This window comes from Zeus faber (assembly GCF_960531495.2).
Source record: "Zeus faber genome assembly, chromosome: 10".
In the NCBI taxonomy this organism is placed as follows: Eukaryota; Metazoa; Chordata; class Actinopteri; order Zeiformes; family Zeidae; genus Zeus; species Zeus faber.
Genome location: NC_137199.1, coordinates 27,019,976 through 27,164,154, shown reverse-complemented (window position 1 = coordinate 27,164,154; position 144,179 = coordinate 27,019,976).

The window sequence follows — 144,179 nt, the reverse complement described above, 5'->3', positions numbered from 1 at the left end:
TGGGAACTTGGCCTAATGTTACATGAGCACTAGCTACAGCACATGCTGTAGCCAAAAGATGGCAAGACAGGTGAAAGTCTGCTAAATAGGATTTCTGATAACATGCTGATACTTTGACCCTTATTATGTATCGCTATTGATACAGACTTATCTTACCCTACACCTTCACTCTGCATTTTATGAGTTTCAATCTTATTTGATTTATTTCTTACTAATAAATGGGGAAAAGGGCCAGGGCAATATATTTTGCAGGTTTTTACAAAGGCATGGAAGCGATTAGTCACGCACCAAGCAAACACAATCTTGTTGTCTCTAAAAAGGCAGGCACATGTAAGAAAACGTGCCTCTGGCTTTAACTGAACTAAGCACTCTGGGAAATAGAAAAAACGCTACTCATCACACAGGCCAGTCGCCTTTTTTTCATTTTAATGAATAACCAGTTTCTCCACATGACAGTTTGGGGCCCAGCTACCAGGTCAGCCACAAGAACCGGGCTTTATTTGATATTGTTTCGGATTCAGCAAGGACATTCACTACTATCTTAGACTGTGGAAAGAAATTATTCAATAACCAGTGGCACAGAGATTCTATCAAATGAGTTTGATGAAATATTCTTGTGCTGAAAATCTTGACTGATGCTGACTCATTTGTTGAAAGAAAAAAAAAAAAAGCTGTAGGCCCCTGTGGCAGTTTGAGGGCCCTCTGGCACAGAGACACAGACAATGAGGTTGCGAAAACACACTTGACATAACGAGCCCAGGAGCAGATGGACACGTGTCATGAAAAGTGCTCCTGTCCTGAGTGTGTGTGGGGATTGGGGTATTACCTGTTGCTCATTAGACCAACCAACGAGCAACAGGTATGCAACCACACTGACTCTGGACCCAGGACAGGTGTGGCTGCTCAAACCACACCATCCAAACAACATCCTAACAACAGTCCTGTATTGGTACTCAGTCCCTAGAGGCCATAGCTTCGGAAGCCATCCACAGAGCGGTGGAAGGGTAGCAGTTGGTAGTGGACTGTAAGATAAGTTTTGAGAGAAGACGCAACAGACAAAATAGTATCAGAAGGCCAGCTAGTGGCACCTATAATGAGTCAACACATAAACGGTACAGCCTTTACACTGTAGCATTACCCAGACAACTTTTTCATCTTGGAGGTCTCCGATGTGAATTGTAAACTGCTGCTCATTGAAATGCCAGCTATGCACCTAGACGTTTTACCAGTGCCAATCTAACAGCATTACACACCACCCAACACCACAGAACCTTGAGACCACATGCTTAGTAAACTACTCAATACTGCAGTACTCTTCCAAACATTTTCAAGAGGCTAAGTGAATGTGACCTCTGACCTCCTCTAATTGGAGGCACCATACATTACCGGAAATATGGGAAATGTAGGAAATGGTCCATCCCTTCATGGTTTGAGAAATATTTACTTTGTAGGTTTTACTTCACAGTCCATTTGGACCCTTTGGGAAGCTACGGTCTGGTTGTGAAGTTTCTAAAATAGTAATAAAGCTCTCTGGAAGTGAAGCAAGAGGTTAAGTCACTTTTTACTCGCGGTACTTTTATCGTACAATCTTAATATCCAAGCCCGCATCGTCCTTATTTTCGCTGGGACTACTTTGGACTACTGTTGCCTTTTAGTTTTTAAGCTTTTTCAGACTCCAAAAGAGGGGATCTTGGCAAAAGAAAAAAAACAGCTGTATCATCAAATACAGTTTCACATAGCAGGGTAAACTTATATCTACACTATTTTATGGGCTGTCCAAAGTCCGAGTTCCCACATCAATATATGTTCAATACAGTAAGGACACTGTGGCACAGTGGTGTTTCAAAGCATTTGGTACCTGGAGCATGAGGCTGAAGCTGTAGCTGGAGCTGTGCCAGGGCTGAGTTGATGGCACAAACCCAGATCCTGGGGTCTGGGACGGGCAGAGTAATAGAGTTATAGCCTGACTGGGTCACACATTTTTTATATGGATAGAAGAGGTGAGGAAAAGAGAAAAACTGTTCTGGCTGTTCAGCCTTTATTTCAGGGAAAGACCGCCCACATTCTCGTTGGTCTCCTGCCTCACCTTAATTCCAATCTCTGTGATGATGAAGAGAGGGCGGTCGCATTATCAACTTTGACCCTGCAGCCAGTGTGACACTGCTGACTTTCACAAACAAACGTTTCAATTTTATTTATTCATTTCACTTCCGTTGAGAGGTTAATCAGCTTGGCCTCCCAATATATCTCGCCTCCACAGAGTCTACTGGCGATACTACTCATTTGACTGGGAGCAGCAGACTGTGAGGCTGGGAAATAAACCACCAACACAAAGCCAACATCATGAGCACAGCAAGTCCAGGTCAGAATCCTGCTCAATGGAAATGAACAGCAGACATAATATCTAACAGCACTTTCACTTCACAGGCTGGATTAAATCCAGACACTACCTGGCACTTGCAATGCACTACCACACTTCATCTTTGAACAATCTCCAGCATACCTCCATAAACCCCACCCACACGCACGCACGCACGCACGCACGCACACGCACACACACACACACACACACACACACACACACACACACACACACACACACACACGCGCGCGCACACGCACACGCTCACACAACCTCAGGCTCATGGTTCTCTGCCAAGTCTCAGCACAGTAAATGCAAACACATTGAGATGCCCATAGTAAAATCCCTGCAGTAAAGTCAACAGACACACTTGATACTGTACATTTACCAGAGGCTGCCGTTCCCTGTGAAGTTCATTTCACAGCTTTAAACACTCTAACATGAGCCTTCTGGTGGAGCTGCCTTCTGCCTGACAGTCCTGTAAAAAGCACTGAGAGGCTGAGAGCGCCGGCTGCCTGCGCCACAACGTGCTCCTCCTCTGATAATGCCAAATTAAAGTGTGATTATATGAGGCAGCACACAGCGTCACAGACATTTTCCCACCCAAAAAAGAAACATTTTTGGCACTGCCTGTTCTTCTGATAATCACAGTGTCTGGTTGTGTCTGTGTGTCTTCATTTACACCCTGAGCTCAGCCATACGATACTGGGGACGCATGTGACTGAGAACAAGCTCGTGCTGCTCCCACAAGTAAAAACTGAGCATCCACTCATGCTTTAGTGTGAATCCAGGCCTGGTTCAACACTGGCTTGGACAGGTTTGGCTCTGTCTTACTGTACGATCACACGCCGGCGACAAGGCGCTGCAATGCGACAGGCTGCAATGCGACAGGCTGCAATGCATTTCGAACCGAGCCCGGCTTCATCCGGCTGCAAGGGCGGGGCTATAAGCGGTGACAAGCTGACGGGTTCACGGCGACAAGGAAGGTTGAGCAGGTTTCAACTTTATGCAAATGAGCAGCGCTGGGCGATAGCCAATAGGATTATGAAACGCTCTGAATGGCGCTAATCCTTGGAAAATGGACGCTCGGACCACTGTATATTGTTCATGATTAGGCAGATTTTTTCTTAAATGAAAAACGTCCGTTAAACTACCAATAAAATAAGGAACACGTCATTTTATGTTTCTCCAATAAGGACAATTCTTTATTTTAAGGGTTACGTATTTTTGAGAGGTTATTTATTTTGTGAATTAAACAGCTCCACCATTTCAATAAGAAATTAGACACGGCACCATCTATCTACATAACGTATATTAAATATTATATGGGGAGAGAGGTTTGAAATGTTTGGTGCGCCCATAACAGCCAGTCAATTTTGAGCCGACCCGCCCACAAAAGCCAATGGCACAGAAGCCTCGGCGCTGGCGGTGTGACCGTACGGCAACGAGACGAGAGCTGCTTGGCTTTACGCTGCAGCTCCGCCACCGGTGCTGTGACCTTACCATTAATTGGAAGGCAGCCGCCTGCTGCTTTGCTGACTAGGTAACCAGTGGGCACCATTTTTGGAGAAACATGATTTGAGAAAAGCTTCGTACGGGCAGTGTACATTATTGCACCTCGCATCGAGCCCAGCATCACACTTTAAGAGAAAAAAATTGCTTTGAGGCACAAGAAGTGATATTTAATTTGCTTGTTGCGAATTGACAATGACATAGCAGTGGGTGGGCAGTCAGTCCAGTGTTACGTTGATGGCTGTGAATTCAAGCCACCAAAACAGGCAGTCCGGCTCCGACTCTCTCTTTAGAAGAAAACGGCCCTCACCCCCAAGACCTGTCAGTCTCCACTCAATGAAGCTGAACTACGCCACTTATACCCCCAAATTGGTTTTCCTTTAGGTTGCATAGGCTAAGATGCCTCGAGGAAGAGCATTAGTTTGGCGACGTTGTAGTTTCTATGGCTTCCTTTAGAGGTCGCTATTTGTCGTAAATTGTCCAATGTTACTGATCGCACTTTAAACTACTTATTAACAATATTACAATTTTGTTGAATATAATTTAATTTAATGTCATTAATTGGCTACTCCACCTATCAAAACCTTGAGAAATTCAGAGCCTTGCACACAGCATCTGAAATATCCTTCTACTCAAGGGTACATGCAATGCTGTCTTATAAATCAGCCAAACTAAGGCTTTTTTTCATTTTACACTTCTTTCGGTTATCGGAGGGCACTTCCCTGCCATTCAACGTTGATTTAGTACCCATCACTTTACTGTTTGAGTGCGACACATCATTTCACATTCCCACATTATTTTAGCCTGGTCTGACCGTCAATATCTAGGCTAAACTGTAATAAAGTTGTAATAATACCGTCACAATGGTTAACAGTTCAGCAGCTTTTGAAATGAGCAACGACACTCCTCTCAGGATGCTCTCTGTGAAGAAGCAGCTGACCATGTTTAATACAGTTGTACAGCTCATGTTCACCATCTGACTCAGATCACAATGACCAGATGATGAATCACAACTTAGCATATTAAAAGTGATTCGTCATGTGAATTTTTTGCAGGCTTATGTTTGGGTGGGAAGGTGTACACATGGTTTCCACTTTACGCTGCAGATGTTTCATCAGATGCTGTCAGCATGTACTTGTTGATTTCAGTAGATTGCAATTTGGACGTACACATTTTTGCGACATGATATTGTGCTGATGATGTCTGTTGGTGTTTTAGATGTGTGCTGACAGACCCGAGCATAGACACACATAGGTTCGCACAACGAGTCAGGGGGTCGTTTTCTAAATAGGACAGTTAAAACTAAATGATATGTTTTGGGCCAGAAATCATAAGCAGACCGATTTCAGTTATCATTTTTAATCGTTTTTGGTACCATCCCTGTGATAGAACAGGCAATCAAGTGTGATTTAAGCCACCCCACTGATTGGGAAGAGATCCCTGGAGGTCAGATAACCTGAACAATCACAGGGCAACAAATTCAAAGAACATTCAGCCATATCAAACAGAAACACCGGACTCAGTCGAGGAGGGACGACTTCAGGGGTCGGCAAAATTTTTAATGCCAATTAGATTTAGTGCCAGCTAAAAAAAAATTTGAACTCAAAGAGAAAGTATTGTTTTATTGCATTTACCTGCCCTACGTTTACTGTTTGAATGTGTTTTACCTAACGATTCAAAACGAACAAATGATTCAGGATCCTTTCATCACAATCTTCAACCAGCTTGGTAGGTGCGGCAGACTCCCACAGGCACACACATCCCCACACTTCTCTCTATGCACAGGATGATACGGGGAGCACCATAATACGCTCATGCACACACCCACTGTATACGTACTCAAAATTGGGCTCGCTCTCTCACACACACTCACACACCCTCCTTTCCAGCTGGATTACACATGCACACTCTCTACAATTCTCTGATCCAAACACTTAACACCCTGCTGTCCTGACTAACCAACTCACTCTGATGCCATGCTAACCCTTAACTTGGAACATTCCTGGTGCTCAAAGTGCAGTGCAAACTGTACAAAGCAGCGCAATTACATCCAGCCTTTGAGGACTCTATGTCCAATTTGAGGGAGCGTCTCCAAATAGGCCAAAAACTGTTCTGTTGTTAAACACTGTTGATTTTTCATTTAGCCAAGCTTGTCTGAATGTGAGCTACAGTAATAGAAAACGATCGTAGTACGAATTATAAGAGGGTACATCTGTAATGATTTACATTTCAGTAGTTACATCCAAACCCTGAATACTGATAGGACTGCACATGCAGGGACGCTCCCTAGACCGGTCCCGCTGCAACACCCTATATTGTTATGAAGCTATTAACATTTTAGCGGAAGTCCATTCAGCACGACTCTAAATGTGGTGCTTTCCAAGGCCAGACAATTACCACAACCATGTTTATACTGGCGGGTGGTTTGAAAAATGGAGCTAATAATTTTTCATTGAATCAGAGTGACTTTTCTAGATTGGCTTGTGAAAGAGCAATTGTAGAAGTCATTAAGGAAGACGTGTAAATGACTCAATGTTTCGTCAACCCAACAGTGTTAGGAGCGAGCCAACAATAGATAATTGATGAAAATTACACACCAGGATGGAATAAATTAACGAGAACTGTTCAGAATATTCATCTTTAAAGAATTTAGCTTTTCAAAAGTCTCCAATTAAACTATTATAACCAATTTGAAAAATAATTAAAAAAAAAATCAGCTTGAGTAATGAATGAACCTGTAATCTCTGGAACAGCTCTACAAACCTGGGTCTCATAAACAGTATTTAAAAAAAAAAAGAGTTCTACAAGACCTTGAGATGTGTTTTAATTTGAGAATATTTCCTAATGCAAAGTAAAAGTAATTTGTTAAATAGTTAAAGCCCTTCCCATTATTTAAGTAAAGCATCTCCAAACCCTGTCATCTAATCTAATTTTAATCTAACTATAATCTTATCTTCTAACTATTTTAGAAGAGTTTTCACAATTTTTTTTCGAAACTTGTTTTCTGTGTATTCATGTGTACCGGTGAAACAGAGGTTTCGCCAGACGATGATGGCATGGCCACGATTTACACATCAGCAATTGTTGTTTCACACATTGAACATGCGGCAGAAACCTACAAACAACGGCGGACTACTGCTGTGTTTACCTGGGGCTCAGACCGTTAGGTTTTATGTAAGGTGTTTCCCCGTAAATATCCTGCATTTTTAACCTTTTCTAAAAATAAAAATAACAAAATGTTTGGCTGCGACGCAATCTCCGCTGACTGCTGTGCGTCCCCCCTCCACCTTTCCCCAAACAAAACCAATAAAAACGATGTATTTTTATGGTGGATGTATTTATTGAAATTGACTGAAACAAATAACACAGTGACGTCTGCTCACCACAGTTTAATGACGTTACTTTTACTGTATTCAATAGCTCTCAATCCACCTCTCCGTCCGCGGTTCAAAGTACACCAATGCTGTGCTGCGTTGGCCGCTCAAGAAGAAGCCCATCAACGTGCATGCTCCCAATGTTCTTCTGTGGTGTTTGACAGAAAGATTTATCGCCCCCCTCCCCACTGGCCAGGCATGCTTATGTAAGCGTTTTCAATCATCTTTGGGTTCTTGTGTGGACAGTGGACTGGATATTTTCAAAAACAACGATGGTGTCGCCAGGATTTATTTTTATTTTTAAACGGAGGGTAAAATAACGTGTTTTAAAAAATACCCATATACGCTTGGAGGCCTATCGAAGGAAGCTCTGTCTGTCTGTCCTTTAATTATCTCGACAAGCATTCGTCTGATCTACTTCACAGTTGGCGGGTTTATTGCGGGGGACCCAAGGATGTGCAGCGCTGAATTTTGTGCAATTTGGACACGCGGCACATGTAATTTTAATAAACAACACGCAATGCAACCACTCATCTCTCTGCAGCAGAGAGGGCTTCAAGGCTCTGCAACTGACTCACAAAGAGCGGAGAAATGTGGAGATTCTTCATCTTACTGAAAGCTTGAGGATCACTCAGGCTGCTGGATTGCAACAAGACGAAGCATATTTTGCCAAATTCCCGCTGGACCTTGAGCAGGGGAAGATTCCTGTGATTCCAGAGGAGGGTGAATTGCAATTGAGCTCAACAAATCACTCCCTCTTCTCGGTGAAAGACTCGAGGACATCCTCAGTTGGGTGTATGAGGACATCCAGACCACCGTGTCCGACCAACTCTGAAGTTGACGAGGTGAATGAGTGTGTACCCGGCTGAGTTTCTACATGCGGAGGAGGCCCTCTGCTCGTCTGGTACGCCTTACCATCGCATCACTCTAAAGGTGATCCTGCTACTTCGAAACCTTGACCAGCACAACGGACACTGCAATGGATCAAAATATCTCATCGATCAGATCCTGCCCAATCTCTTGGCAACATCTGTGGTTGGTGTAAACACTGGAAGTTCAATCCTCATCCTACGCACCTGAGCCAATCTGAAAACATCTTCCCATCCACTCTGCAGCTTCAGCAGTTTCTGGTGAGATCCTTCTTTGCCGTGAACGTGAATAAGTCTCAGCTGCAGTCACTACACCGCGTTGGGGTTTTCTGCACAAGAGACTTCTTCAGCAACGGTCAGATCTACGTGGAGGCCAGCAGGGTTGGCAGAGCACGCAGGCTTCACATTCTTGCTCAAGATGAAAAGACTTTCTCAGAAATGTTGTTTGTGAAGAGGCACTGACGAGATAAAGGATTTACAGTCTGAATCATTGACAGAACAAACCTGGACTCGACTGAAGTTCTAATATGCCTATATTTTAACATTTGGTGCTTATTTTTGTTGTCCTTACATTTTGTTAAACTGTGCCATTAAAATGTCTTAAATTTTTAACAGGCATGCACTAGTACAAATAATGAGAGAAATCACCCGGCTCAGTGCGCAGGGATATCGCGGCACCTTCACTTTCTCAACTGTACAGCTGTGGTGTTTTCTAATTTTTCATTTCCATTTCCCATTAAAGGGATAATACATTGCTGTCTTGTGACATTTAATGGGAGTGTGACTATCTTAATTCCCTGGGTTCATTCTGCTGAGGAAATTAAGGAAAATGTAAAACCTACACTTTATGTCTATACCCTGATGTAACCTTTGGGTCAACACTTTTAAATTTCCATTATGGCGCATTATACGTTCCCAAATTATCTTTGAAATGCCATGCATTTAATCATATGGACTTCTTAACATCCAATATTCCATCGCAGTGTATCAGGAAGACAAACAGAGATAGCACTGCTCTTCTCAGAGGTCTTTGACTAAAATCTGCATGATTTAACATTGTAATCTGATTTAACTTCATCCACACCAACATCATTAAACCTCTGCCTCTTTGGCACCTTATTTTTCCTCAAAACTTCCATGCCAATATTGTTAAATCTTTAACATCTTTCTACTCTAAACCCATGATAATGGATCATTTGCATGCTGGTTTTCTCCTTTATATAGTCTTATATTCTTGTTTTCCTATTATTCTATGTGTATTCTTCTACTATTCTATCAGAATTCCCCCCGTAACATTAAGTCTTAAACGTCTTTGTTTTATTTTTTTATTTTTTTATTTTTTTATTTATTTGAAAGCGTCTTCGTTTTAAATTCCATGTCTTAACATATAGGAAGAGCTGAATCACGAACAGCAGTGTATTGTCCAGTTTTTGGGGTCTGAACGGGGCCTCAGGGTATGTACGGGAAGTACCTGCCCCACGAAGACGAATCCCCAGACACATTGATTCCCTCCGCGCCTCGTGAGTCATGAGCTCACAAACGACAGGGATTGATTCCAGATCAGGGCTTTTCAGATCTCTCCCGACTCCCCTGATTGGCTCTCGGCCCCACTAACTGCTCCCCGAGGGGCGGTGCGCTTGATTGGGGGTGAAACCATTTTTAAGACCCATTGGCTGTTACCCTCCCAGCAGAGCGACTAGGGACAATTTAGTTTAGAATGCGCAAGGTTTTCCACCAGTGAAATACAGTCCTCCTAAGAGAGTGAGACAGAGAGAGAGAGAGAGAAAGAGAGACAGACACAGAGACGGGGGGACAAAAGAAAAACAAAAAGAAAGTGATGAGGGTGAGAGTGAAAGTATTTAGTTCTGACATTTTGGGCTTAAGGCATGGAAAGAGAAGAAAACTGGAGGTAAGAGGGTGATGGGATGGAAGGGGGTGCATGATTGTTATATAAATAGCAACAATGTGTAATCTCTCTCAACCTTGGTTTTCCCCTTGAGGAATATTACTTTAATTGGATGTGAACGATGTGGAACAAGTGAAAAAAAAATATGAATGGTTGTTATATGCCCACAACAAATACAGACACCGCCCATAAGTGCAGGAAAACATTTATTTTCATGTTGGAATATGGAGATGTGGGATGTGGGGAAGAGTGGAATTAATCCTTTAGTGCCTGTTGGATTTGCACAAAAATGGAAAAAGTCAGAGCTGATATTTTTTATATAACCACCCGCCCTCCCCAAACAACTATCAAATGAAATTATTTTATAAGCCCTATGCATGAGAACACACGGCAGACCCAATAACATGCATGGGTTGCAATATTACTCTCTCTAGTAGTGGGTGCCTTTTTGATCTTAATCTGTGTGTTTACGCGCATTTATGTGTTTTCTGTCTTCGTGTGTGTTTGCATGTGTGTGTGTGCGCTCATGTATGGGTGCTTCAGCACTCATCTCTTGCACCTTTAGACAACATCAGCACAACAGGACAACTACATCAGCACAAAACAGCCAAACATTGTACACCCCAACTGAGCGCAATCTATCATAAATGACTAGGACCAACACATACGCTCACACTATGAGACAGCTGTGTCACACCCACACACACACACTCTCACATGCACAAGTTACATACGTACAGTATTACCTACTTCTAAACTACATAAGTCCTCAACATCCATCACACACACACACACACACACACACACACACACACACACACACACACACACACACACACACACACACACACACACACACACACACACACACACACACACACACACACCACTGCTTTTATCTTCTCCCACCACTTTGATCTGGTAATTAAGGCTAAGCTTGTAGGGGTCCGTTAATTAGCGGTGTCACAGAGGAAGGAATGTGGTGGAAGATATATATATATATATATAGATACTGTATCTTTACCTACTATATAGGATTACATACAGTAGAGAGAGCCCTGTGTGAAAAAATGATTAAACACAGAGAAAATAAATAAAAGGTCTGCCCCAAATAGGAAGGCATTTAATCAGGGTTCTTGTTGAGAGCCAGCAGATAGTGACAAACAAGAGGATATGAAAACCTTAAAACTTTGAATCAAGTAAGTAATAGCCCCTACAGCCACACGACACTATTTTCAAAGTCGTCAAAATTCTCATTACAGGACTGTAATCAAGCACACCGCAGAGCCTATATTGTAGCAATGTTTGCTGATGATCTGCTGTTACATGCCTAAAATCGCACATCACATGACCATTCACACTGGGCATGGGCGTGCCAGTTTAAACAGGAAACAGATTTGTTTACTTCTCACCCATGTCTTGACCTCTCATTGGCTGTAGGTTCGTCGCCGCTGTCATTGCCGGTGACCACACCTTTCACACTACAGGATTTGGACTCCCTGACAGGTCCAGATAATTAACCGATTTAGATATCTCTTGGGCGTCTGTGATGCATCGGCTACTCTCTCAGATTGCGTTGTGAGCAGTTCATACCATGCGATTGTTTCTCACGGGAACGCGCTATGATATGCCTTCAAGCTGGGGCTTTTGTCTGTCATTTCAAAAAAATTGTAGGTGAGTGGAAAATCTGGCTAAAATCGTGTAGTCTGAACTCGGCATAAGTGAGATCAAGTAAGATCATAGAAGAAAAGCCAAGAAGTTCACTCACATAAATGAGTCAAAAATATTCTGCGAGCATTTAACTGCAAAATCATCTTAGCTTCTTAACTCTTAGCGTACAATTGTGAAAGGGGGTTTAAAGGTTTGATGATGTATGAGCTGAATGTGTAATTTACCGTTAATTTATTTCACCGACCAAAAAAAAGAAAGAAAATATGCTCATGTTATCCACTCTCCCACCTGCAATATGCTGCACCATCAGGGATGGAGTCGCCATCAGGATGACTGGAGGAAATCCCAGTGGGCCACTCTATCTGGAGGTCATGCTGTCAGGCCGCAAACAGCGAGAGAGAGAGAGAGAGAGAGAGAGAGAGAGAGAGAGACCATTCTGTCAGGCCACAAACAGAGCAAGAGAGAGAATTGAATTCCACAACCCACATAAATTCACAAGATGCTGAAATTATACAGCTATACACACACTTGAAATAATTTAAAAAGTAAGTAAGATCATACTATGTAAAGATATGAAAAAAATAATATATGGAAATACACAGTAACACACGCACACAAAAAAGATTATAATAAAGAAAAAGAAAATAATGATAATACTAATAGGGGCAATAGTTAAAAGTGGAGCACTAACAAATCATCTTGAACAGAACATAACATTTCTCCGACTCAATGGAAATATGGACACTTTCTTGTATCAAGTATACAAGAAAGTGTCCAGATTTCCATTGAGTTTATAATACTCAAACTCTACTCGAGTCAAGCAGCCAGCAGCCCTGCCCTCATCTGGAGAGGATCCACGACCCCTGACTGTGGATCCTGTTCTTCCTGGTTTTCCAGGTGGAGAGTTTGGCTACTCCTGAAAGAAAAGTTTCTTCCTGGCTGTGTACCTGGGTCCAAAATCAAAAAGGTCAAACAAAAAAGTTAGCCCTAAATCATTGAACCACTTCTCAAGTTGTGAAAACAAAACCCTTAACCTCCTTCACTGACAAAAAAAAGGTGATCTATGGACTCACTATCTGTGCAAAAAGGACAGCTCTCCCCTACACTAGGATCCAGATGTGCCACATGTCTGTTCGTAGCTATCGCCCCAGGTATAATCCTCCACTGGGAGGTCACCCATCCGCTTATCAACGGGGGGATTGTACAGGGATCGCCAGCTGCCTTCCGGCGAAGGGCCTGGACCAAAACACTCAATCTACCTCAACGCCTTCAGCCCTGCCAGAGAGCCCAAGTGTGACACTTTAACACATGCGTGACATGCTGCTTTCTTGCTGATAGTTGTGAAAGACAGATGGAGCCCCCCTCCTCCTGCCAGTCCCATAGCAGGAGAGACAGTTAGAGAGGGGAAAATGTACTCACATTCATCACCCTACTAGTCAGATAGAGTACGGGTCTCAGCCACAGACCTCCTCGCCAAATCTCTCCAGGAACCTTGTGGACCGTATGCCAGTCAACTCTCCCAGCCTGTCCGATATTTTTCCCGAGCAAATGGTCCAGATTGATGATGCCAGCGTCACGCAGGCTGGACCTGAGGCTGGGTGATGACAGGCTTGGCGTGTTCATGAAGGCATTAAAGAACAGGGGCTCTTCAAACAGGCACATCCCCGGTGTTGGATCTCGATCTCGTTGGGTCCTTAAAATGTGCCAGGAACTTAGCACTGACCTGTAAAAGTCTGACAGCCCAGCCATGTAAGTTTCTTCATACCAAAGGAGGAACAAGTGTTTGTCATAACCCAAGCGGCCTGCACGCCTGAGCAGCACCCAGGCGGTATTCAGCCAGCTGAGTCCATAGCTGTGTAGCTGTCTCTGTGCAGCCTGGATCTTGAAAGTCTTTATTCGGGAGGAAATGTCAGTAAGCCCATGTCCTTCCTTGTGCCCTGGCAGATACAAAGCAGGTGCCTTCAACCAGTGCTATGCTGACCAAAAAAAGTCCATAATTGTGACCCACCGCATACTTTGGAATATGGAGGAATATGGAGGAATGATCTTCACATGGATGGTCACTTTAAAGGAAACTATTGATCGGCGTTGTTCAGCGCTATTCAGCGTCTGAGTAAGTGAACTGTGTTTCCCCGTCAAATCTAACGGGATACAAATACGTTGAGAGATAAAAAAAAAAACAAGAATCTGGAAAGATCAAATTTTCTTATTTGGCTGCTCCTGGCGATTTTAGAAATGCGTGAGACAGCAGGTTTTGCTGCAGTGAGTCACAATTGTTCTCTGCAGCTGTTGTAGGCCCATTGGTGGAGGCAAGACTATCAATCCATGCCTAAGGGCTGAGGCAACAAAGTTATTGGCAACCAGAACTCTATCCCTATACGACAGCTGGGGTAGCAGCCATTTCCATTTAGACAATCGGGCAAAAACCTTCTCCACTACAGCCTCCCAAATATTTTTCTTAAATCCTCATTTTTTAGGAACACTCCTAAATCTCTCATACCCATGCTGGCCCATTTAATATTTCCCGACAGGCTGGGAGCTGCCTCTTCCCCCCTTTGTCCTACCCACACAGGCTCACTCTTCTCCCAGTTTATTCTTGCAGAGGAGGCCTTCCGATATAACTGTAAGCTACCAACAAGAGCCTGAATGTCATGTTGATTCCTGATAAAAACATTTATATTATCAGAATACACTGAGACTATTGGTAGTTGATTCTCGTTATCATTTAGTATAAAGAATCCAATTAATTTATTTCTAATTTGACACAGCAACAGTCGTTTGCCAGGAAATAAAATTGTCCTGATATAGGGGCCCCCCTACCTTATCCCCCATTTCACAGGAATGGGACAACTTAGCCCACCGCCCACCTTAACTATACATGATGCACTGATAAAACAAAACTAAGAGTGATATAAACCCTTCACTAAACCCAAACGGCCTCAGTGTAGAAAACAAAACGCCATGATCAACGCGATCAAAAGCTTTTTTCTGGTCTAATGAAAAAATACCCACATTGATTCCACAAACACTACATACATCAAAAATGTCTCAAATTAAAAATGAATTGTCCATGATTGATCTGTCAGGTCTACAGTAAGACTGGTCTTTATGGACCAGCAGCTCTAACTAGTCTTTCAGTCTGTTTGCCAGTTCCTTTTAAATTATCTTACAGTCCGCACACAGACGAGCTACTGGTCTCCAGTGTTGTAGTAGTGCGAGATCCCCTTTTTTTGGCCACAATGCCAAAACTACATGCCGACAGGAAACAGGTAGTGTTCCCCTGCTGACACTCTCCAGCAGCACTTTGAAAAAAAATCCTAGTATGTCCGAGAAATGTTTTTAAAACTCCGCTGACCGTTCCTCTGCCCCCAGCTGGGGCAGACCCTCCAGGAGAAACTGCCAGTGTTTTCCTGGTGACATTCCTCCTTACAATTTCTATTGTAGATTGAATGTTGACAGCTAAATAAAAAAATAAAACAGCAAACCCAGCCCTGAGATTTGTCATGTGGCTGAGAAAATGCCGCCCTGTCCAACCTAAGCCCCATTCCACCTCATTTTCTAGATCTAAGCGAGCTTCCTGAAGGAAACAAACATCTAAATTTTTCTGTTTAGGTTGTAGCTACTACCCTTTTCTGTCTGTCCCTCTGACCATTAATTTTCAAAAACCCCAGGTTCAGAAATCCCATGGAGGATAGTAAAGAGTTAAACACAAAAACATACAGATGGGACAGACAAAGGACAAACAGCACCGGGGGATTTTTATCGGTTAGTTTTTAAACGTTTTTTACCTTTTTTCTGCACAACCTCATGGTTACATACTTTCTGAACTTGTACCATTTTTTCCCGCCTAGATTATCAAAACATACAGATTTCTGTAAAGCAGAAGCACTTTGATGAATTGATCTGTATCAGGAAAGTAGTCGTTGACGTTAACTAATTTTCCCAAAGTGTCATAGAGAAAAGAAGTGACTTCCTCCAGTGTATACAGGTCAGTTTGGATCCGGGAGTCTGTGGTAGACATGGTAGTGGTAGAATTTGAATCATCCGACCCTCTCCTCCTCATTCTCCTCATGTCTCTGACTGTCAGTGCTATTGATTTGATCAGGTTCAGCCTCTTACCTCAGGCCGATGGGAGCCAGAGCCCCCACGGCTGCCACAGCTCCCGCAGCTCTGGCTCCCGCAGCGGCAGCAGGAGCCAGGGCCCCCCGCAGCAGGAGCCGGAGCCCGCTCTCCCTGGCCACCTGTGTCCTCTGTGCGGACAAGCCATCTTAATATGGCCAATGTCTCCACACTCAAAGCATTAAATCTTACCAGAACTAACATACACCATGTAGAAGCCCTCACCGTGCTTCACCCTGAACGATACTTCGAGAGGCTGATCTGGTGACATCAGGAACACAAACGCCTGTCTCCTCAGAGATTGAGCATGTTTTAATTTCTTGTTCTGACAGCCCAGAGGCAGGTTTCAGACTGGGATGGCGTTTTTGCCGAACCGCCTGAGCTCCCTCTCTTGCGCCTCGTTCGGTATGAACGGAGGAGATGGTGACTGGTGGACGGCACGGCCAGCGGGGACACTTGCAGATACACATCACTAATCTAAACGCCATTCTCGATGAGCTGAGTCACAAAGCGTTCCTCTTTCAGAAAAACTACGGCTTTGTTCATCATGGACATTTAGGACCGATTCCCATGGCCGGCCTGCTCCCCTGCCGCCAACCTGCTCCACCGACATGGTCAGATCCGGCACAACCCTCACTCCATGTCCGAGCAACAGGGCGGGCGTCTCCCTGGACGTCATGGCCCCAATAAAACCATCACAATACACAAAACAAATATCTCCGAAAGCTAAACAACTAACACCTCCTCCTGCACCAAACTCCCAGCATGCACCAGAGTGAGAGAGAGAGAGAGAGAGAGAGAGAGAGAGAGAGAGAGAGAGAGAGAGAGAGAGAGAGAGAGAGAGAGAGAGAGACGTCCGTGCCTTATCCTCCTCCCAAACTCCCATCCCCCCCAAACCTAATTGAAGGACAAGAAGGAAGCACTAAACTGATTAAAAATGGAGGAAAATACAATAATGCACAGGATCTGGATTCTCATACTTTTTCATATCAAGGACCTTCTATTTGATAAGCGTTAGACCAGGGACCCCTTTTGATTTAGTCTCTGGGACCCAAATCCGAGAAGATTTTTTCTGTTAGATATTATTTAGTCCAAACCTCCATACTTGTCAATACTAAATTTAGGGAGGTGAAATTTGTTATTATTGTACCTTCTCTAATGATTTGTAGAATTAAAAGAATAAGAAGAAGAATCTTTACGGATCACACGACACGCCACACTACAACACATGCATACACACACACGCTTTGGTTGGTTCTGGTGAAATGTGGCCTCTGCATCTGACCCATCCTGGCTTGTCCTTCCTCCGGGGGGGCAGCCAGGAGCAGTGGGCAGCATTTGACGACGACGCGCCCGGGGACCTGGTTCCATACGTCCATCGCTGGTCAGATGTGTGCATGTTTTTGGTGGGTGTCCTTACTGATGTTAGATGGAGGAAACCCCCTGTGAGCACGGGGAGAACATGCAAACTCCACACAGTAGGCCCCTAATTGGGAGATAACCCGCCAGAGCAACGTGCCAACAGCGCCCCAGGCGGGAATCGAACCCAGGACCTTCTTGCTGTGAGGAACAACTTCATTCAACAACGTTGAAATTTAACTACAGATTATTTTGCTCTGGACCCCCTGGAAGCTTTTGAGGTACCCCTGGGGGGTTCCTGGACCACACGATGAAAACCACTGCCATTAAGTATGCTTGCCAAAATAATGAATGTTCATGCCCAATATTAACACTACTAGTTTCTAGTATTTATTGAACAATCAAATTCCCTGTACAACCTTAATAACTCTAAAAACCCTAATAAATTACATTATGCATTAAATACATAACCATAGAGTTATTAGTCCAATAAAAACCTTCACACTTACCATTTTTGGCAAACAACTTTGCACAGACTAAAACCCCCGATTCAACCTAAAACCAATCTCAGAACTTTAATTGAATGCACAATTTCTACTGTTGGCTGGAGAGGAACAAACTGTGCAAATTGTGCCAAAACCGTAAGGTAATATCCAGCCAACAAGGAAATCTGTTTGTTTGACTTGTCTGCCCCGGTAACAATCTTGGCTCCCACAGGAACAAGGCTTAAGCTGGCGCTGGTGATGTGAAAATACACAGGATATAATGATAAAACATACAACACTCATCCAAATAGATGGTCACAGTCTGTCCCCGGCCGACATTAACAAATCAAAGGGTCTACGCTGTAATAAAATTCACCTTTGGCTGATAACCTCATTAGCATGCTTGTCATAAGATTCCTCACTTTGAATAATTGGCATATGCTCTTTATCTAAGGTGGCGTTTCATGCTTTGACTGGAGTCGTGTATGATTGAAATGCCAATGAAGCACTGCTGCGGTGTTGCTAGTTTTAGCTGAATATATTCAATAAATATATTAAATCTAAATCAGGAGATTTTTTTTTCCCAGGGAGATAAATAAAGTACTGCGGTGGGGCGGTGTTTGTATGTACACAAGGTCTATTTATGTCCAAAGCCACATCTTTGGTTTCTGAGATAAGCGAATAACCGGCCGGTGAAACCGAACCACAAAAAGGATGAGAGCAATTACAGCTTTTCAACAGCAGCAAAAGGGAGGCAGGGTGGTGGGGGAAGCAATCACACTGGACATCTTTTGTTTAACACTGGTCTTTGAAGTCTTTTTGCTGAGAATTTCCCAAAGCGAAGTGCTTTTGCAGTTGTGGACAACATCCACTTGGTTCGGTTTTTATATCAAAAGCCATTTTTTTGTTGAGTGGAGTGGAGCGGCGGTGGTGTCCGTGTATCTATACATCAGCACTGCTGGGGGATGAGTATTTGTTCCTGCACTGAAGCAGATTCCATTCTCTCTGCCAATGGGGCAACAGAGACTTAGGGGACCGATATAGACACAGAATCAACTGAGAGATAGCGGGAAGGGAAGAAAAGGAGAAAGAGCAAGATATAAGATTATCGGGCAAATAGGGGGGCATGGCTAGGATTACTCTCTACATCAGTGTCCATTTTGTGTATCATATTTTTGATCATGTTCGATGTAATGGTTGTGGGTAAAAGAAAGGAAAAGCCATTTATAGTCAACGGAAAATACACTCGCCAAAGCAATTTTCATAGGATGTAAATATTGTCAATGGTAAATGATTTCCAGAAATTCCACATTGAATAAGAACAACGATGAAATTCAATCGCTTTCATAAAATAGCAAAATAATAACTGAGCACTGAGCATCAGATGGAAACCTAAATGCACTTTCACCAGATCATGAAAAAATGTCCCCATTAAAAGGTACAAAGGGATGGACACAAATCTGCTGTTCACATGGTGATAATGAACGGCCACAATAACCGACAGCTGCATTTTGGTAAATAACGTCTGAATAGGAAATTCATACAATTATTTTTATACAGTATATTTTGGTTATTGAAATCCTCAGACTCACAGTATAGATTTTGTTTCACCATTTGATATTGATGTAATCTCTATCAATGAAACGATATATAACCAACACAGCGTCTTAGACAGGCTAAGGAATGATGATCGCATGAAGAGTAATTAGACACAAGACGGTATTGACCCAGATTATTGAACCAAATGATGGAGCTCGGCATTGAACAGTCATTCTTTCATTTTAAAGAAATAGTTGAGTGTCTAGATCCCTGTGTCCAATCAGAGAAAGAACACATACAGTAGGGGTATTTTTGGGCGTTTCTCGGCTTAATGCAAATATTTACGCATATGGCAGACAACTGTTTTGGAGGGGGAGGAGCCGAACAAGAACAGAGAGGTTAGCCCCTTTCCTGTTCCAAGAGATTCTGCCATTCTGTCAATCTCCCCCCCACACACACACACCACCTTGGAAGAACTGGGACTATGAGCTGTTCCTCTTGACTAGCCATGCTAGCCAAGTCTCTGCCTTTGGCACGGATTGGTTGTTTGCAGGACTGTTTACGTCTGTATCAGTGAGCTGGTGCACGCGTGCGTGTGTGTGTGTGTGTGTGTGTGTGTGTGTGTGTGTGTGTGTGTGTGTGTGTGTGTGTGTGTGTGTGTGTGTGTGTGTGTGTGTGTGTGTGTGTGTGTGTGTGTGTGTGTGTGTGTGTGTGTGGATGGAGGTAAATAGATCGGTGGTTGGTGTGTACATGTCGGTTGGTGTGTGTGTGTGTTTGTGTGTGTGTGTGTGTGTGTGTGTGGATGGAGGTAAATAAATTGGTGGTTGGTGTGTACATGTCAGTTTGTGTGTGTGTGTGTGTGTGTGTGTGTCTCCTGGAGAACCCGAAGCGTAGCTGAAGCCCTTATAATCAGGGCTGTGACAGGGAGCATGGGGACAAGGAAAGTGACAAGAAACAAAACCTGTATATATACACTGTGTGTGTGTGTATATATATATATATACACACACACATACTGTATATGTAAATACATACACAGTATATATACAGTATAATAGCATAGTACTTAAGTTTAAAGAGAAATTCCACAGCAAAGCATCTTGTTAGGCTCACTGACTCAGACCAGAGGTGAACCCAAGAGCTCGATGCAGGAGAGCAGGTTAAGGTTCACAAAGCAGGGGTTTATTAGAACAAACAGACCAGGGTCATGAAAGCCAGGACATCAGTCAGCCAAGGCAAACAAGTCTGGCAAGGAGCAGGCAGAGAATCAGAATCTGTAAGACAGGCAGAGGATCAAAAACCGGGGAATCAACAAGGTATTAGCGAGATCACTGGACGGCACACTGGAAAGCTCAGCCTAAGCAAAGAGACAAACTGGCACAGAACCGATGAACTAGACCAGTATAAGTACAGAGCACCTGATGAGCAAATGAGCTGCGGGTGAGGAGAAGAGTGGGGAACCTCAGTGGTGTTTTAGCAAAGGGGAGTGGTTGGATCTCAGTGAGGGTTCATGACACATCCCTCAATATTATAGGCAATACTGGGATTTTTCCACAAATTACCTACTGGTGTCTATCAGTGTTCTTTATTTATCTATGGTACTGCAAAGAAAATGAAACCATAATACTTGCTGGATAATACGGTACTGGATTCCATGTAAAATCTGATGAATTGAATACGTTGTATTACCGGATTGCATCCTCCGTTGGCCATATGTAATCATAATTGATATAGCTCCTTGCACAGGTAGCGCCTTTTCTTTACCATACCAAAACATAATTAATTTAATCTTCCTTTGTGGTTGGCTGAAGTAATGACCTCAGAATAACAATGTTATATAGCCGTCCCTCCAATTTGACCATCCATTCAGTTGGCAGTGTTCCAGTCAGAGTTATCGATGACTCGGATAACAGAAGAGAAGAAAACAGTTTTGGGACATAAATAAGTCTGCAAGGAACAAAACTAGTATATAACAGCTGTAATAAAAGACGACCGAATGAAGGCAAAAATTTTCATAGAACTCACCCAGTCAAAGCAATCCGGCAGAGACTGTTTCTTTCTGGTGCAACTCACAGTAAAAGTATTTAGGTGTTTTTCGAAACAACAATGGACTGAACAATGTGTTGAATTGAATGAATTGGATTGTAAAGTGCTGGACTCCGACTGCATTCTACAGTTGTGAGTAGTCAATCAGCTCTTGACTTGTCACCGTCACTAGACACTTCACTGTATATTTGACCGTGATTTAGACTCCCTGCCGGCGTTTGGGGAGGAGGGAGCAGTGATCAAAGAGGAACAAATTGTGTCAGGGAGATAGGAACGGCTCAATTCAATCATTTAAACTACATCATAGAAGCCACAAAGCAGCGAGCTGCTGGCCTGAAGATAATAGATTTTATGTCTGGTGGAAATAAAATAAAAATTAAAAAAAAAAGTCACCTGGGAATTTGTGGCTGGAAAGAAGATCACACACACACACACACACACAGACACACACACACACACACACACACACACACACACACATACACACACACACAAATATATATATAGACTTTACATTTTAATGACTCTTAATGACCAGAGCGGGGACCTCCCTCTCTGTCTTTAAGAAGCACCTGAAGACCCAGCTCTTCAGTGAGTACCTCCGGTCCTAATCTACAATTACTTAGCACCACCTTGCAGTATTTATTGTTATACCAATGTTGTTATTACACTAATCTCTGTCGCAATGTAGCTGAATGTTATTCTCCCTTGTAAGTCGCTTTGGATAAAAGCGTCTGATAAATGACTAAATGTAAATGTAATTTTAAAGAGATTCTGAGGCAATTTGCTAATTTTCAAAGTTTGACTTGGAGACTTTCTGAGACTTAACTGAGACTCTCTAATACATTATTGCCATTGAACACAAGGCAAGTTCGCACCTTGACAGCATTGTCTAGGTATGAATTTTCCATAACTTTCCAAAAAAAACCTTGATATCATATACAGTATAGTGCCCAGTGGTGTCTCCATTCAGCCAGGTAGGCATTATTTCTAACTGTTGATTTTAATCACTATACCTTTATCTAAGCAGGTTTGTATCATTGATAATCAAAAGCTTTTCCGGGAGAGACTTGGGAATAAATTACATATACAGGTATGAATAAACATTACAGAATCACAGTTCAAACAACATAGACACACTAGTTAAAGCAATTAAAACTTTAAAATTATTCAAGGGAATGAGTAGCTCTGCAGTTTGCATTTCAGCAGTGAGGTGCATATTGCCAAAAAGCCGTATTCCCTAGTTTAGTGTTGGTTTACGAGCTAACTGATTTATATGTTATATGATATACAACTGCAGATTCCCGATAGCTGTTAATGATGTCGATCCAGCTTTTTAATATACAGTCGGCCAAATGGTGTGCATGACGGCTGTCCTCAACTAAATCAAATACACTACAGTAACTAGTGCAGAGGTAACAATGGGTTGGATCATGATCTTTGTATTCTTGAAAGAGAAACATGCTTTTTTTCTGCACAAATTTGCCTTTAAGTTAATGGGAAATTTGTTCTTTAAAGAACAAATTCAAACTCAGAGAGGTCTGAATGACACCCAAGGCCAGATTGTAATCTGGACAAGGCCTTATTTCAGGTGGGGCTGATGACAAACAAACTGACACAAACCGCCAGGGATGAGAAGGGAGAATAGCAGTTGCTTAGGCAGATTCAATTTAGTAGAATGGAATCTATTAATGCAGATGTAGCAGGATTCTTATAATTATTGTTCTTATAGGATACCAGCTGAGAAAGGTTCCTCCTGACATGGTTATTTGTCATGTCTGAGTGGCTACACAACCAATCAAGGTTTAGATCACACATTTTGAATGAAACAGCCTGAATGAAACTTTCTAAACTCTGCTAATTTTTCATGTTGTGGCAAATCCATAACACTATATGCATATTGCTTCCCACTTTTTTCACATTTACAGTACTGTCAGGAATAGAATGTCAGAGCCGGAGGCATTTTCATTCATGTTGGATTTGTTAGTTCTGAAGTGGTAACACTATTGGGATGTACAGTAATGATGGATATAATGTTCAATATGCCAAAACCATTGGGTCCAGAAATATGCCTGTCATAAATTGCATATGGCAGTGGGAATGGTATTCACGTTTAGGGCAGGTGGTGAGTAAGGTTAAGATTGAAGCTGTCTCGCGAAATGTCACTTGGAAACTGCCTTGATGGATAAAGCGGTAAGAAGCACCTTCCCTGTTGCAGTGAAGCCCATCCCTGCCAAAGAGATATTTCCGGCCAAGAGATGCTGCCTTTTCCACAAAAGGCAGACCCCAGGGTACAGCAGCAGTCTTTCAGTCAAAGGTGAACCTGACAAATTCTGAGGAATTTTATGTCTCAGACAAAATCACGAATCCTTAATCAAATCTCGAGTGTGCTTTGACGCAGGAGAAACTGCTAAAAAATAGATGTGGGGATCCCAATTGTAAGGTCTCTATGAGAGATTATAGAGATGATAGAAGAAAAGGCAGTGCTAGAAATACCTTTGAGAGGACTTTTTGAAACTACATCATGTCTCTCATTACTGTACCTTCACCTCCAGTTCACTGGGTTCCCATTAATTTCATGTGAAAAAAGAATCGGACACCCGTCATGACCAGAAAAATCACCTCTGAAAAAGCTTAAACAGCACTTAATGGTGGGCGATGGCATTTAGAACAGCTTCCCACTAGTGCTGGGTCGCTCGCCAACAATCAAATTATTTTGAACGTCTCTTTTGTAAGAACTCGCTGGGTGATGAGCCGTTCTATTCTTTTGCCAAGTTTTACAGACAAATACTGTGTCATGTTGATTGTTTAAATTTTTTACGTGTCCTGCCAAAGGGTATGTGTCCTCTCCTGCTCTGTTGGAGACATCTCAGCAAAGGAGAGAGTTGGCCAGAGATATTTATTCAATTTCTCTCTTTGTCTGTCACGTCAATATCCCTCTACCTACTTATCTTGCTCTCTTTGAGGATGGAAGAAAGCATTCATCACACAAAAAGTATTCCTGAATGATGAAAGGCCACTTCTAAAAGGTCCCTGCGATAATTCTCCAACGCTTCAATTCCTTGAATTCAAGGATACCAGGTTGATGACAAAAGAATTAAACATGCATATATATACTGTACCCTCAAGGAGTATCCCACCATATGTACAAACGTGTATGTACAGATTGAGGTATAATTGATGAATTGGTTTTCAGATATATTGGCTGATTTGGGTTTTGTTAAATATTGTGGATCTGCCTGTCATCCTACTTCGATATGAAAGAGGTTTTGTTCGCAACTGCTTCCTCCTCCCCATTGCCAGTGCAGGTCTAACCCTCGAGCTAAAGTCAGAGGTGTCATCTCTTATTTCGGCTTCCCTACTGAAGTCGCTACATTAGGGTCAAGTATTAGCGTCAACTGTTCTCTAGTGTTCTCCTGCCCTCAGACACAAATTCCATTTAGCCGGTGACCAACATTGTGATGACATTGGAAGTAACAAGGTGTAACTTATTTAAAAGGTTTATATTCTTTGAACAATTCATGTAGTTATATCCAGATCTGGTCTTGTTCTTTGTTCACCTGATTTAAAAATATCCAGTATACAGAAGAATTTCATCGTTTCGCTTCAGTTCTGAGGTTAGCTGCAGTCCAACAGAACCTACTGCATTAGCTTTTGTTCAAGGACAGCTACATATTATTTTTTGATTTGGGGGTGTATTTTATGAAATGAAAATCTTTATTGAATGGAGACACACAAAAATGTACGTCAACAATTACTAATTACTATTGGTCCTTTAAAAACCCTTATCCTCGAACACAATTAGAAATAAACAAAAACACACACACACCACATGTAAATCTGTTACTTGGGTCCTAGTGGCCAATGAACTGAACCTATTTTTCAATAGGTTTGATACTGCGGCCCATCCCCCACAAGTCTCTGCTGCTGGCTGCTCAACAACAACTACCACTTTATCTCCCCCTACTCCTCCTCCTTACAGACCCCTTGTTTGCTCCTCACCGCCTCAATTCACACCCAGCTACTCCACCCCGCTCTACATCATGTCCTCCACAACCTGAGGACCCCACCCCTCCCCCAACTGTCACCTCTACAGTGTCCTTCACGCCTGACCTGGTGAGAAGACAGCTGACGAGACTCCACTCCAGCAAAGCTGCAGGCCCCGACGGTGTATTTCCCAGGGTGCTTAGAGCCTGTGCCCCCCAGCTGTGTGGAGTACTCAGTCAAGTCTTCAGCCTGAGCCTGCACCTCCAGAGGGTCCCTGTGCTGTGGAACACGTCCTGCCTCATTCCTGTGCCGAAGACGCCGCGTCCCAGCGGCCCTCAGGACTACCGACCGGTGGCTCTGACGTCCCACATCATGAAAACCTTCGAGAGGCTCGTCCTGGAGCAGCTAAGGCCTATGGTCAGGCTTTTCACTGATCCACTGCAGTTCGCCTACCAGCCCCGCCTGGGAGTTGAGGACAGCATCATCTACCTGCTGAACAGAGTCTACACTCATCTGGACAAGCCGGCAGGCACTGTGAGAGTCATGTTCTTTGATTTCTCCAGTGCTTTCAACACCATCCGTCCGGCTCTTCTGGGTGAGAAGATGGCTGCGATGCTGGTGGAGGCCCCCATCGTGTCCTGGATTGTTGATTACCTGACAGTATGTACGCCTACAGAACTGTGTGTCTGACAGAGTAGTCAGCAACACTGGGGCCCCACAGGGGACTGTCCTCTCTCCATTCCTCTTCACCCTCTTCACCTCAGACTTCAACTATTGCACTGAGTCCTGCCACCTTCAGAAGTTTTCTGATGACTCAGCAATAGTTGGTTGTATTAAAAAGGGTGATGAGAGTGAATACAGGACTGTTGTGGGCAACCTTGTCACTTGGAGTGAGCTGAACCATCTGCAGCTCAATGTGACTAAGACAAAGGAGCTCATAGTGGATCTGAGGAGGGCAAAAACACCCGTGACCCCTGTTTCCATCCAGGGGGTCCCTGTGGACACTGTGGAGGAGTACAAGTACCTGGGGGTGTACTTCAATAACAAGTTGGACTGGACCAGAAACACCGAGGCAGTCTACAAAAAGGGCCAAAGCCGACTCTATTTCCTACGGAGGCTGAGGTCATTTAACATCTGCCGGACAATGCTGAGGATGTTCTATGAGTCTGTTGTGGCCAGTACGATCTTCTTGGCTGTCACATGCTGGGGCAGTGGGCTGAGGGTCGCAGACAACAACAGACTAAACAAACTAATCAGGAGGGCCGGTGATGTAATAGGAGAGGAGCTGGACACTCTGACGACTGTGGCAGAGAGGAGGATGCTGTCCAGGCTTCAGTCCATCTTGGACAATGTCTCACACCCTCTCTACGACACACTGGCCCAGCAGAGGAGCACCTTCAGCAGAAGACTCCTCTTACCCAGATGCACCACAGTGCGCCACAGGAAATCATTCCTGCCTGTGGGCATCAATCTCTACAACGCCTCCCTCAGAGAGTCAGACACCCCTCTGTAACCTGACCTCAAAACACAGACTTCTACTTCTGCACCTTCTTCTTTTTGCACATTTTAACTGTACATTTTAAACTTTACCATGTGTATATAGATATATTTATATATATATATTTATATATAAATATGTTTCTTAATAATTATTATATGTTGTATGTAAATATGTTGTATGTAGATTTGGAGTTGTAACAAAAGTAATTTCCCCCTGGGATTATTAAAGTATTTCTGATTCTGATTCTGATTCTGATTCCTGGATGTCAAGGCCATCCTTAGTACTGTCTGGAATGTGCATTATTTATAGTAGCAATCTGTTAAACTAGACAAACAATTCCAAGGATTATTACAGATTCACAACTAGTTTTGCATACCTTATGCCTTATATACACTTCCCTTCATGGCCAAATTTCCACCCTACATCACAAACCCTAAGTAACAGCACAGCTTCAGAACAGCATGTGCATTACTCTTGTCTATCTACTGTTCATCAAGTTTCTCTCAATCTCGTCCCCCATCACCGGAATCCATTGTATAAATGGCGCCATTGATAGTTCATTGCAGGGAAAATATAAGGGGGACTGGGGATGGAGCTGAGGATGTTTATTCTCTCATCACTGAAGCTCCCTGCTCTCTCTCTCACAGCCACATTAACTCTAATTACTCAACACAGCGTTGGTAACAGGTCTTAATTACGATGCAGAGGAAAGACCTCAATTGATTTGTCCCACTAAATTAAATTTCAAAGTGTTCAATTTCAAGCGACCTTGTTGCCTGGCAATCACAGTGAACTTAACCTGAGCTTATATTTATTCTTTAGTTGGGTAATTAAGGTGTTCATACTGACTTTTTATCATTCTTTCCTTCCCCATTAGGGGGGGTTTTACTTTTTTTTTTACATAAAGCTTCGTTACAAGGAGCTTTGTCTACCACAAAAAAGTGATGAGATTGATATGCTGATTGAAGGGAGGCTGCAATTGATTGGAGCATGCTGTGATCTCGCGAGAAGACGGAAGTGATTACAGATCAAACATGGCAGTACCCTGCTGCACGGACTAAAACACCAACAATCTGCTCCAACTCAGACAAATAACAAAGCGAATTGCAAATATGTATGTATATATACATATATATGTATAAACACTGTGTGAGATCAAATTGGAGGACCTTATGGATTATATTGATTATTATTATAATGAGTATGTGATGGAAGAGGACCAGGACCAGAACAATCCAGCGAAAAGGAAGAAGGCCGACTCAGCAACAGACACAGACGATCTAATATCCAGCGCTGTAGAGGTTAGTGTCATGGATGAGATTAACAAGAAGCTGGACATGCTTTGTCCGCTATTCCGAGACATTTCTGAGATCAAAGCCAGCCTTTATTTCCTGCACCACGCGATCAGCGAGATGCAAAAAGACAACACAGATCTAAAAACCTCCGCTAAGCGTCTCACAACGGAGATGGAGGTTTAAAAAAAAAATAAAAAATAATAATAATAATAATAATAAATAATAATAATGAAAGCGACTTTCCTGGATATCCAGTCCAGAAGTATGAGGGACAACCTAATCTTTTCTGGGATCCCAGAAAACAACACCCAGTCCGCTGAAAACATGGTGAAAGACTTCCTCCACACCACCCTGAAACTCCCCACGGACACCGCGAGGCAGATCATCTTCCACCAGGGTAATCGACTGGGACACTGCGTGGGTAATGTCCCCGCTCCATCATTGATAAGTTTGAACACTTCAAGAACAAAGAACTGGTTAAAAGCAAAGCACGGGAGCTGAAAGAACCACGCTGAGTATAAACGACCAATTCCCCCGGGACATCAACGACCGACGGAATGTACTGTACCTCTTCCTGAAGGAGAACCGTGAGATGGGTACATGGGTATCGCTGGTTGTTGATAAACTATATATAGACGGTCTGTTATCCTGAGACTCCTCCACGACACCCTGGATATTCTAATAAAAATGTATGTATTTTGGTAATTCTGGTAATTATTATCTATGTCAGGATTAAAAATATTGCTCACTCCCATCATCTCATGTTCCTAATCCCACCCTCCCTACTTCTCCTATCACTCTGACTCTATTCAGTCACTATCTATATGTATGTTTCACTCTGCAATGTTTTATGTTTATCTTTGTCATTTGTTTGTGTACATATGTATCCCTACAAACTTCCTGCAATACTAGGACAGTAAAAAGGAGGAGGGAAACTCATTACTCTTATCTATGGGAAAACATGGGCACGGTAGTATAGCTATTGCCTTGAATGCACTGTGCCATCACCTCCTAACTAACTTCAATGACACCCATCAAGTTTGTTTAATGGAATGTGAGAGGCTTGGGCTCACCAGCTAAATGTAGCAAAATTCTAAGTAACCTCACCAGGATGAACCCCAGCTTTTGTCTACTGCAAGAAAATCACCTCATTGCATCCGAGCACCTCAAACTCAAAGCTAAATGGGTTAATCAGATGTTTCTGCATCATATAACTCAAAAACAGAGGTGTTTCTATATTAATCAATAAAGGTATCCCATATCAGAATAGAACCACAATATCAGACACAGAAGGGCGTTGCATAATGACTAACGGAATTTTAGGTAACATCAAATTAACCATAGCTAAAATGTATGGCCCCAATGAGGACGACCCAAGTTTGTTTCACAATATATTTTCAAAACTCTTAGAATTCTCTGACTCATTATTATACTGGGAGGAGACTTCAACACAGTACTGGATAACAAGTTTAGACAGTTCACAAACCACAAATAATCACAAGTCCTGGTGTTCGCGACACTATAAAACAATATATGACTGATCTTGCTCTTGGCGATTGTTGGCGATCAAATAATCCACATAATAGAGAATACACATATTATTCACCAACCCACCAAGGCTTCTCTAGAATCAACTTTTTCTTGACAATTAACTCTGTAATGTCCAAAATCACTAATCCAGAAATCCATTAATTTGTAATCTCTGATCATGGGCCAATTAGTTTCAACCTCATAAATGAAACCAACTGGAATCCTCCCGGTAGGTGGCCGTTTAACACCTCACTTTTTACAGATATAGGATTTAACCATTTATTTTCCAGAGAACGGACTTTCTTTATTGAACTGAATGAAAGGCTAAGAGGTATACTAAGAGGTAGTATTCTTTCATTCTCCACTGACAAGAAAAAGAAAGAAGAAGAATGCCAAAATAAACTCAAACAACGATTAAAAGAATTGCACTCCCAACAAACCCACTCACCCACTGAGCAAATCCGAAATGAGATCCGGACAATTACATCTCCACTTGATAAGATCATCCATCAAAAGACACAATTCCTGCAACGAACAAGAGCTAATTATTTTGAATTCAATTACAAATCAGGTACATACTGTATCTTGCCAATAAATTAAAACGCGATAGAGAAAAAAACACTTATTACAGCCATCAAAGTTCCACAGGGTAGGATAACATACATCAAGCAAGACATAAATAACATAAGTGACCCACCGCATACTTTAGGGTCATTTGGCAGCTTAGGGTTAGGGTTTTTTGCAGCATTGAAAAGTGAAGAATCAGAGCTTCCAAACAAGGTGTCACTTGTGCAAATCAAGCAGATATTTCTAAAGCCAGGACTTGTTAATGTCAAGGGTGTGGCAAACCGCGTTTCTGAGATAATCACCTTCAAAGATTTCCCCCACACTTGGTTCATTCAGCCAGCTCCCAGAATGCAAATGGTTGGAGGACTAAGAGTCTAGCTAGTTGTCACATGGCTACTTAACATCCTGCTGAATGGGGACTTGACAGCCTGCTGAATGGGGCAATCACTGCTTTGTTCTTGTGTTTTGAGGGAATGCTGAACAGCGTCATAGACACACATAATTTTTTCTTTTTAAAAAAGCTTTTATATAACTGAAAGAATATACATGTTTTATAAAAGTGGAATTATTTTGGAGATTAAAAGTACGGACAACACAACAAAATGTAGAGTCTATCAATAATATGAGTATCGGAAAATCTGAAATCTGAAAATCTGCGAATCACCAACCTCAACGGACTTCATCAGGGCATCAACTTCTTCTGTTGTAACAACAATGGGTGTACCCTCGGCCTCTTCCGGTGGTTCTTGAAAATATTCTGTTTCATCGTCACATTCAGGTTGAAATCCGCTGTTTGAAATGTTCTCCAAGCCCAGGATAGTATCAGATTCAGCATCGCTGTCTTCTCAGCAGCGCTGTCAGAGGACTGACTATCATCGCGGAAAATAAAGTCCAGTACACGTTGCTTACACTGACTTGGATCTATCGCACTGGTCAGATTAAGGTCCGCGATATGATTTAGATCTTCCTCCACCCGCTTCTCCTAAGTAGCTCAGGAGGTAGAGCTGGTCGTCTAGTAATCTAATGGTTGCTGGTTCAATCCCAGGCTCCTCCTGCTAGCATGCTGTAGTGTCCTTGAGCAAGACACTTAACGCCTCATTGCTCCTGATGGCTGCGTCCGTCGGTGTTTGAATAATTGTAAGTCGCTTTGGATAAAAGCGTCTGCTAAATGACGAAATGTAATGTAATGAAATGTAATGTAATCCATAACAACACAGAATTTTCAGACAAGTGAAACCGAAGGATCCTCGTCTTGTTGACGGATTTAAAGGTTGAACCCTAGCAAAAGGGTGCCACATTGTGACTTCACATCACATGAAATATGGATGAATGATATTCACTTGGACGGTCGCTTTAAAGGAAACGATCGATCTGCATTAGTAAGTGAACTGTTTCTCATGTAATCTAACGGGAATATTTAACTCCACGGTTTAACATTTTTCTACTATTTATAAATCAAACTCGGTTTTGAAAATACATTGAGAGATAACAAAACAAACACAACGGAACTTGATTCTGGAAAAATCTAATTTTCCTTCAAGAAAGGTTTTTTCAACTTATTTGGCTGCTCCTGGCGATTTTAGAAATGTGCAAGACAGCAGGATTTGCTGTGGTGGGTCACATATTAAGAGACCTTTATAATAAGCTATATCACTCATATAATGAATCAAATATACTATATATACTGCTCTCATTTCGATTTTGCTCAAACCCAATAAGGACCCAACCCTCACCTCCAGCTATAGACCCATAAGACTAATTAATTGCATTTTAAAGATTATTATTAAAACACTAATCAACAGAATTAAAAAACTAATTCCATTTATAATTCACCCAGACCAAACAGTCTTTGTCAAGGGCAGACACTCATCCAGCAACATGCGCCATTTATTCAGTCTGATCAGCATATCTCAAAGGAACAACTTAAATACTGTTACTGCCTCTTTAGATGCTGAAAAAGAATTTGACAGAGTTAATTGGACATCTCTTTTCAACCCTCAACAAATTTGGCTTTGGAGAGTCACTCATTCAATGGACCAGAATCCTGTACAACTCTCCATCTGCTTCTGACATCACCAATGGTTACACTTCAAAGCGTTTCACTCTACAACAAGTCAGCAAGGATGTCTGCTCTCCCATTTACTATTCGCCATCTTTATTGAACGTCACACGGCAGCCACCCGTCACAACAGTAATATCGTTGGCATACAAATGGGCAACTCTGTTCACAAGATCAGTTTGTATGCAACCAATATTTTGTTGTACTTACGGAACCCAATATCATCCCTACCGGAAGTGTTCAATCTTATATCTAAAAAAAACTAAAACCACGGTCCTACCACTCAGTGGGGTGGACTGGAATGCTGTTACCCAGAAACTTGCCTTAACCATCACAACAGGCAACATTAGATACCTTGGTATTGATATCTCCACCAATCTGTCAGATTTTCTTTACCCTTAACTTTACTCCATTCCTCAAATCCATTGAAGAAGACCTCACTCCATGGAACAACCTACCCATCTCACTAATTGGTAGGATAGAAGCAGTGAAAATGAATATACAGTGGTACCGCGACCTTACCTTATGACTGCATCTACTTACGACTAATCCAAGATATGAGTAGCAATAGTCGCGAAAATTTGTATCGACTTGCGACTGACAGCTCCAAGATATGACTGTGGAAATTTGCAGTTGGTGCATCGACGGCCAGTCAGCAGTCAGTCAGCAGTCAGTCAGCGGGCCACCTACATGGTGTGTGCACGTAGTTCGTGGCTAATCGATATTTTTTTCATATTTACTGTGTTTGTGCTGTGAATTTTGTTTATTGTCACCCTTCATGATGAGTCCTAAGAAGAAGGATGATGGGGAAAAAGAAAAAGGCAATGATTCCCATTGAAACTAAGAAGGAAATCATAGAAAAATATGAGCCTGGTGTATATGGGAAAAATTGCTTCGACATACGACTGTTTTAACATACGACCGTTCTTATAGAACGAATTACAGTCGTAAGTCGAGGTACCACTGTACTACCAAAAATAAACTATATATTTTCAATGACCCTGTGCAGAAACCAGTACATTGGTTTAATACTCTAGACTCAATAATCAATACATTGAATTGGAAATACAAGAAACCAAGAATTTAACTAGCAACCCTACAGAAAAACCAAGACTGTGGAGGGCTAGGAGCCCCAAACTTCAGATACTACTATCTAGCGAACCATCTTCTATTCATAATAAAATGGTAACGACCAGAGGAACAACTGGGCCATGGATGGCTAGACACTGAACATGGTCTGAGGCGTGGTTGCGAATTTGAGGCTCGGGATGGGGGCTGGGAGGTGCAGGTTGCAGGTTCGGGTCTGGTCACAGGGATGGTAGCTCAGGCGGTAGAGCTGGTGGTCTAGTGATCTAAAGGTTGCTGGTTCGATCCCAGGCTCCACCTGCTAGCATGCTGTAGTGTCCTTGAGCAAGACATTAACCCCTAATTGCTCCTGATTTTCTGTCGGTGTTTGAACAATTGTAAGTCGCTTTGGATCTGCTAAATGTAATGTAATGTCTTGGCCCTGTGGTCAGCGGGTCGGTGCACCGCTTCCCATGGAAACCCCGGAAACATGGGTTTTCCAGGGTGGCGGATTGCTGGTGGATCAGTGTGGGTCAGTGTGCCCCCGCCGGCTGGGCTGGAGTCCTGGCAGCTTGCGCCTGGTGGCTTAAGGTGTGCTGTGTGACCTTGCGGGGCCCCTGAGGGGCTGCTTGTCATTGTGGGTGTAGGTTAGGGTGCGGGTGCAGCCTGCCCAGGCTGTTGGCCCTTGCTCCCGCTGCGCGGCTGCTCTACAGCGGGTGGTGGAGGGACCATATATCTGGCAGCCTGATGTTGGACTGGATTATGCTCCTCTGGGAGTCCGCAGAATTAATAAAGAGTTGAGGTTGAGAAGTTTAACTCTACTCTTTTCTGGGTAGCACAGGTAAAAAAATAAAAAATATAAAAACTAAAACAAAGAAACGTCTTTGAGAGGATTGGACATTTATTATTTTTTCCTTCCTCATCCTTTACATTTTATTTTACATAAAGATACGTTACAATAAGCTTTGTCTACGACAAAAAAGTGATAAGATTGATTTGCTATTTTTCAACTCGGGCCTTATTAAAATGTTGGTTCCCATAATATATAACTGTTCATACCCCATGCCCCTTATATCCTTTAAGTCTAAAAAAAACACTTGGAGAGCCAATATGCCTTTGAGGACCTCTGTGGACCTTTATAGATTAACTCACTTGTTTGAGACTGCAGAGTTACATGAATACATCAATTTAGAGCAGAAACATTTACATTTTTATGGAAAATCTTGTACATATGAAGGCTAAGAGCTCAGTTTTTCAATCAAATCTCCCAAGTTAAACCATCTTAAGTGCTCTTGTGTGTACCGTAGCTCTGAAATCCTGATCAAACTTATGGCTTCATATTCTTTTTTGAATAAGGTGGCATTAGATAGGCGAGTAACTATACCCCAGTCACTTTTAACTATACCCCAGTCACTTTGACTGATTAATATTTTGGAGATAGATAAAAAAGAAAAAGTGTAACCATTCGAGCTTACCACCCTCTTCTTTTGAGTGCGATGGAAGCCTTAAAGCAAAAAGCAAAAATCTGTTATTCAATGAGTGCAGAACTCTCAGATTGACACTCAAGCAATATACAGTATATACCGTATACAGTATATATGTATTTTTTGTTAGTTTGTTTGTAATGACTTTTATTTTTAATTTCAAGATTTACCAGTAAAGACAAGCTAAAGCTGGAGGTAACAGCATTATCAACATACCATACAACAGATCTGTGAGATCGCCCCAAACATTTAAAATTATTCCTACAGCTCCCCCTCTAGAAGTTTTAGTCATGCAGTGTCCAAATTCAAAAGGAGTCAACAGCAAATATTTAAACCAGCCACCAAAACAAATTCAGTGTAGGACACGCCACAGTTTCTATAAAATGTTTTATAGAGGACATCACTGGACACTGGTCAGAAAGAAATTACTTCAATGTGAAACCACTCAAAATTTACATAATATGCTGCCATTCAAAAGAGGAGGTGCCCATTCAGAAATGCAAGCCTGTAACCATTTGTTCGGAGTAGATTACAATGGCGCAATTACTCAGATTGCACTGGCCATGTATAACATGTAATTGCTGGCAGGGCAAAAAGGGTTGGGTTTTTATGAGGCTGAAGGGGAGCAGCTCTATTAATTCCACACTATTTATTTCCTATCACCCATTTCCTCAAAGGAGCAACACGCAGTAGTAGTAGCAATGACAATGAGTTTTGAGATGCACCCACTGTCTTCCAATAAGTGGAACCTAAAGTGGTCAGGCTGTTGGCTGAAATTTCCCACTTTCAAAACCAGTGATTCTTTACCCTTTTTTCACATCAAGGACCCTCAATTTGATACATATCAGTCCACGGACCCCTTGATAAGTCCACCCCCCTTGAGATGATTTTGCCTCTAATATGAGAAGATTTATATTGTTTTGTTAGACTTAGCACAAACCGGGCTATGCTATAGTTAGGGCGATAACAGTGAAACAATGATCAAAACAGTGAATATTGTCGGTTGTATTATCAACTTCTGAATTAAAAAATGGTGAAGATAAACTTTTAATCATTATTCTGGGGACTCCCTGGAACCTATTGAAGGACCGCATTTCTTCCCTGGACCCCACGTTGAAAGCCACTGTACTAAACTATGCAGTCAAAAGTCACCAGGAATCTAAGCTCCTCGCAAAGCTTCTGGGCTCTCTGATTCCTTTGTGAAAGGTGTATAAGATAACTTTTATTTATTGTCACTTTATTGTCAAATGATAGCTGCTATTTTTTGGTTGAATTCCAGTCTTTCTTTTATTCTTGCATTTCATAGCTTACATGGCACCCTCTAATATTCACTCTGTATTGAGGCTGTAGTATTAAATGATTGCAGTTGGTAGAGTGACAGGGAGGTCTTGCGGGGTCAGGGGAAAATTTGATTTATTTTGAACTTGAAGGACATGCAGTGCTGCTTCAGTATCGGTGAAGACATGATTGTGGGTGTTAATAGAGAATACCTTATATGCCCACACCCAACAGTCCATTATCTAACTACATAGTTGAATGGGCAAATTAATAGGGAATTTAAGCCTCCATCGATCAATAAGGTATCACCCCATTATCACAGTAATGGCTCTGACTAAGGAAAAGCCAACAATCCTATTGATTGGATTGATTTGGTTGGGTTGCACATTTTTTTCACTATTGCTCGATCAGTTATAAACAATATAAATCATGTTAGCTTCAAAACTGAGATTAACAAAGTCATTACACATTGTTTATCATCGAAACAGACTTGAAGGTAGTAGAATGATTGATGCACCAAAGACATGCAGGACCTTGAAGGAGTTTCTTTACATTTGGTGTTTATCATGTTCCTCTGTGAAACTCTACAAGGAAACATGACAACAGCACAGATTGAATGTCTATGTGATCCATTTACCACAGCCAAAGCATATATCTCTGTGTTTTCCAGTTCCCTGGAGTTTTGAAGGGAAGACAGAAAAACAGATGTGAGAAATAGGATTCCGCTTAAGATTGATTCACCACAACACGAGAGCCCGCTTGAGACCCAGAGCAGAGATAGCATGCCAATATCATCTAAGTTTGTGGACATGTGCCGTTAAAAGCTTACTTTTCCAGTGCCGGGTGGCCATGGCATCATCTGCCCTCAGCATCACAGATAGAGAACTTGAGACGTTTGTCCATACTTTTTTGCCCACACATCAATTAGGCTCAGTGGCTACATCTCCATTGTTAATGGATCTACAGTAATGCATTAGCCACCAATAAAAGAAGATGCAGTTCCTACTTGAGGAAAACGAATACATTATGCAGTCATCTCATAATATGATATGAACCAAAATCAATTGTCTGAGTGGAGTCTTGATGTAGAGCTTCTAAGTGCTGAGAAACAGATTGGGTAGGTAAGAATTGCACAGGTAAATAATAGAGACTGAGAATCTGCTGTTAAGAACATCAAAATGTTAAACCAGGAAATGTAAGTAATTGCATATTTTCTCAGCAGTTTCAAAAACAACAAAACTCAAAGATGCGGTTTAGCCATCAAAAGTATCTGCTAATCTATAAATGCAATCTATTCAAGAAAATATGCTCTCAGGTTTCAGCAGAGTCAGCTGAAAAGAGACTTGTACAACACGGAGAGAAAATGCATCCCTGGTCACAAGGTGCCCCCTGGTATTTAAGATCTATAACATAACATGTTCACATCAGCATGAACCCTTATTATACAGGTACTCCTCACTTAACAGCCAAGTTCCATTCCTACAATCAGGTCGTTGGTCGATATGCAAGGACCTACGTTATTTCATGGTAAGGGGGCGTGGCGATTGCGAACGCTCGTGTAGTGAATACTGACAGACTGCGGGAACGGGACTGAGACTGAGAACGGTGATGAGATGAGATGAGATGTATACAGTGTATATAGTATATATAGTGTATACAGTGTATATATAGTTTATAGTATATTGTGGCAGTTTCTCCTGCTGCACATCACCCAAGACACAGAAGACATTATGTTGTAGACACAAGAGAGGAGGCTAGGTGGAATTAGCCAGGAGCAGATCGAACATGTCATGACAGGGCTCCTATCCTGAGTGTGTGTGAGGATGGGGGTTTTAACCTGTTTTTTGTTAGACCAACCAACAAGCAACAGGTATGCAGCCACCCTGACCCAATCACCTAGATCCAGGCGGGGTGTGGCTACTCAAACCATCCCATCCCCACAGCACATATACGTATATAGTGTATATAGTGTATAAAGGGTGATGCGCATTGAGATGTTTGACACTGAGATGCTGCGCACACAGCACAAATGCCGATTGGTCAGAGAGCTGGTCGTAAGTCTGAACGGTCGTTAAACAGGTAGGTCGTTAAGTGAGGAGTACCTGTATTCTACCATACCACTAAAAACATGATCTGTCATTGCAAAACATGTTTTAAAAGTTTTAGGCTTGGTCAGGGCACCGGTTTAGCTATTTAGAGCGACAGTTTGTACAAAACTCAGGCATGAATATGCTACCATCAAGACGCCTCATACTAATACTTGAATGAGTGCAGCTGTCAAGATATGTGGGAAGCTTGAAGAGATTGCTGCTCTTTTTCTCACTGTTGAACCTTCTGGAGGTGTAGTGGGCCCAATTCAACAAAATATTAGTGAGAGGTTTCCCACTTGATAACCTCACTTGAAATACTCACGCAGCTTGGTAGTCAACTAAACCATTTGGAGCCGGTTTATGGAGATTTATGATGACACTGACTGAGGTTCTCTCCTTAAATTAAGAGATAAAGTGTGTGAAGCTGTTGGCTGGACTGGGATTCTGCATTTAGCCCCCAAATTATCAGCACAGGGATTTAACAGATGCAATTATATCCTATTGTATGTTTGGTCACTGGGGATTAAACCCACGCAACAAATAATTGCTCAACATTTTCAACAGTAACAACAACAATGAAAAGAATACAGAACTATAAAATTGCCACTAACTGCTTTATTATAATGTTTCGGTTAAAAAAAAAAGTTGCCTTATATGTGTTATTTTCTTAATCTGAGCTGAGCTGGATTACATTTTTTGTGTAAATTCTTTGTCTCAAAGTTGCAAATAATAGCTATTTAACAGAAGTTTTGTGAACATTCAGAAGGACTCAGAAAGAAATAAACAAATCTATTCATGAGTGTGATGTAAATGTTCATGTAAATGAGTCCATGTTACAGAAATGTATACAGGAGGCCCAGGAAATAGGTTTAAATATTTTTTTAAGTATAGATTTTAAAAAGCTTTAGAAAGTTTGGTTTTAGAAAACATAGTTGTCAAATAAAGTGAAAGAAAGTGGAAGCACTATATGAAGTTGCAATGCAAGATGACATCCGAAGACAATAGATTCTAACACCATGTGCACATTCACCTCAATACCAAGACATCATTGATCAGAAACCATCGACATCAACTAGTTCCCACAGTCAAAAAAAATTGTCAGTGCTCCTCCCCTCTTTGTAATTTCCTCCATCATTTCTACAGTTTGTTGCATTGAAAGCCAAGGTTGGTCAGAGTGGCGTGATTGCCAGTCTCTTGTCCCTTTAGTTGATAGGAAGTGGTCACGCTCAGCTGCTCATCAAGAGAGACAGGCATCTCATGACCTGTCATGTGTCATGATGCATGATGGGAAACACGACAGCTCACGCTATATAGAACCATACAAAGGCACTGAGAAGAACTGGATTCAATAGGGTCACCCACACACAGTCCATAATGGAACATTGTTTTGATACAGTCCATCATTGTCAGCCAAGGCAGAGTTATACACCTGGACACTCAGCTGCTGTGTCCAGTGATGGTGTTGTTATTGTTTTAATGGTTGACCTTTACTTCAGTGAGGCGGTTGAACCTTGACAGAGTTATGTGGCAATGTACAGATACTTTTAAGGGGGGAAGGATTTGATAGATAGGTAGGAGGGAGTTGTGTGGCAAGAGGGAATGGGAGGTTGAGCATAAAGGAAGTAGAATGTCGTCCAATTTTCAGACAACCGACTGCTAAAAAACATTTGCATCTCTCCATTCAAATGAAATGCAAGTACCTCATTTTATAATGTAGTTCAGATATCAAAAAAAAGGGTTAGGGTTAGGGTTAAAAAAAAATGGCTATGAAAACTCCAATGCATAGAACATTGTAATTTGAATGGGAATGGGAATTTTTAAAACGGTTCTCTTCTTGCATAGATATTTGAAAAATTGCGCCACGCAAGTACTGTAACAAACTCTGGACCCAGAGATGCTTCAGGTTAGGGCAATTTGTTTTCAAACTGTGTAAATGTTATTACACCCCAAAATAATCTGCATTTCTCAAAGACCTAGATCATAACGCGCTCAACTGTCGAAAAGAGGAGCAACTCTTTCTCCCTGGGAAAGCTTCCCTTGATGCGGAGCACCGTTACAATTGAAAGCGACAAAATTCTCTGATATCCTATCAAATGAAGGATACCGGTACTGCCCTATAAATGGCAATAACATATCTGCCCTACCATATCTATGTTAGTCATTTTCCAACCTCTGCCCTGAAAGGTCGCCTAGCCACACATGAATACAAGTCCTCAGTAATTCCTGCCAGTTTCATCTCTTGCACAGCAAAGGTGGAACAAGCCACCCTTTTCTTGTTAGAGGTCAAGTCAAGTATAGCCCTTAATTACAGCAGTTTCAAAGGGCTTCAAATTTCACCAACAGCATCTTAATCCCCACTCAAGAAAAGGAAAAACTCTCAGAAAACCATCGATGGTTTAGTGGCTACCTATCATTTGTCAGAGACTGAAGATCTCTTCAGTTCACACCTGAACCCAACTGGCACTGAACTTTTGTTATTGAAGGCTTTGCTGATGACAACTGTGATGTATAGTCATCATCAGCCTCTTTGAATACTGACAAAAGCACTTATTGTAAGTCTCCCCGGACAAAAGCATCTGCTAAATAAAGTAATGGAATCACAATGTGCATAACAATACTCTGCGTTAAACATTGTTCCGTGCCTATCCTAATTAAAAACCATGGCCCTGTTTCTTTGTTATTGCCAGTGAACCAACACCAACCTCAGAACAACACCAACATGTTGCGTTAACATTGTTACAAGCCTATTCAAAGATTAGAAAAACGCAGTTCCCTAGTCACTCCCGCTTGGCACACCTTAGGGGTTTGCCGCATTCTCCTTCGTTGAACTGCATTTACATGAAAGGAATTCCTCCTGTTAATATTCCAGGCATCCCAAAGAGTAGGAAGCATTGTTTAACATAGGGATGTTAATAGGCTGCGAAGCGGACCAAGGGGCATGGTTAAGCAGCAGCTGCAGAAGGCAGCTGTCCTGAATCGGCCGAATTAGCGGCAAGCGGTATTGATTAGTCCGATTCTTTCTTAAAGCTTTAATGTTTGTCTGTCTTGCAGTGAGGGTTCGGAATAAGAGGCTCGACAGCTGCGTAGGAGCCCGAGAAGCCAGCCTCCCTTCGGTGCCCTGATTAATTATTATTATTATTGTTCATCGTTTTGGCCAGAGTGCCCCTCAGTTTGTATTATTAAAAGAAAGACTACAAACCTCATGCCTTAAATAAACACACACCAAATGGCATTGGAACCGCTCCTCCCTGTCTGCCTCCTCCATCCCACCCTCAGAAGTGGCCACCCAGCTACAACTTGTGCCCAAACAGGGACATGGAGCGATGTGAGGCAGAACCCCAGGTGCCGTTTCCCCTGGAACAGATGGTCTTTAGGGAGGGAGACAGAGTCTTTCTTGCCTTAGTGTGCCAACATGGCGAGAGTTTTTATTGTACAGAGGAACAAAAAGGCTCACTGGCCAGAAGTAAATAAATAATCAATAATAATGAGGATGATTTGGGGCGCAGGAAGAATGGCGTTTCGCTCTCTGGCTCCTGGTCAGCTGACGAGCCTGTGTGCCGATCCCCTCTACAAGACAGACAACCATTGAGAAAGGTCCCTGCCTCAAGTCGGACCAATCAGCGTCACGTGGGCGCAGATTCGGCCGATTCAAGGCAGCGTGGCGGCCGCGGGAAAGGAAACCGTTCTGTTGTCTGCAGCCGGTGCACGCCCTTTGGTCCGCCACACAAAGTTAACCATACAAAGTTACAAAGTGACAGGTATTATTTTACCAGAAGGATTAAACAATGGAGCATATTAAACATTATAAATATATATGCTTCTGAGGAAAACTGACATGCACTAGAGTAAGTTCCTCAAAAAAAAAAACAATCACTGTCATAATTCGTAGACATTCTGGAGATATCAATGTTTACAGACTTCCTGAATTATAATTGCTGGGAACAATAACCATAAGCAATTACATAACATATACAATATTTTCACTTCCAGATGCCTCAAAAGCCCAAATTCTAAGGCAGCAAAGAATCGATTGGCAGAACATGCTGCTTTAGAGGTCAGCCACTCTGCTCTTAAAAAAAAGACTAAACTTTATGAAATTTCTGAACAAAGCTCTGAAAATTCTGGACAAAACTCGAAATTAAGGACAAAAAAAAACTCAGAAATTTCAGACTGAAAAAGCCAACTTAAGTTGCTGCAAACTCTCTGACAACATTTAATACAGATGTAGTGTAGATATGGACCTATAATTAATATTTAGAGTTTTAGTTTGATTGGGCGCCACCAGAGTTTTGATAAAACCTTGAAAAATGAAATGTAGTTTATGGCCGCACTGGCAGCGACAAAGGTCGTTATTTCTCAGTTCTTATACATTCAGAAATTCCCACACAAGATATCAGACAAATACCTGACTACTTCTTCATCAAACAATGAATGTTTTTTTTTTAATAATGGAGTTTAATAATATAAGACTGTGGTGGAAAAGGTAAGTTAAATCACGTCAAGACAGAAAAACATATCTGGGAAATGAAACATTGTTGCTATGAAAAGAGGGAGACCTATTGAAAAGGATTGTATTTAATAAGCTTGGGATTCCCGCTGGCTGTCCGGAACGGCGAGGAGGGTCAGGGATCTTTCTGTATTGCACAATCCTGGAACAGTGAGGCACAGCAAGCGTGCTCAGCGGGGGTTATTCTGGGCTTGGCTTGTAGAGAAGGGAAGGAGAAGAAGGAAAGGCTTTCAAGGTACGATGCGTACCTGACGATTGCTGCGACTTGCACTGCTGAGTCGCAGTGCCAAAACAAAAAACTGAAGAGCAGTCATGTTCCAAAGTTTTTATGCACTCTGAGGGAAGGACTTCTGTAAACGACTTCCTTCGACAGCCATTGGTCAGCATAATTGTCGCAAGAATTTCCTTAGACCTGCCGTGGAGAAGAGTTTCTCCATGGTGTGTTCAAAATCCTATCTACATAGGCGATATCTAATTTTCTCTATCTATTCTACTCAGTATTCTTACAATCTGTCTCTTTCAACAATTAATATCAGTATTAGCTTTGTGATTGTAAAAAAAATAAAAAATAAATGTAAAGAAAATAAAATAATACTAAATCATATGTAAATGGATCTCTGACATGCAAGCAGGTAACATTCACAAGTACGTAAATCTTTGGAATGCAAGAACATAAACACATACGGAAAAAAATCTCTGGGGTGCAAGAAGGGAAATCGTACAAGTCAATAAGTCTTTGAACTGCACGGATAAAAATCTCACACAGAATGAGTCCATTCGAAATGCAATAAGATGAATGGTTTGTATAAGGTTGAAATCTTGGCCAGCATGCCCCTCAGTTTGGATTAATGAAAAAAAGTCTACACGCCTTACTCCTTAAATAAACACATGCCAAACACTGTTTAACTGCTCTTCACTGTCTGCCTCATCCATCCCACCCGGAAACGTGGCCTAATAATGCCCGGTGTGAGCATGAATAGACTGCCAAACTGCAACAACTTGCAGACATTTGAATTAATGCTTCAAAGAGACGTGTTGCACCTCGAGGTGGCATAGTGCTGCAGTCAGTCTGCTGTTGCCTTACAAATCCAAAGACCCAGGTGAAATTCTTGAGGGTCCGGGCTGTGGGGAGCTACACAGTCATGAAGGTTAGGCTAATCAGAGACTCTAAATTGCACATCGGTGGGAATATATGATACCGTGCAATACTGGCACCCCATTCAGTGTGTGTCCCTGGGACAGGCCGTTGTGCCGCAAGACCCAAAGGGAGATAAATACAATGGATTGTTGGATGGCTGCACAAAGAACAACATGTACTGTATCTCAAGATATAAACATCAAATTAGTTTGTGTCATTTTTTTACTCATTTTTTAGGAAGGTTTTTCTGGAAGGAAAATCGCCCCATTGCCTATTGTGCAAAGGTTAATCTCTTGACTAGCCAAATAGACATCTGAGTTTGCCACTACAAATTGTGTACATGTCATGTGTAAATACATTGTACATTGTGAACATACCACCATACATGTCATGTATGGTGGTATGGTCATGTGATGATCAAGGTAAAAAAACAACTAATTTCCCAATTTGTGTCCAACAACATTTGCAGCATGGCAACTACAATAGAAAGCTCTCTGAAATATCAAATTTGCCACTTTTTTTAGTACACTCACTCCAAAGAAGGAAACCGTGAGTGGTAGTGAATATTCCATTGGATTGTCTGAATATAATTCATTCATAGCAGAGGCATTTGCCGAAGAGATTATTACTTTTCACAACAACGAAGGATATCTGTCATTATGATAGGAGGGAGGGAGGAGTCATACTCAAGGAAATAACAAGCTAGAGACTTCTTCATATTCAATCCTCCAGGCTCCGCGTAATTTTCATGTTAGATGGCAATAATTGTTAAAAAGAACAAGGAGACATATGGACTTTTATTCATAAATCCAAAAGTGATCTTCAAACTCCTGTATCAGGCAAATCACAGGCTTCTGGTAGGCTGCTGGCGGTTAAAGGAAAACAACAAAAGGGTGTCTGCTGGTCCTCAAAAAGTCTTTAAATGTCTGCGATTCAGTTTCATAACTAATGCAAATGCTCTGGCTTATGGCCATAAGGAAAATACTCGAAATTATATTGAGAAGAAGTGAGCGAAGTTGTGAGCGACAGGTAGAATCTAGGGCCAAGACCTGTCTGCCAAACAGCATTATGAAGAAATTGTGTGTGATGTGAGAAGATGTGAAAGGAAGATGAAGGGCACGGCAGGGTCAGAGGGATAGAAATCCTCTTTGATCCCCCTATCTCCTGCAAAGATCCACCGCAGTATTGGAGGAAACACAGAACCAAAGACACTGTTACAGAGGTTTGACATACGGAAGCCTCGGCAGACACATCAATATAGACAATGAGAAGGAGGAAGTATACAGTAGATGGTCACTTGTGAGCCCAAAATGGTAACTTGTGAGCCCCATATGGTAACATGTGAGCCCAATATGGTAACTTGTGAGCCCAATATGGCAACTTGTGAGCCCAAAATGGCAACTTCTGAGCACAAAATGGTGACTTGTGAGACCCAATATGGTAACATGTATGACCTTATGTATATGTATGTGACAAATAATCTCTTGAACTTGAACTTGTGAGCCCAAATGGTAACTTGTGATTCCCAATATGTTACTGGAACTTGTGAGCCCAATATGGTAACTTGTGAGCCCAATATGATAACTTGTGAGCCCAATTTGGTAACTTTGGTACCCCAATATGGTACTGTAACCTGTGTTGCCAAAATGGTAACTTCTGAGCACAATCTTTGAGCCCAAAATTGTAACTTGTGAGCCTAATTTGGTAACTTGTGATCCCCAATATGGTACTCTAAACTGTGGGGCCAAAATGGTAACTTGTGAGCCATAATGGTAATCCTTGAATCCTATATGGTAACTTGTGCGCCCAAAATGGTAACATGTGAGCCCCATATGGTACTGCTATATATGAGCCCAAAATGGTAACTTGTGAGCACAATATGCCACTTGTGAGCCCAAAATGGTAACCTGTGGTTCCCAATATGGTACTGCAACTCGTGAGCCCAAAATGGTAACCTGTGAGCCCAAAATGGTAACTTGTGAGCCCAATGTGGTAACCTTTGAGCCCAATATGGTAACTAGTGAGCCCAATACAGTAACTTGTGAGCCCAATATGTAACTTGTGAGATCAAAATGATAACTTGTGAGCCCAATACAGCAACCTGTGAGCCCAAAATGGTAACTTGTTAGCCCAAAAATGGTAACTAGTGAGCCCAATATGGTAACTTGTGAGCCCAATATGGTAACTTGTGAGCCCAAAAATGGTAACTAGTGAGCCCAATATGGTAACTTGTGAGCCCAATATGGTAACTTGTGAGCCTGACACAGTAACTTGTGAGCCCAAAATGGTAACTTGAGAGCTTCATATTGTAGATTGTGAGCCCAATATTGTAACTTATGAGCACAAATTTTGTTAGCCCAATATAGTACAGTAACTTGAGAGCCTAAAATGGTAACTTATGAGCCCAATATGGAAACTTATGAGACCAACATGTTAATTTGTGAGCCCAATATGGAAACTTGTGAGCCCAATTTGGTAACTTGTGAGCCCAAAAAAGTTTGGTGGTGGGTACACTACAGAAAAGTACAAAATAAATTAAGAAAGAAAGAAAGAAAGAAAGAAAGAAAGAAAGCTGTTTCTGCAGTATAACACAGTAGAGGAGCTACAGCAGGGTAGTCGGCTGGTTGACCTCTGCAGTTTTAGTACAGCATGGCTGGCTGAACACACAGAATCCTGCTGCTAAACCAATCCAGGGAGCCGCTGATGGAGGAAGAGCTGGAGTCAGTGTCGATGTGAACCGGGCCTCTCACATTAATCATGGTCAGAAGGAATAGTGTGTAGACCTGAACACCCCTCTCACCACCCCCCATACTGCGGTATAGATGATGGAACACCAAGGACCACTGGGGGATTAAGCAAGAACACCACAGATTACTAAGGGAGCACTACCATGGGATCAGGGACCAAATTTGTTGAAGACCCTTACAAAATATATGTTGAACTTGTTCACACCTCCTCTCACATTCGCTGTGCTTGTACTTTCTTCTAAAATTAATGCAAAACACATTAGCTAAAACCTTATACTGTAGGAATAAGGCAGCTGGGTCTCATTGTGTCAACCCTGTATGGATCAATTACTGCTATATACTGTCTAGAATTGAAGTGCGGAATAGGAGAATAAGGCTACTTTCACACTGCAAGCCTTAGTGCTCAATTTGGATTTATTTCTCAGATCAGATTTTTTTGTTTTGCTGTTCACATTATTTTTTAAATGTGGCCAATATTAAATTCCAGTGTGAACGGGTCACGGTCCTGAACTGACCCACATGCGCAGAAGTAACAAAGACATCACACGCAGCACGCTGTCGTACAAAGGTAAACAAGGCAGACAAATGGACTGCGGCCCTGGTGGTTGTCGGGCAGTGTGGGACCATGTACCTCGGCTCAAGCTCACAGATGAAATCTTTAAATCCAGACTGGGGCACGGTGCTTTTTTTCGCTCAATAAGGACATTTAGCAAAATGAAATACATCAAAAATAAAAACACAATGTGAGCAAATTGCGTCCCAATCGCTCCGTCAGAGGACGCACGCACACATGCCCACACCGTGGGTGCTCTATCGATCGCCGGCCGGGTTACATCAGGCGATGTTGCGGAGTAAGGCAAAAGTAGTGTAACAAGTAGTGTAAGCAGCTACTTTCTTAGTTTAGATTTAGTTAGTTGAGATTGATTTATATATTTATCTAGCCAACACTTAATTAATCTTGCAATTCTTGCAATAGGCAGTGGGCAGTGTGTTCTTAGGTACAGAGACTTACTGTATTTAGAGAAGCGATTTGGATCAGTGAGTAGAGAGCTTGGTTTGGAAGCGAGCGGGCAGCAGTGGGAGGCTCAATTTATTTGAAGTGGTACGTGCCAGTGTGTTGATTTCCTGAGAATGATTAGTCAGAAAATGATTTGCTTGTATGTGCTACTGTCTTCTACCATTCCTCATTCCCATTCCCCTTTAGTGGCAGCATAGCTTCTCCTAGAGAAATGTGGAAAAACGTGGAGGGAAGGGGAAAAAACTCTTGTCATGATGGTCTAATGAGGAGGAGGGAGGAGTGATGAGAGCATCATGTTAAATCCCCTTCTGTCACAGCCACCAAGAGGCTTCAACTCTGGGTCAGTAGACACAGAGAGAGAGAAAGCGAGAGAGGGGGGAGAGAGAGAGAGAGAGAGAGAGAGAGAGAGAGAGAGAGAGAGAGAGAGAGAGATGGTGGGTGTGTTTGTGTCGGCTGGACAATGGACTCTTTCTGCACAATTTGACTGATTAAACATTGTCTACAGCTATGACAACGTGTCATTGTAATTTTAGTACACCATTTAGACCAAAATAGTGACAATAGCATCGCTGTGGATATTACAAATTTGAGAACCAACAGTTTTCTTCTGACGTCCATAACCAAAATATATTTCCTAGCATTCGGCCTCCTATCGTTCCGCTTGAGATTGCCTTTGCATCACGGACCAAGCGCCAGCACAGACCAGGAAATAAATAATTCAACGGGTTAGCTGCGCTTTCTGAGAGTGCAATTCCTCTGCTGTTTAGAGGCTCTATCTGATAGCGGCGTGAGTCCGACAGTCGCCACCTGCTTAATGAATAACACCGGAGATAAAACGCTCCAAAAAGCCGTTACGTTTGGAGCCGAGCCGAGTGATCCCTTCAATCTGAGGACGGTTCCATCACGGAATACAGAACAGACATTTACCAGGAGGAAGTCTGCTATTCTGTCTACGTGCAGGTGCTCGGTGCTGTGTGGCATGTGCTTTGAAAGGGTTTTTTTAGACATCCACTTTTTGGAAAAAAACGCTCCCTTCTGGATGGTTCATGCCTGAGGAGTTGGGTTTTCTACATTTTGTTTTCTAATTTGCATCTCCAACGTGGTTTTACTTAATGGATTTTGTTCAATGTTTACCTAATGCAAAGCTGTTCATATGCAGTAGTCCAAGTCTCGCAATTTTACCTCGCAGTAAGTCTCCTCAAAAGCTGTACAATTAAGACTGGCCAATAACCAGAGCAGTGATTATTGATCGATGGTAAATAAATAACAGAGGTGCAGCATAAGGAGACGATTACGATGTATTTCCATGCAAGAGACTTTGATTTAGTAGCTCAATCTATTTTTATTTTCCCAGCAATAATTCTGGAAAAACCCTTGTAAATAAAGGGGGAAAAAAGCCCATGACACGTGAATCTCTTGACTACAAGAATCCCCTCAATGATCTTTTGACAGTTTGAGAGTCACACTTTATCAAGAAGAAAAATCAAAAGCAGGGGTTCTAAAGAACAAAGGCGCTGAACGGTGACAACCTTCATTTGGCTTGGGTCGTCCTGCAACACCTGCCCCGGGCTGATGGATGGAGGGAGAGACAGCTCATAACTAATTATTTATCTTCCCTCCACAACTATTGTGTCTGGAGGCCCTGGAACCTTACTTTTTGCTCTGCCAGATGGTAAAACCACTGTGGTGGTGGAACCAAGAGAGACTTTTCTAGTCCATCACAGCAAGATTTAGAAAAGCTACTTAGCTGTGTGCCATGAGTGAAATTTGGAAGAATCTTTTTTCCTCATACATGGAATGTTTTTTAAGAGGTAATAATGATGTGGTATATTACGAAACACAATCATAGACCTCATTCAGACCATTGTCTGATTTTGTTTTCTTGCTCAATATAGAAACAACTCTGTACTTCTCTCCTGCATTGTTTCCAAAACGCTGGCTCAACCAGATGTTGGAAAGCAGTTTAGTTCCTCTTGCTGTAAGTATAATAATGCCATTACAATTATTATCATCATCATTATCAAGAATATACTTTTATTTGACTTAGATATGGACACACTACGGCCCTCGACAGCATTAATAATGTGGCAATAATGCAATAATAATAATGCATCGCTGACCACCTCCGAATGGTGTGCAGGTGATCGGATCATTATTCACATGCACATTAATGCAAGTATTTTTTCAACACGGATTATGAACTTGCATACACCGATCAGCCACAACATGAAAACCAACTGCCTAATATTGTACAGGTTCCCCTCTTGTCGCCTTATACACCTCTGAACCGCCAAGGCATAAACTTCATAAGACCTCTGAATGTGTCCTGTGGTATCTGGCACCAAGACATAGCAGCAGATCCTTTAAGTCCTGTAAGTTGCAAGGTGGGGCCCCCGTTGATCTGGCTTGTTGTTCTAGCACATCCCACAGATGCGCAATCAGATTGAGATCTCAGGAATTCCAAGTCAACACCTTGAACTCTTTGTCATGTACCTCAAACAATTCCTGAACATTTTTTGCAGTCTGGCAGGGCACATTATCCTGCTGAAAGAGGCCACTGCCATCACTGAATACCGTTGCTATGAAGGGGTGAACTTGGTCTGCAAAAATGTTAAGGTAGGTGGTACGTGTCAAAGTAACATCCACATGAATGCCAGGACCCAAGGTTTCCTAGCAGAACATTGCTGAGAGCATCACACTGCCTCCCATAGTGCATCCTGGTGCCATTTCTTCCCCAGCTAAATGACACACATGCACCCACCCATCCAAATTATGTAAAAGAAAACGTGATTCATCAGACCAGTCCCCCTTCTTCCATTGCTCCATGGTCCAGTTCTGATGCTCACATGCCCATTGTCAGCGCTTTCAGTGTTGGACAGGGGTCAGCATGGGCACTCTGACCGGTCTGCGGCCATGCAGCCCCATACGCAGCAAGCCTGCGATGCACTGTATGTTCTGACACCTTTCTGTCATAGCCAGCATTAGCTAATTCAGAAATTTGTGTTACAGTAGCTTCTTTGGTATCGTACCAGACTGGCTAGACTTCGCTCCCCACGCGCATCAATGAGCCTTGGGCACCCATGACCGTCACCAGTTCACCGGTTGTCCTTCCTTGGACCACTTTTGAGAGGTACTAACTACTGCATGCTGGGAACACCCCACAAGACCTGCTGTTTTGGAGATGCTTGGACAGTCATCCAGCCATCACAATTTGGCCCCTGTCAAAGTCGTTCAGGTCCTTACACTTGCCCATTTTTCCTGCTTCAAGCACATCAACTGCAAGAACTAACTGTTCACTTGCTGCCTAATATCTCCCATCCCTTGACAGGTGCCATTAGAACAAGATGAGCAATGTTATTCACTTCACCTGTCGGTGGTTTTAATGTTACGGCTCATTGAATGCATATTGGTCTACAGATCACCTCTGATAGAATATCCTAACTCTCCAGAATACCTTTTTTTTTTTCTACCTGTGACAGGGAGGCCTTGACTAGCAGACAGAGAACATAAGGCTGAAACAGAGGAAGGCCGATGCCCTCTGGCACAGCGAGCTCTTCTGATCGCATATTCATATGTTCAGGGCGCCAGAGAAGGCAGAGCTGCTAAGACTCGGAGCCCAATGAGGTCAGGGAACAGGCATGAAGGGAAGAAGAAAGCAATGGCTCAGAGTCGGAATGATTGAAGAGGAAAATAAGAAAAAAAAACTGGGAGGGCAGAAGCCTTCACTCCCTCTCATCTTTCAATGAATCAGTCACTGGAGTGCTTCTACGGGTGAAAAGAAAATGGTGGGGGTGTGGAGCTCCACAAAGACAAGGATCAAACGGATTCCCCATATGATCCAAATGTTGTTTGAATGTTTTATAACTGTCGAGCGTCAAGGTAAGGCGAGAATAAGACACGGCTCAAGAGAGTACGGATCAGAGATGGACTGTCATCACCAGACAGGAACACCTCACAGGGCAGATTGTACACCCACACACCAAAATCCAAGCTATGATTGTGTTTACAAAGATTTTTTATGTCAGCTCATTGTGATTCAATACATCGGAGATAAGTATGTGATCATGAGGAATTATTGCAGCAATAAATGCTGCAAATGCTATGGTAATTCATATTTATTTATATATTTTTTGTAAATATGACAGCAGGGGACAATGCATGCTGTCAGACACAATATTTAAGATTCAAGAGGTTTATGCGTCACATACATATACATACTTTCAGATATACAAGCAGTGAAATGTCAAAGCAACGCACCCGGTGATTACACACAATATGTTCTAGACTGAACACAGTAGCTACCTAAGAATTTCTACTTGACGAACTGACCGATTTCCAAAACGTAATGCAGTAAGTCGAATACTATAGAATAAAATAAAATATATAGAATAAAATAAAATAAAATAAAATAAGAACTCAAGGGTAATGCAGGGTGGGGGTAAAAAATAAATAAAGGGGATAATGCTTATGTATATAGGATAGACTTATGTATATGGGATAGGCTATTTATGTATATACAGATGTGTGCATTAAAGTGGCATGTGAACAAAGTGAGGTAGTGTTTGTGAGATATACAGCACAGTGTACAACAGTACGGCGCAGCAATACGGTAACACCGAACAACCCAGAGCAGTGACACAGTATGCGGTACAGTATGCTACATACAGTACAGCAAGGTAGTGGAGCCTATGTGTGTGGCTCAGTGAGGACCCCTGGTGGGGTCAGCATTGACAGTTCTTATGGCTTGCAAGAAGAAACTCCGTCTCAGTCCCTCTGTTCTCGCTGTGTGATTGCGGAGGCGCTTGCCTAACCGTAGCAGCTGGAACAGTCCGTTGTTGGGGTGATGAGGGTCCTTCATGATCCTGCGGGCTCTGCTACTACACCACCTGTTGTATTAGTCCTGCAGAGAGGGGATGGTAGTTCCAGTGGTACCTTCAGCTGAACGCACCACCCTCTGCAGGGCCCGCCTGTCCTGAGTAGTACAGTTCTCAAACCAGGCAGTGATGTTGCCTGTCAGGATGCTCTCCACTGCGCCACAGTAGATGGACTTGAGGATCCTCACCGAGACCCTGAATTTCCTCAGCTGCCTGAGGTGGTAAAGATGCTGCCTCGCCTTTCTCACCAGAGTGTTTATTTGTAAAGACCATGTTAAATACTCTGATGTGGACTCCCAGGTACGTGAAGCTGCTCACCCTGTCAACAGAAGTCCCATTAATCACCAAGGGCGCGTGTGTCCTTGGTTGTGATCCACGCCTAAGGTCCACAACAGCTCCTCAGTTTTGCTGACGTTCAGGTGGAGGCTGTTGTCCTGGCACCAGAGTGACAGGTCAGCCACCTCCTCGCGGTAGGCCTTCTCATCGCCGTCGGTGATCAGGCCCGAGACAACGATGTCGTCAGCAAACTTGATGATGGTGTTGGAGCTGGACCTGGCCACACAGTCATGTGTGTACAGGGAGTACAGGAGGGGGCTGAGGACGCAGCCCTGGGGGGATCCTGTATTCAGGGTGAGGGAGCTGGACATGTGCCTCCCCACCCTAACCACCTGGAGACGGGCTGAGAGGATGTCCAGGATCCAGGCCCACAGCGGAGTATTCAGTCTGAGCTCCTTCAGCTTGACAGCCAGTCTGGTGGGGACTATTGTATTGAAAGCTGAACTATAATCGATGAACAGCAATCTCACATAGGCCCCCTTCTAGGTGCCTGAGCATGGTGTGCAGTACACGGGAAACCGCGTCATCCGTGGATCTGTTCTGCTGGTACGCAAACTTCAATGGGTCCAAGGTACGGGGAAGGGAGGCGCAGATATAATCCTTAATCAGCCTCTCAAAACACTTCATGACCACCGAGGTGAGGGCCACCGGACGGTAGTCAATCATGCAGGAGAGGTGATCTTCGGGACACGAATGAAGGTGGACCTCTTGAAGCAGGACGGGACCACTGATTCAGCCAGGGAGATGTTGTTGGGCTAGCACAGGTCTTCAGTACTCGCCCAGATATGCCATCTGGGCCTGCAGCTTTCCTGGTGTTCCCCCCCATCAGTGCCCTCCTGATGTCATGCTCAAACACTGAGAGTGCGCGCTCATCCTCAGCGGTGTAACTCCAATTGGCCGGCAAGCTAACAGTGCTGTTGCCAGACTCAAACCGCGCATAAAAGGATTACAGTTTGTTGGCTAGGGAGGCATCGATGCTCGTGGCTGGGGTGGAGCTGCTCTTGTAGTTTTTTATATTCCGCAGCCCCTGTCACAAGTGTCTGGTGTACTGTTGCTCCATCTGTAGCTCCACACTCTCTCTGTACGTCCATTTAGCGTCGTTCACTGCCCTCCGCAGATTGTATGACGCCGCTTTGAAATTGTCCATATTTCTGGATACAAGACCGTTGTTGTCAGCGGCCGTGCGAGCATTCAGAGCACAGCGGATGGATTTATCAAGCCACGGCTTCTGGTTCGCAAATATTCAAACTTTCACCGCGGTAATGATGCTGTCCGCTAACATAGCCACGGAGCTCACCACCATGTCCGTAAACTCGCTGTAAACTCGCTTTGAACTTGATTGGAACATGTCCCAGTCGACGTCAGTCAGAGCGTCCTGAAGCGCAGCCTCTGATTGGTCCGTCCAACGCTTCACTTCCCTCGTCACCACCAATTCTTGTGCGAAACGGGAACCAGCCAAATCGTGGAGTGATCTGATTTCCCGAAAGCAGGGAGCGAGACGGTCTTGTATCCGTTCCTGTACGGTTTGTAGCAGTGGTCAAAAATTCTATCTCCCCTGGTGGCACACGTGATGTGTTGGTAGAAATTAGGCAGAACTTTCTGACTCCATATCACTCGAAATATTGAAGTATAATTTTGATCTGCATGTTTGCATTAAAGTGAACCGTAAGATTGCCCTATGTTCAACAGCTTGTTGGTGAGTAACTCAAATAATGCTGATGGAGCATGTAGCCTTGAGTTTTTAATATACAATATAGTAACAATTATTATACAATATTTAGAATTCAAACTCAGTCTTGAAAACATGTTGAGAGGCTGGATGGGGCGGCTGGCTGGTTGTGGTGGGGCGGGCAGTTTGGACGGTGTGTCGGTCTGTTGGCATGGGACCTGGCTCCGGGCCTGCAGTCCGTGCCTGCCGTCCGCGGCCCAGGTTCTGCGTCTGCAGCTGCGTCTTGTGCCTGCACATGGGTTGTATGTGTGCGCCTTAAGGGTGCACACATACACACACATACTCCTCGTGCTCTCTAGGACTAGTTTATGTTCATCGGGGCCTCACGTGGGTGTTTCTTGGGGCTTCCGGCTTCTCTGGGGGCTGGTTGTCTTCTGTGGCTGCAGGGCGGGGTGCTTGGGGCTTTCCTGCGGTCGTGGGGGCGCTGCAATATAATACCAAATCATACACCAGAACCAATTGGGACAAGTCCCATACACTCACCGTTGGACGGACGGACGCACGCACGCACACACGAACACACACCCCCTCATGTGGATGGCCTGGTGCCCCTGTAATGATGAGTATGTATGCAAGGGGGCACACTAAGCTCGGCCTGGGATCTCCTGCTGTCGCGTCTGTTTGCATACTCCGTGGTTTCAGAAATCAAGTTCTATGAAACAAACACTATTTCTATTATATACATCTATTTAGTCATGACATTCAGGAGTAATTTCTGAATGTCACCCCTCATGGTGTCTTGATTTGGTAGTCAAGACACACATGAAGTAATTGGTTGGCTCTCTCTCTCTCTCTCTCTCTCTCTCTCTCTCTCTCTCTCTCTCTCTCTCTCTCTCTCTCTCTCTCTCTCTCTCTCTCTAACACACACACACAAACCACCAGCACCTGCTTTGAACACACCCCAACACCCACCTGGTTACATCCCTCATCCCTTCCCTCACTCATTTACTGCCATAACTGTGACAGGAAGAGGCCACATGCCAAATTGCTGTTCCAGTTTCCTGGACTTAATTAACTCGGTTTTGTCGGTCCATGTTGTCATCTGACGTTTCTATGTTTATGTTTTTCCATGTACATGTTGTTTGGTTTTCTCTATTTGTTTCACCTGTGATGATTCTCCCCCTTTTGTAGTAGTTATGATTAGTTGTTTAAAGATCAAACATGGTAAAATGGTTCTCCAAAGAGGGGGATTGGAGGTGGTTCTGTGTAGCAAAAAACTGTGCTCCTGTCATCCCACAGGTCGTCCACAGGACAGAGCTATTGCAGCAGTTCTTAATGATTAAAGAATGAATAAAGAGTTGAATTGCAGGTTGAGAAGTTGAACTCCACTTGCAGACTAACTCTGTCCGAGATGTAATAGCATACAAACACTCTACTCTGTGTTGTATGCCCAGCATGCTGACAGCACAGGTAAAAAAAAGGAAATATGTTGAGGGATAGAAAACAACTTGAGGAACATAATCTGCTACTGTATAATCTCATTTTGGACAAAAAAAATAATTTCCAGTGCAAGCACTGAAAGATAGATAGCACTGAAATGCGCTGGCTTGGGACATGGAGGGTCACATGTTATTCCTGAAAGGTAAGAAAAAAAAAAAAATAATGGAAGATCTTTTTCTTGGTTAAAATCTTTGGTTTAAACTAATTGTATGGAAAAGGGCCTTTGACCTACTATCCTTTATAAACATTAGTTGTTTGGAAAGTCTCCACGTTAAAACACACTAATGCGGGTGATTCTGCTTTCTTTATAAACATTGTAATAAAGTGCTGGGAAGAAATTGTCCATGTTTGTTCATGGTGGTTACATTTAGATTTCAGTCATTTTAAATAGGTGTAAGTTAGAAAATCAAAATCTAAGTCTGTAATGTAAAAGAAAAGTACAGTTTGAAATTCATCGAACAATGGGTATGAGGCCACTCTGATCCTGGGCCCACAATTACCTAGACCCAGATCAGGTGTGGCTGTCAACCACACCATCCCCACACCACATACCACAGACACCAAACTGAGGCCAGGGACAATGCCTGGCCAAAGCCTACTACCCACACACCAAGCAGAGAACAAAAATGAAAACAAATGCCTAAAATACAGACTGTGATAGAGGGTTACTATACCTAAAATAAATAAAACACCGGACTCTGAAAGAGGGTTCCCCATTCCTAAAACCAATGAATGTCCAAAAAACAAATTAACCGGTTCCCCGGAACAGCACAGCCCACAGGCTTCCTTCCCTCAGGTCAGCAACCGACTGCCCCCTCCTCCCCTCGGAGCGTGGGGCCTCGGGCTGCTGTGCTGGCTGGTGAAGGTGTGGCCGGACTTGGCTGTTGCGAGGACTGCTTGGGGGGGATGGCTTGGCTGCTGGGCTGCTGGATTGTCGCGGCAGCGGCTGCTGGGTGGAGTAGCTAGCTACCTGAAGGGGTTGCTGCAGCTGCTTCTCCCCCCGTCCTCCCGACTGGGTGCTGCTGCTGCCAGTCGGGAGAGGGCTGCTACTATGTACCTTCCTTGTGCCGGAGAGTCCCTGTTCAGGTGCCAGTGTGGCTGTTTTGCCTACCACAAGCTATCCAAGTGGCGTTGTAAGGGACCTCCGGCACAGAGACAGACAACGGGTTGCAGACGCACAGTTTATTATAGGGTTAGGGCTAGTTGGAATAAGCCCAGGAGCAGATGGGCATGTGTCATGACAAGGCCTCCTCTCCTGAGTGTGTGTGTGGGGATGGGGGTTTTACCGGTTGCCTGTGGCTTCTCAACCACAGCACAATCTAAAATGAAAACACAGGAAAACCGGTGCGGCCTTTACGGCGCACCAATGTCTAAAGGAGAAAAAACTCCACTTCAATTCTTTTGACTTATGTTCACGTTTTTAATTTTCCATACCATACAAGAAAATCAGTAAACTAAATACATCCATCCAGCCTGAATCCTGCTCTCTGTACAGTACACACAACACCAAAACTTCAGTCTTTATTGTTTTGATTTTGCCTGTGCGCCAGGGTCTTCGAATTTGGTCTTTGCAAGTGGAAATTATGTGTTTATTTGCATATAGAGCGGGGAAGTGGGATCTGATCACTCAAGATGCATGTGGAGATGCACTCTAATGTAAACAGATGTACTTAGAGCTGTCCACTTGTGAATGGATCTCCCAAGACACACACAAAGCTGTTGATCAAATGGTGTTCTATTCAATGACATATCACTCACAGACCGTCAAGGCCTTGAAAAAAAGTATTCAAATTGTCTACATCCAAATGTCGTAATATGATGATGATTAACTGTAATAAACTGTGTCACACTTTAAAAAGTTTAAGAAACCCAACAACCTAATTTCAAGCGAATGAGTCTCCTGACTGTCCTTATATTTCTTTTTCAAGTTTCAACATGTATTTTGACAAGCTGTAAAGCTCCAAGAAGGAGTTCAATAACAAATGGCCATATCCTTTTGGTAAGATAATTTTTTTGGTGGACCCATGCAAAATAATACGTGGGTGAATTCCTGACTTACTGGATAATAATACTTCTTGTGGCTTTTTGCGGTTGCAGCAGTTCTCTGAAGCTCTCAGCGCAGATTTGTATTCCCAAAACCCGCGACGAGTGTAGGATTACAAATGGAGCCGAATGATTCCACTTCAATATTAAACCTTAAGAGGTCTCCTCGTCTCACTGACCATTCAGCTGCAATGTGTGTGTATGTTCTGTGGCATTTTATGCAATTTATTTGCATCTACTTTGGCAATGTTCCTATGAATAGCGACTATTTCCCTAGTAGCATTCTACTTTTCAACATTTGCCAGCATGGAAGATTCATTTTGAGCAATTGAAGAGTGCTAAGCTTGCCTCCCTTATTTATTATAGCTCTTTGATTTACTCATTGACAACATTATATTTTTGTTGATTATAACCCCATAGCTCTGTGAGTAGAGAACAGTCTCATTGCCACTTAGCAATTGTACCTGATTGATAGTATTGGGATATTCAATATACACAAATATGTAATATGAGTATGAGTATATAATATGAATATGCCCTACTATAACAAATAAAGCAGTAGTACTTCAATAGGGAACAGACATTAGCAGTAAAGTTAAATAGGTTGCATGTGGTGTTTAAAAGAAGTGTTTCTTGATGTCTTGCAAGGTCTCAATGTTAAATGCGTGCAGCTGGCGTTTTATTGTGATGCAATAACTGCTTTTGGTTGATGTCTCTAATCAAGAGCTCCTGATTGGTTGGTCTACAGCACTAAGGGTGTTAAAGCTACCAGGTAGTGGAATCAACGATTTCAAGTGTTTCAAGTGTGTCAATAAGCAGACCGTGTTCGCTACTCGTTTGTTTTTGTCGTCTTTGTGCACTTTGCGCATCCTGCTCACTTTAAAGTTTAACAGCATTACGTTCCAGCAGGTGATGCTTGTTTGTCATTTAATTTGGCCTCCTCCTGTGGCCATTAAATTTTAAAAAAAGTCCACGTGCTGTATGTTTGGACTTGATTTGTGTAACGCAATGAAACACAAGTCGGGCTATTTGAAATATCCACACTGGGATCGCAATTAATCACAAGCATATGCTTCAACTAAATAAAAAACCTTTTAGGCAGTGCTCCAGAATGTGAGATCTAGATCAAACCAGCAATTACAATGCCAGCAATTCAAGACTGTGTAGACTGCGGCTTGAATGGAAAGCCTGATGTAGAAATGTAATTATTTTTGAACGTTTTGAACGTCATTTTTATTCAAAGCGTCGCCATGGCATTCATTGAGGTCCAACAAGACACAAAGTACAAAGTCTCAACTAAAGGAGCAGAAGCTTCTGCATCTAGTGTAAAATGTCCATAGGAGACAGTGGCAGAAATGTCCTCGCTCCACTTGAACGCATTAATATCGCAGCCCCTGAAGTTGGACATTTCTTGATCCATTCAATGGGGAAAATCATCCTCCTGCAACAAATCAGTTTTTAACCGTTCATTCTGCACTCCGCAGACCTGCCAGAGCACAAGTGGATGGCGGTGAGTGGGCGGAAATCTTTTTTGGGGGGCTGCGGTGTGATGTTTATCCAAACGGAATGCGAACGATTCACGCCACGAGTTTGCATGGGGCCCGAGGCTATGTTTGCTTTTGTTCAGTGTGTTGGGAGGATTCGTGGGGGGAAGGCGAAAGAACACATAATGGACGGTGCGCTATCTCTCTTTACTCAACTTCAATTAATGCCCTTAAATTTTCAGCACACCGGTATAAACAAACCTAATAGTCTTTGATAAAGAAAGGCTGGTAATATGTGTTTATGTTTACTGCCTGTGTTTGACTAGGCCCAAGGCAGAAAAGTAAAACCCTCTGAGACTCTGTTTTCCATTGCAGCACACGTTTTTTAACCGTTAGAATGCAAAGAAACAACTTTCTCTGGGGAAATACAGCTTTTCTTTTTCACCTCAACCTTATTTTTCAAAGATTGGGAGTGAACCCGAGTGATTGGCATCAGAGTCTTTTAGAAGAAATCTCTTATCTAGATTCCAATGCCAATCAGTCGCTTTGACGCCCAATGATCGGAAAATAACGTTTAGTTAAAAATACAACACCAGTATTTTCTTTTAATAAGTGCAGCTATCTATTTTTTTCGTCTTTTATGAGTCAACTTTGATCAATTTTGCCACATAACAGGACTGAGTTAGGCAGTTAAAGATAATGGATGACTGGTGCATTGTTTTTTCATAAGTTGACAATTGTTGTTGTATTCACGTATAATAGTTGGCTTAAGGGGGAATTGCCTTCATCATTTTGAAGCATACAGTGATCCAGTACATACAGTGATCATTATCACTAAAAGGTGGATCTGATATTTGTAACACTTCCTTAGCTGTGTGAATTTAAATAGTTAAATAGATGTTTACACATATACAGTCTGTCTGGGGAATATGATTACCATCTACAACATTCGCAATTCGTGGGTGTAAAAGTTCCTTCTGTGACTTCTGTGTCTTTCTGTGTGCATGTGTGCGTGAAAGCTGTTTTGTGGGAGGATAAGTGTGTGTGTGTGTGTGTGTGTGTGTGTGTGTGTGTGTGTGTGTGTGTGTGTGTGTGTGTGTGTGTGTGTGTGTGTGTGTGTGTGTGTGTGTACTATGTGTGTGTGCATGTTATCAATGGTGCATCTCATGAAGTGCCAAATGAGATGAATCTATTCATTAGGGTATCTAAACGAGGCTAAATCTGCACGGCTGTTGATGAGTCGGCGCTCTATCAAGTGTCCTCAGAGGGCCCCAGAACCTGACTGGGACTGGAGACAAACCAGCGCCCGGCAGCCAGACAACATCACAACCTGGAACCCTACAGCTCCAGATGTTCTAGACTGCTGTGATTTCTCTGCCAGGCCCTCTGGGACTTCTTCGAAGCTGGCAAACAGCGGGGAAATTACAACGGGCACAAGAGTCTTGGCAGGCTGAGGAAACACTAATCTGTGATCGTTTATCTGCCACTACAGGTGAATGAAACAAGATCGATGGGAGTTACAATTTTGTTTACAGGGATCCATAGCCTCTCACAGCAGGGTGTAAAAAAAAAAGGCGCACACGCACAATGTCTCCATTTAACTTGCATGCAGATGGATGGGAGGATTGATGGATAGTTGGGTGGGTGGGTGTAATGGATGGATGAAAGGATGGATGGATGAAATAATGGATGGATGGATGGATGGATGGATGGAAGACAAAAATATATATGCAATCGCATAATGCATCTGTCCCTGTTACACACAGTTACGCATTTTCTTTGGTTTCATTCAATTACAATAAATCCATCTACTATAAAACATACGTTTCAAGTTCAAGTTCAAGAGATTATTATTGTTTTTTGTTTGTAGGAACAGGGAGCAGGGACACAGCAGATTGCACAGCGGTCAGCAGCGCAGAGATCACAGAGATGGGCAGTGCCGTCAGCTTTTTTTGTCTTTTGTTTTATTTGGAAGGTTAAAATTAGACAGCGGGAAAGAAGTGTAAAATACAAGAGAATCCCGGGAAAAATGGGAGGGTTGACAGCTATGCATTTCTGTGATTGATTAGATAAATTTAGACTAAAACGGGCTGGAGATATGCAATGCATGGATACCAAAGCAAAGACTGCATAGATACAAATGACATGACATGAAATGACAACATCCCTGATTCCTTTGACAGAAGTAACAAATAAGAGGACATCCATCCATCCATCCATCCATTATTTCATCCACCCATCCTTTCATCCATCCATCCATCCATCCATTACACCCACCCACCCAACTATCCATCAATCCTCCCATCCATCTGCATGCAAGTTAAATAGAGACATTGTGCGTGTGAGCCTTTTTCTTTAACACCCTGCTGTGAGAGGCTATGGATCCCTGTAAACAAAATTGTAACTCCCATCAATCTTGTTTCATTCACCTGTAGTGGCAGATAAACCATATGAGCCCAAAGCATTCATTTTTATCGGTCGCTTGAGCCAATATCCTCTATGTTACACATTATTCAATTCAAAAGGAAGAAATATGTTCTCTATGTTCTCTGACATATACTGTATATTCTGCAGGCAAAGCGGCTTATTGCACTGGTAGAAGATTAATCAAGGTGGCCTCCTTCAGTGGGGGGCGGACTCCTGTTGTCAGACCCGGCTGCCAGGATACCTGCCCTCTGGCATTCTTGGTGCGCGGGGCCCTCGTCACTGAGGGGTTGGGCTGTGGGTGGTGGGGCGGCCTGCCGCCCTCGTCCGCATGCTCAGCGGCCGGGGGCTGACTAGGGGGCTGATGGGGGCACGGAGCTGCCCAGCATGGTGGAGGCACGTGGCGGGCCAGTCTGCGCCCCTGGCTGATCGCTGCAGGTTGGGTGCCACCGAGTACGGGAGGTGGGCATGCTAGGGCGCGGTCGGGTCCGGGGTGGGGTCCGCGTGGTCGCTCCCCGGCCTGAGCCGATCTGGTCACGCTTCGCCTATCTCTCCCAATGCCCAACGCTGAGCACACTCTGCTACGTGGATGGGCACTCGGCGCTCACGGCTGAGGTGGGCATCTGGTCCGCTCCTCCTGGTGCTCCGGGGGTCTTCTGTGGGCTTTGCGGCTTGGGGCTTTCCTGCAGCCGGCTGTGGAGCTTGGGGGGGGGGGGGCTTCAGGGCCCTTTCCGCTGTTTGGAGGTGCCACGACATAATACCGACCTTATACACCAGAAAGAATTGGGATAAGTCATGTACACTCACTGATGGACATCTTACACACACACACACACACACACATTTACATTTACATTTAGTCATTTAGCAGACGCTTTTATCCAAAGCGACTTACAATTGTTCAAACGCTGACGGACGCAGCCATCAGGAGCAATTAGGGGTTAAGTGTCTTGCTCAAGGACACTACAGCATGCTAGCAGGAGGAGCCTGGGCTCGAGCCAGCAACCTTTGGATTACTAGACCACCAGCTCTACCGCCTGAACCACCATCCCCATCCTGAGCCACCATCCCCACACACACACACACACACACACACACACACACACACACACACACACACACACACACACACACACACACACACACACACACACACACACACACACACACACACACACACACACACACACCTGCTTGGAGTGCACCCCAGCAGCCTCCTAGTTGCATTCCTCTCCCATTTACTGCCATAACTATGACAGGAAAAGGCCACACACACAATTGTAGTTCTAGTTTTCCTGGAACTAATTAACTGTTTTTCAATACATTTTGTCATCCAATGTTTTTTTTTTGTGTAAATGTTGTTTGGTTCTATGTTTATTTGTCTCACCCACGGTGATTCCCTCTTGGAGTAGTGATCAGTTGTTTATAGACCCAAACATGATAAATAGTTCTCCAAAGAGGGCGGTTAGTGGTGGTTCTGTATAACGAAAAACTGTGCTCTAACGGTCAATCTACAGGTCATCCACAGGACAGAATTATTGTAGCAGTTATTGATGATTTAAGAATTAATAAACCTGCATTGCAGGTTGAGAACTTGAACTCCACTTGTGGCTGCCATCTTGTTAGTGAGTACTCAGTTCGTCTTGTGTTGACGTGACGACATCAAGTGTGACATAGACACGCTTGTTCAATCCACAAAGCACATACGAAGGAAATGATACGTGGTCTCCATTCATGATGCACATTCAATTCGCAGAAACGCAGTGTAGCCCCCCGCATTTCCACGTAGATGTCAAACAGACTGGACATGTGCCCTGTGACACAACTGCCAGTCAAACTGTCGGACCCGGCCAGCGCTCAGCGAATGGTGCACATCAGAGGGGATTCAGAAGTGGGTTTACCCAATGCCAACTGAAAAAGAAGTAGGTATACGCCGTATACCTGTGTATACCCTGCACTACACCACAGGGAGTTTCCCTTTAAGCTGTGTGACCCTCTCCATATTCTGCGAATGAAGGATTATGTAATAACACTCAGGGTAAACCCACATAACACTTTTATGTGTCTCCAGGACCATCCAAACCAATTAGTGTCACGGAGGCAAAGGAGAACATTTAGAAACACCTCTCTGTCTTGAGGGTTCTTTTCTCGCTACTGCTCATAATGCAATTAATTAGAGAGCCAGGCTTTAATTAGATGGCACACTGGCACTGATTAAAATAAGGCTCATTCAGTGAACACACACACACACACACACACACACACACACACACACACGTGCAGAGAGACACAAGTTGCACACACATATGCAGAAAAAAATGCAACCAAAAAATGCCCAGGCATAAATAAATATGGTCCGACAGGGAATAACTGAGCACAATACACGGAGCGGCTCTTTGTGTGACAAGTCAGCAAGCACGAAGGGGCCCAGCGCCGCGGCAGTTTTGACTGGCAGGTGCTGCTGGCACGATGAGAGGCAAGCGGACACGCAATCTCTGCTGAACAGCTCCCTGGTTTTAGCCGCCTGACCTCCAAACGGTCCAGGCAAGCAGAGCCTCGGGCTATGGCGGGCTAATCGAAAAAAAAAAAAAAACAGCACAGCCCAAAGAAAGATTCTGTAGGCTTCCGCTTTTTCCGAATTGTCTCAAATATAACAGGATTAAACTTTATCCGTCACTCGCAGTTATTTGATGTCGCTTGCCCTGAAATTGAATTATGCCGCGCCATCTGAAAACAGGCGATACCATTTAGAAAATTAAAGAGGGCAGTATTGGTCATCAATTCTCCTCGAGAAGGGACCCGTGCGGTCAATCACAGATGATATTTTGTCCGTCGCGAGGGGAAAAGGATCGGTTTTCTTCAGTGTGATGATAATGTTCCCCTGCTGAGGAAGCGGCGATAAAGGTGTTATCTGAGGTGGTCAGTACCTGGGGGCAGATTGGCTCTCCTCCTCCTTTTCTTGTCGTCCTCCAGGGAAGGACGCTGAGGTGTTGGAGCTGCTCGACCGGAGAGGCCCGTCGTCAAAGGGCAGAGTGCTGAGTCCGTGAAGATAAAACAGATAAACATGAACTATAAGGCACGGCCCTTTACATTTATCGCACCTTACAACTAGAAGGATCTTTTATGAGTAAGTATACCGACTCACCATGACCTTTATACTTTCATGCAACGTTTATTGGTGATGTTTCAGTGGTTGAGAAAGTATGCATCCATTTATATGTACGCAGGGGTTCAATTGCCATTTGGAAGGATTTCGATTGTGTTATGAGTAAATTAAGAAAGGTGAAACATTTGGAAAAATCATTGCGTTTGTTGAGCTTGGTGGAACCCAGTGGAATCTCATCATAGTGAGAAGACTTTCCATCCATCTACCAGTCCACATAATGAACTAATGATATCAATAGTACCATAATTACCCCTATAGTCGTGCAATACAATTTTTTATGGAGCTGGTTCTCTATCTCCATTTCACTTGGCCACATTACAGAGAAATGTTTGGCCACTGACAATGGGAATTTCACGGACTTCCTGGGAGGTCGATCTCATCCAGAAGACCCACATAGGAAAATAAGGAATCCATTCACTTCACTTTTAACTTATTTATTTATTTGCCCAAGGTGTCAAACACCAATTCGAGCCCTGACAAAACATGCCGGCCGCCATTTTTCTGTTGGTCGGAAAACTTGAATATGAACCATGTTAGATGCCACAATAGCAATTAGTTTGCTTTGGTTTTGCCAAGGTGTTTTCTCACAAGCTTGCTGGATAGAAACTAGAAGAAAGGAAAAAGTAGTCAAATATGAAACAAGTTCCCTACCACAAAGTTTGTTCTTCTTTTGGTGTTTTTTTTCTTAAAAATGCCTGAAATGTTGCGAGTCATCGGGTCAGAAGTTCGACTCACCAGACGAATCTGCAAGCTAATGTTTTATTTTCTCTGGCAGAAAGCTCTGGCTCTCCTCCCATTCAGACCGATTTCCAGTCGACCTTGCCAGAGTCAGGCCAATCACAACCGTCCATCTAATATGGGGAGGGTTTCTAGCGCTAACCCAGCAGGTAGGCAGCACTACCTCACACGCTTCGTTACTCTGATTGGTTGTAGGTCGATCCAATTGCATCCAGAAATATTGTGGTCTGCGCGCGTTGGTAATGCCTCTTGGAACCTGAAAATGAACTGAGAGGTTCCAGACCAAACTGCATTTGCGAATTGGTCTGGCGACGTCAGGCGAGGTAGCGACAGCCACTCTGAACACTATGAACCCGTGAACGCATTCGCTTTGAATACACAATTCTCATCACAATTTCTTTGACAGTTTACGTGAGTGGCCATGCAAATAACAGGTGTGTAACATGTGGTTCTCTTTTATGAGTCAACCCACCTCTCTGTGGGCCATCGTTTCTGAAAAAAAAAACAATGGAATGCATTTTTTTCTTTTCTTCTCTACTCAGGGCCAGCTCTAGCCATTTTGCCGCTCTAGGCAAACCCTGGTTCGTATCCAGCCTGCGGTCATTTGCTGGGTGTCTCTCCTTCTCTCTACCCCACATTTCGCATCTCTCTCCACTGTTCTCTACAAAGAAAAAAAAAAAAATGAAGCGCCGTTCTGAGTGTGATTATCGCAAACTGATGATTTTTTTTTTCCTGGGTGCAATTTTGGCGCCCTCCTCGTGATGGCGCCCTAGGCGGCCGCCTATGTCACCGAAAGGAATGAGTTGATGTCTTTACTCATCATAACCAAACTGACACAGACACAACACAAACCGATATTTACTTGTTTATAAAATGTGCAGATTTCTGTCGTTGTACACAGTGTCACATGCACACAAAGACATATGTAAATTACTCTGAATGTTCCAAGTAATGTGCTGCATGCTTTGATAGTAATTAAACACATCTACCAAACATATCTGTGCTTTAAATTGCTTGCTATAAATGCATTCCTCTTCTAAATTGTCTGAATCAATGACACAGCTGATGCGATAATGCAACTAGCATTTGTAAATGTTTGCAACAGCAATAATGATAAACAAAGAAACTTTCCAGTACAAAGATTTATTTCAATGCAAACAAATGTTTACCAAAAAAGTTGTGTGGTTATTTATAATTCAGAAGAGGTCCAAGGAAGGATCAGGCCAATTCTCATGAAAAATGTATGTCCACCTTTGGTTTACACCTGCTGCCTTTTGGGTTTGTTTTTCCCACTGAAAGCAAATTATGTTACGAAGACAAGACGCCTGATCTCTCAGGCTTCTTGTCAGCTCTATTGATTGTCTGCAAGGGGATTGGGAAAAGAGTTTGAGTATCAAATCTGGATCATAAACACTGACTACTTTCCCCCAAAGATTAAAAAAATAAAAATAAAAAGCACCATGACTTTGAAGAATGTGACTTGACTAATGTGTAATGTTCAATGTTCTTATTGAAGGCCTGCTGTTGATGGCAAGTTTGACTGTTAATTTCAAATATACATGTTAGTCACTGGAGAAAGTCATCTCCAAAATAATGCAACATAATAAAATAAAATGTAATAAAAACAAAAGTGCGAAGAAGAAGAGGTGTAAGCTGTGAATCACTTGCACAGCAATGTGCCCAAACAAGCTCCTTAAGTTATGATTCAGTGATTCAGTGAGTGCGTTCATCTTTGACTCTTGAACTGAAGCTATTTACTCACTGACTAAATTAATGTTGAAAAAAGGTCAAGGCATTTGCCATAATTCAGTGGCAGTGGCTCAGGAGGTAGAGTGGGTCGTCTAGTACAGTGTTTTTCCAACCTTTTTTGAGGCACGGCACATTTTTAGATTAAGAAAAATCCCACAGCGCACCAAAAACCAAAAATGTCACAAAATGACACATTACAGCCTAATACAGTCCATTTAACCACAGTTTAGTTTTTAAATGCATTCATACTCACTCAGCGTGAAACCCAGACCTGTTTCGACGTACACAAAGCTGATATCCTGGCAGGAATTGAAGAAAGGCACACACGGAGCTCCTCCTCGACAGCTCTCAGTCTCTCTCTGTTTTTGGTTTTTATGGCAGTCCTGCTTGAAAAGCTCAGCTCACATAGATATGTTGTGTGGATGTTGTTTGCCAGCATGGGGAAGTCCTTGACAGCAGTCAACCAGAAAGGTCCAAAGGTAGATCAGCAAAGTTTAGCTTTAAACCTCGGTCTTGTCTCAGTTCAGTTAGTTCTTCCTGGTCCTGCAAAGTCATGTCCTTTCCAAAAGCTGCTACTGAGCTCTATGGGTCCCTAACACAGTCAAGGCAATCAGTGGAGGCTGAGGGGAAATAAAACGACAACTTCTCCTCAAGAGTTTTCAGCTGTTTTCCTCTCAACCGGTGCAGCAGCGTTGGCATCTTGCCATTTCAGCGTGAGTGAGAAGATCCAGGTTGCCAGGTTGCCACTTTCCAGATGTTGTTGCCAGAGGTGCACCTTTCAACGGAATCCATTTATTTTATCTGTGCTTGTGAGCAGATTTTCATTCCGGCCTTGCATTCGTGTGTTCAGTTCGTTCAGATGCTGAAACATATCTGCCATGTATGCCAACATTGCACACCACTCCTCACTTGCAAGCAGCTTTGTGTCATCGCACCTCTCATCTGTCAAAAACACTTTTAGTTCCTCTCGAAGCTCATACACACGGGTCAGCGCTTTGCCGTGCGACAACCATCGGACCTCCGTATGGAGCAATAAGGCTTTATGCTCCGCTCCCATTTCCTCACATAAAGATGCAAATAATCAACATTTTACAGGTCTTGACAATAACATCTGGGTGTGTACCTTTCACTCTGCCGATGAATCCTTTGGTGACCCCGACCACGGCTGCTGCTCCATCGGCACAGACAGCCGTGCAGTTTTCCCACCCAAGTCCTCCTTGCTCAAGATATTCTGATGTAACCCAAAAAACTTCCTCCCCTGTTGTTCTCTCAGGCAGTGTCTTGCAGAATAGGAAGTTTTCTCTTATGGTGTCTCCATCCACAAAACGCACATTGGCCATGAGTTGAGCGTGTCCACTAATATCTGTAGATTTATGAAGTTGCAATGCAAATTTCCCACTGATGTGTATCTTCTCCGATACAATATTTTTCGATGTCTGCAGACATGTCAACAATACGTCTGGCTGTCGTGTTATCTGAGAGAGGGACTTTGGCTATTTCTTTAACTGCGTCAGGTCCGAGCATCTCGTTTACAATGGCTTTGCAGGCAGGAAGTATTAATGTCTCTGCCACAGCGTGTGGCTTTTTTTGATTTGGCTATGAGTTCAGCTACTAAGCAGCTAGCTTTGAGAGCTCTCTCAGACACCTTTGTGGTTTTTCTCATTAATGTTGCCTGTTTCTCAGTGTGTTCACACAGGCGAACAAAATAGTCTGTGTTCTTGTTTTGAAGTGACGGGTGTTTCGTTTGGAGATGGTGATTCAGCTTGCTTGGGACCATGACACTGTTAGATAGCTTTTCCCCACACACCAAGCATAACGGAGTCAGTGCAGTCGGATCTCCAGTGAAAGTAAATCCAAACGAAAGATAACTTTTCACTGTACTGCCTCGAACTCACCGCTTTTGCTTTCTTTAGACCACCACTCATACTAGGCATCTCATCTGGGTTAGAATTTTGACAAGGACCCAGGTCAGAGTCTGCACTTTTACTTTTCAAATATTTATCTATTGCTGTTGCACTTCTCGTCACCGTCACATTTATCATGCATCACTAATCATGCATTACAAATTCTGTTGTCTTAATAAGGAAATTATTGCACTCCCTACTGCCACCCACTGATATAGAGGAGTACTATACCAGCCACTACATTGCTGGCACCGGCACTGAACAATTACGTGCAGTGACTAAATAATATTTCTTTGGACCTATTAAGTGAAATTGGATATTTTCCCACGGCACAGCTGACGATCTCTCAGTTGAAAATCACTGGTCAAGTAAACCGAAGACTGCCGGTTCGATCCCCAACCCCCTTTCTGGTGGCGTGCTGATGTGTCCTTGAGCAAGACACTGCTCATTGGGCACCGCTATATGGCAGCCCACTGCTCCTGGATACATCAGTTACTAGGATGGGTAAAATGCAAATAAATGCATTTCGTTGCCTCAGTACTTGTACTCCGTGCAATGGCAATTAGTTGAATCAAATCTAATAACTCATATTGAATGTGAATGATTCACACTTTTGATTCCACCACAAAAAGTAATTTTGACAGAAGTCAATTATTTTTGTGATTCACACTTTCCTTTCATTGCAAAAATAAATAGTTTTTTTGTGAGAATGTGTCCATTCACTACTCGACTAAACAAAAGCATCCAACCAAAACCTCAGATTCTCATTCATCGTTCAACTGAAGTCCTCCCTCGCTCAACATACATTAGGAACCAACTGAATCAATTGAGAGAAGAATTGGAAAATCTGATTTTTCACTGAGCGCCTCGTCAAGCATCGCTTATCGTAAAGGGGCCGAAGCTTTCATCAGTGACAAATGACCAGCAATCTCATAAAAACTGTTATATTTATGTCATTCTCTCTGAAATGAAGAAGAGAACTTGGCAAAGAAGTACAAGACCTCCTACACAACAGTTAAATTTAACCTGCACCGCTTTGGTGTCGGGCTTTCCTCATGTTTCAGCCCCATTGAAATCAATAAGCACCAATCCTCCAAAAGAGCTTCTTTACTTGACTTAGTCTCATCTTTGTTGGTTTTGCTGACAACAATACATTTTGTACATACTGTATATTAATTTGTACACGTGCACGTGTATAACTCTTTTTATTTTTTTCAAAAATTCCTTGTTGGAATTCCCAGAAAGCTTCCAACAGACTCTGATATTAGATGCTTCATGCTTTTATTGATGGAGCGCTCCTCTGTGTTGTCTGTGTTCTACATGAGACAAGACCAGGCATGGTAATGTTAGTACAAAGGAAGACTGCCTGCCTACTTTCTACTTTGTGCCTCTCACCATCACAAGCAGAGATGAAGCCTTTCCTTAAGTAGTCCTGCAACCAATCATTGCTCAATCCGTCTCAATGACATTATGACGTAATATGCCTTGCGCTCTTTGCATGTTCCAGCTTTGCGAGGGTTAGCATGCAATTTTTACCGCAAGTAAAAAAAGGCAAGGTTCATTTAAATACAATGTTCTTTTATATGCTGTATATGTGCCATTACATTACATGAAAATAAATTGCATTTAAATAAACCTGGCAGTGTGTGTCTGTATATGTGTACTGAATTCGCATCTGTCTCTATTCTTCATGTTTTATTTTTTGTACAAACCAAAAACATAAGAGCCATATGGTAATAAAAAGGGATACACTGTTGAGAATATGACTATTCTGTTAAATCATTACAATGCACATGGGGAAAAGGGCATTGCATTAAATTAGTTATATTATTAAGGCTTAAATTGCCTTTAGACATGAGGATAGAAGGACTATGTGAAAGTGTGTGTGTGTGTGTGTGTGTGTGTGTGTGTGTGTATTTGAATGAGAGATAGAGTGAGAGAGAGAGAGAGAGAGAGAGAGAGAGAGAGAGAGAGAGAGAGAGAGAGAGAGAGAGAGAGTGCCAATTACTTCATGTGTGTCTTGACTACCAAATCAAGACACCATGAGGGGTGACATTCAGAAATTACTCCTGAATGTCAAGACTAAATAGATCCCAAATATATTCCAGCAATTAGAATTCAGTCTCCAAAGTTATTTGTTTTATAGAACTTGTTATTTGACACGTACCGTCTACCTAAACATTGTTGCAGACGAGTACACCCCTTCATGGCAACGGTATTCCTTGATGGCATTGGACTCTTTCAGCAGGATAATGTGCCCTGCCACATTGCATAAATTGTTCAGGAATGGTTTGAGGAACATGACAAAGAGTTCAAGGTGTTGACTTGGAATTCCCAGATCTCAATCCGATGGAGCATCTGTGGGATGTGCTGGAACAACAAGCCTGATCCATGGAGACTCCACCTCCCAACTTACAGGACTTAAAGGATCTGCTGCTCACGTCTTGGTGCCAGATACCACAGGACACATTCAGACGTCTTGTGGAGTCCATGCCTCAACGGGTCACAAATTAATGGCAGTATGAAGATGATCTACACAATATAAGGCAGGTGCTTTTAATGTTGTGGCTGATCGGTGTATTTTCAATACAGTGTATATTAAGAACATATAAAACAAAAGATACTGAATTACTATAATTTTGCCATCGACCCCCTGCAATACATTCAAGGACGCCTAGGGGCCACGGTCACAGCCACGGTCCTCCTAAAAGTGGACTACCTCTCCTGTGTCTTGGTGGAGAACCTGTCTGGGATGACGTCTGAAACACACCTATGCATCTCCTCTCGCCGTCTGCATCAATCAGTCTCTGCTGCCACCCAATCCACAGCCCATCAGCATCCATCTGTCTGGGATTCCTCCTGTATACACCCCCCCTCTCTCTCTTTGTCTTTTTTTCCTTTAAGCTCTCCCTGCGGGGCGGATTCTAAAAAGTATCAGTTCATCTGCAGCTGATTTTATTTTGCCACTGTCAGTTTACAAACTGATATTTTTCATCTTCCTATTGAAATGAGGTAGAGTAAAAGGTAAGGCAATGAGTGGCACCAGGGAAAATATTATTTTGGCTTCCAGTGTGTGTATGTGTGTATGTGTGTGTGTGTGTGTGTGTGTGTGTGTGTGTGTGTGTGTGTGTGTGTGTGTGTGTGTGTGTGTATGTGTGTGTGTGCGCGCATGTGCACGCGTGCGCGTGTGTGCGTGTGTGTGTGACAATATACAAAGATAGATGAAGGTGAAGAGTGAATTCATTCCTCCGAATGTATGAAGTGAATCATCTGAGTGTATTTGCAGAGATATTGTCTGGCACTTCCACTCCGTCCCTCCGAGCTCCAGCAGAGAGCGAGAGCAAACACCTGCGCTTTCCATACGGCCTTAACCCTGTACGACCTGCTGCAGATCCACCTGGATGGAGGAACCAGACCTCAACACACCCCACAGGGGGAGTTGAATAAATGTTGAAGTGGAAACGGAGAAGGTTAATGGCTCTGAGGCTGGGGGTGGTGGTGGGGTTTGGGGGGGGCTTGCGAGCCACAGATAAATTATAAGGATTTTTTGTGTTTTAATTTACACACTATGAAAAATGTTGAGATACCGAAATTCATGGTCGCGCTTCCATGCTGAAATAAAGATGTAATCATTTAACAATCAGGCTGCGGTGCTCTGGGCTTGGGATGTTCTTGCAGTGGCTACGAGACCTTTCCATTGCTCGGAGGCACTAAGATAATCTGTCCCCAAGAAATAGAATAACAAAGAGGGAACAAACAAATTACGTAATTGAAAGAAATGAATGAAACAGCTGTTCTCGGGCCCGTGGCCTTATGTGGCCCTTCTTCAACAACTCGATAATAATTGCAGGGCCCCTACACTTAAATTAGTCATTTGGAATCAGGAAAATAGAAATACAATTATCTATAATAATGTTTGTGTCTCTTTTCTATATATCCTATACAGAAATCGAATCTCCATCATGGTGATTACGCTGTTTTCATTCAATAGTCCGTGTGACCAAGTTAAAACTACCCTCAATGCGTATTCTACAGAAAATATAAAAATTATTCAATTCAACCATTTGTGGTCTTCGGCATTCTTTGCTATATATCAGCTTGACTACTGATATGCTGTTATTTTCTGATTGGTGGAAATATGTCTGTGTTTGCATGCGTACATCTCGACCCATAAAATAAAAAAGATCTTATCATGCACCTGCCGCCGGTGAATTCATGATTGAATGGGAAACATAAAATATGATGCTTAAACATGTTTGAGAAGCCCTTGCTCCATATTGGTTTTGTTCATCAATTAACGCAGACTGGGTGCAGTGAAGACACAAGACCACTTTTTTTTTTTTTTTTTTTTTTTACATACAGTACAACACATGTACAAGTTGGATCTCAATATTGCAAAACATCTGCTTAGGAACAAGCAGTCCCATTGCGTGTGTGACAATTAATATGTTTTCTTTATTTAAAAAATATGTACCGTAATTTCCGGACTATAAGCCACTACTTTTTATCCACGCTTTGAACCTTGCGGCTTATCCAATGACGCGGCTAATTTATGGATTTTTCCCGCTTTCACAACCTTCATGCCGCCAAAAAACTGAGCAAAAAACACATTATGTGACGGTGCCCACTATTTTGGCGGCATGAAGCTTTCATTAGACCGATGAAATTGCCAAACGGGTTAAGGTGAAACAATGTAACTTTAAATCGAGCGCGCTCAAACTTCCCATCATTTACGGTAGTCATTTCGTCACACTCATCATGGCAAAGACACAAAGAAATGCATATGATGCAGCTTTCAAGTTGAAGGCGATCGATCTGGCTGTTGGAAAAGGAAATAGAGCTGCTGCACGGGAGCTTGGCGATGATAAGACATTGGAAACAGCAGCGTGAGGAACTGACTCAGTGCAAAAAGACAACAAAAGCTTTCAGAGGGAAGAAAAGCAGATGGCCCGAACTAGAAAATGAGCTCGAAGACTGGGTCAACACACAGAGAGCAGACGCCCGAGGTGTTTCAACTGCGCCGATCCGACTGAAAGCCAAAACAATCGCCACCGCAATGAAGTTTGAGGATTTTAGAGGTGGACCATCGTGGTGTCTGCCAGTGGGCCCTGACAGCGTGGAGCATTGTCAAAAAATCCACTCTCAACAACGGGTTTAGAAAGGCTGGACTGCTGCGTGTTGAAGAGGGGAAGCGGGGAATTTGCCAGGAGGAGGAAGATAGTGACCAATGACTTTCTTGGTAGGCTACTGTTTACCGCTATTTTTTTATTTTTGTTACAAACCGTGTTTCGTTAAAGCCTGTGTAAAGTTCATTTGTTTCAATGTACCGGTAGGCACCTGCGGCTTATAGACATGTGCGGCTTATTTATGTTTGAAATAAATATTTTCTTAAAATTCAGTGGGTGCGGCTTATATTCGGGTGCGCTTAATAGTCCGGACGTTACGGTACCTTTTTTTTTTTTTTTCAAATAAAAAAGGGGGCACCAAGTGCATTTTTTAGGCTAGTTGTAATGTACTTTGCAGCACAGCCCTTTGCAGTTTGGTTTATAGAAAAAAATGACAAGGGATACAAAATTTGTTTACAAAATGGCAGCAAAGTGTGATCACACCCTAAAATCTTAAACTCAGTCAGCTTCCCCCTGTGGTGTATGGGTGTATTGCATAGGGTCACTGAAATGTTTCTCAAAATGCTTTTCAAATGCACAAATATATATATATCTTTTGGTTTCAATTGTCACCTTTTTTTGATTCATTATTCAATTGAATGGGGAGAAAACTCTGAATGGTGTATCAACATAATCAATTGTGTCAACTGATACAATTAGTCGATAGACTATCAATTAACCATGTCAACTGATCGTGGTAAATGTATCAATATTTCTGAATTATGAAAGAAAAATGAATTTGAAAATGAAGGCTTTGATTTTTGAAAATTGTTGAAAATACAGTAACCACAGTGTGTTGCAGATCTCTGGCCTTAACCAGTTTGGAGAGATCTGACTGGGGAGACTACAAAGGGAAGGATGTGAGTCAATAGTAAAGCAACACACACACACACACACACACACACACACACACACACACACACACACACACACACACACACACACACACACACACACACTCACACACACTCACACATACACACACACAAAAATGGTAAATGTGACTTGCTTCGCTCGCTTGTCAGTCTTGCAATTGTTCAAGGGATGCACTGATACAGAAAAATGGTAAAGCTGGTGGATCCTTGATCTGCTGCTGATGCTCTTGCCTCCAACTGAGTAGAGATAAGTAAAATACTCAGACTGAAGCTCGATAACATTGACCGAGAGTACAATGCATGGTGACAGCGAGCGCCATATCCTCTTTGCACCGAGAAGTCGATGGCGCCGCCACCGACAGTCGGGATATGTGAAGCTGGCCGGCATTTTGGGAACATTCTTCTCCCGAGCACCTGCAGCTTATTTTACATAGAAACTAGGAATAAGCATCATCCATTTGTTTCTCATCTTTTTGTATGAACCTACACAAAAAAGATAAATCAGTGCACCAACTTAAAAAAGCAATTTAGTCAACTTAAAAATATGACTTCAAATAGTTTTTAATTGGTCCAAAAATTCACTTTTTTCCATTATTATTATTAAGGGTCCAGCCCCGAAGGTGTGGGAGCCCTATTGTTTTTGTTGAACTTTGTGGAAAACTGTATGACAGTAGTCCGTGGATCTCACAGACAAGATGAATAAAGTTTGTATTGTTTGAGCCAGGTACAAATGACAGCTCGCACAGGTCACATGATAGCATTGCAGTCTAGTGATCAACAACCTGGTCCTCATTAAGATGGCGGCACGTTGCATGGATGTCATGGATTCAATGAACCCAAAGACCATCTGAATAAGATTTGCATTTGGGGCTGTTCCAAAATGGTTTCATTCGAGTTTTATCCAAATCGGTATTCAAATCAATATTGTGGATGGAGTTTATGATCAACAATCGCCACCTCACCAAGATGGTGCCATGCATGCAACAACAGAGAATTTCTTTGTGTACTCCTGCGCGTAGGAGTACACAAAGGATGGCGTCCCCCAGGCGGGGGGACTGAGACTCATCGTGATCGTTAATGACAGAAATGTACTGACTACATACCTCATGTTTGTTCTTACATTTGTTAAAAAAGCACTATTTAACTGAATGGGTTTTTTTCTGCTGAAGCACTACTTCCAAATTGTGACTTTTTCCTTTAAAATAAAACAGCACATTGTTTTTTTCTGTAAATTGTTTATTCATTAGCAAAGCATTTAGCAGTAAAGTCTCTGTTATAGTCGCCACAAACAAGCTCTGTGGCTCATGGGGCGCACGCTACCAGAGAGCACGAGCATATATAGTTGTGTGTTGCCGTGTAGATGCCATGGCGATAATATTGTCACAGCGTCTACACGGCAACATGCAACACTTTCAGGGGAATTTTATTCTCCTGAAAGACAAGCGCTGTGCACAAACCACCCGGGGAAACTGAAAGGACTGCTGTAAACATTACAAAGAAGTCCTGAGGTATTAAAATGGTCCAAATATTTGGACAGACACGGCGCTGCCGTATCTCCTTCCCTTAATTCAACGCCATGAGGTTATTTTTGTGGTCATGCATGGATGGATCGTACAGATTATACCTGTGACCTCATTGCACCCCCTTCCTTCGGAGGTATCCATCTTTAATTACCTGAAGATCACGGCACGGAGTTCCCAACGATTGGGAGGTGCGCGCCTTCACGCAAAATCGCCATGCGTTGCTGTCGTGAGCGCCACAATTAACAAATTTATGGCTCGCGCACTAAACAACACTGCAGCTGCGACGACTATAAACCAGGCTTAATACAGTTGGAATGGAAAAAATTCAGTGGTGCTCCTAAATTTTGTGCTGGTGCTCCTAAAGTTTTCAGTAGGGAGCGCCAGTGCTACCAGCGTAAATGGTTAGTCTGGAGCCCTGGATGTATTTGTATGTTTTTACGTTCTTGGGTTCCAGAAGCCTCGAAGAAATCCATATTCCAAGGCAGCAAAGAAACAATGGTCAGAACGTGCTGCTTTAGAGGTCAGCCACTCACCTCTTCAAAAATAGGACTAAAATATTTTTTGAAAATTCTGGACAAAACTTTAATGTAAGGACTGCAAAAAACCTAGAAAGAACAACTGGGAAAACAGCTACAGAAAATGCTAAAATTAATCTCTCACAACATTTAAAATAGATGAAGTTCCCTTAAATATACCTGTTGATACTCCACACATCTCGGTGTTAAAAGGCTCCAGGAACAAGCAGTTGACAACACCATGGCAATAAAACTCAAGTTTCTGGGAAAACCAAGATTAAATTAGTAATGGACGGCCAATCTTACACAATAAACTCCCAAACAACCTGACACCAGGGTAGAGCTGCGTATCTCACATATACAAAGAAAGCAGAAATTCTACCGATATCAGATGTGTCTGTCCCAGATACTGTTGCTGACACAAACCTACGACAGGAGGGATTGCTAGAAGCAGTCGTTAAAATAACCTTCACCGCTTTTACAGACAAACATACACTATATGCCTGTCGTGTGGAGAACAAGAGGCCTTCCACATTTTCGCCCAAATACACCGCTGTCAAAGATGTTTCGGCAAACAACTCAGTGCTTCTTACCAGATAAAAAACATTGGCACTTTAAAACTAAACAATGACAGAATTCTTACTGTTACAGTAATGTATAGCAATGTGTGTACTCCAGAAATACTTGGAGAAGTACATGCTCACCGCTTTACTGTGCGACACCGTAGAGGAAAATTTCCTCCAGGGTGGCCACTTCCACGTCACCTACACTGAAACCAATTTGGTCACTAACATAACCAAAATGAACATGGATAACGCAGCAATAACAACTACACCATAAAACACCGAAAAATTTAGTTGTTTCCTCACGTTTCCTCATGATGGCCTCATTTTTGTTCCACATCAAGTCTTATATGTCACACCACATTTACATACATTGCTATAATTTGGCCTCCTCTTGTTCTGTCCAACAAAATATGTAGCATGCACTAGTTGTGTAGAAGTATTGTGTCAGAGTTTCCATTGGAAAAGGAATGGTGCCGGTCAACATGTCCTGGGAGATTTCAATTTCCCGGACAAATGGTAGAGATTCCGGTCAAATATTATCTGTGTTTATTCAGCTTAAAAACACTTGATAGGCAGGCTATATAATCAAGGCAATATAATCATCATCAAGGAAAAAAATAAATAAATAAATATTAAGAATATTACTATTTGAAATCAAGTAATTTCTGTTAACAATAAGTAACAAGTGCAGATACTTACTAATTAACATTTCACTAGATTAAATGAATACAATTTTGATCAAAATCTATAAATGCCATAAATATGCAAGTTGATCTAAATAAATAATAAAGTTTGTGGTGTTGTCCGTTTTCATTGGGACGTCCCATTGACATATTTTACGCAATGAATATTAAGCGTCTGCTTTGGGCGGAACTTAAATATCACAAAAAACACCAAACTAATAAGGGGCGGAGCTTATTCCTATATCGACAAAGGTGATTGGTTAGAGGTGAAAGCTCAGCTTTAGATCGTTCAAACTGATTGGCTTTCCGTTGCAACCTGCCGAGCACAGAAATAAACAGATCTGCGGAATTTTTTTATTGAAATGATCTCGTCTATTTTATTTTGACATTGAGGAAAGAAATATGGTGATAATAATCGTTATCGTTTTATCATTAGACATTATGACCGGAGAGATTTAAATATGTCGGACTTCAACAGATTTTCACGGTCAAAATCTGACAATTACCGGATAACGGAAACGCTGAGTTATGTAGTAGTTTTATGACGCTGCAATGATTATAACATACGAACACTTACCTATACGCAATAATAAAGTAACAGGAATTGTTTCAATACTACTAACCTTTATTATATTATTATTATTTCATCCAGACCGGTTCAGTAATGTGGATGGAGTTTGTGATCAACAATGACTCTTGAACCAAGATGGTGCCACGCATAGATATATACTACAACAAAGAAATTGTTGCACACATGGGCAAGTTGACAGAGTACACAGATCACCTGAGTCAGTAACCCTTTTTTCTTGCAAAAAACCTGCAGGTATAATGTAACTGGCCTTATGGTTTGCTTGTAATTGGTATATAGAAGAAGACTGAATTAATATGAAGAAAGTCCTATTTTGATTCAAAGATTTGTACATTCGGGTTTATTTATTTATCTATTTATAGGTTTATAATATCCATTATTATTGTGAAGGCAGCTTTCTGTTATTTTTCAAAGTGCAGTCAAATAATTGTGTTCCCCAAAATGGATGAATGATCGTGATTAATAATTGTAAAATAATCGTGAGTACCATTTCAGCCATAATCATGCAGCCCTACATCTGAATGTTGACTGACGCACCCACAGCCCAAACACCTCCTCATCATAGAGGTTAGGGTTAGGGTTAAACTGTAACCAGGCCAGAACAAATGAACTTCTGCAGTCACAAAAGACACTGGAACAAAGAGCCAAAGAACACTCGTCCATTGAACTTTAACGAAGGGTCGACCACCCTGGATTGTATTGACCTAACCCTTAACCCTGTATTTCTGCCTGCAGCTATATAGAGGGGTCCACCCTGTTTTAATCTCGGCATTTTTCAGGCTAAATGTATCTCAAACACGAATACCGCGGATTGTCGTCGAGTTTGATCAATATCAATCTACATTTGGAGCATAAATGAGTGAAAGACTGTCATAATTTAATTTGTTTCAGGAGCGGCCCGCGTTGTGACATCATCATCCGAAGTTATACAAGTCGAAGCTTCGTCTCTCGGAACTCATTCCCCTCCAGCCACTTTCAAGTACGATGCCGAGGGTGAAAAAGGGTCACTTAGCTTTGTGCGGATCTTCGTACACAGAGTGTAGCTGCTTGGTACTTCTTTCAGCTTTCTTTATAATTAATTTTCACTCTATCGTTTATATTGTCGTTTAAGGTCACAATCACTGGAGATGTGGACTTGAGTCATTGTGACTTGGACTCGAGTCGACTCGAGTCACTGTTTTGATGACCTGAGACTCGACTTGGACTTGGAAGTTAAAGACTCGTGACTTGACTTGAGACATGATGACTCGAATGACTCGTTTGTGTTCACTCCCATTCTCTGAAACCTTGAACTAAAAGGCCATGGTCAAACGAAAAGGTACCTTGTTTGGGCTGGGACAGATGCCGTTGTCATCCACGAATGTTGCCATCGTGCAATTTGAGATTTCCTTATGAAACACAAGTTGGTGTTTATAAAATTGCAAGCTGTGAATAACTTTTTTTTGTACTTTTTCTCTTCGGTGTTAAGCTCGGTGCGCCGTGATTGGTCCTGGAAGCACCAAGCTCCTCCATGTTTGTTTACATTCGCTCCCAGTGGCAGATAACGTAAAGCATAGTGACTCCAAATTACGTCACATATTGCCCTAAAGCAGATTTGCCGCTGATTTGCGACATCGTGATAAAAACCATATAAAAGCCCGACCAATATCGGTCATTAGTTGACTTTTTGACGACATCGGGATCGGCAGTTATGCAGCCGAGTGTCCCGATTTTTAAATAAGTATAATAAACAAAAACACTGATTATTCATCCTGCACTTGTCTGTACTACACTACTTTGTGTAGCGCATTGTGGTGCCCTTGTGTGAAATGCGCTTTTAAGTGTGACTCGACTTGACTTGACTTGACTTGACTTGACTTGACTTTTAAGTTACTCACCAAAATAAGCGCAGAAGTCCGTCTAGGAATAATAAATCCATCCATGTTGTTTCGTAGGTGTTGACGCTCTCACAAGAACTCGGAAAATGAATGAAAAAATAAAAAAGATATTTAATATGATCTTTTACATTTTTTTAAATCTACCAAAAAGTTCTTTGTGAGCATATTGTCATTTATTTATTTGGTTCTAAGTTACACGTATGCAAATATAGGAACTTTAATAAAATCTACGTTTTTCAAATGCATTTAAAAATGTACTTTTTGAGATAGATAGCGGCGAAAACATCAGTAATCGGTGGGCTAGGACTGAGTGTCATTTTACCTGGCGTTGTCATGATTGGGTAACTACCCTGTCAGTCAAGCTCCTCGCTACCTAATGTTTTTTTCAACGAGAAGCTCCAACGTTTCCCTCCCACTGGTTACACACACACAGTATGATCGCATCATATCATCATGGCAGCCACGCCTGTGCCAAAGGTCATCACTTTCGGAGTCAAACATTTCATTCAATCAAACCAATTTGTGCAAATCTGTTCTTAACTTTGTGAGATATTCTGCAAACAGGCAGACAGACGGACAGGGGCGCAATGTAACAAAGTTTAATGATGTAGTCTACCTGTCAGTATTTCACTGTTTAAAAGTGATGGGGGATATTTTTTGGATTGAGAAGAAATTAAGAAATATATAGGCTTTTATAAAGTTATTTGTGTTTTGTTTGATTACATTTATTTCACTGAATATCAATAATTATAATACACATTCAATCCATTGTCATATTTTTTGACCAGGTTAGATAGATTGGCCAATAATATCATTATTAGACAGGTCCTAATAAGGTGTCTTTGTCAAGTCCGGATACTGCATGTAAGACTGCAGTATCTTTGGGCGGGAGTGACTTGACTTGAGACTTGACTTGACATAACCTGTGACTTGACTTGACTTGACATAACCTGTGACTTGACATAACCTGTGACTTGACTTGACTTGATTTGATTTGCTTGAATTTGACTTGACATAACCTGTGACTTGACTTGACTTGACTTGACATAACCTGTGACTTGACTTGACTTAACCTCTGACTTGACTTGACACAACCTGTGACTTGACATAACCTATGACTTGACTTGACTTTACATAACCTGTGACTTGACTTGACTTGACTTGACTTTACATAACCTGTGACTTGACATAACCTATGACTTGACTTGACTTTATATAACCTGTGACTTGACTTGACTTGACTTGACTTGACTTTACATAACCTGTGACTTGACTTGACTTGACTTGACTTAACCTGTGACTTGACTTGACTTGACTTGACTTTACATAACCTGTGACTTGACTCGACTTGACTTGGAATAACCTGTGACTTGACAAAACCAGTGACTTGACTTGGCTTGACTTGACTTGACTAAACCTGTGACTTGACTTGACTTGACTTTACATAACCTGTGACTTGACTTGGCTTGACTTGACTTGACTTTACATAACCTGGGACTTGACTTGGCTTGACTTGACTTGACTTGACATAACCCGTGACTTGACTTGACTTGACATAACCTGTGACTTGACTTGACTTGACATAACCTGTGACTTGACTTGACTTGACTTGATTTGACTTGACATAACCTGTGACTTGACTCGACTTGACTTGGCATAACCTGTGACTTGACATAACCAGTGACTTGACATAACCTATGACTTGACTTGACTTTACATAACCTGTGACTTGACTTGACTTTACTTAACCCGTGACTTGACTTGACTTGACTTGACTTTACATAACCTGTGACTTGTCTTGACTTGACTTGACTTGACTTAACCTGTGACTTGACTTGACTTGACTTTACATAACCTGTGACTTGACTTGACTTGACTTGACTTAACCTGTGACTTGACTTGGCTTGACTCGACTTGACTTGACATAACCCGTGACTTGACTTGACTTGACATAACCTGTGACTTGACTTGACTTCACATAACCTGTGACTTGACTTGACTTGACTTGATTTGACTTGACATAACCTGTGACTTGACTCGACTTGACTTGGCATAACCTGTGACTTGACATAACCAGTGACTTGACATAACCTATGACTTGACTTGACTTTACATAACCTGTGACTTGACTTGACTTGACTTAACCTGTGACTTGACTTGACTTGACTTGACTTTACATAACCTGTGACTTGACTTGACTTGACTTGACTTAACCTGTGACTTGACTTGGCTTGACTTGACTTGACTTGACATAACCTGTGACTTGACTTGACTTGACATAACCTGTGACTTGACTTGACTTGACTTGATTTGACTTGACATAACCTGTGACTTGACTCGACTTGACTTGGCATAACCTGTGACTTGACATAACCAGTGACTTGACATAACCTATGACTTGACTTGACTTTACATAACCTGTGACTTGACTTGATTTGACTTGACTTAACCTGTGACTTGAATTGACTTGACTTGGAATAACCTGTGACATGACATAACCAGTGACTTGACTTGGCTTGACTTGACTTGACATAACCAGTGACTTGACTTGGTTTGACTTGACTAAACCTGTGACTTGACTTGACTTGACTTTACATAACCTGTGACTTGACTTGGCTTGACTTGACTTGACTTGACATAACCCGTGACTTGACTTGACTTGACATAACCTGTGACTTGACTTGACTTGACATAACCTGTGACTTTACTTGACTTGACTTGATTTGACTTGACATAACCTGTGACTTGACTCGACTTGACTTGGCATAACCTGTGACTTGACATAACCAGTGACTTGACTTGGCTTGACTTGACTTGACTTGACATAACCTGTGACTTGACTTGACTTGACATAACCTGTGACTTGACATAACCTGTGACTTGACTTGACTTGGCCTGACTTGATTTGACTTGACTTGACTTGACTTGACATAACCTATGACTTGACATAACCTGTGACTTGACTTGGCTTCACTTGATTTGACTTAACTTGATTTGACATAACCTGTGACTTGACATAACCTGTGACTTGACTTGGCTTGACTTGACATAACCAGTGACTTGACTTGGCTTGACTTGACTTGACTTGACATAACCTGTGACTTGACTTGACTTGACATAAGCTGTGACTTGACATAACCTGTGACTTGGCTTGACTTGACTTGGCTTGACTTGATTTGACTTGACTTGACTTGACTTGACATAACCTGTGACTTGACTTGACTTGGCCTGACTTGATTTGACTTGACTTGACTTGACATAACCTATGACTTGACATAACCTGTGACTTGACTTGGCTTGACTTGATTTGACTTGACTTGACATAACCTGTGACTTGACATAACCTGTGACTTGACTGGGGGTGGGGGATGGTAGCCCAGGAGGTAGAGCTGGTCGTCTAGTAATCTAAAGGTTGCTGCTTCGATCCCAGGCTCCTCCTGCTAGCATGCTGTAGTGTCCTTGAGCAAGACACTTAACCCCTAATTGCTCCTCATGGCTGCATCCGTCAGTGTTTGAATAATTGTAAGTCGCTTTAGATAAAAGCGTCTGCTAAATGTGACTTGACATAACCTGTGATTTGACGTTATTATATACAATTGTTCCAGGTTTGGATTTACAGTAATAAATGAAATACGGTGAGAAAAGACCTGGTGAATGAGAATGTCTGTATGATTTTTTAAAGCTTTCAAAAAACTAGTAACTCATTTTAGGGGGTTTGATACAGGGAAACATTCATGTTTATTTTATGATACAGTAGCGTATTTAAAAAATCTATAACCAGGTTGGACATTGTTGTAGAATATTTAATAAATATGATGAAGGGATAGTTCTCATATTGTCATTCTACATGTTCAGTGGTCTGTTCTCACAAAACATCTCAAATAAATTGAAAACTGTGACAAACTGAACACTCTTATTAAAAAAAGAAATTGCTAGATTTCATTTCTACAGAGCCCCCATGGTGACGTTGGTGGGAAAATATTATCGCATGGCCAAAGGTTAGTAAGGCGTGGACAGAAGATCAGAAACTCAAGGCCACCAGTTAGTAAGGGAATGAGATAAATAAGTCGTGGCTACAACTTTATCATTGTGTGTCCACGACTTTCAATATGAGATCAAACATTATGAGGAAACCGCGAGGTGGCTGTCCATTTTGTTGTTGCAATGAATAAAGGATTTAAACTGATAGTTAATGTTATTGGAGTTCATTAGGGAAACGTGAATTACTTCTTTACAGCTGTAATTACATTTATATTCTATCACGCGGTCATCTGGTTCAGACAGGAGGGCGGGGATCTGTACCCCGTCAGAATCCCAGCGCTGATACCCTCCCTGCGGTGTGCCCCGGAAAGGGCTGCCTCCTTGGTGAAGTCGACGACTTGCCCAATGTCAGCATGCTGTTTACGTTTTAACCCCTGCATTTTAAGCAGCCAAATTAAGTGTCTTTTACTAATAATGACACTGTGCTTAACCGCAAGCGATCGCAGGATATTATTAGAATTAATCCCAAGATTGAAATCAAATCAAATTAAACCAAATGCATCCATGCTTCATGCGTGATAATACCCCTACAGAGCTCGCTCTGTGTTGTCAGTAAACAACAGATTACGTATCTTGTCGCTATGCATTATTTAGACGTGGCCACAATTTAGTTATCACGTTCACACGCCTTATTAACTTGTGGCCAAGACTTCATTATGTCATTCCCACGCCTTACTAACTCGTGGCCATGAGTAACTAACTCTTGGCCATGAGTTATTGATGTTGTGGCCATGTGCTACTACCTTGTGGCCACAAGTTAGTAACTCATGGCCCCGAGTTATTGGTCCTGTGGCCACGCGCTACTAACTTGTGGCCATGCAATAATATTTTTCCCACTAATGTCACCAGGGGCGCTCCGTACTTTTCCACTGATGCTTCTTTTCAGCAGAATGTTCTCTTTCACAAAACATTCATCATCTACCTCCCTTGATTCACTCATGAAAACACAAAATACTTGATTACATGAAATACATGAAATATGACACCAAACACACCACCGAACCAGTAAATCAGTGTTGACGTGTCTGTTTAAAGTAGACGTGAGTCCATTCTCTATGACATGAACATGTTATTTACCCCAGGAATCATTCAACTATAGACGGAAACAATCCATGCCAACAATGACTGTTTTAATGGGTTGAAAATATACTGTATACGGTATATAAAGGATTTGAGGACTTGAATGATTCCTATTCATAAGGCGACAGTCATAATCCACACCACCTCAATTTCTATCCCACTAATTACGCTGAATGGATTAGAATTGGAAGATATGCTGAGATGATCTGTTCACCACAACATCCTTTCGCAATTCTTTCATTCGAAAAATATCTTTTTTTCCAAAGTTACTGTCAGTATTTGGCCTTCACCCTGTACACGATACGTGGGCTTTAAAATGTGATATAAATAAAAGTAAACAGTAGCTGGAGATAACCTGATTTTGAGTATCGGGAGCGTGTCCCTTATGTTGCTGAATTGCACACAACAACACGTGTCCTTGTCTATTATCAGACGCAAGTTCCTTTATGTATTTTACCAGAGACATAAAATGTGGGTTCCAACTGAACAGTTTGGAAAGTCTGAGATTGATGAGAGGACACTCAGACAGAGGTTCATAATACTTTGAATCATATAATGTGAAAAAATATATGAACAACTGCATGATAAAAATCAGTGAATCAGTGGGATCAGTGAATTCTTTATACTGAGGATTATTGTACATTTTTTATGGTTATTGTTGTGTGTGTATAATGTCGCAATTTCCTTTTGTGGGTGAATAAAGTATCTATCCATCCATATATACTGTATATATATGGGCATCAATCAAAACCCTTTAAACTACCTTCAATTGACGTAAAAAAAACTATTATTTGAGTCCTAATGGGCAAGCTCAGAGCCTTTTTTAAATTATTCAAATGGACCTCACAGCCATTGATGGCCGGTCTGGCTGCTGCTCGACTTGACAACCAAAGTGTCGTCCCCTAAATTAGCTGCTTTCCGGCGGAACAAAGGCCTGTGGGGAAAGGTTTGACAGGGTTAGTGAAAGGTCATGCTCTTTTGCGCGAGTGATAAAGGCCAGACATCACATTCTGACACGGCTCCAGTTCACACTCACTTCAAGCTTCTGGGTCCTGATAAGAAGTTCCGTGGCCGGCCACTATTGGCCGTGTTCAAGTGACAGAATCCAATGCAAGAGTAGCCCCCAGCCGATGTGTCTCCAAACCCGAAGTGTCGGCCACGGGAACCTTGTCATGAGACCGTTCAGAGGCGCTGAATAAGAAGAGCCTCTGAAGTCTAACGTCAAGTTGTCGTTCTATTCATAGACTGGGCTTTGTAGCTGGAAAAACAGCAACGCCGTTGAAGGTCACGGATGCTTGACGTTAGCGCCGAGATAATCCCCCCAAAAAAAACAAAGTGAGTCGTGTTGAATGATGAATGGCCCGAGGCAGATGGATAAACAAGGTGCCTGACTGATCCAGATTAGCGGTGGAAGGTGAGGTACAGCAGAGCGGCCAGACCCGGCTTTTTTCCTCCCCGGTGGTTGTATTTTTGGCACCAGAGAAGCAAATTTAAACGAGATAGTCGATTAAAGTCAGTAAAAAGGAAAAACAACCACTGTAATTATGTCTGACTTCCCCCCAGACATTTTTGGGCCTCGTCGTCCTAAACACAGTAATAAACGCAGTCATAAAGTTCAATGGCACTTCCAAATAAGATTTTGGGTTCCTCGGGAGGGAGGGGAAAAAAAAATGTTATTTTGGATTTCCATGAAATATTTGCCTTCAAACGCTTGCCATCCGTCAAAGTAAAGATGGCATCCGTCAGATCTGAAATGAATAAACTCAGCGGTAGGACTCCAGATGTACAGTACAAACAGAGCCAGCAGATGTAAGCACAGTGGGCTATTTATTGAGGATGAGAGCCAAGCGCAACCTGGGAAAAAAAAGAGCGTTTATGAAAAGTTTCTCAGTCTGCCCACACGTCATCTGACTCTGTGAACACATGTCAATTCAGTCAGGACATTAACTGAATGCAGGCCCGGTGTAACCTACAATAAACAACCAGATAGCATGTCGGTTTGCAGCCGAGAAAATGTCAAGTTAAAAATATCAAAGTCAAAAAGTAGCTTGTAAGATATTATGTGCCACAATGAGAAAACGAAAGGGGAGATTATATAATGACCATCAAGGAGAATATTTGGAAAGGTTATAATTGGGAAGTGTGAGCAGATCATTGAGTCCCGGCTGCAAGTAATTCCTACGCCTCATCATCGCTGCCAATGAAGACGGATGAGAAAGAGTTGAATCAATTATGGAAACACCATGCCCTGCGGGTCCCTCAAGGAAAAATAATCCTCTGACTTTCTTTTAGTCTGTCAAAAATATTTAGAGTTGCATTCAAGCTTCAAACTAATAGTAATGTGCTTTTTTTTACCATCTGTGAACTGGATCACAGGAAAAAGCAGAGATATTTACATTGAAATGTAATGGGGTAAAATTTGAAAATCTCCCAAAAATGAACGTAAGCCTACTTAAATAATGTGGCAGTTTTACCTGCCACGTGTTCAGGGACCTCAGGCACAGAGACACAGATGATGGGGTTGTAGACACCAGTTTATTGTAGAGAGGGGGCTTGATAGAACAAGCCCCGGAGCAGATGGACACGTCATGACAAGGGCTCCTCACTTCTGAGTGTGTGTGGGGATGGGGGTTTTAACCTGTTGCTCGTTGAACCAACCAACGAGCAACAGGTATGCAGCCACTCTGATCCTGGGTCACTAATTATCTAGATCCAGGTCAGGTGTGGCTGCTCAAACCAACCATCCCCACACCACATGTAAGTACAAATCACTTGAAAGACCAGGAACAAAGTACTTTTACTTTCTTACTTCCATCATTGACTTTTGTGAAAACACACAGTATCAAACAAGTCCCTTTCATTGCCTTAAGATGTTCTCACTATTTCCCAAATAGAAATTTATAAAACAAATTGTATTATTTGTCTTTTTGCCACCGGGGCAAATTGTGAAACTGTGAATTACACCATTAAGGTTCATCACTTTATCTATTGTGCAGTCAACAGTATTTTCGACTGCACTTGTCAAACTGCAGCTTTAGGCAGTTTAACTCGACGCTTCTCCCACAATTTCTTGGTGGATTGCACCAAGAGAGAAAGGGGCCCAAGATGCTCAGCTGCTCTTGGCTGCATCACTCACAGCCACACATCTTAATGTGAGTGGTGTTGAGACTTGGTCAAACCTTTAACTTTGTGTGGAAAAAAGGCTTATTTTAGACAAAGGAATGATTCAGCCTGCTTTTCTATAAACTGTCCTTTATGGAGGGTTTTGGTAAGACCTCTAGAGAGAGATGCCAAACCCAGCTTTTATGGTTTTGAGACGTTAATTGAGATGGCAGAGGCTGTGGCGGATGGTGGTCATGGTGAGGTTTGGTGCGTTTACTACAGACGTGAAGTACAAAAGTGAAGTAAAAAAAAAAAAAAAAAAGTCAAAAAATACAAAACAGAAATAGTCAAATGTATAAAAAATACAAATACAAATACAAAATGTGACTCTATGCACAGGATAAATTACTGTTTTGTTATGTATCTGGATTCACTCCCACAGCCCTATTTTCTATTTATATGCTATATAAACTGTATAAACCTGATGACTCAGATGATCTGATTAGTGATTTCATCACATTGCCCCTAATAACAACATAGCGTGAAGAACGTAAGGTGTTCACAGGGACCGATCGCAGATAAACGCCGGACAAAACGACTTGCTAAGACGCTTATCTCTCCTGTTGTGAACCCGCCAACACGGACCGGCAGCAAGAGCCGCGTCGTCTATATTCATTAGATCCACGACAAGTTGAGAATTCCTCCTCAGCCACCAGCCTGTCAAGCCCCCCGCCTCCTCTCCGCCAGGCCACAGGGAATTTGCTGAAGGTTAATTTATTTAAATCTCCGATCCACTCATCTCTATTCCATTAAACACTTCTAATAAATCTTTGGTTTGCGTCTAATCTATTTTCTACTGTCAAAGGCCCACGCCTCAACTGCACTTTATATGCAACGCGCTCAAAGACTACACGGCGGCACATAAGGTCATGTTAGCATCCAGAGATATCATGTTCAGTGTGTGTGTGTGTGTGTGTGTGTGTGTGTGTGTGTGTGTGTGAGTATGTGTGAGTATGTGTGCCAGTAAGTCAAACGTCCAACCATGCACACAATTATGCCCTGTGAGCAGCGCCCTCCCAATAAAAGCTTGCTTTAATCAATCTAAATGCAGCAGCAGGTACAGGTCAATAAGATAAAAATGCAGAACCCTCTCTCTCGGGCCATATGCCGGCATGTCACCCCTGCAAGGTCCCACCAGGAGTCTCTGCCCTGCGCCCCGAATCACCGCACCCTCGACTGTCCTCCATCCTCTAAATCCATCCCATAATACAGATTGGAACGTGGTCCTCGGATGATGATGGCGACAATTAGCCCGTGGCACCGGGAGGCGGGGATCAGCGCTCGGACGGACGGGCGCTGTGTCATTATTAGAGCATGGGCGTGTCAGGGAGACACAGATGCTGTTATGATTTGGTAACGACGTTAAAAAGCTTCAGCTGTTGCCTTGATAGCAGGCAAAGCCAATTCCGCCAATAATGTTGGTGTGTTTTGTGTCCCAGAGAGCTGCTTAATGACTGGATCCACACAATGTGGCCGTCAGCGGCCAGGACCTCGAAATGTGTGCGTGTGTGTGTGTGTGTGTGTGTGGGTGTGTGTGCGTATGAGTACATGCATGTGAGGTGCATGTACACACATACACACACACACACAATGTTAAAGCACCATACCGGTGTCCAATTGAGTTTTATCCTGTTAACTGGTCAGCACACACACTTTATACACACATTACCCCTGACCATTTTCCTGATGATAGCTCACATTTTTAGAATTGCTCATATAATTTTCTCTATTTTTGGGTTTTTGGAGAATCGTTATGGAGAGAACCCTACTGTATAAAATCAAAATTGGGCATTATTGGCAAAGTACAGTTTCAGGGAATTTGAGAACTTAGAACTGAGAATGTGGTTGTCAAATTCTCAGTTTGTACAGAACAAACAGTAAAATATAAAAATAAATGTGAAAATAATATTTACAAACACCAGGTAGGCTCTGTAACAAAGCACAAATAAACCGTATTTACAGTGTGCAAGCAGCATATTTGATGAGGTAGGAAATTCTGCTGAAAAATAAATATTGAAATATTTAATATTTACAGTGGCAAAATTGATGAATATATAGGTATGTACAGGATATGTCAGGGGCTTCAATTTAATCAAAGAAATCCTATTGCAAAAAAAGTCCAAAGAATGTGATGACGACACAGTGATGACGAAGGATTCAGTTTCTTACAATAATGCTGTACTTATCTATGATTGAAGAAAGTGAAGAAATCCAAAAAAGTTGAGAGAGTTGAGAAATGAAAAAAACAAGGTGATTTATTGATTGTGTTGTACAATTAAATGCTGATTTTGATCATACCAATTCAACTAATATTTGTATTACTGGGAGAACAAAGGCAAGTCGGAAGGTGTAGAAAGCTTGATCTCCCATTGAGCTTCGTCCTCCAACCATTCCGCTCTTAGATCTACTGTAGATTGTCCTTCCTGTAGAGATGGTGATACTCTAAACAGCAAAACTTCTTCTTTGGGCTTGCTCCCGTTAGCGGTCGCCACAACAGATCCTCCGCCTCCAATACCTTCTGTTCTGTGTATCTTCCTCCCTCACACCGACCGCCTGCGTGTCCTCCCTCACCACATCCATGAACCTTCTCTTTGGCAGCTCCATCCTCAGCCTCCTTCTCCCAGTGTAACTCTCATCTCTCCTACACACGTGTCCAAACCATCTCAATCTGGCCTCTCTCACTTTTCCACCGAGTTCCCCAACCTGAGCTGTCCCTCTAATGTACTCATTCTTAGTCCTGTCCGTCCTTGTCGCTCCCAATGAAAATCTCAACATCCTCAACTCTGCCGCCTCCAGTTCAGCCACCTGCCTCTTCGTCTGTGCCACCGCCTCTAAAGCGTACAACATGGCCGCTCTCACTACCGTCCTGTAGACTTTCCCCTTCACTCTTGCCGGAACCCTTCTGTCACAGATCACTCCGGACACTCTTCTCCACCCGCTCCACCCTGCCTGTACTCTCTTCTTCTCCACCTCTCTCCCGCACTCTCCGCTGCTATGGATGGTCGACCCCAAGTACTTGAACTCATCTGCCTTCTCCACCTCCACTCCTTGCATTCTCAGCTTTTCGCCGCCCTCCCTCCCATTCAGGCACATGTATTCTGTCTTACTCCTGTTGACTTTCATTCCTCTTTTCTCTAATGCATGCCTCCACTTCTCCAGGCTCTCCTCCACCTGCTCCCTACTCTCGCTACAGATCACAATGTCATCTGCCAACATCATAGTCCACGGAGACTCCTGCCTGATTTAATCTGTTAACCTGTCCATCACCATTGCAAACAACAAAGGGCACAGAGCTGATCCTCGATGCAATCGCACCTCCACTTTGAATGCCTTCGTCACGCATTCAAAGGGTTCACTCTAACAACAAAACAACTCAAAATTCTGGTTTATATAAGCTAATGACTAGCTCCTACACCGCTGCCCGGCATGCCAGGCCTCTCTGCACTCGTGGCTGATCGCTGTGGGTTGGGTGCCTCCATGTTGGCTGTGCTGGGGTGCGGTCAGGTCCGGGGTGGGGTCTGCTTGGCCGCTCCCTGGGCTATTGCAGCCCTGTGTTGGCCTGGTTGTGCTTCGCCTATCTCTCCTAGTGTCAGAACTCAAACTTACAGTACAAATACCACACAATAGGCCTAGGGAACTGGTGGGGTGCAAGCTTTGTGGGTAATAATAATAATTTATTAATAATAATAATAATAACTTAAATTTGTATAGCGCCTTTCAAAGAACCCAAGGTTGCTTTACAGGAGAGGGGCAAGGGGGGCGGGACAGAGGAACCAAAAACAAAACAGAAGATTATCTAAACTAACTAACTAAGGCGGAAAGGACATGGTGAAAAGGTGGGTCTTGAGGGTTGTTTGTAAAGTGCCCAGGGTTGGGGCGTTACGGATTACGGGAGGAAGAGAGTTCCAGAGGGTGGGGGCTGCCATGCTGAAAGCTCTGTCCCCAAAAGTTCGTAATCTGGTACGGGCGATGGAAAGCAGACCCTATTTGAGGACCGCAAGTTCCGGGATATAGTGTGCTGGTGGAGAAGGTCGGACAGGTATTGGGGGCGAGTGCATGAAGGAATTTGTATGTGAGGAGGAGGAGTTTGTAGGAGATGCGGAACTTGACCGGGAGCCAGTGGAGGTGGATGAGGGTGAGGGTGATGTGCTGCCAGGGATTGGTGTGGGTGAGAACTCTAGCAGCTGAGTTCTGCATATACTGGAGCCCGTCAAGGGCTTTGCTGGAAACCCCGGACAGGACTCTGTTACAGTAGTCCAGCCGGGAGGTGATGAAAGCGTGGATGAGGATTTCAGCCACGGAGTCTGAAAATGAGGGACGGAGACTGGAGATGTTTTTGAGATGATAGAAGGCGGACTTGGTGATGGATCTGATGTGTGACTGAAAGGAGAGGGTGGAGTCCAGGATAACACCCAGGTTGCGGACCTCGGGAGATGTTTTGATTGAACAGCCGTCGACGAGGAGGAGGAGATCTCCAACCTTCCAGAACAGCGGCTTTGGGGCCACAACCATGTACTCTGACTTTTTGCTGTTGGGTAGGGAAGTGGTGGGCGGTTGCAATCTTGCCCGTCACGCTCCTGCCCCGACGTACTCTTCATCCGTTCTGCAACTTTAATACCACTCATATTAGCTTAGACCACATACACTCGCACATAAATCTTACTCTGAACAACTCCACCAAAGCAGGGTCTGCGAGGCAAGAGGGGTGCCAGTGATTCGGGTTCCACTTGCTTGGAGGACTCAGACCCCTACACCCTGCAATTTTAACTGTAATTGCCAACAGCACACATTGAGGACCATGGGTTTCCGGGGTGGCGGGTCGCTGATGGGTTGGTGTGGGGTGTGGTTGGCCAAAGGCGACAGGGTGGGCCCCCTGCCGGCTGGGTTCAGGTCCTGAAGGCTTGTGCCTGGTGCCGGGTGGTTTTTGGTGTGCTGCAAACCGGCAGGGCTGTGGTGAGCGCCGCAGGGTGCCTTCCAGGCCCCTTGGAGGATGCTTGCTGTCGTGGGTGTGGGTTGGGGTACGGGAGGCGGCTGTCGGCCTTTTCTCCTGCAGCATGGCTTCTCTGCGCCGGGTGCCCCGGGTGCCTCGGGCCGTGCGTGGGTGTGGCTCCGCAGGCTTCCGGCTTCTCTGGGGGCTGGGGGGTCTTCTGTGGCTTGAGGGCGGGGTGCTCGAGGCTTTCCTGGGGCCGTGGGGTGTCTTTACGGCTGCGGGACTCAAGGGTGGCTTCGGGGCCTTTTCTGCTGCTTGGAGGCGCTACGATATAATACCGACCTTATACACCAGAACCCATACACTCACCGGTGGACACATCAGACACACACACACACACACACACACACACACACACACACACACACACACACACACACACACACACACACACACAGGCAGACAGACAAATGTATGTGGCAGACACTTTGAACACACCCCAACACCCACTTGGTTACATCCCTCTCCTTTCCTCACTCTTTTACTGCCACAACCATGACAGGAAGAGGCCACGTGCCCAATTTCTGTTCTAGGTTTTCTGGACTGAATTAACTCTGTTTGGTTGATTCATGTTGTCATCTGAAATTTCTATGTTTAGGTTTTTCTATATACATGTTGTTGTTTGTGTCTATGTTTATTTGTCTTACCTGTTGTGATTCTCCCCCTATTGGAGTAGTTGTTTATAGACCCAAATATGGTAAGAAAGGTCTCCAAAGAGGGGGGTTGGTGGTGGTTCTCTATAACAAAAAACTGTGTTGTCATCCTACAGGTCGTCCACAGGACAGAGTTATTGCAGCACTTCTTGATGGTTAAAGAATGAATAAAGAGTTGCATTGCAGGTTGAGAAGTTGAACTCCACTTGCAGACTAACTCTGTCCTTGATACAATGGCAAACACATACTCTTTGTTTTATGCCCAGCATGCTAACAGCACAGGTTAATTTTTTTTTAAAAAGACTAGCTCCTACACCAACCTCAAATGTGCTTTGGGGTCCGGCCTCCATTGGAAGGCGCTGCAGGCTCTGAGGGAAGCGGGAGCTCGTCCATCGCAGTTTTTTTCCTCTATACACTGAATATCACTGCTAATGGGATGGTCCTACAGGTAATGTTGCAGAAAATAGATTCCTTTGTTGCTGTTTTCCATACCATCTTATTTACACCCCATCTCATTTTTTGACTTCTCACAACTACACCACTGTTCCCAATTCTTTGTTCTTCCATTTCATTGCTCGATTCCGTCTCTCTCCAAACTACCTTCCTCCGCGTTGGACCGTCTCCAGGAGCAAACATGACTAATGCTCCCCTTATGTCCGCTCTAGACCGCTTGACTCCCCTTTCACCCTCCCTCTCTCCATGATGGAGCAACAGAAACCTGCGACCGGACGTTTGATGATCGATGCCAAGGTGTCTCTGCTGACTGACACCGTTTTAATTGCACATCATGGATCCGGGCGATCTGCCAGTGTTTGGCTTTTGGCCAGTACACCAAAAATGTGGTATTCATCCAAAATTGTCAGTTATAATATTACAAAGAAACAGCATTGATAGTAGTATTTGTTTTCCTCTGAGGAAACATTTCATAGTATTCATTTTTAAATAGCTGGATTAAATTTGCTACTACTGTACATCTTAAATATAAATACTTTTTTTGCAAATGCGTACAATTCAGGTGGAAAATATGTATTGGTGCTAATGATTATACTTGTATTTAAGTATTGATTAGAGCACAGTTAATACAATTTCCTAGTGGGTCACATATATTACACGTCTTAAATTTGTACATTAACTGCTTTTTTGTAACTGATGTAACTGCTGTAAAATAAAGCAGCAACATTGAGGTTATGAAATAGTTCATTCCTTTCTTGGTTTTTCAGGTGTACTTTTATGTGCACAATTAAAAATAACCATGGCATTCACCACTTTTGTGAGTTTCAGCGCATCAAAAGGACAGGAATGAAAAATTAAACGACTGACAAATCGACTTGACGATTCGACTTGATGAATGAAAGGGTTTTTGGCAGACAGAAGAACAGATAATGGAGTGAAGCACAAAAACAAACGGTGGAGGGCTCATTTCCAAAATGAGAAGTTAAATCGGCCAAATAAGACTCCCGTCATAAATCTATTTCCACAAAAGTCTGATGGCTGCTTTAGACAATGGAGGAGATTCTGGCGATAACAAATCCAATCGCAATCGAATGTCTTTCCCCAATTCATTCATCTGATTCAACGAACCTTGCAACGCTGAAACAAGTTCACAAATCCCTCATCAAGCCGCCATAATAACTTGAATTATGTATTATGGAGAAGCGTACTGCTGTGCCATGTTAATCAGATTGTGGACAGTTTCATTTCCTGCGAAGGACTGACTGAGGGAGAAAAAAAAAAATCCCTTGTGAGGCAATTAATAGTAATAAAATGGTAATTAGCAATTTTTGTCATACACTCATGACTCCTCGGAGGAGTGATAATTTGTCTGCAGCCTCCCACGTGAACATCAAAGCGCCGGGTCAAACAAAAAACAGCGCACCGAGAAACGACCAGGATGCATCGCGCTGGAACCGGCGTCGTAAGCCCTCCCTGTTGGAAGGCGCTTTGTACGAAACGCTTGCCCACTGCGCTTCCCGCTTTCCACCGCGCCTTTTGTTCATGGCTAGAAGAGTCTAAACACTCTCCGCGTTTCGACTCATCCCAATCGCCCGTTCCCGTTCTCCTCCATCGCTCGGGCGACTGGGTCCCACTTTCCCCTTCTGCGGAGACGCGGATGATTGTGAGTGATGGAATCTGCCTCCAAATGAGTTAAAACCCCTGAGTAATGACACAAGGGAGCGCTCGGAAATTTAGAGCGAAAAGCCTGTTTTTCAAAAGACGAGGCTTTCTTGTTTGAAGCTATTTCAGTATGCAGCTACTGTATCGGCCCGGGGAGAAGGATGGCCAGATGGCTGCTTGTCATTCTCCATGAGTCTCAGCTCTCAGTTCCAGCCCAGCAAACCTAATAGGAATACCATGACATTTAAAATTTTACTCGGCTTTTTTTTTTTTTTATCACCAGGCTACTTGTCAAACTGGTGGGCAAAAGTTTATATCTTATCTGTACTTCATTCACTCATTCATTCATTCTAATACTTTGCATTCCTTGTTGACACTTGTTTGCATTCCTTGTTGACACACTATTTTTTTTGATCTGCATAAAGGAACAAGTCGCTTGTGCTTGCTTTGCAGTCGATAAGGAATACAAGAAAACAATTACAGCACTTCTTTTCAAACTACTCGCAGCCACTTATACGGACAGTGTTATTTTTGCGCGAGACATAAAGAACATTTTTGAACCAAACTCAGAGCGCCTTGAGGGAAGCCTTGGACGCGCTACTCCTGACCACGCCGCTGAAGGCATTCCAAAGACCTCCAACGAAAATTGAATTTAAAAAAGTTTCAATAGAGAAGTCCATTCAATTAATAAAGTGGATTTCGCACAAAATTGCACTTTGGTGGAGTCAAGATTTTCTCTTGAAGTGGTCAGTGTCACGTAATAGTAGTAGTATGGCTGCGGATGTTTCATATGTCATAACCCTGCAAACAGGATTCTATATGATACTGAAGAGCGTGGTGTCCAAAACCTGGGGATCTCTAAGCGCGCAAAAGAGATCCACTACCCCCTGTTGTTCAGTTTAAAAAAAGATTAAAATACTTTATTAAACCCCAAAGGGAAATGCAGCAGCGATTACATACATGACAAAACAGGCTGTTTTTTGAATGAATGGAGGTGGAAATGTGGCCAGAAATGTGCAGCAGCTTTTCTCAAAGTGTGAATCAATTATTTTTTTCACACACAAGAGCACTTGCGTGCGAATACACTTGTGTTGTCGCGACCCTCGAGTAGTCAAATCAATTCCTTCAATTTTCTATTTTAATGCACAATATTAGCGGATGCAAGGGGCCAGCACACAAGAACTTAATTGCTCGACAAAGAAAAAGGCTTTTATAGTGAAACAAGGAATCACTCAGTAGTTGGCATGCCTGCGCTAAGGTAGATGGCGGTACATTGCCATGGTGCATACAGTAGATGTAGTGCAACAGTTTGTCACATTAAGGGCATAAACACGGCATAAGGGATGAGGGCAGAGGTCGGAGAGGCTATTTCGCTTGTGCTTTTTGGGGGTGAGATTTGAAAGAGCGGCCGAGGCCGGTCGGCCTCGCCAAGGTCCACAATGATTAACTGGATCTATACGGTATATACGAGTGCAGACCCGTTCAAAAGGTAAGACTTTCTCAAACATTTTAATGTCGCAGTTTAACAGAATGTGAATGATTCAGTCCTGTGTTGCACAATGGAAGATGAAACTGCCGGTTAAAGTCAAACACGCTCTTGGTGACTCAGTCGCAGAGCTCTGGCCCGCTGCGTCGCTGTTTAATGAAAGTTTATTAATATTACACGTGTCACGTGTCCAAATTGCACCAAGTTTGCGTAATCTTCTGTTAATATCTCTAGTTTTTGATTTATAGGATGATAATTAATAATTGACAAAAGCCCCACCCCCTTTGCACCATGCGAGAGGACACGCCCCTCTGTGCCGGAGTGGGCGTGTCCGCACGGCTGTCAACCAGGAAGTGACTCCTGGTTCCCTGTTCCCACGCTGAGTTTGTCTTTGGAAACTTAAAAAGCAGCTTTCCACCTCTGACCCCACTCCCACGAAAAACTACACAGTGAACTAAGTTATTTGCCTTTTTTTTAAAACCACATATCTCGCTGCCATAGACAAAACACTTTTTTTTTTTTTTTTTTTTTTTTTTTTTTATATCAGCTCCTAATTTCATAATCACTGAAAAGTAAATCCACCCACTGCAGATATTCAATATTTATTTGATGCTAATACTTATAAATATTTATTTTACATATTATTATCTCTACCTCTACGGACATGCTGCTTCCCTGTCACTGTTCATTACATCCTTCTCAGTGTACTGTATGTATGTAATAACATCTTGCTTTACTTTATTTATATTTTTTTACGTTTAACTGTATGTTCTGTAAAACTGAGAGTCACTGAAAATTAAAGTCAAATTCCTTGTATGTTGGGCTATAAAGCTTCGTTCTGGTTGTGATTGTGATATGTCTTTTGACTTGACAAATCTACATAAATTGGATTTATTACCACTAGTGCATGCCCATTCAAAAATAAAAAGGCAATTATTATGCAAACTCACTTTTTCAGTGCTTGTGCACATACATTTGGGTCCCTGATGGGCCTAGTAACACACAAACTGTGAAATAAGACAAGCCACTCGGGTATTGGAGGTCCCAAAACGAGCCGTTCAGCTTTGTTGCCCTAATACACCTCATCGCTGTAATATACATCACTTCAGTAGAATTAGAACTGTCCCCCATCTGAGAAACTCCACCCACGCCTGCAAACAAATTTTTGCAAAAAACTTTTCAAAACATGTTTTCGGGACGACAGAGACCTATATTAACTCTTGTAAAAAGGAGCAGAATAGGTCCACTTTGAGACTTCCTAAGACATTTTAATGGCACAGTTTAACAAAATTTCAATGATTGAGTCATTCAGTCACATCTTACAGAATGATAGTTCAGGAGAACACAGTACCAATTCATTTTTTATCTTCATCAAGAGCATGGATAGCAAATTAAGTATTAGCAGTTTATGAATCTTGTGAATTGGGAAGACGTACATTAAGATCTAGGGGTGGACCAGGTAGAACTCATAATTGCGACAAGGCAGCAAGGGGTGACATGTACCGGGCACATGTCATGAGCCTAGCAGCAGCGTTCTGTACCAGCTGCAGACGGGAGAGTCATTCCTGGCTGATTCCTGTGTATAGTGAGTTGCCGTAATCTGGGCGTGAGGATATGAAAGCATGAATCACTTTCTCAAAGTCGGGAACATTGAGAGAGATCGGTCCATGCCGAAAAGGTCTGTGGCAGCAGTGGAAACCCTGCAACATAAAGTTGTCCACTGAAGGCGGAACCAGGGTGAAGCTGTAGTCATTCAGCCAAAGGCGTAGGAGAAGACGTCTACATTCATTCTTTAGTTGTTGTAACTTCTACAATAACGCCATTTCATCAGGATAATAGATAATGCACGGCAGCGGCCATGTAAGAGGTCAGAGATGTTGGAGTTTAGTTTCAGTGTCGAGCACCAGGGTAGTGGTAAGTTTGGGCATTGGTCAGAGAGAGCAAACCAGAGCATAGTCGACTATGTTCAAAGCGAAGCATTATGAGGTGTTAATAACACTTGCCTTGGCAATAATTGGAGTGAAACGACACCTTGTCCTATTCCTGTCCTGAGCTGATTTGGGAAGTTGGGTAGCAGGCGCCCTTTGTCAGGGCAGCTGGAGAATTTTTTACCTCTTCAAAGGATGAAGCAGTTGGGCGACTGTAACCAGCCACTGACATCTCCACACAGCTAAACACTGGCCAGGCATGGGCGGTCACTGCCATGTTGTCCGGGCCTATTGTCCCAGGACACTTGACAGGAGCCATAGCAGGCTGGATAGCACGTCCAGTGGGGACAGCCATGCGGTCAAGACAAAACTAAGGTTCACATCATTAGCCCTGACAACATATCAAGAAACATCCAGAGATGCATTGTTTCCCTTGCACTTCTGCAAAACCATCTGCAATTGATCTATAGCTAAATATAATTTTTAAGATGTATGCTAAATCTCTGGTACAATTGTGTTTTGTGGGCTAATGCTCTTTGCACAGATCTCTTTGTCTCAGTCCTATTTCTTAACTTCAGCTGGTCCTGATTGTAAAGAGATTTTTACTTGGACCTCAAGCTCAAGTTTTGCACTACTCCCTTGCTTCTGGTCCCACACTGGCTTCATTGCATTGGTCTCCAATTAATTCTGGAATAAATGTTACATTTCCACATTCGCAACTGCATGAGGCACTGCAGAGTCAGGCTCCAACATATACAGTATATCAGAGCTTTTAAGCCTGTATATCTGCAATAGGCCTCTGAGATATTATGTTGTTGCTAGTCATTCTTCAAACCAGATTATAAATGAGGCTTGAGCTTTGTGCTCTTTCAGGCTGCTGTTGGCTATTTTAAGCAAAAAAAAATGCAATTAAACGTTGGCTTTTCACCAAATGTGTTAAATTTTACTGTTTCTTTTAATTGTCCTCTGCAAATTTTTATTGTATTTTAATTGGTCTCTTGCTAACTTTTATTGCCTATTGCAACTATTTATTCTATTATTCTATTATCAGAGTAAATCACGTTATAACCTTCTGTTAAAAGGTGCTGTTTTATTTCACTTTTAACTTTAACTTTGACAATTTTTATTTATTTATTTATTTTTCATACCCTACTTGCCATTCATGATGTCTCTGTTTTGTTTAGATTTTAATACACTCAGAGTTTGTCATTTGTAGTTTTCACAAATTGTTATATTGAAGAGTTTAACCTTCGCTTTATCTTGCAATTAAAATCTATTTATAAGGTGAAGCAATAAAGGTCAGGGACGATTATCAGGATAATATTCATAATAGTTTTCTGATGAACATCCTTTGAATGAAACAGACAGGGTGTTGTAGCCTGGGAACCAGAAAAATCTGCACCATCGACACCATCACAGCTCATCGCGCTGTAGTCAGTTTTTACTTTTTTCCTTGGCCCAGTGCCCACGTCACACATTCCGTTGCTCTGATTGGTTGTAGGTCAATCCAATTGCGTCCAGAAGCATTTTGGTCTGCGCCGGATGATAACGCGGCTCAGAAATCGAAAATGAATTGAGAGGTTCCAGACTAATTTGCATGTGCGAATTGGTCTGGTCATGCCAGGCTAAGTCCCTTGACCTTCATCAGGCAATTGCCTTCATATCTTTCCGATGAAGGTTCTTTTACCGAGGTGTCTCTTTAATTAATAAGCTGATTTTAATTGCAAGTTAAAGACAGTGTGCTGGAATCTCTTTTGCATATTTTATGTGCTGCTACCTCCCACAAAGGTGTGTGAGGAACCTTTTCTTTATTTTCGCTGATGATTTTGCACCAGATACCCAGGCAGGTAGCATATCCCGGAAAATGTAAAAAATTGTTCTTCACTCACTCTGACCATAAAGCCAGAGAAAATGTGTGAGGGAGTGTTAGCTTTTGGAATCCACTTTATAAGAGCCAGAAGGTAGTGGCGAAAACAGTCTCGAGAAACAAGAGACCCTGCAGGCTGCAGCAGTCTGCCCTGGAATGTGTGTTCTGTCAGTGGGCAAAGGTAATCCTCAGCCTCCTCACTGGGTCTAAATTAGGTCCAAACACAAATAGAGACTCCCTGCGAAGCTCCAGCGAACACCTCTCCCAAACACACAGATGATGAAGTTGATTTACGGATCATTCGTCCTGACCAGCTCCCAATCCTCCAAAAGCAGCCCGTGCCTGGAGGATTTGTGTGTTTCCAGTGTTATTGACTTTCTCCTCCTCTTCTCGGAGTAATCCAATCTAGATGTGTGGCACAAATTCGCTATGAAACCCCTGATTGATCTGATATTCATCTGCCCTCAATATAGCCATCAATTCGACTCATCTTCCTTTCCAGATTAGTCCCAATGAACAGGGAGAATAATTTCAAACAAATTCCTATCTGGAAATGCAATATAATTTCCCCCAGTGGCCCCACTTCCTCGCTGCATAAGCTGAATTGATGATCATGTTGGGAAGATGATAAAAAATTGATAAAAAATCATCCTTTCTGGAGAGCAAATTGTCCGGGTCACAGACATCATTACTTTGATGAAGTACGATGATTGCTAACCTGTTCATGTATCACATTTGAGCACGTGGAGAGAAAAGAGACGCAGCCGAGCAGAGCATTCAGCTCGTATTACAAAAGCCTTGCCACGCTCATATTGTACTGTATTGTCACCCTTGGCTTCATGGTAGAATTGTACTCCCAAAGAGCAAATGCTGTGAAATGATGATAGCTTTGCTATCATCTGCGCTGGGATGACACCGCTGTGCCAGCATACTTTCCGTCTGCGGGAACATGTCACAGCGCTCCAACCAGATGGAGAAAAACCAGAGGGACGACAGGAAATGTCCACCATCAATGATTTACACCTTTTTGACGGTACATTCTAAAGGAGACAACTATGATCATCAAAAGGAGAATTTAGCCGATGCAACGGCTCTGACGTCGGGATAACATGCTCGCACACCACGAGGGGCCGGGCGAACACAGCCAGGGCATTTGGGAAGGAGCCCCGTGTTGTAGGAGACTGACCCCTGTGAGACCCAGACACGATCAAACTTCTAAACATGTCAAAGCTGCTCTTCATCCTCCCACCTGTCCAGAACAACTGGGGGATGACCCAGGCTATTTCTGTTTGTCAAGCCATGGAAGCCCCTAATCCCGCATCGCTGGAGCATCGCCCTCACCGAAGGACACGGCCACCGCCGAATACAGCCGCTGAGAACAGGAACAGTTCCTGGAAGGATCATGGTCTTATCTGTTGTATTATAAGATGTTGCATGATATTTCCAGAGACTAATTTTAACAAATTAAGTAATGGAAATATTCCATTATGATCACTCGCTCTATATAGTGCACGACAGTCTGAAGTGCACTGTATAAACCCTTTTTTATTCACATTATAATGTATTTTTCATTCAGTTACCTTATCAATAGGAAAAGTCAATTGTCAGTGATTCAAGTATTATGCTACATGGCTCAATTCAAGTAAAAGTGAGGTTTGTGTCGGCAAAATTAATGAAAAGGTGAACTGCCAGAAGATCATGAGGTGTGAAATGTATTCATCCTGTAAACTAAGTAACAATGGCACACACACACTATTTTGTTGCGGTAAAAATTACAATGCAAACAAAGGCATTACACTGGAAACCTGTATGCCTATAATTTACACCTAACTGTTAAATGATTTATCCCGACAGCCGCCCCCGCTTCCTTCTATAGCTGCTACAAAATTTGGCCTTAATGCGTAAGAAGCCAATAGGCCGGAGGGGATTTCCTGCATTATACAACAGAATCAAGCCCATGAAGAGCTCTCGCACTGATCCAGAGAAAAACGAGAGAATATTTTCAGAGAGGGTTTCTTTTATTTTTCCTGATACCACAAACCAACATTTGCAGCACAACTCTAACGCAATTTTTGCATGACTTTGTCTCGAAAGCGAAAATTACTTTCCACTGAAGAATCGTAACAGTTGAGTAATAATTGTTGTTGTCGTCCTTATTTCCTAAACATCTCATTCAAATTTTCACCACAGCATGATAATAGGAAAGCTTTGATTGAAGAAAGAAACTGTAAGCAGCTTAACCTCTTTTCACCCAGGAAAGATCACCCAGGGACATGCGAATCATGCCAAATGATTTAAGAAAACAACTCAAATGGCAGCACGGATATTTTCTCGCCGCTAATATATTTGCGCTTACAGACGTATTTATTATGGAACTGACTTAGGAGAGATCGTACGTAGTCACAGGGCGCCACAAAACTGTAATTCATGGTGACTTGCCGGCTGCTCACTGTTGGGTCGCGCTCAAGTGGCTCGGCAGGAGTTATGAGTAATGTAAATGCAAATAAATGTGTCACTGATTCATGAAAGAGACTCCCGGTGATGGCCTTTGTGCCATTTTTTGACATGTTTAAACTGCAGCACACGTATGCGGCTGCAAGCTACCTTATGCATCTAGGATCTTGTGTTTCAAAGGCATAAAATACCACAGAAACCAATGCGCTGGCGCTGTAAAAGGTTACAAGAAAGCATATAAAATATTGTTGTATTTGCTTTGCCTTCCCAAAAGCAGCGCAAAAGCAGGCACCTACTGTCAACAACAAATAATATTTTTCCATCCATACAATGTCACACAACCACACACTCTTAGTCTATATTCATTTTTATATGTGCTTTGTTATGTATTGTAGGTTATAAAAAACATTGAATTGCAATAGAAAATAGTAAGACAGAAAAGAATAGAATAGAAAATAGCATTATAATGGTATAAATTATATAAGATTCTGGACATTAACGCAAGCAAATGAGCTTAAAGGTGCAGTGTGTAGAATTTATCGAACGGACTTGGCAGAAATGGAATTGTATTATAATATTCATAAGTGTTTATATATATATATATATATCTACAAAAATAGATATAGATATACATATATCTATATATATGTGTTTAATCCCATGAAAATAAGAATCGTTGTGTTGGCATTACCTTAGAATGAGCCGTTTTTATCTACATATGAGCGGGTGGCATCCACAGAGGGTGCCATGTTGCACCGCCATGTTTCTACAGTAGCCCAGAATGGACAAACCAAACCCTTTTTCGGGGCCACCGTCTCCTCCACGGAGGCCGCCATGTTGCACCGCCATGGAAGGGGGTATTCAGTTGGCTGCGATCTGCAACCTCACCGCTAGCTGCCACTAAATTCTACACACGGCACCTTTAAATAAGCTGGGAATTGGTTTGCTGTGAACAGTTATTGGTACTGAGTCACTATCAAACGAAAACAGGAGCCAGAAGACAGAAGATTTATTTTTATTTCCATTTTTAGGAATCCTGCAAAGCGTTAAGCATTGTTTTAGAAGGCGGTATAGAAGATACGGCAGTGTTGAAAAACCTCACGACTGAGCGGTTTCCTCTTCTTCAAGGCTCTCAGAGCATATTGACCTGGTTTTCTTTGTAACTGTTCTTTTTCAGGATAAACACAGTGGGGGGGCGCGTGCCCGGGGTCCGTTCAGCAGCTGTTGCGAGCAAAGGAAGGAGCAGAAGCAGTCGGCATCCAAGCTCCGTCTCCATAATTCAATGTGGCACCGGGGCAAACATAAAAAAAAAAAAAACAACAGTAATAATAATAATTTTGCAGAATCGTACTCTTCCCTCGCAGCCGGTATATATGCCAGGCGGAACCAGCCAACGCTGGCGGCGGCGCTGTGCCAAGTCCTCTGACCAGCACCAATGCAAAAACATTGGATCTGAAAAAGAGGCGTGTGTCCCAGACAATTAAGAGGAGGGCTGTTGTGAAACCGCTGCCAGGAAGAGGCAGAGGAAAACCAAACCAAACTCCGAAGGTCTGAAATCCAGACCTTCGGTGGACCTATCCTCCGAAACAAGCTGCTGCTGGGCCCAGAGGAACCCATTAGTCACATTCCACTCGTCGGGCGATCCCTTTGAACTCTGAGTCCACAATCGTTCGGCCGTACGTGCATCTAGGTCCGCGTTGTAACTACTCCCAAACCACGCGGCCAAAGAACCACAAACATCCCGGGGACCGAACATGAGAGGGGGCGGCCGCGGGCGAGGTGCAGAGCGGGGGAACTCGGCTCCGCCGCTCTGAGCGGCTTCTCCTCCGCCGTCTCCTACCTCAAAGAACACACAGTGAGTCATTCACACGTCGAGCATAGAGGACGAGTGCACTTTAATCACATCATGCGAGGTGAAAATATTAAAAATAAAGTATGACTGCCATGATGCGGTTGGCATTTGGGTGACACGGTGCCTTAAAAATGGCCTCTATCGGAATAAAATAAACATCAATATTTTTGTGTAGTGCTACCAAGCCGGCGTGTGGCTCCATGTGACATCTCGGTTCAGTGTTTCTTTCAGAGCAAGATATGTGCAGTCGAGTCCCTTTCATTAATTTAGTGGGATCTAGAGATTATGGGCGATGATGTCTCAACGCAAGCAGTATTCATTTTGCTTTGATTTGCAAAATTTGCCAGTTAATAAAAATAAATGATGTATGTCAATTAACACAACTCGTTAAATTATGGGTGTCCTCGATTTAAGATGATGGTGAAAAGAGATGGCCTTTTCCTGGACAGATCCGCCTGTTTAGTAAAACCACCATCGTCTGGCACCGATCACAACCTGTACGCGGGCCGGGCAGACGTTTGTGACCCACCGCGTGCTTTAGCGTCATTTGGCGGCCTTCCAATATTTTTTTTGTTTGTTTGATTTTTTTTGCATCATTTGAAAGTGGAGAATCAGAGCTTCCAAACAAGGTGTCACTTGTGCAATTCAAGCCAATGTTTTTGTTCGGACCCAATCCCGAAATTTGTCGTTGTGTTGTAACTGCAAAGCAAGTCGTACGCCCTCTAGTGGTTCATTTTCGCTTTAGGGGCTGTAGATTTTGTACTTCCTGTCGAAACCGCAGAAGAAGAAGTTAGACAGGAAGTTGTGTTTCTCAGTTGTTTGTCCGTCGCCGTATTGGAGTCGCAAAGCCTCGACAGTCCACTGCCATCCCTCTGTGCATCTTCTTTTAGATGGCACCATCCGTAAGTTTTACGGTATTTAAGTTTTTTATGTTCATATTAGATGATTATTTTGATAAGTAAGATCTTTTATTTTGATAATTATGAGTCATCCTTCGGCTAAATGTGACATGCCTGTTGAAGGTATTATAGCTAATGCTTACCTTGCTAGCTGAGCTAACCTAGAGTTCATTTGCATTAACTTTTTTACTTACACGCTTACTTGTAAATTACCTTGTGCCTTTTGTTTGTATTTTCAGTTTCACACTTTGCCATATTAAAGCCTGCCAACAACACTTGCCTGCTCCTTGATGGAAGAAGTAGGGTTAAGAGTTTAGCTGTCTGTTGAACTCAACATAGCTCACATGGAGCACGCTGAGGGAGAACAGAGCAGTCAAGCACATTTCAATACGCTATGGAAAATGGAGAAAAACAACTCTTAACATTGATTCATTTAGCGGATGCTTTTGTCCAAAGTGACTTACATGAGAGGTTACAATCAAAGCGTACATCGACCATTGGAGCAACCTCGAATTCAAGTGCAAAAATAACAGCAAGATTTTATCTAACCCTTACACTTACAGATACTTGTGTGCTCCTAGTCCGATGGGATGCTTTGATTTAAATAACTTTGAAATATGAGATTTCAAAATAGTTGGAGTCTGTTTAAACTTGGTGTTTTGACCCTTCTGTCTGGGCCTCCATGTGACAATTAAAGCTGAGGCAGCTGCCTGGCCTTGTCAGCAGGCAAATGTGCAGAAAGCAGTATAACAGGGAATCCGCAGGGAGGGGCATGACAAGCTGCTGTGCAGTAAAGAGAGGGTGGAAAGCCTTTCCCAGGAGAGAAACATCTCAGCTGTCTGTTTCATCACGTAAGAGTATTGTATATGTATATTGTGGTTAGGTTGTAACAGTAATGTGTAATGAACCACCATCCAAATGTTGTTTTCCCAGCATGCTTCGGCATTTCTAAATGGTTAAAAAAAAAAAGTGTATAAAATCATACATAAACACGTTTTCTGCACCCTTAGCTGGACGATGTATCCGGATGGTACTACAGCACTTAAGGCAAAAAATAATAATTAATCGGCTTATTACACACCCATAAAAGCTTAATTAGCATCAATAAAAGTAAGGGTTTAAGTTTGTTTCACTTCCAGCACGGTGGGAAGACTCTCCGTCTTTTGTTCTGCTGTTTTTTGTCTGCATCCGGCACCGATATGCCTCAGTCTAAGTGGCCGGCAGCTCATCTCTTCAAAGGCTTTTGTCAGGTTGTTTCTCTGCGGGGGCGGTGAGTTGAACAGTGGCCTCCCAAAAGGAACAGCTCTACCCTGGGCTCACGTCTCATCTTCACAATGGTCTGTTTACCTGCAGGCGACATGTCCGACTGCCGGAATGGCTGGCGACACACAGTGAAACCCGTCACTTTTCAATAACAAAGCAGAGAATTAACTGAGCATGTGAATAGGAAACGTGTGTGAGCATCCATGACCAGCAGAGTTGCAGCCTGAGCTTGTGAGTGGACAGAAACAAAAACAAGACAAAATAAATTTAGATTGCTTCGGCATCTAGTTACAGTATGTCCCCCTGTGTTATCTCTGACGTGCCTTGGTGTAGTTCATCTTTATTACTAAAATAGATCCTTTTAATTGTCAAGAAGAAGAACACACTTGACCGGTGTCCTAACCCCCGGCTCTCAGATCGCCATGGCGACGGCGTGCCCCGGCTCAGACCCTAATTAAGCGGGTGCGAGACGAGGAAGTTTGGTAAACAAGCCGAATCCATTTCATTAACAACCCGGGTCTCCCCTGTGCCCCTGCCATTAATTGTGCAGTGTTACAGGAAGATTAGATGAGTGAGAACAACCTTGGGCCAAACTCCCCTGACAGGGAGCCGTGTGACTGCTAATTGAGGGTTCATGGATCATAGCGTCGTTCTCAGAGCTGTTTTAGGACAATAACAATGTATAACTAAATAACATTCATTTCACTCACGCAAGTCATTTCAAAGCACATTCAAGGTAAATTATTCTGCTTTTTTAAGTGGTTAGTGGTTGAGCTGCGGCCAAATTGAGGTTTTCTACCTTTCTCCTTCCACCTCTCCATTTACCTTTCAATCAAGCATGCAGGTTGAGCCAGGGGCTCTGTGGGAATGTGGGCGAGGTGTTACGGTGTGGGGAAAGCACAGAGGGAATAGCTGGCATGCAGAGGTGGAAAGTTGTAGTACTTCCACTCAAATACAATACTGAAGTACCTTTTAAATGTATTTGGACTTAGTAGTAATAGTATACTTAGTAATTCCATTTGAGGGGAGTCCATACTTTTCTTTTTTTTTAAGGTAAGGCCTGCCAGCGAAACTATAAACTCGGCCCAAACTGGACAACCTGCATATTATCCTCTCAGGCTATTATCACACACAAAAATAACAATTAAAATAAATAAATGCACACTCTAATTGTACCGTACTAATATCAGTTATTCCTAGAGCAGGGTTTGCTGACTACACAGTTCACTACTGCCAACAAAATGTACTCATATGTAAATTTTAAGTGGTTTGGGACAAAAACTTCTGCAAAATGATATGTTAACCAATAGCGATTAATACATGATGGCCACAGCAACATTTGAGGCCATGATGTTGAACAAATACTTGTGCTTTTTATACTTGAATACTTTTAACATCAGTTACTATAACAAGTTCAAGTTCAAGAGATTATTTGTCACATACATATACATACGGTCAAACATATATGCAGTGAAACATGTATACTCGAGAAGGGTTTTGGATGGTGAACATTTCCATTTACAGTTTCCTTATTGTAGGTCAAGTTAAGCGCTGCAGGCAGATTAGAGAACGCAGAGTAGAGCAGCTTTGCAGAACCTTAATGTTTTAGTCCTCCCCTACATAGTGGAGGACGGAGAGGCAAGTTGTTAGCAGTTCACCATTTATATGCAATTAATCTTAAATTTCTTAAAGCAATCATAAAAAAATAAATAAATAAGCGGCTGTATGACCACAGCAGATGTGATTGATGTGGAGGTGTCACTACCCATGGCTTATAGAGTCAACATATGGTCCATACGGGCCCCATCTGACAACACATACTGTGCACATGCGATGCAGGATGAAGGTCATCGGATTGGTGTAGCAAGCAGTAAGTGCACGTGGGCGTGTGTGCACGTGAGTATATGCGTGTGTGTGAAAAAGAAAGCTGAGCTAATTGAATTGTAAGGTGCTGTATGAATATTGATGCACCCCAGGGAGCGGGGCGATGTCAGGCGTCAATTCAATAGAGAATATTAATATCAGGATGAAAAAGTGTTAGAATTTGAAATGGGGGCAGCCTTCATTAATTGTTCTGTAGCAGGATCCATCAACCTATCTATGTCTATCTATCTAACAATACATCTATACTGTATCCATCCATTTTAATTTGAAAGGAACAAAAGGCACTCTTTCAGCAGTTAAACCTGTCAGTCTGTTTTACTGAATTTTATGTTTTATGATGTTCTACATGTTTTTTTGGAAAAACAACAAAGCATTTATTAGACGACGACAGCAGACTGCAGAAAGGATGGATATCCATTTGCTGGTTCCTGTAGGTACTGGAGCCCATTACATATCCAGAAGACAACGGCGTGCAGAGATGAGTGGAGTTTTTCTAATGAGCGCTTTCATCTAAATGCAAAGGGGCGCTCGACTTGATCGATACGAACTGGAAATAAAAAAAATAAATCACCTTTAAACATTTTATGGGCTGAACTAAATAGTATCAGTGTTATCATGAAGATTTCATCTAATCCAATAATGTTTATATCACATATACTACGCTCATGGAATAATAAATAGGAGGACGAGCCAGGATTGAATGTTTTTACATAAAGAACCAGATCAATATGGCTTAGGATAGAAAAATGCTTACCACCTCTAAAGTGGCATCAGGGTCCATCGGCTATCCAACTCAAAAACTGATAAAGAAAAACAACTGCTTGATAGTTGTACGGATTAATCGGGGAAGAAAGGCTCAATGAGGGAAATTCTTTGGTTGTTTTGAACATAGCCCCCATTTCCTTTTTCCCTCCATCCAATCAGTCTGCCGTCATGTGTGCTGGATATCGTCATAGGCACATGAGTAGAGTAGAGGATGGTAAAATTCTTACATCTTTCTTATGCCTACAACCATTTTTCTAAATATGAATCAGCCTGGCAACACCTAACATTCTCTAGTGGCCTTCAGAGGAGGAATTTATCATTCAGCCGTTGACCAAAACTGGCAGACCCCAAGCAGTTTGGGCAGCGGCAGGGGAGGTTACGCACACACACATACTGTTGATTTATTGGCATGATATACAGGACATACCAAAATAAAATATATCACTATTTCATAACACCTACGCCATTTATCTTGGAGCAGTCACGAAACAATCTTCCCCACAAGGACAAGGACACATTGGGAAAGGAAACGTACAGTGTTAAGTGGAGCTGGTAAGCAAAACGTGACCGGCATGCACTATATATTAAAATTGACTATGCAAATGTTTTAGTCATTAATGAAGGCCTTTACTCAAAATCATGGTTCACTCAAGATTTTTTAATATCAAATGGAATCACAGAAAAAATAATCAGAAATACCAAGGTTTATGGTAGGTGTTTTGGCAAATACCACATATAATGGGAACTGCTCTGAGAAGGGAGCGATGTGATGTAGCATTGAGGCAAAAATCTAGATTTCTTAGGTCCCCCATAACCTACAGCTCAGAGTAAAGGCCACTCAGCCATTTAGACCAAATGGAGGCATGGTCTATGATATACACGGCCACACCCATCCAACAGTACCTGCCCATTTTATGGGAAACTGAAGCTTCAGGGTTTAGAAGCTCTTTTAAGTAGAAACATTTGATGCTACTCTGATCTACCATTCCTGTGCATTCCTCGAACGCACTTTGATTTGATGTGATCAAGTTGAACTGTCAAGGGAAATTGAGAAAGACCACGGCTTTCCAAAAATGTCCAATTAATCAAGAAGGGAAAGCCATTCTGGGTGGAGCTAAGATATGATCTTTTTGTGTAGAAATTATTTTGAAAGGAAGGAATATCAACAAAGACCCTGACCCTGAAATCTGACACATTTTGACGGCAGTATCTCATAGATCCCTTCCTATTGCACAGTATGCCAGAAACCTTATTTCACATTATTTAAAGAAAAACCTTAGCTAATCCAAGTTTGATTGGATTTTATTTGTCACTGGTTTGATTGGACCCAGTGGATAGTGCCTTTAAATGTACCCATCCTCGAGTCCAGCCTGGTTGTGTTTCACTATGGCCTCGATCCAGAGAGCGGACGAACATCCCTACGCTAAGTGCCAAGAGGCACATCACAGACCCCAAATAGGGCACTGGTGGTGCCCTCTGTACAGTATCTGCAGAAAATAATTAATCACCATTTATATCTCTCTGAACGGCTCCTGTTTGAATCAGTGTAAGCGTGACCGGGTCTAGAGGAGGAGAGAAAATTTGATACGTCACTGCAATGCCATTGACTTCCATTTCTGCATGATCTGTTCCTATGCGCCTGAAGAATATATAGCATACTTCCAGCTGCTGTAAGGACACGATGAAAAGCATTTTCTTGCTATAAAAAGAGAAGAAAACAGTGAGGAAGGGGTCGCAAAATGTCAGGCCATATGCCTTGATCGCCTCGATTGACATCTACAGGCCCGTCACTATGGGCGGGACCTAGGGGGCTGGGCCCACCCTCAAATGTACTCATGCTCCCCCACTGATGCGCAGATATAGTTTGAAAATTAATTAAAAAATTGATTAATTACAACATCTTTCTGTAAAAAAAAATAATAATAATACTAACTTTATATTACTTTTAAATGAAGACATTAAAATAAAGAAACAATGGTGTGTTATTGTTTGAAGGGGTTCTGTTATGTGAGCAACAGCCTATTTCTGGCCGGAGGCGGCTGCCATACTGAAATGGGAAGTTACACCAATGTAGCATGCGCACAATTTCAGTATTAGCAGTGTCGAGCCGAGCTGTTTTTCCCAGTAGAATTGCTATTGCTACTTGCTTAACAATGGAGTCTCTCTCTTCCAACTCCTCTAACGTTATATTGGATGAATCCGATTCCTCCTCCAAATCGGACACTGCACCCAAGCCCTGTGATGTTGATGGTGAAGATGGTGCCCCGGAATGCAGCACCAGCAGCGGCGGCCACTGATCTGAGACTAGCCTGCCTACTATCTGCTGTAACCACAGGAACGGTATTTGGATCACAACTGCCTGTTGGATTATTGGCGGATGACCTTGGCATGGACAAACCTAGACAGGTTGTGTTGAACAAATATCCAGTAAAATGTTTGGCGCAAAATACCTAATATTCTCCTCTAACTAGTATAGGAACAGGGACTGGCTTGAGTACTGTGGAAAAACGACGCTGCTTTTTACTATTCGTGCTGGACATTCAAATCTGTCTCGTCAGATGCAACCTTCTCCGTTTAATGACTAGAACCATCCATTTAATGACTGGAAAGATGCCATTGAAACTAGCAAGGGTTTAAATAAGCGCGCAGCTTCAAAGGACCATTTAGCCTGTGAAGCAATGTGGAGTGAGTTGGAAAAACGTAGAGAGATAGGGACAGAGATTTCCACTCTCCTAAATTCAGAGCAATTGGCACCGCAACAGATATTGCATGTCAACCATAATTTATATGCTTGATTTTTAAGTGGTAAATACACTGCCCTTTTGTTGAGATAATGCTGGTTTTGCCAGCGTGCTAGAAGATCATGGCTCCATTGGGCTGTTCTTGTCTCTGTTCGAGTATACCATGCATAAAGATCCAGAACTGACAAAGATTACAAAACAATTCCCCACTGCACACAATGCCCACTGTGAGCGGCTGTTCTGGCCCAGGGCCAGGGAATGGGCGAGGGGAGGCGGATGAAGGCAAAACAGCGCCATTTTGTGTGTATTTATTATAGATTAAACAAAAAGGTGGCTTGTGGGGCAAAAGCAAAATTTAAGGCTCACTGGCAAACACAGGGAGATTCCAGCCCGTCTTCGTTTATGCGGAACCTGCCAGTAGCTCCTGGATAAATCCAGCATGGTAAAAAAACGAGCCGTAACTAACCGGCCCAGAAGTTCATCGACGCGGGGCATCAAGTTAGTGGGGACAGCGCCACTGCACATCCGCCCAGATACCCCGCCAATAGAAACGGTCCATTGTCTGCTCCAGTGTTTTTTCGTGCCCTGAGTGATCAGCCATCAGGTTATAATGAGCCGCCTGGAAGACTAAACCTTGACGGCTTTTAGGGACCAACAACTGGGCTATTTCTTCTCCTGTTTGAGCGTCACGGTTCACTTGTGAGTGGGTTAGTGAGCGCAGCATCTGGGCGCACCAACACGCCATCAATTTTATCTACCCGCTTAAATGGCCCGCAAAATGTATCATCCTGTGACGGTTCCAGAGGAAAATACTTCATGGGATGGACTGGGGGGTCCAGGAAAGTTCCTCCTGGAGCTCCCCCTCTTCCGATATGGTGACCTCAACCACTGCTCAATTATGTTCAGGTGCCACTTGTGAACGGGTGTTCCGGCCCAGGGCCAGGTAATGAGCGAGGAGAGACAGGCGAAGTAAATGAGTGCCGGTTGTATTTATTATAGATTACACAAAAAGTTGACTCGTGGGCCAAAGGCAAAATCAAATTCTCCCTGGCAAACAGGGACAGTCTGCTGCGCTTAGTGTCCATGTTGCTGGGTCCCATGTCTCAAACCCACACACCTCCTCTACTGCAGGGAAAAACAGAACCTAAATAACTTCCTGGTCCAGGATTGGACGAATCAGCAGAGCCCCTCTGTTGATTCGCCCGATCCCCAGCTGCTGAGCAGCCCCGTGATGGAAGCCTGCACTGCCTGTCTGCAGCCGCGGCTTGACCACGCCCCCTTTGTCCGCCACACCCACAAATACAAAATAAGATTATCAAACTGATGAGCAATGTTGTGACAGAGGAACTAGTGAGACAAGTAGGGGATAGCTGGTACACAATAAAGGTGGATGGGTCACCGGAAAATAAATATATCTGTAGTTGTACGTTACGTTGACAAAAAAAAGGCTATGTGAGCGCCCCTTGGTAATGGCAACGTCGGTGTGATCATCGCTGAGCTCACGAATGCCGGACTCCAACAAAATTCCGATTCCATTTACAATGGCTCATCACTAATGTCTGGGAGACATGGTGTTGCGCAGAAATTGCTACAAAACAAACTGGATCATGACATTCCCTTTATTCATTGCTTTAATCTACGACTTGGTGGTGATTCATACCATGTCCAGTGAAGCGGCAGGTGAGGAATTCTTCTGTGTATGCAATATTCTGTACAAGTTCATCAGGAAGCCAACTGTCGCCATTCAATACAAGAGCCCTGAAACGCGTCTTGGACCACAGATGGACTGGCCAATTGGCAACTGTCAATGTTGTGGTGAAGAGTTTTCTCCAATATACCCACATTATTGACCAAGGTGGAGAACACACGGGGCCATGGAGCTGAGGTATGGGATGAGGCTAGTGGGGTCTTTTGCACTATATCACTACGCAGCCTTAGTTTTATTGCAAATTTTGTTTAGAAAGTTGTCACTTTTCGAGCCCGCAAACAGACTACTGCAAGCCGACAATATGGACTTGTTCACTGCGATTACACTTGTAAACCGTGCATCGGAATGCATACAGACTGCACACGGAGAATGAGTTTACTGCATTATGGGATCTCTGCGCTCCCACTCCCACTGCTGAGGCTGTGCCTGTGACAGGTCCCAACTGTCCAAGCAAGAGAAGATGCGCTCTTGACGAGAACCTCCATTTGGAGTTGAAGAAACAGTTGGACAGTCACAGAGCGACACAGACAAAAAGACAGAGTTCATCAGATTCTTTTACAGTGTTATCGATGCTATGCAAGGAGAGATGGATGCACGCTTTGGAGAGCGCAGTAGCGAGCTCAGTGGCAGGCGGCTTTGAACCCAGAGGCTGAAGATAATTCATGGATCCATCAAAGATAACCCCTCTCCTGAGATTAGCCGGTACTGAAATGGTTGAATCAGAATATGCTGTGCATCGTGCGTTCCTGGTGAAGAAGATGGAAAATGGACAATAGCCAGCATTCGCAGTACATTCCACTGTGCACTCCAGGCCATGCCGACTGTCATCACAGCTTATACCCTTGCCCTAACTTTTGGGGCATTTACCGCAAAGTGTGAAAACTACTTTTTAACACTTAAACGTTTTCTACAGGCATCTGTGTAGTATGTTGGACTAACGCAAGTCTCAGATTACTCAGCTTGCCTTTTAAAAGGATCTTACTCACAAGTTCAAGGATGAATGGAAAGACATATTGATGAGAACATTCAACACACAAAAAACTATTAAAAAACTCTGCCTTCTACTTTATTGAGACAGAGGGAGGACGAGAGAGCTCCATTCAGACTAAGGTGTGTGTGTGTGTGTGTGTGTGTGTGTATGTGTGTGTGTGTGTGTGTGTGTGTGTGTGTGTGTGTGTGTGTGTGTGTGTGTGTGTGTGTGTGTGTGTGTGTGTGTGTGTGTGTGTGTGTGTGTGTGTGTGTGTGTGTGTCTCATCACCTTCCGTGGTGATTATTGATATTTTAAGAGCGGTCAGCTGCCTTGCACTTCTGATGTTCTAGTTAAATGTTGTGTTTGGTGCTTTGCATATCCCTGTGATGACTGCTTCAAATTAGGACGATATGATTTTATAACACATCAGCATCCAGCGTGGTGCTGTTTCAATTCGAGAGATGCGGGCTACTTTGCACTCTGGTGTTATATTTAATGTGTTGTCCAGTGGTTTATGGATAACATTACCTCTGTGTAATTGACTGCTTTAAATAATACGGACTGATGTGGTATCTCTAGACTGGTCGTATTTGCTGTTAATGGTTTAATGTGATGATCGCTTCAGTCATACTATATCTTATTTGCAAGTACACTGATTGCAGTGCCAACCTCCCCCGTTCAGTCATTGTATCCCTGGCATCTATTCGTTTTTGAATGCCAATTGTTTTCAAAACCTTGTAAGTGTGCCTGATTGGTGCCAATTGTCTAATCAGTGAATGTCTGCATTGTGAATGCACCAGTTTTGTTGCCACTCTCCACGTTATAATACTAACTTACTGCATTAGGCCTAATACATCGGGACATTTGTTTAATATGTGACCTCAGTATAGTTAGTATGCATCATCTCTACACACAAATACCATAGAATATCGGATTATCAAAAATATTTAATTATAATTGTGGCCCCTCATGAAGTTCATATGTCCCCCTTACGACTGAGCCCTGGTGACCGATCTGGACATCTAGACAACTTCTACCATCTGCACAAGAAACTCTGCCGCCGATTTTTCTTTTCACTTATTTTATCTTCTCAACTTATTTATCTGAGTTCTTGTCAAGGGCCAAAGCTTGTTGATATAGTAGGATGAGTGGAGGCCAAATGACTCATGATCGGCTCTGGCACGAATTGCTGAAATAAATGAGCCACTAAACTGCACCTCGAGGTGGAATCACTCAAATCCACCCAAACTCACCACAAACCCCCATCAAAACTTACTACGCACTGAATACATTTCTCATGAAAAATAAGTCAAAGTCTTATTTACATTCAAGTCGAGGCTTTGTTCTGTAGTCGATGCGAGAGAATGGTTTGTTGCTTTTCTAACTTGGTTTTAGAAAAGTTTCGGGCTATTTCAACTAATGCTGTTGTTTTAGGTCCAACTCTCTGTCCACGGTTGAGCTTGCTCTCCTATTGCACCAGTTCCTCAACACCTCCACACAACTTCTGACATCTGCCCACCAGTGCCTGAAATATGAGCCATAAAACCCAATGCCTCTATAAACCTGGAGCTGTCAGCTGATTTGTGAATCGAATTACATCCCACCCCCTGAAATGGGTGTGTTCAGTTCCATGATTCCAACATCTGTTGGAATCTGCTGTTGTCCCTGTAGCCTCAGTCTCTCTAACGTTCAGCAACAGAAACACGTTTGTTCTACTAAAAGGTAGGGAGTGTGCCAAAGTAGTTACTACCCATCATAAACCCGCCATTCAGAAATGAAGCACCGAGCAGATACAGTGTCCCTGTTTTTACTATCTAAAGATTCTAGATTAAGTCCATCTCCCCGTGTTTATTGATCTTCCAGAGAAGCACGCCATTTTCACTTCCAAATGGCCTAAGAGAAAGTCCTGTTTGGCCAAGTATAATATTGACACCACTTCCAGTACTCGATCAACTGATTCCTTTATTTGCGACTGTGCATCTAAGTGTGTACACCTTCATGTGTGTATTCATAGAGATTAAAGTGTATGAAAGGGTGTGAGTCCATACATATTTGTGGTGGTGGGAGATTCACATGTGGCGGCGTAATAAAGTCGGATGCATGGGGAGGACTGAGGTGAATCTCTGCTGACAGCGCTGTGGGAGTGCACGCTGGAAGTGCAGAACAGTTGGCATCGGTTGACATCTGGGAGAGCGACAGGCTGCTGACAGGGAGATAATCTCTACTAAGATTGCAGCTCAGTGGGGGTTGTCCATATCAGGGGGTTGGCTGGGGGAGGGAGGTTCCTCAGGGACCAGGGACTCAAGGGTTCACTCTGAGAATTGTTTCGCCGGTGCTCCGGGAATTGAGGTGGAGAGCTTATTTTCCCCATTCACTTAATGCACTGTAAAACACATACAAAGACAAGAGAAGTAGTGAAGGCATCCATCAAATTTCCTCTGAAATGGTACACAGGGAATGTTGCCGTTTGTTGCTTCCAATCCCATGAGTATTTCTGTATTTTATGGCGCAAGGAGCCATCGGCCAGTACCTCTAAAAAATTCAGAGTTTTTACGCTGCTTTATCAAATTCAGTGCGGTTACCTCACTTCTTGTGTGCACCCAATCAGTGCAGTCATAGAAGGAAGGGCAGACCCTGCCACCTGCACTATTAAGATGAGCACATAAATGATAACACACTGACATTCTTATAAAGTGCTATTGAAAAAATATATATATATTTATTTTTTGGAACATCATTTGTGTTTCATTTGGAGTTTTATTCAACAGCAATAAGATGAAGATAGTTTTGCTCAGCCTCACAAGGTCTGCTGTTGCCAAAAGTCCAAAGGCAACAAAGGAGACCATGACATTTTCTGCGTAGATTTTATTTAATCTCGGATTTCATTTCCTTTGGGCCTCCTAAACAAAGGGGGCATATGAACTGTTTGAGATCCCATCCTGAAGCTCGGAAAAAGGGTTGAAATTGGGTTGACCCAGCTGGGAATTTCCTCCGTTCATCGGCAGGGACAAATCAATGAGAGCTGCAGTAAAATGCAGACAGCGAGGCCTTGGCCTGGGAAAGTGTTGGGATGCGAACCTAGCCGCACAACTGGGATGTGAATGTAGATGAGAACCTGCATGGTGAGCGGGCCACACGCTAGCATAAAGGCAAATAAATGAGCCTTGACAGGAACCGTAGGGGTCAATGCAGTACCCAGGATTTTCATCGCCTCCATCGTCATGGTACAATTTGCGTTTGCATCTGTGGATATTTTTTTCAGAGATTATGTTTGGTTCATGGCGAGAGCCGGAGTTCCTTTGGATGAAATTGATCCCAAAGTTTTTGTAATTCTATCCATTAATGATTGACTCCTCTCTAATTACTGACCTTTGTTATTTTATTCAGTCCACTCCATCTCCACTTATAATAATAATACAGGAGATGGAAGAAATGAAAATAGATCTTAGTTCCTGGAACTGGTTAGCCTCAGCTCTTCTTTTGTCCTATTGTTCTGTTTCTCTCCTCATCAATTAGAAACACTTAATATGAAAAAAAGATAAAATGTATTTTTCATTAAAGTAAAATAGTGCTTCAGCTTAATAGTACTTCATTAAATAGAGCATATTATCATTATTACCTCATTATGTAAAACACAAACCATGATAAACATAAACAGAAAGTAAAGAGTTATAAATGACATGACAGCACAATAGCAATTATATGTTCTTCCGATCGATATTTAGTATGCAAGAGGGAAAAAAAAAAAACACTGTTACATAAAAAGATGTGGCAAGAAAATACTACATTTTCAACCTTACATCTATTGAACTTTTCTGTTACGCATAATCGCGGCCTTTCAGACGGATTCCACTTGTCATAAATAAGCAGCGACATACAGTACAGTAAAGAATATTATAAAAAACGGTTAGATTTTAACCGAAAAATGCTACATCTGTACTGAATAACACCACTGATGTTATTCATGGACGACCACCATCCATTCCTCAAAGAATTAAAAAAAGGAAAAAAAGGCGCATTTTCCTCAGTAAAATGTTGTGAATTCCTCCCAGTTATCCCGCAGCAGGGGTCTGGCCTTGGTCAAACTTGGAGCAGTAAACACAGGGGGTACAGGGCTTCCTTTGAGCGTGAACAGTGATTCCTTCAGTGCAGCCCCACATAACATTTTACATTTTCTGTGTTTATGATTCAGTCTGCACAGTGGGTGTCTGTGAGAGAGAATGTGTGACACCTTGCACGGTTAAAATTCCCGTGTCCAAACCGCAGCCTGGCTTCTCTGGAAGGGAATGGAAGATTACAATGTTAACAGGAGGATCATCATCCAAAAAATCGTCTGCAAATAATATCTCAAAATGTCAAGTCATTCTGAGTTAAGACGACAGGGCCAGATCCCATTAAAGCCCAAGTCTATCTTAAAAGAGAAAGAGGTGCAAAGCAGCTGATTTACTGAAGCACGGATTGCCTTCATTCAATGAGGCGTCCCTATATAATCCCTTTTAGTCACATTATTAAATATGTTTTTTTGTCATTAAGATCCAAAAAAAATACTCCTTCAGAGAAACTATTCTCTTTTCCAGAGTCATTTGAGGGTTTTTTTTTTCCCATTAAAACCTCTCAGCTTTTGGTCATGACATGATTTTCTTCTTTCCAAAGCTTGCAGTTTTTTCAGAGCACAGATGCAGCTGCTTTTTAGACAGTCTGAGCTTCTGAACTGCATCCTTAACGTTCTCCATGGTCCATTGTCAACGTGTTGGAAAGGCAATGTATTATGATAGGCGGCGTATTATGAAATGGTGTTTAATCACCGTATAGTCACGGATGGCCACAAAAGCGTTCAACATTGCTTTTCACATGATTATTGATAGTTATTCACATGAAGTATTTCATGACGTAAAGGGATATTTGACAATAAACATAGATAAGATAGGCCTTCAACTCATTAACTGGTTGGCAGGTAAATTAATAAGTGACATGAATGTGCAATGAATTTGAATTACTCTTCTCCATGGTTTGCAAGCTGCTATATCCAAGTGAACTCTGAGAAGCAGCAGTGAGCACAGGCAAAACCTGAGATGTAGTGTGTGACATCCCTCAGGTAATCCATCATGGCCTAAACTGTACAACCAAAATTGTTTTCTTCCTGGCAATGCTGGGGAGGGGAAAATGCCAGAATCACAACGAAAATCACAATCATTTTGTATCTCTCAAGAGACCACTGTGCAGTTAAGGTGAAAGCCTACAAATGGCTCTGCTAAAACAATAGTCTACGATATCACTGCCATGGTGACCATCTGAGCTCCCGCCTGCCTGCACTGCCTGTTTGCAGGCACCCACGCTCGTCGCGCTTTATGAATAGAAACAGATCTCATGTGTGCGTGTGTGTCCTCTGAGGGAGCGATTGGGGCGCAGTTTGCGGAGATTGTGTTTTTATTTTAGATGTATTTTATTTTACTAAATTTCCTCATGGGATGGAAAAAAAAAAAAAAAGCACTGTGCCCCTGTCTGGATTTAAATATTTCATCGTGAGCTTGAGCAGAGGTACACGATACCAAGCTGACCGACAACCACCATGCCCTTTTGCCTGCCATGTTTATGACAGCATACTGCGTGTGATGTTAATTCAGGACCGGGACCCGTTCAAACTGGAATCTGATATTTGCAACATTTATAAATAATGTGAACCAAAAATTTGGATCCGAGCAATACATTTCAAATTGAGCACGAAGGCTTGCAGTGTGAACGTAGCCTAAGATTAAATAAATAATGCCACCCTGCGGTCTTATATCGCCCTATACTAATTTCCCTTTCGCTGTTTTGATTCAGTTTTTGTTTTTGCGGTTTGTTTGCAAATGTCAGCACATTCAATGAACAGAACCCTGCATCAACAAGGATACACCAATTAACACTTTTATATAATTTTCTTTAACTTTACTAGTACAGCAGGAATCTAGAGATGTGCTGAATCATGTCTCTAAGTCACCGGGCCACGAAGCAGGCCAATTAGACTGTCCCAGGCAAAACCAGACAGCTGAGACATAAAGCTGAGGGAACAGAAAGAAAAAACATTGTCCAACACCAAGAGGCCACAGGGGGCCAAACCATGTGTGACCAAGCGGTCACACGGTGCAATCTCAACTCTGTATTTTCTGCTCTTGTAACTCCTGAGTCCTTAGTTCCAATGTCAGGGTTCCTTACCTGGTATTTTATCTCCAAGGTGATTAGCAGTGACGCTTTAAAAATATTTTACTGCCAGACAAATCCTTCACTGAGTTTATAACATCCCAGATTGAATTCTTCCTGAGAACAAATAACACAGGTGACGTATGAAAGTGCACTTTGTGGGAAGCTCTAAAAGCCTACCTCCGTGGCCAAATCATTTCCTACAGTGTTGCTGCCAATAGACAGTAAGTAGAACATATCTGTTGCATTACTGCTCGGATCACTGATTTAGAACGTGGTTATTTTGTATCTCCCACTCTTGACCTGTACAAAGAGATTAGCACTCAAAACAGAATTCGACCTTCTATCAACAAATGAAACAGCACGGCTGTTATTACAAGTCCCTCACAGGTATTTTGAACATGGTGAGAAAGCTGTGAGGCTTTTGGCTTTACAAATCGGACAGCTGCTTAAAGAATGATAACTGAAATTCCAACTAATTCTGAACAGACTGTTGATGATCAAGATATAGTGTAAATAAGGAACTCAAGCAATTCTACACTCGTTTATATTCCTCTGAGTCAGAGGGCGCCACCTCTATAATGGATTACTTTTTTTTTTTAATTGAATCTCGTTTGGGTTGTGCTACAACCCTGGTTTTACTAATGAAGAACGAGAGTTCTAACTATGCCTTAAGCTGTCTCCGGACAGCTCCACTGAATAAAGCTGAAAGGCCCTTTAAACCCACCAAGTCTTAACTTGGCCCTGACAGGCTGTGATTGGGCAACTTGGACACCCAACATAAAGCCCACCCTCCAGTATATATACTGGGTCACCACTTGTCATACGCCCTCTGACATATTATTCAGCTCTTGAGCGAGCTGGTCATTGAGGCACAAGAATTCTCTGGTAAGAACTCTCGCTCTTCATTCGTAAAACAAGGGTTGTAGCACAACCGAAACGTTTTACTTCATTTGAAACTCAAGTTCTTACTATGCCATATTGTATACCCGCCACACCTACTGATCGCGAGGTCAGAATCGATGTGACCTATGCAAGCACCCAAAGGCAGAGACATGGTAATGCTTTCCAAGGACCAACTAGCCGATGTGACCTCAAACCCCAATTTCAGCATATAAGAACCCATTCAAAGGGTGCAGAGGTAAATTACATTACCACCCCACTCCAAGACCCACTGCCATGCTCATTGGTGGAGATTTTGCATACAGCTGAGCTTGTACCACCTGACTGTAACCACTCTCAACCACATAGCATAACTCTGCACACAGGCTAACACTTGTCCGTTGTCAAAACAGTCTGCGCCAGTGCTGACGCCGTCATGTCGAGACTGTAGAATCTGGTGAATGTGTGTGGGGTAGCCCAAGAAGCAGCACCGCACATCTCCTCGACTGAAACTCCTTGTTACAATGCCCACGAGGTAGCCACAGCCCTAGTCGAATGCACTGTAAGACATTCTGGGGATTCCTGCCCCACAGAGGAGTAGGCTAATGAGATTGCTTCCACTATCCTACGAGAGAGACTATCTTTGGACAGGGGTTTCCCATTTGTCTGAGATCCATAACAGACAAAAAGCTGGTCTGACTGGCGTACGGAGCGTGTTATTCCACATAGACCAATAGCGCCCGGAAAGTATACAGCCTCTCGTGCTCCTCTGACCCAAAGGGAGGAAGAGAAAACGAAGAGAGGCCAATCGTGGTCAATTTGAATCCCGCTTTTATGTTCTTTAGTTGAAAGCCAAATTGGGATTCACCGTAACCCTGCGTTTTTCGTGGAGAACACCAAGCAGGACTGGTGGGCAGACAGTGCAGCCAGGTATCCCACACGTTTTCCCGAGACAAGTGCTAGAAGCAGTGCTGACTTCAATGACAAAGACTTTAATCCCACCTCCTGGACGGGTTTGAATGCGGGTTTCGTTAAAGCATTTAACACCAAAACCAGATCCCATTTCAGAGTCAACAACTGCACTCGCAGGCGTAACCGGGGCATGCCCTGCACGAACCTGGATGCCAAAGAGTGAATGCCTGGTGGCTTGCCATCTACTCCATTATGACAGGTCGATATTGTGGCCAGGTATACCTTGAGGGTGGACGATGCCAAGCCTTTTACATGCAGGCCTTGGAGGAAACTGAATATGACCATAACACTACAGTGTAATAAGTTGTCTCCACGCGGCACACACAAGCGCTCAAAGGCTAGCCATTTGGATGTGTAAAGCGTCCTCCTTGACAGGACTCTAGCGCTCTGAATTACTTCCACCACCTACATGGGTAAACCTTTGTCGAATAGCTGACCGCTCAGGGGCCACGCAACCAGTTTCCACTGGTGGAGAGCGCAATTGAAAATTTCTCCCGCTGCCTGGGTCAGGAGGTCCGGCCGAAGCAGGAGCAGCCATGGCGTACCCACAATGAGGGATCTCAGGTCTGTGAGCAAAATGTGTGTGGGCCACAAAGGTCGAACAGATCTGACTCGGCTCAGCCGAATTGGCGCCAGATCATCTCCATGACCAGCGAGTGAAAGCTTTAATCCGATGCTTGCGTCTGTCCCCTTGATAATTAGTCTGCTTTCAGGTTTCATATGCCGACAGGGAACAGAGGTGGGAATGGACCCACAGCAAAATTCTTGATGCATGGCTAGGGAGCGGACGCCACCCTGACTATTGATATAAGCAATCGTGGCGGTGTTCTCGGAAAACATATCGGGACATGGTGTCTCCTCACCCGTGGAGAGAAGTGTAATTGGGATCAGAGTGGCTGCATACCTGTTGCTCGTTGGTTGGTCTAACGAGCAGCAGGTAAAACCCCCATCCCCACACACACTCAGGATAGGAGCCCGTGTCATGACACATCTCTATCTGTTCCTGGGCTAATTCCAGCTGGCCCACTCTCTACAATAAATTGGTGCTTACAACCCCGTCTTCTGTGTCTCTGTGCCGGAGGTCCCTGAACAGGCCACTCGGTGGGCGCATGGTGGGAGAAACTGCCACAAGAGAATACATAGAATGCATAAAATCAAGTCATAAAAGTTACAGTGCAGTGCAAGGAAAGAATTAAGGAAACCTCGTTTTACTCAGGTATCTGAAAGCACTGTTTCAAATAGACCAAAGCCGTTATGATACAGCGCTCACAAAGCCACTAGTAGTCACTTAAACATGGCTACTGACACAGGAGGGTTTGTTAGCCTGTCAACAGTAACAAACAAAGCACATGCGTTATTATTGCTATTGGCGATGTCAGAGAAGAAGGAGCATCTTGCGTTTTCTCAGTTCCAGTTATGAATGCAAAGTCTCTCTTTATAGATGTCATAATGAATGATGCCATTGCATAATGATGCCATTGCATCCATGCATGACTGAGACCCAAGAGAGGGCGAGTGTGGAAACAAGACTGAATAAATATTTCACTTGTTTTTTCAGTGATTTACCGTTTTGTAATTACGTCTGTTTGAACATTTGTGTGCACGGAGTTAGTACTCTCAAAGAAATCACAGGAATGATCAGAAGGAGCACCATCAGTCACCACGACCTTAGAAATGTTCAGACACTTGAGGACGATTAAGTCCAGAGTGTGGCCCTTATAGTTATCAAGAACACAACACAGTTCTTTAGTCCCTTTATTCTGGGGGTTGTCAAGTATGGAAGTTAAAATCACCAACAATAACAACACAGTCAAGGTCAACACAGATTATAGACAGCAGTTCACCAAGATCATCAAAATAGGTTTCACAGTATTTAGGTGGCCTGTAAATATTTAGGAACATAGCTCAAACAGAGGAATTAAACTGAAGAGCCACATATTCAAAAGAAGCAAATATTCCATAAGATATCTGCTTTCCTTTGAAGGATCCTTCAAAGGAAAGGCAACTCCACCTCCTTTGTTATGCACTCGACAGTCGCTTCACTCATAAAACTGAAGTTGCAGGGGTTGACTAGATAAGAACAGCTGCACCGTTATCTTGGTCTAACCAAGTTTCAGTTAAAAACATCAAATCAAGATTGTGCTTGATAATCAAATCATTAATTTAAAATGTTTTTCCTGCCAAAGACCTAGATTTAGTGTGTTAAAAGAGTTAACATCATATTTTTTGGGGACCGGCTGCAGCTGAAGAGGAATGGATGCTAAATTTGTTGAATTTGCAGAATCGGTTGGGTGCTTCCTGTATCTTAGCAGATTGACAATATTCATTATTTATTATTTATTTATAATAATTATTGCCCTTACACAGCCCCCCTGTTTCTTGGTAGTCTTGTTGGTGCTAATTGGCCATGTGTTAGCATTATCTTGTCCACTGTTTTGAGTCCATGGTAAAGTGGTTCCCAGTCCACTCACTTCCACGTTCATTTCTAACCAATGAATTCTGAATCGTCCAGCACTGCAATCTTCTGTAGTAGTTTGTGGAAGTCGTCTGAAGGGCAACTTGCTTCTACTTAGCTTAGTTAGCTTATTGAAGCGAGGGAAGCCATGTCCACACACCGCTCTGGAGCTAGTGCTGGTTGTAATCCTTTATAAACAGCTGTAAAATAAGTGTCCAGTTGTAAGATGGAGCCACTGTTTCGGCTTTAAGCATTGCAGCAGGAAAATGGTGCTGAGGCGGTGAAAATAGAAATAAAAACATAGAGCGAAGAGCAAAGCAAAACACGTCTGCTCTGCACGAAGGACAGACAATCGCCTTCAGGTCTTCAAGGGTCTTCACGAGTAAGAAATTATTTTCTTGGGTCGTTCTCCTTTACATCTTTCCCTCGGCTTCCATTCAAACCAATGCCTTTTGGTAGAAATATTTCCGTCTTCAGGGGGCACAAGACAGGCCCCCTATTTGTGCTTTCCATCGAGCCCCTGACCATTGCCCTACACTAACTCGGTGACTTTCAGGGTGTATTTAGAGGACAGAGGGAACAAAAGCTCTCCTTATATGCAGACAGCCTATTTATGTCAGAAATTGAATCAATTCCCAGTATCACCCCACTCTGTATTACCTTTTTGATTCTTAATTTATTTTATTTTATATTATTCTTTTCACTAACTGCATTGCGTTTTAGGAATCAGTTAGTTCAGTTAGTTAGTGGGGCATTTCACTGCGTATGACCGTGATGTATATCTATGGATCTAGGATTTCTGGGTACAAGCTTAATTTATCCAAGATTCCAATTCCCATTCAAATTGGTTGAAAAGTCCTTCAGATACCTAGCCGTGGTCTTGACTTGATCTATCCTTGACTTTGAACTTCGAACCTCTACTTGAACGTACTATCAATGATCTTGTTTTTGGTGCTCTCATCTACCTTTATCCCTGGCAGGGAGAGTTAAAACTGTAAAAAGGAATATTCTCCCCAAATTTCTATTTCTTTTTTAATGCATCCCGATTGTTATTAATAAGTAATTTTTTAGACAACTTGATAGAGAAATCCCTCGTTTCATTTGGAATAAGAAACCCCCTAGACTTAGAATGGACTTTTTAGAAAGAGCAGTTCAGAGGCATGAGACTGCGTCATTTTCAGTATTATTATTGGGGTTGTAATGTGCGAGCTCTCTCTTCCTGGGGTCCGGCCTTGGAATGAAAGGATCAACCTGCCTGGCGGCAAACTGAGCAGGCCTCCTGTCATCCTACCTCACCTTGTGCACTGTTATTCTCTTCCCTTCCTATGCCGTCGGAATTTGCTAAAACTAACCCTGTTGTAAAACAGTCCCTTAAAGTCTGGACCAAAGTAAGACAGCATTTTGGATGGCATGGGAATTCTCTCCTTGCTCCTCTTGTGTCCAAACCAGCATTTCCATCCCTCTCTGTTGGATAGCTCCTTTCATTTATGGTCTCATAATGGCATTATAAAAATGAAAGGTCTTTGCATTAATGGCACGTTTTCCTCTTTTGAATTACCACGCAATAAATTCAGTCTGCCTCATTTATTCAGATTTCTACAAATTTGCAACTACATTAGATCCAACACAACTGCATGTACCTTTCCTAGTGCTCCTAATAGCACCCAGATGGAATCTTTGTTTTCTGTTGATCCTCCATCTAGGGGGGTAATTTCATATATGTATAACCGCATCTCTAATCAATTAGATATATCCCTAGATTTTCTGTAATCCACTTGGGAGGAAGACTTGGGTATTGGCTTAACGGAGGAGCAATGGATGAGGCACAGGAGGGTGTGCACTCAGCATCTACATGTACCAGGCATGGTCTTATACAGTTCAGGGTGTTGCATAGTCTCCATCTTTCAAAGGTCAAGCTTTCTAAAATGTATCCTTATATACTGTAGATCCTTTATGTGACTGTTGTGGGGTATTTCCTGCCTCGTTGGGGCACATGCTCTGGCTATGGCCAAAATTATCCAATTTTTGGAACTCTATATTGAAAAACTTTGTCTGATATCCTAGGACACAAGGTAAAACCTAACCCAGTGTTGGCTGTATGTGGGGTACTGATAGAGGACAGTCCTCTTAGAGGACTCACTTCCACTGTGGCAACGTTCATAACACTTTAAGCACGCAGATTAATTTTATTTAACAGGCAACTTTATGGGGTTCCATTGAGAAATTCCATAAGACTTGGCAACTCTTCATCGACTCTGTAAAGGCAAGGCAATAAATATCCTCTTAATGCTTTGCTACAATAACTAAGTCCTACTTGATGTAAAATGTCAGTAATCACCATGTAAAGCTCTGTACTAGCAGCTCTCTACCTTGAATAATACGGATACTGTATATGCACTCTGTGTTATGTTGTTTTCATTTCAAATTCTGCACTGTTTTTTGTAATATTTTACATCATTTGTATTCAGTGCTTAATGTTGTTTGTTCACTAAAATACCAATAAAAACATGTAAAAAAAAAAATTAAAGTTTTCAGTTATTTGATGTGAAGCCCAGAGAGCAGCAGCGTTGATACTGAGAGGCCTGCCTTGGACAGCGAGGCCATATCGCAGCATGTACTTCACAATATTACTTTATTTTATTTTTAAATATTTTAATTAATCAATGGAAGAGGTCTGTCTTAAAAATGGGTTCCTAGGCACTCAAATGAGTTCTCCAGCTTATATACTATGTACTTCTGAACAAGGCCAGCACTCTTGACACCTCTATTACACCAGCCTCTCAATGAGAGATTAAGCAAGCGAGATCAGTCTGCAAGTAAATCTTGCTTACTTACCAAATGATTCAATTGGCAACACAACAATGCAACTCTGCTGCAGGTTCTCACTGTGTTTAAATTTTTTTTTTTTTAATCACATATTTTTCTTAGAACTAGTTTTTGCAATTGCCACAGTGAAGTGATAACTGAAGCGTCGCAACTTCCTTTTTCTAGTGTCTTACATTAAGCGTGGATGTAGCCTAAAGAGCGGAAGTGCAAAAGAGTCAACCCTGAAAATCCTGATAAAATTATTATCGTTTTTTTTTTGTACACAGGAAAAAAAATGGGGCAATTTCACAAAGAATGGATTGTGGCTGCTAAAAGCACCATGGATCGCGCATCAACTTGCGCCTGCTATCTGCGCCGTTTCAGCGTCCGATTCACAAAGTATATTGCGCTAATGATATGCCAGCACAAACACACCCATAGAGTTTTGCTGCTGGGTGTAATTTGCCTTTGTTTTGCTTCTGATCGGAATGATCCATGTGGCAATGTATATCATCCACTGTTCTGTAATCTCTTGGAGATTCATTACACATTTACGCCACTGCTCTACACTTGCCTGTTTAATGAAGTATCAGCCATAAAATATATATAAATATAAAACTTAAAATAAATGTCGGACAGTAGTTATTTTGATTTTAAGTGTTGAAAATGTAAAATTGTAAGGAAATCCTTGGAGGTGCTGCGCCGGTGCTGTGCCAAATTCTGGCTAGGGGATGACAACAATGGAAATTGTCTAGCGGGGGGTGGGATTTATAGTTTTATTATAGATTTACTCATACCATTTAAATGTTTTATAGTCATTACACATAAACCGAAAAATACTAAGTAAAACCTTGGGTTGTTAAGGGAACAAACATTTTTAAAAGGGCTGGGTTGAAAATATACGAAGTTATCATTAATCAAGTGTAAAGTTAATAAATATTAATAAATAAAGTTGTCTTCTTAATAAAAATAAAATAAAAAAAATAAATGTATAACTTAAAAAAGTTATCATTATCATTAATTAATGACTTTGCTGTTCTCTTGTTTTTAGTCCCTGCTTTTAATGAATTAACCTCTTTTTCATTTGTAATTTTGTTTACAAATGCAGTTATTATGCTATTTATCTGTTTTGGGTTTTTTTGTATTTCTATTTTGCATTCCTAATTTTCCCTTTATTGTCTAAATTACATTCACAGTAAATTGTAGTCCAGGAATTCCCAGTTTTACTCGCTTAAAACAATTTAACCTGTGTTTGCTCAAATTGTGTTTGGGAGGAATCATGTCACCCTTCCAAAGTTCATTACCCGCTGCAGCAATGACACTTCAATCAACTTTAGTGTTGTTGTGCCATATTTGCATGTGCCAATTTGTTATTTCCACTGGGAGTCTGAGCTAGAGGTGAACTCCCTTTTATACTATCGAAGTGGTAACCTGAGATAGAAGGCACTCTCGAAATAGTCTTCCATCTATATTAACTGGCAAGATGTAAAGCACTAAAGTTTATTGCTTATTATCCTCGATAGAAATGAATTTGTGGTTCCATAGGTCATCAGTGCTTTAAAGTATGATTCTCTATGACTGTGCTGCACCTCTTTCATTTTTATAGTCTGCAGTCTTTAAATCTTAATTTCTTATGAAACTAAATGAGCAGACAAACAAACTGTCTCTCTCTGGTGCTATTTGGGTGTATGAATATTTATTTTATATCCTTCGAGATATAACATGTATAGAATAAAATTGTTCAAACAGTTGCTCATTTGGATGGAACATGGGTCCCGAAGTTAAGAAGGGGTGCTGTTACGTAAACATCGGGGTGATCCAATAGGACAAGCGCATAGTGAAAATTAAAACCTGTTTACTGCCAAACATTACATAAACAAGTTGTTCCCTTCATGCAAAATATCATACAGATGTTTACCTTTGTACTGGCATTGAAGCATATCAAAATGAAACCTCGTATGAGCTTAAGGGAAATAGTTGTATGTGTATTAAATCATTGTTATTGTCGTTCTGATTAACAATTTGTGGAGTTTAAAGAAAAGTTGGTTTGGAAATTGAATGCATCTTTTTGACAGATTGCAATCTCTCTGAAACGAATTAGAAGCAATAAGGATTGGTTTTGCATTCATCAACATTGTCATCACATGGATGTACAACATTTCCTTGCACATTGATCTTTAATTTTGAGAATCATACGTGATGAAAGCGCGGCGCTCACTTCCTCAAAAGCCTCGTCTCATGTGCAGAGATATTTCTCAGAAACCGATTTAAACTTCAATTCTATCCCTTGAGGGGAAACCTCAGTCGCTCTTCATCAAACGCTTTGATCACACCATTAAATATCTCCCCTCATTAGGCTTCAACTAAGCATAATCGAGTACTGGTGCTGCACAACCAATGGTAAAACAACTTCTTATCAGGGTTTTAGTCACAACATGGTGCTGCTGTGCAACTAAATGGGCACAACATGGAAAAATGTCACCTCCACCGGGATGCCTGCATTTTGTAGTAAGGTGCCATTGGAATAGAAAAGGACCATCATGTACATATTAAATGGAAAAGACCCTAAAATAGTGCAGCAGTTTCACCGACCACACGCCACCCGAGTGCTGTTTTCAGTGCGAGTGCGACACATGGGCTTGCAGACACAAGTTTATTGTCGAGGGCGGGCTGAAAGGAACAAGCCCAGGAGCATATGGACATGTCATGACAAGGGCTTCTATCCTGTGTGTGTGGGGGGATAGGGGGTTTTACCTGTTGCTTGTTAGACCAACCAGCGAGCAACCGAGACCAAGGACAGGTGTGGCTGCTCAAACCACACCATCCCCACACCACAAATAGTTAGACTATACATACTGTATACAGTGTATATACTGTATCCAGTATCTATGGTCCATGAAAACACACAGGATGCACAGCCCATTCTCTGTGAAGTTTAAGAAAGGAAATCATCTCACATGGTTTCTCTCTCTTAAGTAAAGTAAAAAATAATGGAATCAAAGCAACCTACTATAAAGTTTATGGTTTTTGATAGCATAATTTAATTACCTACTCCCTTGGGCCATTGATAGCAACACTCAGAATAAACCACAAGATTGGGCTGCGATAAGGCGTAAAAAGCAGTTTGTAGATAAGGATTTAACACGGAACGAGGGTTTGTCTCTTTTCTGGGCCTTGCAGGCTCCGCTGAATGATCCGTAACCAGGTTACTGGAGCTAAACATCGCAGGCTTTCCACCGTGTACCCTCCTGGGTCCTCAATTTGCAAAGAGTCAGATACACATTCCTCTCTGCATTTAAGTCATGCATTCATTTATGCTATACAGTAGCTCCATTATCCTCGGGGGCAACGCTCACTCCAATCACAAAGGATCTAGTGTTAGTTACCTCGCTTCATCTCACTCGCTGCTTTTCTCGGCAATTTGCTTAAGCTCCGTGCGTCTCTTTTCACTGTAGCCAATGGAAGCGATGTACGCGGCCGAAGGCAATCCTTTCTGCAAATCTGCAAACTAAACGAGAGTGGCAGAGGCAGAACATGATGTGGAAACAGGGGCTCCTACACTGATAAAGGGTTTCAAATGTAACAGATTTTTGCGATGAGTTAGACTGATGAGAAGCTGATCTAAATCTATGCAAACCAGACCTTCCGATTTCAATGCTTGAAAACAGTATATACTGTATACTGTATAATGGTTCCTAGGTTGACTGTGTGCCGCTGTTTGCACTCACGTCAGGAAAAAAACAAAACATTTATTTTTGTTTCTTTTTTTTTTTTTTTTTTTTTTTTTTTTTTTTTTTTTTTCAAAATCTTGGTGGTGGCCATTTATAAAGCAAAGTTCTGAGAAATATCACTTAATATCACAACATGTAATTTAGAAAATAGCTGCAAGAAGGGGAGGTACTCCAACTAAGGTGCTGCATGTTGGTGTTAGCATAATGTGTGCGTGTGTAAAGGATCTCCTGTTGACGATGTGACAGGCAAGCGCAAGTTAGGAAGTATACAGTATACGGAGAATAAAAATTGGGGAAAAAAGGCAATTTTACTTATTTTGGAGAGAGAAACTAACTGATCCCTTTGTTGTTTTGGATCCTATTGGTCCCAGAAATTATCTTCAAAACGAGATAGTAGTATTGATAGTATCTATGCTTTTTGTATCCGCCCACCCCTACCACAAGGGCTCACACTGTGTCTCCTAATTACACAGATTTTTTTGTTTCAGACTTAACACAAATCAGAGGTACTGTAATGATAACCAGGGGCAATAAACTTCCCATGCTACACAAATGCATGAATTTCCACCAAATGTATTTATTAATTGATTTAGAATTTCCAAAAATGGATTTTAAATCAATTTAAACCATCAATTGTCAGCCAAACATCAGTTGCCAGTTTAGATTATTTCTATTTCCAGGACGACAAGTGCTGCACTCTGTAGACTTCTGCTATTTGGTGAAGTTGTATCCCTTAAACCGCTTTACAGTTGAGGTGTCTGGAATATTTGGGGTCCCAAGAAAGAGCCCATTGTTAAATAGCCCATTGTATAATATAATTACTAACAGATGTTGCCAGGGGCCCTGTGAGGAAGGAATTGCCAGAGGCCCCGGTGATAAGGGAAGTGGAATGTGCTTAAATGTATGTCAGTCAAGCGCTGAACTTATCTCTGTACAAGTATAAAGGACAGAGTCTTCTTCCATTCGAGAGGGAACGCATTTGACTTTTGTTCTCTCCCAGACATCCATGGAAAGTCTGGTTTGATGCTGTTCTTACTTGTAATAAACGTAATATTATAATCAAGTCAGCGTCAGCGTAGAGTCCTTCTTCATCAACACATCATCGACAATAAAGAAACTACACATTCACCCCCAATTATTACAAATTGTAGCTTCAAAAGATAGTTTACTATACATTATCTGTCGATTGCGCCTGAATCTACTTTTTTTCTTTAGCCAATTGTTCTAGTTTGCGCTCCCGAGCTTGTGTTTGTCTCGAGTACGGACCGGCGTTTTCTGGAATCTACTTCAATCATTTGTTATCTGTAAGTCTTTTTTCTTTCTTTTCTCAATCAGCACCCTGCTCCTTGAGAGGTCCCTGCGAGAGGTACGTGTCCGTCAGTTAGAGCAGAGCAATCTGATCACTTAACATATGACAGGCACTCCTGATAGTGTGGGTCATAGCCAGCCTGCTAGCCTGGCTAATATTTGCTCTAAACGGCCTGCTAGCCACAGCAAGCCTGTTGAGGGTTCTAATAGATTTGCCCCTTTTGCTGGTCCTACCTCAGCTAGTCCTCCTGGCTGTCACAGGTGACGCCATCACTTGCCACAGCAGGCTTAGGCCAGCCACAGTAGTGTGTTTATCTGGGGTCAGAGGACCCAACATTGAAACTAATTAGAGTGCTGGCAAGCAACAGAAGAGAGAAAGAAACTGGCATACAAGGCTGACACCAGTATATCTGATATACTGTAGTTATTCATGTCGGTACTAATGATGTGAGGATGAGGCAATCGGACATCACAAACCTAACCCAGTCAAGATAGGGCAGGCTAATAGTAAGCCTGCACATGCTTCACCATCAGTTTAGTTAGTACTTTGCAGGACAGTAGTAACCTGCCAAGCTTACTAGAGAGGACAGATCCTGCCAGACAGGCTGAAGTAGTACAGACCACTGATGTAGCACTGTTTGACACATTTAATCGTCCTTCCTTCTCATCTCTGTATAAATTCAGTTGGTCATACTTCTCAGATGTCTTATCTCCTAATAACAGTGTTTGTAGAATACCCGGAAATTCCAACCAGATATCCACAGTATTAATTCCCCACTGAGCATAGAGTTCCTTCAATTACAAATCAGGTTCTAAACAATGCAATCTTACAAAAATTAATACCGGGGAGGGAATCTGAGTGAAGGGCATCGATCAGCCTACTTTAAGGAGAATTGGTCTAATGAATATCAGTTCACTCGCCTCCAAATCATTGACCAAAATCTGGATATGATAGGTCTGTGTGAGACTTTGTTAAAGCATTTATGGAGATCTGTTTCCTCGTAGTGATCAATGATCTGTTAACTGAGTGATCAGTGGCTGATCACCTGGTTTCCACTGGCAATTTAATTATTAAGATTTAAGATTCAAAATTCAAGAGGTTTATTCGTCACATACATATACATACTTTCATACATATATGCAGTGAAATGTAATAATGTATTATTAAATGTAATATTAATTATATTATCATCAAATATTTATATCATATTTAATAATATGATTACCTTTTATAAATAAAAACCTGGAGCAGCAACTTTATCACTGGACCAACCATGACATGCGAGACCACCGTGTCAAAGTCCTCCAACGCCACAGCCATTCTACTTAATTTAAGTGCGATATTCCAGAGAGCACGGCATCTACTGCTGCAGTACACAAACCCTTCCGGCTTCCCCTTACCCATCAACCCGCATAGATTTGTACATAATTTGTGTATAATAATACTTTGTTGTTACAATGGTAATAAAAACATGGTAATAATAATATGGTAATGGTAATTATAATAAATTGCAATTATTGCATAAAATTCAATATGCTTTTGCATTCATTAATACCTGGCTCTTGTAAAAATATTTTTTGTTCAAGTTTCTGTTAATGCCCCCGGGCTGGGAAAGTTTGAGTAAAATGCACGCAAATATTATATTAATTACGGGTGACTTTAATATTCATGTGAACTCCCCGTCTGAACCCCTTAGCAGAGTATCCAGACAATAATTGATACATTTGCTTTACTGCAGCCAATACACAAACTCGCCCATAGCAATGGTAACACTTTTAACCTTGTACTAACCCAGGGCATTGATTCCTCTAACGCAGTGGTTCTCCCCTATACGTGCTATGTCTGACGACTATTTCATAAAATTTGAAATCTTAATCCACTGTCGGCGTTCCGAGCAGGACCAGAGCTATAGCAGCCGTAACATTAATGCCCACAGCTGTTGCTTCCTTTCCATTTTACGAAGGTCCCATTGATAACCTCACAAACTAATTGAATGTAGTCCTCCATAATGCTTTAGACACAGTGGCACCACTAAGAATAAAATTGAGTGTTAGGAATCCTTGGTTTACAGATGAGACCCGGGCACGCAATCAATACAGTAGGAAACTTGAGCCTGAAAGGCGTGCAAAATAAGCTTGAAGTCGTCCGTCAGGCAATAGTTTGCTGAGCTACAAACATTCTCTTTCATTAACCAACACTAAGTATTTCTCCAGGTTGATCTGTCTTAATAAAAATGATCCTAAAACTTTATTTGACACAGTAGCTATGCAAACCCAACAGCCTCTTCTTAACAGTTCCCCCTTTACAGCTGATGACTTCATACAATTATTCAGTCAAAAAACTCATCTCTCTCCTCTGGCACTGTGCCAATGGCTTTTGAGACAGCCATGATTTGACCCTACTTAAAAAAACACAAATTTGACTCTGAGGGTCTTAGCAACTGTAGGCCAGTCTCAAATCTCCCCTTCATCTCCAAAATTCTTGAAAATATCGTAGAAGAACAGATTCCTTATCACATGTCCTGATCTATTTGAATTATTTCAGTCTGGATTCAGAGCCCTCCAACTGACAAGTCATCAGTAGTACTATTACTCAACCTTTAATACTGTTGATCATAACCTACTGCTTGAGGTTTGCTACTTTCCTGGTTTAGATGTTATCTTTCAGAGAGGACACACCGTATAATTCATGGCAATGAGGCCTCTGAGTATTGTAATGTCGCTTGTGGGGTCCCGCAGGATCGGTACTTGGTCCTTTGTTGATTAGTATCTATATGTTGCCACTTGGAGTTATCATACGCAAATACGATATTAGCTTTCATTGTTATGCTGATGATATCCAACTATACAAGTCCTTAGAACTAAGTAACCCGCGCAATTGTCGTACTCTAGGGGCCTGTCTTGTTGAAATTATACAGTGGATGTCTTGTAATAACTTGCTTTTCAACTCTGAGAAACCTGAGATGCTCTTTATTGGTCCTGCCAATGTACTAGTACTATGTACTATTACCCAAAGTAAAAAAAATGTAAGAGTTATATTTGACGCCACTATCTCTTTTCAACTGTATATTAAGAACATAACCGGGAACTGAATCTTTTCATCTCCGCAATATTGCTAAGATACGGCCCATTCTATTGATGAGTGATCCGGACACCGTAGTCCATGCATTTGTAATATTCTGCTAAGATTATTATAATGTGTTGCTCTCTGTCCTTCCGATGTCTAGTATTAAAAGCCTCCAGTTAGTACAAAACGCTGAGGCAGGAATCTTGACTAGCACCAGAAAGTTTGACCGAAATACCCCGATACCGGCCACCTTGCACTGGCAGGTGCACTGGCAAGTCACATCTGAGGTAAAGCCGGTTTACCTCAGATGTGACTTGAAGGTTCTGCTGCTTGTCTTATCGACTTAGTGGTACCCTTTGCACCATCTCGAGGCTTATGCACACCACGTGCTGGTCTTTTAGCGATTCTGAGAGTTAAAAATAAGTCTGCGGTATTCTCACTCTGGGCTACAGTTCTCTTGAACGCCCTACCTGAAGAAATCCGAGCTGCTACTTCTGTATAAATATTTGAATCAAGAGTTAAGACCTTTTTACAGTCTTGCATTTGGTCAACCACACCCGTCCTCTAAGTTTGCCTTAATTTTGCCTTCACCCCGATATAAATATATACATTTACATTTACATTTAGTCATTTAGCAGACGCTTTTATCCAAAGCGACTTACAAGGGAGAATAACATTCAAGCTACATTGCGACAGAGATTAGTGTAACAACAACATTAGTGTAACAATAAATACTGCAAGGTGGTGCTAAGTAATTGTAGGTTAGGACAGGAGGTACTCACTGAAGAGCTGGGTCTTCAAGTGCTTCTTAAAGACAGAGAGGGAGGTCCCCGCTCTGGTCATTTTTGGCAGCTCGTTCCACCAACGTGGAACTACAAATGAGAATAGCCTGGATTGCCGTGGCTGTACGGCCGGCAGAGCCAGGCGACGCTCATTTGACGAGCGCAGCACCCGGGGGGCAACATGTGCTCTTACAAGAGCATTTAAGTAGGCGGGAGCGTTCCCAGCAATCACTCTGTAGGCCAGCATAAGAGACTTGAACTTGATGCGGGCGGCTACAGGGAACCAGTGGAGCTCGATGAGCAGCGGAGTGACATGTGCCCTCTTTGGCTGGTTGAACACCAATCGCGCCGCCGCATTCTGTATCATCTGTAGTGGCTTCACCGCACAGGCCGGCAAGCCTGTTAAGAGGGCGTTGCAGTAGTCGAGACGGGACATCACCAAGGTTTGTACCAGCAGTTGAGTGGCATATTGGGTCAGGTACGGCCTGACTTTTCGGATGTTGAGTAGTGCGAAGCGGCAGGACCGGGAGACGGCGGCAACATGGTCCGTCCATATAAATGAACTTGGACTAATATACTAATTGTTTTACCCTGAATCCAATTGCTCGGAATTCCGGAAACAAGTAACTGTAGACAAATAATTGATATGTGAGGTTTCTCCCTTTAAATTGCTATTAATCTATCGTTCTACTGAGAAGAAGCAGTAAAGTCTAATCCAAGAAATGAAATGAACCAATTTAATGTCGGCTTTTGTGTGCCCAAAAACTTCCCATCCTGAGGGCCTTGCATCACAGGGGGAAAAAAAGAAAAAAGAAAAACGAAATAAGTGCTTTCAGATGTTTTCCTTTTAAAAGGTGATAACCATTGTTGGCTACTCGCCCCCATTGTCTCCTTAAAAAGAGGATGAAATGACGATGCTTTTACTCTCTGCAGAAAGGTCAGTAACAAACAGAGAAATGTAAACGCATTGTAAATGAGGCCAGTGTGAATCCATTGCGCCGAGCAAAACATTCTCAGCATTGATTTCTAAACAATGTTAATCCAATTTGAGAAATAAATGAGGCATTTTCTCTTCTTGCAGCAGCAATGTTGACTTCTCAATCTGCACAGCCATTTTCTGGATATGGAAATTGTGTGTTTATAACCTGTCGCTGCGGCAGAATGATTATACTGTATGTCCAACCAGTGCTGTGTTGGAGATGCATTAAGGTGAAAAAGCTAATATTTTAACATGTTAAAAAGTGAGAGTACTTCCCAGACCTAACTTGGGTAATTATTGTGACTGAATAGTAATTTGTCATCAGCACTGAAGAGTAGTCCGGGAAATGGAATAGCCAAAGGGGAAAAGGTAAAAAAGGAACACATCAGTTCTTTGTTAGTAACAAAAACAACGGGAATAATGTGTTGAAATAGGTCTGGGAGGAAACTAATCACCAGGCACAGTGCCTCACACATTATGATCCAAGTCACATAATAATAACACGGAAAGAGAGCCAACAATGTAATAACGAAGGATACATTGTTGGTTAAAGCTGCAGCCACAATATCTGAGCGCCGCTTACTTCTACATAAAGTGATGAACTCCCATACACACAAACACACTATACACACACATACTGTACCAGCGTAGGTGTTTTCTCATTTTCAGCTTGCAAGAAAGTACTATCCAAAAGAGCAAAATTGTTGCTAAAGAAAGACAATTTCAGATTACAAAGCAGAGCCCTGTGAACCACCAAATGGTACTCTCAATTTCCAATTTGAGAAAACAACTCTTCCTCTCAAGGAATCATTGTCACTTCAAGCATAACAGTTTGATACTTACATTTGTCCTCTATAAGTTCATGTGACGAGAGTCCATTCGCAAATCTCAAAACAACAAACCCACCCTTCCACAAACCATGACTTCCTATAGAGCAGGGGTTCTTCAACTTTTTGGCTGGCAATCCCTGAAAAGTCAAAAAGTCTCGCGATCCCGTCATTCCGACTCGGCGATGTTCGATCTAACAGCAGCAGAGGTAAGTACACATACAGACCTCCGTGGAGTTGGCACACTATGTGATTAGAATTTGAATAAAATAATTTTATTTGATCATTTGATTTGATTCACTGGACCAACCATGACATGGTTTTTTGATATATTTAAAATTATATTTCATGATCTATTTTGTAACTTTGCACCCCGTCATCAAATAATCAAATCATTATTTCGGAAAATTATTTTATTTTATTGTTTTGTTATTTTCGTCTGTCCGCTCGCTCAGCGCTGATTTCATGTACGAGAATGCACATCGAAATCAAATTGGTTGCAATTTAGCTGCCACACGATGGTGGTGGTTAATTTCTATGGCTACCTTTAGTGCTCACTATTTGACCATTATTACTGATTTGCACTTTAAGGAAGACATGTTTATGACATGCATTAGACAAAATATTCTATTTGTCAGAGCTTAAAACATGTATAAATGCATTTGCTGTCACTGGGCACAGAGCAGAACTGAAAGAGGAAAGTACATTAGACAATATTTTCTGCATCGTGCTTTGGACCCGCAAGCACCCAATTTAAAATTCAAAACACATTAAAAAGGAGACAGGAATTAAGTGGCAACAAAATAACCCAAGTTGCACAATGTTTGAAATTTGTTTTCCTCGTGCCACAAGGTCCTGCTCCTATGGAAATGAAAAATCAAACAGCGTTTGCTTTCATTGTCCATTTTTTCATCACAGCAAGGGAGTCATAAATAATTGTAATGGCTTTCTGCTCAAATTCAATTACCCTGTCACCCAATAGAAATTAATAAGGACGCTGTTTGCTTTTAATCAAGTTATGTGTCCCGAAGGTGCGATCTTTGCATTTCTTCTATTTGCAGAGAATGGTATTCTCCCTGTAGCTTCCTTAGTCAGGAAATGTATTTAATCAAATGCTTATTTGACATAATACTTAACAGAAGAGGAATATCTTCCTTGGCTTCCAATGATATCACTCTACATTAACAGCATACCAGTCCGCTCTGACAAAATGAACTGGGTGGCTGAACTGTAATCAATCAAAGCGATTCCGGCCGGGACATTTCGACTTCCTTCAGAAATGAGGATAAATCTTTGCCATTGCAGAAAAATCCACAGTAGCCAACTCTTCAATCAGGGACTCATGAATGTAATTACGAAACTGAGTGCAACTGGATTTCATCCAACCAGGGTGACCAGTCATCCTTCCTTACGCTGCATTGCACAGCATTTTCACCCCTTGTCCCGTGTCCCACGTATTGAGACGATGTCCTACATTTTGATTGCCGTTAGTTTTCAAAAGTCCGACAGGGCCGCGTTGGATGTCAATCAAACTGCGCTCACAGGGGTCAAATGTAGGTTTTAACCTGTCACTGTCTTTGCTTCGCCCACCGGGGAAAATTGCAAAACAGCAAAGTCACAAACTTTGCAGATTAGGGTGGAATATGATGGAAACTACCAGAAAGAAAAGGAAATGCAGCTACAACCAAGACTGGCAAACTACTTATAACTGGGTGAAGCAGATGAAAGGTGATTCTCAGAAAGTTTATTGCAAAATTTCAAATTTCGCACAGAGGGGAATAAAACTTGAAGCGACACAGCACATGTGAGGCTCACAAGGGGCAAAGCGTAGTGATGTTACGAGCTAAGGGGCAGAATATACATTTTTATTTTTTAAGTCAGATGGATCATATCAAAAGGTTTTGACTGCCTCTCACTGGTAACGTGCCCCACACAAACATACCCTTTGTCCCACATTTGGTTTGCTGGCATGTGGTCTACCGCCAGCTCAATCCAGCTCCACATACACAGTAAGATGAAAAATATTCAGTACAGCTTTCCACTTTTGAGGAGAAATTTCCAGATTTTTTTGTTTTGTTTGACATCTTTTACAAGTAAAGGTATTTTTCACGCCAGCTGGAAAGGGAGAGTCAAGTGGTTAAGACTCCTGGACCCATGCATGGCCACTTTATTGTACCACACGTGGCCTAGAAGACCAAATTGTGACAAATTTGCGCCTGTGTATCACAATCTTCTATTTATTCATTCATTCCTTTGCTTTACACCTTTTCCCCTTGTTTTTTAGGATGGTTTGTCATTTAAATAAAATGGCAAAAATGTCACATTTTGATGAGAATCTCACGAGACCGGGCTGCATTTAAAGCTTACATGGCTGTGTAGTAAAAAGTGTACTAGTTACTATAGTGATAGTTGGTGAGGTGGGAATATAGTTAAGAAGAGGATGGATTACTTAGGAGAAGGTGGGTATAAAGTTCTATGGGTAGTAGGCTGGCTGGTTATGTCCTGTAGTAAAAGAAGCCAAGATCATTTTTTTTAATCATTGGGTCAATAGGGCTGGGATAAAAATTTCCTTCAAGGAGTCTTTAAGTAAAATTAATATCGAGTACATTTTATCAGTGCAGCTCTTTATAAAAGTTGCAGCCTGAAGGGAAATTTGACCACAACCTCTAAATTCACCCCCAAACCACACCCCCTATTAAGGACAGACTTTCCGAAAGCCGGGCCCCACCAGATGATGTTGCTATACAGTCCTTGTTTCAACTATATTAAACATACATTGAGAAACTCAACTTTTGCTTGACATTAAAATGAATTAGTCTTTTAATATGATGACCAAGAGTCTTTTTTTTGAGACAAAAGTGTGTCCTGCACCCGGCGTGGTGTTAAGCTTACAGTACTGTATATTGCTCTGCTGAAATAAAGTCTGCGTTTGGCTCATTCTGGGGTTGAGTGTGTAAAAATGTTTCATTATTTATTGATTAATATCTGTCACTATGCGTGCAGCACCCTCCGTGTTCATAGTCTACCAAAATGCATGAAGTTGTGTTCTCTGGTTGATTCTACTTGGGTTACTGAGTAAAACCTAAACTATTATTTGTTTGTCTGCTGTACATATAAGCTGCCTGCTTATCTACCTGCTGTTAGG